Source organism: Scomber japonicus, chromosome 2 (genome assembly GCF_027409825.1).
Source record: "Scomber japonicus isolate fScoJap1 chromosome 2, fScoJap1.pri, whole genome shotgun sequence".
NCBI lineage: Eukaryota > Metazoa > Chordata > Actinopteri > Scombriformes > Scombridae > Scomber > Scomber japonicus.
In genome coordinates this window covers 30,740,380-30,884,558 of record NC_070579.1, presented here as the reverse complement: position 1 = coordinate 30,884,558, position 144,179 = coordinate 30,740,380, and the positions used below count along the sequence as shown (strand labels likewise).

At 40.8% G+C, this 144,179-nt stretch overlaps 3 protein-coding genes across 3 annotated transcripts in view; 2 read left to right on the top strand and 1 right to left on the bottom strand.

Moving 5' to 3' along the window:
- notum2 (notum pectinacetylesterase 2) overlaps positions 1-4,289 on the top strand; it is a 5,636-nt gene extending 1,347 nt beyond the window's left edge. Inside the window, exons 5-11 of the mRNA XM_053336124.1 lie at positions 713-825; positions 964-1,066; positions 1,443-1,631; positions 1,749-1,849; positions 3,104-3,251; positions 3,405-3,452; positions 3,986-4,289. Coding sequence (XP_053192099.1) covers positions 713-825; positions 964-1,066; positions 1,443-1,631; positions 1,749-1,849; positions 3,104-3,251; positions 3,405-3,452; positions 3,986-4,289 — 1,006 coding nt within the window. The remainder of the gene's footprint in view (positions 1-712; positions 826-963; positions 1,067-1,442; positions 1,632-1,748; positions 1,850-3,103; positions 3,252-3,404; positions 3,453-3,985) is intronic.
- A 2,630-nt stretch (positions 4,290-6,919) lies between these two features.
- On the top strand, positions 6,920-10,944 carry rps15a (ribosomal protein S15a). The gene is made up of 5 exons (XM_053336183.1): positions 6,920-6,950; positions 7,809-7,946; positions 8,110-8,189; positions 8,524-8,609; positions 10,792-10,944. Exons 2-5 carry the CDS (start codon positions 7,814-7,816, stop codon positions 10,883-10,885), a joined length of 393 nt encoding a protein of 130 aa, XP_053192158.1. The 5' UTR covers positions 6,920-6,950; positions 7,809-7,813; the 3' UTR covers positions 10,886-10,944.
- Positions 10,945-50,667: 39,723 nt separating this feature from the next.
- On the bottom strand, positions 50,668-126,082 carry xylt1 (xylosyltransferase I). Its single transcript, XM_053336112.1, has 12 exons — positions 125,804-126,082; positions 83,813-84,106; positions 83,515-83,740; positions 78,673-78,845; positions 77,831-78,033; positions 73,369-73,449; positions 71,526-71,742; positions 70,895-71,071; positions 66,515-66,780; positions 61,751-61,949; positions 55,130-55,463; positions 50,668-51,070 (listed from the first exon to the last, which is right to left on the bottom strand). The coding sequence occupies exons 1-12, from the start codon at positions 126,080-126,082 to the stop codon at positions 50,748-50,750; spliced, it is 2,772 nt and encodes a 923-aa protein (XP_053192087.1). The 3' UTR covers positions 50,668-50,747.
- Between the last annotated feature and the right edge of the window lie 18,097 nt (positions 126,083-144,179).

The window sequence follows — 144,179 nt, the reverse complement described above, 5'->3', positions numbered from 1 at the left end:
TAAAAGTTTATTAGACCTGGACCCATCTATGTTGAAGATAAAGTTAAACACACAGTTCTGTAGACAGTGATGATCATATGGCTTATATTTTTCAACAGCAGAAAATCAGTTTTGTTTGTGCATCTATTTGTATTCATTATTATACTCAAATCTGATAAATGTGTTAGGGTTAGGGTTAGGGTTAGGTGCTTGCTGGTGCTGGGCAGGTAGTGAACAATGGGTTTATCAGGACCTTTTCTTGAAAACCGTTGCCTGTTGCATCTTATAATGAGGTTGATGAGACAGTTAAGACTGAACCAAAACAGTAAAGATGAGAGCTGAAAAACCAAAATAATGAAAATGAGACCGATAAGAAAACAGAGAGTCCACAGAGGGGAACTGCAGAGTCGGAGAATAATTCTGTTAGTTCATCATTTCAAATAATTTCATATTATACTCAGTCATGATCAATTCTTAAAATATATATATATAGAAATATTGTGCAGTTTTAAAGCTAGACCGGCTTTTTAAAGAAATAAGTTGAATTTATACACAGGAGTTTCACTTCTATAGCCTTAATTGTTCTGGTATGGTCTGTAACTCATGGTGGTTAATGTTAGAAACGTTCTATTTTTTAAAATTCTGATTCAGTGTTTACTGTGTGTAGTTTTGTCGTGATGGGTAATGGTGTCATCACACGGACCACCAAATGCGAGTATCTATGTTTTTGCAGATTCATCCCGTACTGTTCCAGTGATGTATGGAGTGGCACTGGTCCTGCCCCAACCCCTCCTCCGAGACAACGGCAAGGCAGAGAGAAAGAAAGAGACAGAAACACAAACACAAGTAAGTTTCTTCAGACTTACTTCTGAAATCTTTCAGTTAAATCCTTCATAACAGGACACAAATAGCTCACTTGGCCTTCCTTCATTTAATGTGTGTTATCTACATACATCTGTATATGTTATGTATATATGTTATCAGCTGAGTACACCTTCATGGGATCCCTGATCATCCGTGAGGTCATCAAAGACCTCATCCCCAAAGGAATCAAGCAGGCCAAGGTTGTCATGCTGTCTGGCACAAGGTAAGCTCCTTTTCCTGCTTGTGCTTTGATGCTGACCACAACTGTTGGCTCAGTCCCGAGCCACTTCTGGAAATCTCCATCCCTAACATGTCCTATTTTGGGTGCATCCTCTTGTCAACAATAAAGATCTTTACAGTCAACTGTGAACAATGACATAATATCTATTAAAGGGGTTTGCCCTGTAATGGTGAACATTCCTGCCAGGTTGTTGGGACACCCCTGAGGACTAAAACAGAATCCACTGTTATTATGATTGTAAAGCTACTAAATTTGAATTTCCCCGTTGTTAACTGGCACATACCATCACTTGATACCTCTCAGTAAAATGTTGCTCTCAAAGCCAAATTACTCAGTAGGGTTCTCGGCTCCCCTACAGCGCTGGGGGGACAGGTGTTTTGCTGAACATTGAGAGAGTGGCCAGCCAGCTGACACAGCTCGGTGCAGAGACTCAGGTCCGGGGTCTAGTGGATTCTGGCTGGTTTCTTGAAAGTAAGCAGCAGAGATCACCAAACTGTCCTGAGACTGTTTCTTGCTCACCTGAAGATGCTATCAAGATAGGACTCAGGTAAAAATATGCATTATTACATCAACCTCTATCATTTTTCGTAAGATTTGATTTCATAGGCTCACAGTAATTAGTTTACATGTCCGAATGTGTTGACAGTGTTTGTTGTTCTCTCAGGCTGTGGAATGGGGTTGTGCCTGATAGGTGTCGACAGCTCTACAAGAGAGGAGAGGAGTGGCAGTGCTTCTTTGGCCACAGACTGTACTCTACCTTGACCTGTGAGTGCCTGTCAACTAAGTTTACCATCATATCAGATTAGACCGAAGGTGCTAAATATGGGACTTAAGGCATTCAACAGAAATGTGCACTGAAATTTGAAAGTCACTGAATATTAATTTACTCAGGGCGTAAAAGTAAATTGATTCTGCAGATATGAAGAGTCCAGTGTTGGTTATTTTATCCTTTAACTTCATGAGGAAGAAGTATATGGTCCCTTAGGAATTGGAAAACCTCTGCAACTCTTGGGTTCATAAAACACCAAAATTCCCTGGGTTAATGACAAAAACTATTCATGGCAAACTGAAAATCAATACTGCTTTTACTCAATTTCTGGACAGCTTATATGTTGTAGGTCTGTGTACTCAGCTTTAAGACCCTATATTGGGACTGTCTCATTTTTCTTCATACAAAAACATATGCCATTAGAGTTATATGAAAAATGATATAATCACATAAAAATTCTTCACATGGGCTCTTTGAGCCAGCAATATTGTTTTTCAAATATTTTTGGGGGCATTTTATGCCATTATTACATAAGACAGTCGAGAGAGAGAGAGAGAGAGAGAGAGAGAGAGAGAGAGAGAGAGAGAGACTAAGGGTAGAGAGTTGAGGAGTGACATGCAAAAAAAGTCTGCTGCCCGAATTGAGCTGCTAGCAGATATGTGGCATAGACCACTTGGGGCAGGTGCAACAAGCTATACTGTAAATACAACACGGACATATTATCATCTTACAAAGTTATTGTGGTGAACGTGTAAACATGAAGCAACATTAGCATTTATTTGAAATTGTGCTTCAGCTTACCTAAAAAATAAATCCAATATTCAATCTGTTTTTAGCTTTTTTTGCTCCACGAACTCCTGCAGGAATTTCTGGCTCTTTAGCTGCAAAATGCCCAACTACGTTAGCCAGTTAGTCACTAACTTTCTTGATTGCTCGACAGGTAGTGTACACTGAGGGGTTTTTTTTGCTGAAAAACAGCTGCCAATTAAAATTAGAAATTATGTTAATGAGAGATTTCAGATTGAACCAAAATAGTAGGCTGCTGGCAGTAAAACCAAACCACAACAATGAGTTTAAATGTGTTAGAAAGCTTCGTAGAGCTGAGAGGAACTGCAGAGTCTGATAATTCTCTGTGGGTTCATCACTACAAGTGGCATCTCTCATATTACACAATGCCATCTCAAACATTGTCAATATAAAATGTTGATTGGAGCAGCTTTAATAATGAACTCTGGTTGTTTTCCCTGTAGCCCCTCTGTTTGTCGTGCAGTGGTTGTTTGATGAGGAGCAGCTGAGAGTGGAAAACATCTACATGGGAGGACAAAGTCTGTCCACGGAGCAGTGGCAGTACATACGGAACCTGGGCAGGGAGCTCAAGAACTCCCTGAGAGAAGTCACGTATGTTGCCAACACGTGTTTTTAAGTAACATAATGTGATTTGCCTGTCCAAATGATAACAGCAGATCTAATACGCACCAGGTGATAAAAATGAAGATGGACTAAAGCCTAGAAATGACTGTGTTCTGTTGTTTGTGTGATTTTTTTTTTCAGAGCTGTATTTGCTCCCTCCTGCCTTTCCCATACAGTGATCACCAAGAGGTAAGAATGGATATTTGACTCCTGTGGTGATGATATACTTTTACGTCTTCCACCGCTCCTTTTATTCTCGACTCTCCCAATAGCCATCTCTACCTAGTGAGCTCATGCTGCTGTTTCTGCTCGCTCATTCATCATGCCACATTCTTCGTGTCACTGAATGCCATTTCACACTTTCACTTACCCCATGGTACCCCTCAAACATATTCATTCTTCTGCAGCACAGATGGACATTGATGGGTCAGCGCAGTTGTAGCTAGGTTTACAGAGTCGGGCTAAGTTAGGTATATTTATTAAGGGTTATATTTCTTGAAGGTCTAAGGTCGTTGTATGTAATTTTGCAGTTCTGTGATGTAACACCTGTTGCATAAAGATAATGCACCAAAAGTGGTCAAAGATAGAACTGATTGATTCAGCTTTCCTTGTCCCATTTACTAATCCCATTGTCTCACCTATTCATCTTCCAACTTTTTTTCCCTCCACTTTTCTTTTCTCCAACATTGCCTCTCTATCCATTTACTGCCTGCTCTTTTTAGTAACTGGATGACTTTCCAAGTGAGAGGCACCTCTCTGCCGCGGGCCCTGCACTGCTGGGATAGGAGTCTCGAGGCAACCCGTAACAACAGGACCCCTGCCAAAGGTTGTCCATTCCACCTGGTGGACACCTGCCAGTCCCCCCAGTGTAACCCCACCTGCCCGGCTTTGGTGGACCGGGCCACCCAGCAGGAGCTCACCCTGCTCCAGATGCTGGTAGCCATGGGGCTTGACCTCCAGAAGCTGGGCCTGGACCCACAGGGAGATGCAGACTCCCTGGCCAGCATGGTCAGCAATGGTGGCTAAGTTTAAAAGTGAAGAGCAGCTTAAGAGTTAGCCATGAAAAGGCATACTAGAGGAAAAAAAATGTGTTGAAATTTTAATGTAACCATAGAAATAGTAAAGAAATCTGTCTGGTTACTACGTCTAGTGCTGCTCAGCATTCCATTCTGCTCCATGTGTCTGTTAAATTGATGACTTGGCTGGTGGGTATGTCACTGCGTCTGGGTCTGAGAGGTTTGGCTCTCCCTCTACTGGACATCAGAGGAAAGATCTTTAGGTCTAATCCAAAGGTGTTTTAAATTGTACTGGTTGAGGAGTTTCGAGTTTAAGCAGGTAACCAGACATACCTCCTACAACACTCTTTCAACTTGTTCACTCACATGTGTCAAACAGCTTCAACTGAATAGAAGATCCAGCAAAATGTTGCTTTGACAGGAAATGTTCGCTCCATTTACAGTAGCTGTCTGCATTTTCTATTGTTTAAATAAACATTAATTAAAGTTATCTCTGCCCACCAGTCATGTGTTACTGTTATTGTGACAGTTTGGCAGATTTTAAAGTTTAGATTCTATTTTGATGGTATCAAATATTTAAATCTTACATAATGAAACCAAATTTAACTAAATCTAGAAAAAAAAACTAAACCTGCACTCACACTGACTTTTTTTTTTTGCACACAAAGTTCCAAAGACACTGATTGTGATTTAATCTCTTTTGGTGAGTTAGTTTTAGTCTCAAGCTCCTGATGCTATGCTGACTTATATATCACATAATACTGTATATACATATTTTATTTTATGTGCATGTAAGACAAATGTGTGATTAGTTATTGATATTCTGTGTAGGCCAGTGAGAGATGATCACAATCCTACTAATAATCATTTGTTCTCATGTGGAGTGGGAGATGTTTCTTGTTTGGCTATCTGACTTATAAAGTCTGCGGTAAAAAGTAAAAACTCTATAAAACAAACAACGCTGTGGTCATTCACCACTCAGTTTTTTGAACACTCTATATCTAGTGACATACAAAGACATGATACAGACTATGTATTGCAATTCTTCATTGTTTTCCACTTTTAAAAAGGCATGCTTTCTTTCATAATGCCATGACAGTTTAGCAAGGCGATATGTTACTGTCACTGTATGTTTTTCTTTTCACTTAGGTACTGTTATAATTATGTTAACTCATAAAGATTGGACAAAAGGTGTACCTGCAGATAATAAGTATCAGACTGACTTGTTGCACATGTTGAAACATGTATTAAAAATATTAATTGGCTCTGACAATGTGGACTCTGTATTCTGTACTTCCTCCAATTGTGTTTGTTTATTCTCTTGACATATTTATTGTAACACAATCATGATCTATATATGACAAGGTGCAATGATAAGAGACTTTAGGGATGTTCCATGCCCCTGTCAGATTGAAATAGAAATGGGGTTATGGGGCATTGAATACGATCATCTGAAGGGCTGAAAAATAAGTCTGGAGAGTGTTTATATCTCAATTATTCCTCCAATAATTCCATGTATATACTATTTGGACTTAACATTACTCAACACCAATACATTTTACAAATAAAGTGATATGATCGAGAAATATTTTGGTTGAATTTCTGTTGGTCTTGAAGAGAAAGGTGAGATTTTCCTTCATTTGTGTACCAAGAGAAAGATACATAAATTTGATTCCTACTTGATCTTTTTATTTAATTTTAAACCAATCCATTTTTTTTAAAGATTTGATTACATTTTAATCTCAGTGGGTGGTGAAAAATGCACAATCTCTTTAAATGGTATGTAAATGCCACTGTTCAGAAGAAATGGAAAAAACTAGATTTAGTAAATTAACTCCACAGGGGAGCACCATGTCTGAAAGCAAATCCGGGGCTGATCAGTAATGGTGAGAATACAGTGTGATGTTGCCAGGTTTCTTTGGTTTACTGAGTCACAGGAACAGTCCAGAGCTTGTGCTTTATGAAAAACACAACAGCAATACTCCAATCTATGATTATATCCAACATAACATCTTTTAAAACTCATTTGCCCCTAAATCACTTTGGTGATATTCTCCTTTGTTTATTATGCTGAAAACTATAGCCTACTGATTGATTAAACTGTGATTAGTCTCAAACAATGATTGTAAAACACATTATCTGGCTTCATATATATCTACCAAAAGGCTATTTCCAAACCATACACAATATGCACCGGTAAGATTCGAGCTATGAATGTATGTAATTATTCATCCTCAACACTGGGTGGCGCTACTTTAAATTGAACACATATTTACAAAGGATTCCGTAACCAATAGCAACACCTAATTTTTAAACTGAGATTTCTAGTATGTGTCCTAATAAAGCCTATTCGGGCACTCATTTTATAAATGATAAAACATGTTGTATTAAAATAGATGGAATAAAACATTTCAGATTAAATAAAGTAACCAGATCGTATAACTATGGGAAGCCGCAGGGCCAATTAATTGACCGAAAAGTTAGTAAATATACAAACACTCTCAACGTAGTTTTATATTAATGCCTCTTGGATTCAGTGCTTTATTCGGTATTTTAAGTACCGGGATTTCTCGGAGGAGTGGGTCATCACAGTCTTTAAGACCTCTTGGATCTTTCCCATATTGCATTGCGGGAGCTTTCTACTTCCTCTTTCCGCCATATTGCAGAACCGGTAAGATGTCTTTCTGTACCTTTGCCTTCAATCCCATCAGTATCTAAAGCATCTAAATATTAATTACAACATTTATAAGATCATCTTAAAGTTAAAGGACGTGGTAATGATTTGGGATGAGTATGGTGTCGACCAGTAACACGAAATAATCACAATTTAGCTTGTAAAGTCTCCCTCCGGTCCCTCTGTGCCTGGCCCGGGCAGTCGGTGCGTTCACGGCGCCCTGATAGCCGTTAGCTCTACAACCACTGACTGTAAAATTGTTACTACTTTAAGACAAATGATACATTTTAAAAGATGTGTGTTGTGAATGAGTGAAACAGGTTTTACACACACTGGACACTCGGTAGGTGTTGGTTGTATCTATGCGTTACGAGCTGCTGTGCTAACATACCATGGCTACTCTGATGGGACGCTACATGGACCATGCTTTGGTTTTCTCATTTTCTAAACTCAAGTGAAAGCAACGTTATTTTCTCCTAGTAAAACTGTGTTAGTAAAAGTATAAACAGGTTTATTTCGTTGGTGGTTGTAAAGTCGCTAATAGGTGCCAAATAAATGCACGGTTCTTGACTTAATTGGTGCTCTTTGGAGTATTTGTCACCTTTCTACACCCTCATTTTCCTTCTTGTAGATAAGGAGGTGAAAAATGTGTCCCTCAGTCAGGATGGACTGTTAATTGTAAGATATTAAACTTTCAAGGCTGAGATAAATGGGGGACATGATGTGCTGATGTGAGTCTCAAAAGTGTGGAGTGTTAAAGGGGGTTTGGGCAAATTAGAAAGTGAGTTGCAACAAATATGGTAGTTCCAGTCCTTAACACCACCTGATGAATTTCTCCTGTTTGTGTGTCTTCAGGCATCATGGTGCGCATGAACGTTCTCGCAGATGCTCTGAAATGCATCAACAATGCTGAGAAGCGTGGGAAACGCCAGGTCCTCATCAGGCCATGCTCCAAGGTCATTGTGCGCTTCTTGACCGTCATGATGAAGCACGGTGAGTACAGTTGGGTTTTCTGGATTGAGGGAACGACAAAGATATCAGATATGTTGATATTTAGCTGTAGGGTTTCTTTTAAGCTCAGATATTGCGAGAAGGAACAGTGTTGTGTGCGTATTGTATTTAAATGTAATTTTTGTGTCTTGTCCTATGCTTCCAGGTTACATTGGTGAGTTTGAGATCATCGACGACCACAGAGCCGGGAAAATTGTCGTCAATCTCACAGGCAGGCTGAACAAGGTAAAGCTGTTCAACTTCACCCACTTCTTCAGTCGCCACTATACCAACTTGTGTGGGATGTTATCAAAAGATTTGTCAGACATGTTTGGTACTTGTTGAGGTAGCAGTGATGAACTAGAAATACTAACTGTAGCAATGCTTTTCTTATAGTTTGTAAGAATGAGTTTTCTTCTAAAAAACACCTAAATGGAAATATTGTCTGAACATTAATTTGATCTCACTGAATACTTGCTTTTTTATTTACTTATAAATGATTCTCCACTTGTCTAAGAGACTATTATTTTAGTTTGCATTATCAGTAACAAACCTGATACTAATTTTTCTTTTGTTTCAGTGCGGTGTGATCAGCCCACGCTTTGATCTCCAGCTCAAGGACCTGGAGAAGTGGCAGAACAACCTGCTGCCCTCAAGACAGTTTGGGTGAGAATCTCTAACACGACTCTGCAGCACACAGCTTTGAATTGATCGGTGTCATTTTGAATTAACTAGAAATCAGACTTTTGTAAGAGTGAAGCTTGCTGATGTCTGAAGTCTCTGTAATCAGCAGTGTGTTATTGCAGCAGCCTGTGCTCAACTTGTCTGCTGTGACACTTGATTTTACTCTTCTCTGCAGTGTAGTTGTTTTGTAATTGCTGGAGTTGATAAGCTGAGAATCCCAATAGGCTGTTTTTTTTAAAAATGTTTATTATTTGAGTGTGTAAAGGAAAAAAGACTGCTTTTCTACAGTTGTCGATGATTTCTCAAAGTTGTTACTGGATATTTTTTTTTATCAGAAGTTGTCAGACTAAGCTTGAGTCAGTAGGTGCCAGTAAGACAATATGAGGTAAAAACAGAAGTAGTGACCCACCCCCCCTCCAAATAATGTTCAACTGTTGACAAATGAGCCTCTGTAGACATTTTTGCTGTTCAGCCCTGTGTCTTTCCCTCTCACTGTTGGTCGTTAATTTGTCCACAGAGAGTAACTGCTCATGTAATGTTTATGCCTGCAGTAAAATGTATCAAGGATGATTTCTGATTATAGCGGCTTAAAAAGTTGGTGTGGTAAAGCAGTTAGTTGTGCAAAGTTTGGGCATTTTGATAGTAGAGATTTGAGATTATCCATCTTTACCGTGCTACACCTGACATTAACGTGTGTGTCTTGACTGAGCACTTGTGATTGGACCTCACTCCGTTGCTCTATATGCAAATAAACACAAAGACCGAATGTGTTGTTTTTAACCAGTGGGAGGCAGCAGTGCTCTTCCTGTGCCTGGTGCGTCAGAAGTTAAAGGTTTACAAAACCAAGGCATGCCAGCAAAATCAAAAGTCACCGGCTCAAATGGAAATCAGACAGCACGTTTCTTGTTTACTTCATCCAGAAGAATCCATTTTGCGTGCTGTCGGTTGAGTAGGTGGTCCTTCAGTGTGGCCCAGGATTCGCATACACACTGCTGAGAGAATGTGGCCAAGACCACCTCTGAATGTGGTCTTAAGCTATGCGTCAGTGCGCCTGGCTGCATTCACACCTGTAGTTTAAGCTGCCCACTTCTGACCAGGTCACCCAAGACACATTTGCCAGGTGTGAACAGGGCCTTTATCAAAACCTGACTTAATTTGAACTGAATTTACTTTCAAAAGGTATCTGGTTTCTGTGACTCTAAACACACTGTATTCTAGTGTGTTTTAGTGGCTTAGAGTATTTTTCTTTTCTTGTCTGTTTTCATGGAGGAATATAAAGTAGAAAGACAGTCAATAGATGATGTAGATGGTGTCAGTTGAAAGTGTTTAGTGATTTTTGGGTTTGAGGCTGAAGATGTTTGTAATCAATTGAAGTTTTGCATTTTTGTTTGATTGGAGGCTGTATTAGAGGATGTAGCAGAGTCAACAAGGAAAAGCATGTAGTGCAAATATCACGAACTGCAGTCCAGCTTGCCTTGATGATAACAGCGTGTATGAGGCTTACATCACACTCAGTATGAATCTTAGATGTTGTGTTGCATGATGAAAATAAGTTGTTTTAATTTTAATCTGTTTTATTAGAAGCATTTAAAAATGTTCGCACAGCTTCACTCAGGGTCGTGTTAAGTCGGTTGTCCAGTTGACCGATTTTCTGGCTGCATTTTGCTTTACTTTGTGTCATACCCATTTGAAATTTTGTATTTGATTTCTGTTCAAAATGCTCATACATATGATGTGGACACATTTAGTCACCCCTCAACAGTTGTATTGAGCTCACTAGTGCTTACCTGCAGTGGTGCCGATTTAGCTGAGTCAGTTTGAAATGGAGATCATAAAATGGATTCTTCACAGCAGTTATTACTTCTTAAATGTCCATTCATTTTAAATGGAGTAGGGTTTAATCAGGCTTAAATGTGAAGATCTACAGTGGTAGTGTTTTGTGTTGTGGCTTTTTTAATTGTGGCTGCTTTACGCTAGCTGGTTGTATCTAATGGATGCTAAATGTTGCAGTTTTTACCTTGTTGGTAAAATATATGGTAATCCTGTATTTATTTTCAAATTCATGTGACTGACCACTGTTGAATCATGTATCACATTGTGTAATGGCTGTTAGTGAGATGGATCCAACTAGAGTGAATCTTAACTTTGTGACTTGTTCCCACAGATACATTGTGCTGACCACCTCAGCTGGCATCATGGACCATGAAGAGGCCAGACGGAAACACACAGGAGGCAAAATCCTTGGATTCTTTTTCTAAAATGTAAAGAACTGCAAAATAAACAACCAGAGGAAAAAACTGGTAGTCTTTTGACTTATTTCATACAAAATATCTGTGGAGAGATGACTTTTTAAACAGGCTGCAGCTGTTTTTACTGGGTGAACAAGTCCCTTTGGAACAGACAAAGCCTTAGACGATGCTCTACATGATGGTAGTTTTTTGGTTGTCTAATAACATAACTTGAACAAGCAACATCTTTTTAATCTGTACATAGGTTAGAAAAAAATATGGAAACTAACTGACAACTTAATTACATATAATTTGTAAGCTCATGAGCTGTAATCAACACTGAAACAGTTTTCAAAGCAATGAGACGAGTTTTAAAAATGAAAAAAGCCAATTATGTGCTCATTCTGCTGGAGCTTGTGACCAAAAACTACATCATACTGTAAATATGCGGAAAAGATACAATGGGATTTGGGAAGCTTCTTAAACTTTTGAAAAAGCATAAATGAGTACTTGTTGGATGAAGTTAATCAGTACCTGGTGTGTGTGTGTGTGTGACCTTAAACTGAGAAAGTGATCGATCAGCTAACCAGCCAACCGCTTACGTCGAAGTAAAGGGGCTCTGAGATGCATTTGGGTGTCTTTTGAGACAGGAAACTATTACAAAACCAGTAGAGTGGGTTAAGAGCATTTTTTGTTACATGACTGGGGATCACACCTCAGAGGACTACATCCATAAACACTATATAGTTGACAGTGTAAAGAACTTGTGCTCGACCAAACTTCAAATAAGCACATCTGCATCGTAGCTGTGCCCCTGGTGGCTCTTTAGAGCTGCCACATCTTTGCAACACAGTCGCCAGCTTGTAAAAAGCCCTGGCTCTCTGCCCCTGCAATCCTCTCACCAGTGTGACCTTTTCTGGAGGTCCTCAGTGGATTTTGTCTCGTCCCCAACCTCAACAGTGTCTGGCTACTGACCTCCTCTGAAGAGGAGAGGTAACAGCCTGCTAATGCAACAGCTCTGTCCAAGTGCTCCTGATGGGCTAAGCACGCAGACTGACTGCCTCCCTCATGGCTTCACAGCACTTAAGCGCTGCCTTGTAAAAGAAAAAAACAAAACTTTTATGCTGTTGCTGTTTTAAAGAGCAAAGATACCAAGCTCAGAGAGCTCAGGCTTTAAGTCTCTGCTAGCAGTGAGCATTTCGACATTAAATCATCTGGAGTGAGCCTTCTTGGCAGCAAGAAATTAACCAATTGTTGAAATCGCTTGTACACAGCTTGATGCCACTTCTAGTTTTGTAAGTAGGGAAAAAGCTGGGGCAAAGTCTCCCAAACAGGAACTTCCAGGGTAAGTTGGTAAAAAGGCACTGACCTTATTATGACTGTAAAACCTGTCAGGAACCTTCAAAGCTTTGAACATTTCCTCCCCATCTTTGCTGTATTTGAACTTTATATTTTTTCCCCCTAAATAATCATCTCTGAAAAAGTGCTTTGCAAAAAATGCTGTCAGATTCCAGGGGAAAGATGCTCCCCTGTGGAGAAAATTTGTGAAAATGCACTTTTAAAAGCTAATTCCTTGTGAGCTGTGGGTGCTGGCATTTACAAACCCATTTAAAGCAGCTTATCAAGATTAATACATTATCAAATCTTTAAAATTACAGGTATTAAATGAAATGTCATCAGAAAATTGACTTCAAAATATCAAAGGAATGAAAAAGCAAGGTATGATTTGTTTTACACAATAAGAATGCTTATAAGAATATTTTTTGAACTTCATGTAATCAGTAACTAAAATTGCTCTGTCGAATATACTGTAATCATGAAGTAATTAAGTAATAAATACATTTAGATAATCATTTAAAATTACACTAACAATTGTAATAATGCAAATGCTAGAAATCCACCCCTGAAACATAACCATGCTCAAAAATGATATAATTAATAGTATTTAATTAACATTTATGTTTTATTTGCATTTAATAAACACTATTTCCCATAAGCACCAGACCAGTGGTTTCCAAACTGAGTGCAGGGACCACCTCAACAGGTTGCTAGAACATTTGAGGGGTTGCAAGGTGATGAACAGAATTCGACAACATAAACCTTCCTGCGCAAAGTTGTGTTCACTCAGCTTTTTTTTGTTTGAATTACTTGATGAACTTCTCATTTTCAGGCCTCTAAAAGGAGGTCAATTACAAGAGCCGAAGATGGAAAGCTGCTTACAACTTCAAACAAGAGTTGGAGTTTATAAAACATGTATCTCAGAGTATGGATAATAAACCCTTGCGACTTGTTTCACTTTTTCAGACTTTTTTTTTTTTTAGATTAAAAAGTCTGTTGAGTTAGAGAAGCTACAGTATGTGGAACAGAGACTTTGATTCCCACATCAATTGCTCAACTCTTTCTGGGATCTGAAGACCATTAAGAGTCCCTCAGCACACGGCTGCTGAAAGTGAAGAAGCATTGGTAATCACTTCTGACTTTATTGTCGTAATAGTTGCTCCTTGTTTCTATTCAGCCTCCCAACAATTTAAGTATCTTTGTCCCCCTGATGATGAGTGAAGGGTACTGCATGATTTATTAGCCTACATTATGTGTAGATATCGCAATAAAAGTACATTTCAGACTGCTCCTCAGATAATCAGTCGCAGCACTAACAACAGCTCTGACTGTTAACAGAGGGCACTAAGAAAGAAAAGTCCAGAAACACTTTCAAACTGAAGATGGCTTGAGGAGGATATCACCTGAAGCTAGAAAACACATTTTGAAAAAGCTTCCCCCATACCTCCGGTGTTTCTGCTAAAGTGACAAGGTCTGTTTGAAGACAATATGCTGCCACACATCTGGGGATCAGGGTGCACAGCCTGGCAGCCGCCAACATGTTTCTCCAGTCTTCACCATATGTCAGCTGGATCCCTGAGATGTCCCAGAAGGGTTTAAAGCACTGCTGTGCAGGAGAAGAAATGTGCAGCTCTCAAAACAAATAGAATACATTAATACTGAAACAAAAAGTCTGCTGTTTGGCCTGCTTTGATAGAGAGAGCCGGAGGGAGCGGGAGAGCAACGAGGTTGTGCTTTTGTCGAACGTGTGAGTCTGTTGTACTTCTGACAACATGACGACATACTTATGTTATGTAGGTATTGAATGTTTTCTTCAGCACAGAGTAAAACACATCGAAAAGCGGAACCATTTCCTCGCTGATAGAACAAAGAAACACATTTTCCTACTTATGCCTCGCAGTATCTAGCAAAAGAGATCGTTTTGATTTTGCTTTCCATGTTTTAGATATCCACTGCCAAACCAATAGAAAGCAGTTTAATGGAATACAGACGTAGTCGAAAATATTGGTACCCTTCCACTTTGCAAAACAAAACAAAACAAAGTAAAATGTCCTCTCTAGAAAGTTGAAACTGACAGAAGTATATGGTATCATCATGCTTTATTTCACATTGAATATACCTGAATCTTTGCTTTTAATTTACAACTCAACATGTTATTCAGTACATTATAACAAATGAAAATAGCATGTCCAAAAATATTGCTACCCTTTGTAGCACAGCCTTTGGAGGCAATAATGGCAGTCAGTGGTTCATGTTATTCTGAATACAGTTTCTACACTTCTTCACTGGTAGTTTGGACCACTCTTCTTAACCAAGCTGCTCCAGTTCTCTCAGGTTTGATAGGTGTCATCTCCCAACTGCAATTTTCAGCTCTTTACACAGATGTTCAATGTGATATAGATATATAAATCAGGTCTTATAGCAGACCACTTCAGAACTGTCCAATGTTTTTTTCCTCATCCACTCTTGAGTGCTTTTTGATGTATGTTTGGGGTCATTATCCTGCTGGCAGACTTGTAGCCTTTGGCTAAGACACAGTTTTCTGACACTGGGCTGTATGCTTCACTATGAAACACCTTGACAGTTCTGATATTGTGTCCTGGACAGATTCAGGGCAGCTAATGACTGAGGCAGCAAAGCAACCCCAAAAACAATACTGGGTCTCCGCATGTTTCATAATAGACATGGTGTTCTTTTCTTTGAAGACTTCTTTTTTTTTCTTCTCTAAATACAGGGTTGATGTGATTTACCACAAAGCTCTAATTGTTTCATCTGTCCAAAGCACATTCTCCCAGAGGAACTGTAGCTTGTCAACATGTATTTGAGCCCATGTTCTTTCAGACAGTGACGGATGGTGAAACTTAAAACTATTGTACCTTGAACTTGAAGATCAGCTTGGATCTATACTGAACTTTTCTTTGGTTCTTTCTCAACCGTTTGAACAATTTTCCTTTCATGACCATGACCAGAGATGCTGGCTACACTTCAATAGGCCTTGAATTTCTTAATATTGGCAACAGTGGTCCCAGCAACATCAAGCTCTTTGGAGATGGTCTTGTAACCTTTAAATTGACCATGCTCAACTTTTTAATCTTCTTAGACCAATCTCTAGTTTTACTTCTGTTTTCCGTATTCAATGTGATGCACACAGTGGCACAAAACAGCAGAAAGAGTCATTTTCTCCTTTTCAACTGGTTGTATGAGTAAGATTGAAAACACCTCTGATACTAATTAAAACAAGTATCTCTACAGATCAATAATTTTTTACAATTTCTAAAAGGGTACTTGTTGCTATTTCATGATGTCTTTGTTTTTAACACTTTGAGACAGTGAAAATAAACCACAAACACAACATTGACATATTGGCATATCATCAGTTGATATGGTGAACATGTTTCACTTGCAGGGCTTAAAGTTCTCACTCACCATGCCTGATTTCAAGCATAGAGCACTTATCAATTCATATAATACTCAATTCAATACATTGTGCACATTTCCTCCTGGACAACTTTTCAGGCTCACAAATCTGTATTTGCTTTAATCCCACAGATAAATGAACACGTCCAGCAGATTCAAAGCATCATCAGCATTCACTTGGAGTTGTGTTCCTGCCTATCTGATGAATGTAAGTACAATATTTGCTCTCCTTTTTAGCTTTGTTTCGGTGGTGACTAACTCCAGAGAAAAATATCCAGGCTGCTAAATGCTCCACTAGTGCATACTATGATCTAAAATAGTAGTGTGGAATGGAACAGATGCCGATGTGTGTTCATGTTACATAGATTTAGTTAAAGCCAGTTTTAAATGATTATTTTTCAGTCAGCTAGCAGTGGTTAAGCTATGTTGCAATTGCACTGCAGACTGAATTAACAGCTGGATTTATAAAATATCATAATTGGGCTTCAACTGCAATGATTGTTTTCATTGTCAATTATTCTCTTGATTAATCAATGAGTAGTGAGAAATGTTGATAACTGTTTCTCAAAACACCCAGTGTGACATCTTCAAAGATCTTTTTTGTGTCCACATCAGTCCACAACCAAATGTGAAGATTATTTTCACAGATGACTAAAGAAATCAGAAAATATTCACATTAAATGGCTCAAAAAGATTAATTGATGATCAGAATAGTTGGTGATTAATTTAATAGTCTACAACTAATTGATTAAATACATTTTGTGTTTGATCGTGTGTGTTTGCCAACATTTCATAATATGAACCTGTAGCCTATGCAAGCACTGAGTCTGCATGAGTGAACGGGAGATATTTTGCTATGTGCTGAAATAGTGGCGCTCCATCCGCATTGATTTGTCACTTGAGAATACTGTGAAATAATTTGGTTTCTTGGTGTTCTTTCTCGCTGCGATGGAGTTTGAGCTAAGCAATTCAGTGCTCCAAATCCCTGGCAGGTAGACCACATTTTACCGTTCACACTGAGGTCCTTGTACGAACATCACATCCATTACCGCAGAAAACAGACAGACTGAGCACTGGAGTCTGGGAACTTATTAGCTGCTTGTTATAGCATCAGTTTTCACAGTGCCCCCATGCCCAGCCATACTGTAGCCTAGGTAATAGATGGTGTCAGTGAGGTCTAATGCTGTACCATCAGCTCTTGTTCTGCTCCTGTTGGGCTGCTGAAGTTCCCCTACCGAACACTTGATGGCAGTAGAAACACACCTCATCTTCAGTATTCATCCTCCGGTCCTGGTCCTCATACTGCATTCAGGCCAGGCCTGGTTGGCAAGCAGCAAGACTAATTATGATTGATTCAGAGATAACAGAATTAATATTGGAATAGCAGTAAAAGTATGAAACATGGATTCAGTCAAAAGAGAGAAATTTCTTTTTACTCAGGCTCTACATTGTCTTCTACTGCTATAAATCACTTAGTGGGTCACAGTGAAATGAGGGAGAAAAACAAAGATGATTAGAAAAGTGAAAGTGGATGTGCAAAACTGAATAGAGGCAATTTCTATACTTTAAATGTCAAGATTCAAATATGCTGCGAAACCAAGTCTGTTGGATTTTAAATGGGACTCTTCAACTCTTTAAGAGAGTTGTTTCAAGAAACAATACAGTAAGTAAAGTCTAACAGTACACTTAACTACTTAAAGTACAAAAAGAGAAATACAGCTCAGTCATGTAAAAAGGGCAAAAAATGAAGAGAATTACTTAAACTTTGATGAGAACCGTCTCCTTTTGCAATAAATTTGCTTTTAAAGTGGGAGCCGGGGGAAAGAAAAGAAGAAATGAAAAGCAGACAATAATCTTTTCTTCGGTGTAAACAACAACGTGGAAGTGATTTGAGTTTATAGGCAAGGCTGCTTCTACACCAACCCAAACACATCTTGTTTATGTTACTACACCGGTGTTGCATGAGATCATATTCTGCATTGCACTTCTACTTCTAGCCATGTGATTTATTCCACCACCCGACACAGCCCCGACAGACGGCGTATCTCCAAAGAGCCGAGGAAATTCTGGAATAAATGGGCGAACAGCTGAGAAGAAGATATGAAAATGTATCTTTTGTAGGGAGAGAGACAGAGAGAGATGAGGACTGTTGTCTCCACCAATCCGAATGAATTCAAGGTGAAATAGAGGGCTGTGCATTGTCATATGGTCATTTCACTGATACACTTATCTCGTGTTTTTCACTCTCTGCCCTATCTCTGTCTGTATGCCTTATTTACTAGGGCGAACCAGCTAGGGAGGTAGGAGGAGTGGTAGGTGGGAGGTATGTGTATATGTGTGTTTGTGTATTCACGGTGTGGAGGAGTCTGGTGTGCATATGATGAATGAGATAGTTAGGAAGCAGTGAATTTATGGCTGTGAATGCAGCCATCCATTCTGCCCTGCAGTCCCTGGCTGTCCTCAAGGGCATCGTGCTCCTCCAGGTCCCATCTTAGGTGGTTCACTGGGGATGCCACTGCTACTGCTGCCACTGCTGCTGCTGTTGAGACGACACCAGAGTCTTCCAGGTAAACAGCTTGTGTTCATTGCTTACTCATTAGCAAGCAATGAACACAAGCTGTTAATGTAAATATAATAACAGGGAGGCCAAGAGGTGCCAGCGAGAGGCTGCCTTTATTAATCAGGCCTCTCATTTGTCCGCTGTAGATCACCTTGAGCCTTACAGTGCAGTTTGGCCTCTTATGTGGATGATATACAATATGCCCAGCAGTAAGTCACAGGGTAAGAAGTGATTACTGTTGTGGGTTAAATAATTAATGACAGTGAATGTGTAATCTTACTAAAGGCATGATCATGTCATATCACATCACTAAGCATTTTAGCAGACCTAAAACACCCTCCAAACCTAATGAAACATATTTGACTTTGTCTTTTAAAGCAATCTATAATATTTTTTTTCTGATCTGACCATTACAAAAATAATCCTCATGACTGTGTTCTGATCCGCCAACTCTATGGTTAAGATTTAGTTCGATTTAGGCACAATTCAAATTGGTATGGGTTAGGTAAAGACTATGGTTTGGGTTTAAGATTGTTCTAATAAACTGCTGACTACTGCTTTTTAGCCAGCATGGCCGAGAAGTCTATGAAAGTGTTCCCCCAAAAAAAGGAAATCTGAACAATTCTCCATTTGCTGATGGAGATTGATATGAATGAAAGTGATATGATCAGAAACTATTGAAAAGCTATTTAATGGACAGAGAGACAAAGTCAGCAGTCAACTGGTGAACATTGTGTAGCAATTAGCTGTGAAAGACAGATTTTTTTTGGAGAAGACCAGATCAGAGCTAAAAGCAGAATGAGTATTGAACTTTCATTTAAGTGGACAAACACAGGACTCCTCAATAGCTTTATATGCTGCTGAGGAGTTGTGAAAATATATAGTTGTTGTGTTTACATCTTGTTTCTCTGTCCCCAAGGAGACAAAAAAAATATGGCCAAATTTAACAACACAACGCATACGACTGCTCCCTGATCTGTCATCACTATGGTTCCATTTTGGTTAGCTTCATGGAAAAAAACTCCTTGATTGAGTTTAGGGAAGAATTGTGGTCATACTTCAAAGAAAACAATGTTGAGTTTTAATGGGAGACAGGACGCGAACACTGCTCTCCACTCATATGCTCTGTGTGCCCAACGTTGAACTCTGATCAACGCCCAAAGATGTTTCATGCTATAGACAAGAGTCACAATTTGTCAAAAGAGGTCCTTAGCAGTCAAATGTTAAAGTTTGCGTGATACATTCAACAAATGATCAAGTTTTTTATGAGGGGGCAGTCTCATCGGATTAGATTACATTATATTGTAAGATAAGATAAGATAAGATCTTCCTTTATTAGTCCCACAATGGGGAAATTTGCATTATTACAGCAGCAAGTGGACAGTAAAATAGAATAGAAGAGCAGCAATAAGAAAAAGAATAAAGAACAATAAATAATAAGTACAAAAACAATAAGAACAATAATAGTAAAAAATATATAATAAAATAATTGTGACATTATTTACATTATTCGCAAGAGTAATAGTATTGAGTGGTAATATACCAGAGGTGATATTCTTATTCCACAGATTAAAGTGAAATAAATATATATGTATAATATATGAATATTGAACATAATTGAAATTATTAGTATTGTCCATTATTGTCCATAGTATTGTAGTGTTTCATATTATATCCAGTGTACCTTCTTGTATTACGTCACTGCATTTCATCAAATGTTATGGACTCATACATAAATATCCCTTTCAATTAGTGACCTACTAGAACTGTGTGGTGGTGTCTGTATCTGAAGACACTTTGCCCTCTTCCTGTATTTTCCTATTATTTTGCTGTTTTCTGGACGTTTCTTGATGTCACTCAATATTTTGGCCAAATGTTACACAACAGAAAGTAAAAAGTCACATAGCATTTTCAGCAATGCTTCAGTGAAAGGTTTCAGTCATCACCATGGTAACCAGATGCTGTCTTCCAGCTGGGTTGTTTAGTTAGAATAGAATACAATAGAATACAATAAAACTTTATTGTCCATCGTGGTGGACTAATTAAACAAGAATGTTAGTTATCTAAAGTAACACACCAAAATATAAATAAAGAACTTCAGTCAAAGCTTTCATCACCATGGCGAAAATAATAACACTAGTGCGTTTCTGTCAGGGGGGGAGGAGCCAACTTTGAAAGTTGTGTCTACAAACTGCAACTGACAAATCATACTAATTCTGCCTTTAAATACAGTATTACAATCTACACTCATCTCTAAATTTTCCTATGTTATTTGCTTCATTCAAAGTCTAGATGTCAAGTTATCAGCTTCTCCTTGTATCATATAGCTATTTTCTGTGCAGTCAGTGCTGCAGGGCGCCATCTGCCTACATCTGACTCAGTTTATTATTCGCAGGTGGTGAATCATCCTCTTTAAGGATGTGTATTCTCTGTGTCTCGAAAAATAAAACCCTTTTTTTCTCTATTATGCCCTCTGAACATGAGCATTTTGTTTACAAAGATTATGAAAATGCCTTTCGAAATAAAACAGAAGCCTCTGAAAGCCAAGGTTTTTTACTAAATATGTTAATAGTCTTCAGCATCCTCCTGAGCGAGGCAGGGATTCAGGGCCATTACAGAATAAGAACCTCACCATACATACAATGTTATCTTGAAAGGCACAAAAAGGGAAAGTCCCATTTTCCAGCTTGGCATTCCTCCTTAACTTTATTGTCTTATCTTTGGTTAAGAAATATCAGCTGCGGGTGCACTTAATGCTGTTTTGGCATTTGCTGTATTTAGCAACAATTAAACGATGCTTTTACCCAGAGTGACACAGTGAGCTTTAGTTAGACTGACACTGGCAACACAGAAATCAGAAACCTTATGTTGACTGTTTCTAACTACTTGGCAGGACAGAGTAGCGCTGCTGAGTATATTTGTGTAAGGTTTTTCAGTTAGGATTCCTGTGTAATTTGGCCTGTGTCAATGCCCCCTCAACACTTCCAAGACTCTGCAAAATGACATCATCCTGTATTTACAGGCAAAATAAACATATAAATGTCACAGGTCAGTGAAGTCGATGAGCGCTTTGACTTTGTGTCTGAAGAACACTTGTGGTCTCAGGGGCCAGCTTGACAAGATGTGTACGCGCACTCCATCAAGCACGACTGGAAGGACATTAATGTTCCAGGGTGCATGTGAATGTCTGTGCTTTTATGTGTTTTTATGGAAGTGTGTCAGTGTATATGTATTTGTATGTGTTTGACAGAGAGAGAGAGAGGTAGCAGCTGTAGGAGCTGGGGGGCCCCAGGGCTCTAGAAGACGTCAGACCCAGCTGGACGCCTCCAGGGGAGGTCAGGATGTGTTGACAGCTTCCTGAGGCAGATGAGAGAGCAGAAGTGGTTCTACCTCTCATCTCCAGCTTATGTGGATGCCTCTGAAGATGGCACAACACTGCACATCAGATGTAATTAACACTTTTCAAGGCTTTGTTGAAAGGCCGGTCTGATGTGTGGGCATGTGTCATCAATTTGTGTAAAAGTGGCTGAATTTATTTGTGTCTATGCAGAGCAGATGTGCTTCCTTACACCCTCAACATTAATGACTTTCATAGAACAATGACCTCTGCATTCAAGCTTGCATGGGAAAGTTACAAAGTGAACAGCACTGATATCAAAAAGTCATTAAATGGAACCTATTATGCCCATTTCCAGCAAAAAGGCCCTTATTTATCTTATAATGGCCCTAAATGCAGCCCCTCACTTCAGCCTCAGTTTCTAAGAGGCAGTCTTAGAATAGAATAGAATAGAATAGATCTTTATTGTCATTGTACATTGTACAATGAAATTGAGATGCAACCACTTATTAGTGCAAATTATGAAAGTGCAATGATAAAAACATTAATACTAGGATAAAAATAAATAAATAAAAACATAAATACCAAGCACACATCTCACATACAGCCTGTCTCTTTAAGGAATCTGAGCATTCAGAGCAGTCTGAAGCCAAAGCTTTTTGCTTATTTAACACGTTGGCCATGTTTAATATGAAAATCTGACATTGTAACATCATATGTAGTATAACAGGTGCCCTTTAATATGTGGGGCAGTAATTTGCCCTTATGTAAGTGACCATTTTAAAAGATAGCATATCAGTTTCAACATCAGCTCCCAGAATTTGGGAAATTTGGGACTCTCCAAAAACTTGATATTTCACCCGAGGGCGGTGCATTGGGCTGTCTCATCACTTTTTGGATGAGGTAGAAAACTGTTACTTCATCATGTTGCACCACCACGTTTCTAGTAGCCCAGTAAGGACAAAGCAAACGCTGGCTCTAGAGAAGGCCTTTCATGAGTTTCACGGCCACGTTCTCCTACATGCTTCAAAGGAGAGGAGTCATCTTTTAGTTTAGTTTTAGTTTATAACAGCAATCCAGTTTACAGATTTTCAAATTTGCTAGTACTGTCCTCTTTACAGAGAGAAAAGCTAGTTACAACAGGATATCGAGGAATATGAAGATTCATTATCACTTTTAAAACATAAATTACCTCAGTCCAGAATCTTTCTACTATTGAACAGGACCATACTAAGTGCATGAGTGTACTAATCCTACCATAGCCATGCCAGCACAATTAAGAAACATTTGGGTCCTTTTGTTTTTAATAGTACCATAATGACGTTATATTGATATCTTGTATTCAAATATGACACTCAGCTACCTACTGCATATTGATTCTGTGTGTGCCCATGACAGCGAAAATCTTGCATTATATGCTAAATAGTAATGATGAACATCAGCAACACCCAGAGCACCCTTGTTTCTGTGCTTCTTGTGTTGCCATAGGAAACATGAAATTAATTTGTCACTTTCCTTAAATCATTGCAGGGAACCTTTAATGCTATGGCTGATATAAGGAAAGAGATTATGGGTAGAAAGTTCATCTTTATCACCTCTGCTCTGCCCTGAAGTGATAAAGGTAGAAAAATCCATCTCTTTATATCCTCTCTAATTGCTTTTAAAATGTTACAACCATCTAGCTAATTGGAAATCTGATATTTATTATATTTAGTATTTTAGTCATAGTACTAGCATTTTTCCAGCCAAGATTCTAAATATTTATTGCGTAGTTGAAACAGAGCCAATGATGCCTCCTCATGTAAGATTGCTTGCAAGCCAGGTCAGTAATAGTGAATTCCTGAGTCTACGTTTTTTTGTGTCGAGCATGTGTCGCGTATCTAAAATCTTAAGTTCAGTCATTAGATTTCTTTTTTGTCTAGCATTTTCTTCTTTTTTTGCAGTGGAGTATCTGATTACTCTCTGCATGTGGCTTTTAAATGTGGCTTCTCATACTATTAGGATAGATGGGCCTGAGTTTGGTTAATGGCAGTATACTCAGACATTTTCTCTCTTGGAGATACATTCTTCATCTTTCAAAAGAGAATTATTGAATCTCTTTTGTTTCGTCTTGTGTATATTGACTAGAGGAGAAAAAAAATGACCTACAGAGTTCCATGGTCAGGTAGCATAATACTATGAAACTGAAAATCTAACACATTCTCCATTAGAGCTTTTAAGTCTAGCTGTAAATATAAATTATACGCTTTGGAATAAAAGGTATATTTGTAGGTGTGGGGATTAGATGACAGTCAATTGTATTTTCTAGTTTGTTGAAAGCAGCAGGGAGAGCTTCATCTGATGGAGGGGGATGGCTTGAGTGGTCTACAGATGGGTCACAGACCATATTTAAATGCACAAATGTTAACAAGGATGCATTTCTGATTTCTTTGTAAGGAACCTGAGACTATAATGTATCTCCTATCCTTGACAGCTATTTGTTTTATTAATCTAAAAGAAATTCTTTTTGTAATGCTGACACCTCTGCTCTGCTGCCTGGGGATGAAAATACTTGTCCAACCCATCTTGGTTTTAATTTATGCATTTCAGCCTTTTTAAGGTGTACCTTTTGTAGCATTGCCACATCACATGCTAATGATTTTAAATGTGAGATGATCTAACAGCATTTGATTTTATATGAAATCCCATTTATGTTCCAAGATATCAATTGTATTGTTTTAGGCTCATATGTATTCAAACCGAATATATATTCATTAGTGTAGGAGCTTTGCCTGAGAGAATAAAATGTATATTCTGTACTAAGGGGTGGGAGTAGAGAGTAACACATAACAAACAAATAACATGCAAGATGCCACAAGGCAAAAACCCCCCACAGAACACACAGAACAAAAAAAGAGACTGACACCATATCCGTTTCTTATGTGTGAGCAAACATTAATGGGTGCAGTTATCTGCAATATTCAGACCTTTTTAAGGGAGGTGGGTCATTCAGCTCTGAGCTTGGCAAAGGCACTGCCAAGCTTGTAGCAAAACTTCACACTAGCGGCCCACCCATTCAGTCGCACTGGCAGTTTAACTAATTTCAACCAACCTGGAGCTTGAACATTATTGAACCAAAGCCAGCACACTGAGAAGAAAGGAAACAGAGAACAGTAATACAAATATATTAATTGCACCATTTTGTTCATACACTGGACCTGCCTCAACATGACTGTTCATTTTAATTAAACTCAGAATTGTCCAGCAGTGTCCTGCAGCTTATTAAGTTAACAAAAATCAATGACTCACATCAGTCTGCCAGTGTTCTTCTGGAGTACCTCAAAGTTATCCAGAAATATGGAAGGTGTTTTTTCAATTCTTCGGTCACCCCTGGATTTTTTAAGATGTGTCTTTGTTTCCATCAATGACAATGATGAGTCTTGTTGGGTAAAGAATGTCATAGCGGTAATAATCTGTGTCACATAGTTTTTTCCTGATATCTGCTGGTTTTCTTTGGAGCTCCACAAGTAAATCCTGGTGGATGTAAAATGGCTTTCCTTTCCAGGTCGAGCTTTTCTTACTTGTCGCTCCTAGGATGTTTTGCCAGTCATCCCATTGTAATAGTCGTTGTAATAGTGTACTTCTTTGTCTTTCCAAATATGGACATTATAACATCCAGTCAATGTACATATAGCTATTGTACATACACTTTTAAAGTATATCCACCGGCGCCCTCATTATTTTGTTGCTAATTCCACATACTGATGTAGTCTTTCACTGAGGTTGATCAAGGCCAATCTAGACATTTGTACATTTTCTCGCCATTCTTCAGGAACCACAACTATCCCACCAAGCACTGGTTCTTCCCAAGCCTCATCTAAAACTGGCACTCCATGTAGGGCTGATAAAACCACTGATCTGGGAATTCTCACAAATTGCTCAAATAATACTGCAGCTTGCCTCCTGTGTATGTAAGCAGTATTGGCATTATAAAAAGCAGAATTTAACTGCATAACAGCTGCTAGCGGAAACACCTGTAAATAGTTATTTATGCTGAATTAACCACTGGTAGTCAAGGCTGATGTTGTTTCCTTTGTTCCAGAAACGGGTCACTTTATAGGGGTGTGATGAATCAGGGTAGGACATGTCATGACCATAGACTGGTCATAAGACCCACTCAGAAAGTGAATGTTGATGTTTGTGTCATTGTTTCCAGAAGTATCTTTCTGTCCATCCAGACTAAAATGCAGGCCAGAGTTTTCAAACTAAAACATAGCCTGCAGTGTTTTTAAATGTCTCCATTTAAGGGGTTCAAGATCACTCAATAAGGCAAAAAAAGCAGGTAGACTATCTGAATACATGAAGATGAATTCACATTTAGAATTTTCTTGGTACAATGTTTTAGTAACACAACAATCTACTACAGACTTTATCAGTGTGTTGACCAATGTATGTTCTACCTGACATCGATTTCAGCACCTTTTGGAGAGGGTTAGAATCATATCATTGGGTTGCAAGAAAAGAGAGGGAACGTCTGTGAAATGTAAAGTTAGCTTTTTTAAGAGTTTGCTAACATTAGCTAGTCAGTAAATTTCCTCCTCATTTTCATGACACATGATACGGTACATGACATTCTAATGTTAGCATTACTGGATAGTACAAATGATAGGTAGAAACCTACATTATTTGTACAAAGCTAACATAACTCACCCTCCATCATGAAAAACTCATGTATATGCACTCCACGTCCTACTTTGTCCTGCAATACCACGCTCATCTGAGTGAAATACCAAGGTTTTAGGGAGTTTTTAAGTTTATCCCTCTGTTTAATTACCTTTGCCACTGAAGCAGCTGGGTAACGCCAGATATCATTACCTCACCTTTCCCACAATCACTCAATCCCTCTCTCACAAAGAGATCTATCCACAATCAGCATCACTGGCCCTCATCATTCGTAGCCTCTAGCTGCAAAGGTCAAAGGCAGCTGTGATCCAGGCAGCCATCCCACGATAGGTGCCTTCCTCTTCGCTTGGCAGGCTCCATATTGATTTGATTAGTTGCTAATTAAAACTTGGCAGGCTGGGCCGGGCACAAAGGAGATCGCTCAATTAGCGGGGTGTCAGAGAATCTAATTGTCTCTCTTTCACCCTCTCACTCTGTCTTTCTCCCTCTGCCTTCCTGCTCTATCACACATCTCCATTCTGTTTAATGAGTATAAAGGATGAGTGAAAAGGGAGGGAGGATAACTCTCTGAGGAAAGCAACTAAGCACACTCAAGGAGCTAAAAGCATCCAGCCCTGTAATCCTTAAACTAATCTTTGCTTAAAGATGCAGTTTGTAAGTTGTAAAGAAAGCGCCGCCTGCCAGTGGACATTTGTTTGGGCATGTTGCCTCCAGCACACTTTGATGCCTGCTACCTTCTCTTCTTTTGGCAAGACAACCGAGTAACACACAAGCTGTTGCAGTTTTAGTGGTGTGCCTCTGGGATAAGGAGTTATGTGCTTCAAGATCCCCTCTTTGTGTCTGTCAAGACACCAGATTTTCAAAGTGCTGTAGACGGGAATAGTGTTCTATTATGAAGGCTGTTATCACAGAGGAGTTTCATGTGTTGATCCTGCTCATTTCATGATGACATTTGAGATATTTTTCTAAACTTACATCTTGCAAACTGCATCTTTGAGGAAGTATCTCTGTTAGAATAAAAATCGTCTGCTCCAGGTAGTGATGCAATGCTTGAAGCAGACTACTCGACACTGTATCAAACCTTTAAAAGTATTGCAGCAATATGTTTCAATGCCTCACTACACCACATCAAAAAACATGTGATCACCCCAAACAAGGCCTCATTACGTCACACTTGTATCAGAGATGTGTGGGGTTGGTTTGGAAACAGGGTGTGCTTCTCAATCTGCCACGAAAACCAATCTAAAAGCGGAGCTGTAGACTCTGTTTAAAGGTTATCTGTTTTAATAACATAGACTGTATTGAATAAATAATAGAAAAGAAGGCAGTAAAACCACTTATAATCTAACTGTTTCATCTAGATCTCAAATTGAATTCAGCTATGCAAGTGCAATACCATTAATCTCCCAGCAGATGTCACTATTTTGGCTGCATCAAATACTTAGAAACTGAACCATTTTCAATGTAATTGTTACATATTGATTCAGTGCATCGGAAAGCTTCGTATCCCCCATCACTAGCTCCAGATCCTTTTGGGGTTGAACGTCTTCCTTGCTGCAGAATTCATTCTTTTATTCAAATGACTGACTGCCTGCTCCATCGACTTTTAAATTATGCGTCCTCTAATTTGTTGATTTTGTAAACCACACAGTCAAATATAAGATGCAGAGGAGAAAACAAGAGGCACTTATAGCCGGGACCATTTTGTCATGTTGTTATCAGTTAGCGGCAGGAGTCTTGGCTTTTCTGATTCCTCTTTGCTTCTAGCGACTCCCCTTCTTCAGCATCAGCTCCCACATGGGCCTCGGCTTTTCAGTCAGCTCCCCACCAGCTTAACAAGGAAGTCACCATTGTTAAAATGTGTTTAATATTGTATGCGACTCTAATACATGTTGACATATGTAGGCACACACTCATTCATAGGTGGTGACTTCTATCGGAAGCAGAGCTGTTAGATGGATGGATATGGAGAAATTCTAGGGATGATGTTAAAAGAGTGCAAAATGTTTATATATCTTGTTTATGTAAAATAAGAATTTTATTTGGCTCACTTTATAAGCCTGTAAGGCTGCAAATGAAGATCACCTCCCAAACTCACACCCACATACCCACACACAAATACATAACAGCTTTCCTAAATGTCCGTATTGTAAGCTTGGCTGTCATCATTCCCCTGCTTCTGGCAAACTGGACAGGGTCTGCATTCATTAGTCAACTTCATACTCTTATATAATATTTACAAGCAGCAGTTAATGTGACTGCAGAGACCGAGCGCTTCCAGTGAAGCCTGGTCGGGGCCCTGACTGCAGGAGAGCTGGCTAACCTCGAACCTGATTGACTTTAGCATTTATGCCGTTCCTCCATTTACAGTATGGCAGTGCAAGCTAAAATGTCAGCATTTGCCAGCTGCGGGTGCCAGTGGCAATCGCTCATAGACTGGCACTGATTAGCTTTGAATAAGCCTGAATGGCAACCTGGACTGTGGTGTACATAGTAGGCTATTGTCTGATGGCTGGATGCACACTAGGAGGATATCCCCTTGACATGCATGGATAATGTGAACAGATTAGTCCTATCATTCATACAAAGAGACTCCTACAGATTATGCTACTGCCATGTAGAGCTAAGGGCAATATACAGATTCTGTCATTTGAGCATCAGGCATTCTAGTTCATATTGAGATCATATTGCATCTTAAAGGCCCTATGAAAAGATATTGTCAATCAATCAGCATTTTACTCTGAGCGATGGTACCCTACATAAACACAAGTTTCTTATTTTTGTCCGTGGTTCTCTCACTGGTCCGAAATTGGCAGGGCTCAGTTGGAAAACTGATGTCATATACTTCCTTCTATGGGTCTGTCTTTTTCTGTTTTTAAAAATGTACTTATGTAGTCATTAATATTTAATGTTAAAGAGAAATACTTATAATTTTAGCTCACGTTTTAAGGGCCATAGTTAGATTGTAGTTTGTTAGACTGTTATGAGATGCTTCTCAAAAATGAGTGTGTGCTGAAGTTTTTGGAAATTACCAGTGATGTCCAAACTATTTTATGAATATAAAATCATTCAGAGTAAGCTATTGTTTTTGCAATAATCAATCAGCTCTGTGATAAAAAATATTTTTTGTTAACCCGTAACATCACAAAAGGTCAGTCCACCCAAACTGCAAATAAATAAACAAGTTCCCCACTTATTTGCAGTGGTATCTAGTTATTCAAATATCTCAGGTTTTATTCTGAATTTCTGCCCTTCAGATTTTGGCCTTCACCCTAAAACAGCTCAGATGAGTGAAATTCTGCTTCTTGTGCCCACAGCATTGAAAAAACAAATCTACAGCAACATGTGCTTTTAGAAACAGTGTCTCCTTTACTCTGGATAACCTCCAGAACAGGCTATCAGAAAGCGGTTCCAATGAATACTGTCGTCACTGACAATGAGGTCGTTTTCTTTTTTATTTATTTGTGTGTAAATGTAAAGGATCATAAAAATATAAACCAGAACACAGGTTCTGTAAAGTCATTCATCTTAGTTCTAAAATACAATCTCTAAGAAAGTCAGAGTGCATGAATGAGAACAAAAGGACATGTGAAAGCGACAAGGAGTCTATGGGTGTAATAGAGATAGTACGAGAAACAGCGAGCCACATACAAAAAGAGAAACTGATAACCCACACAGACTTAATGTGTGTCTGTGTGTGTGTGTGTGTGTGCGCGCATATGTGCGTCAGGTGACAGAGAAGGATGGGGACATGGGCAGGTCCTGGTAATGAAGGACTGATAAGTCCCTATTTCCTGGGCTTGGGTTAATTGTGCCTACAGATAAAGGGTAATAAATTGTCATGGGGTAATGGCAGGAGCTTGGGCTCAGCCCTGTTGCACATTCATCATGACTGGCTGGGCCTGTGAGCCGGGACAGCAGACAGGACTGAAAGACTGGGAGAGCCTGCAGGGGCTGGGGCGGGGGGCAGAAAGCAGGGAGAGGAAAGCTCACGGGGTTGGAGGATGATATGTTGGTCTGTCTCACAAAGCTGTTGTAGCGCACTGTGAAATGTTGAAACAAGGACTAAGATACAGAGAAGTGCAGAGACATTTTTAGGGCAGTGGCTCAATTTTTTTTAAAGGGCACCCCTCATCCTCCGTATATTGTCTCCATGTTCCTGATGTTGCCACACTTTATAAAATTGTATGCCCAAAACACACAAAGATAAACATAGAATAACAATGTCCAATTTCATTGTGTTATAAATGCTCCTTTTGTTCATAAAACTATAACCAACTTGAATAAAACATATGGAGAAAATAATACTCATTAAGTATACTACAACTGGATGTTGGATATTCCAGTATTGATTCAGCTGTTGGCAGACTGCTGCTTTGAAAACTGTTTTCCAAAGAACTACTTCCTGCAGCGCTCTCTCTCTCTCTCTCTCTCTCTCTCTCTCTCTCTCTCTCTCTCTCTCTCTCTCTCTCTCTCTCTCTCTCTCTCTCTCTCTCTCTCTCTCTCTCTCTCTCTATCTATGTGTGTGTGTGTCTGTCGCCTCTTTGAAGAGGGCATAGTCGCTGTAATGTGCAACACTCAATAGAAACATGATGGACCATTTACAAAACTGCCAACTTGCTTCCAGGTAGTTATCAAATAACATAGCTATCCCACACTGGAAAGATTATAATGGTCCACATTAGAAGAAAAGCAGAGCGTAACTACTTTTCTAATGACGTGTTTGTCTGTGTGTCTGTTTCATATTCTCATCTGTGTGTACGATGGGATGAGGAAAAATAAAAATAAAAATAATTTAAATTAAATTAAGAAAATTAAATCAAATGAAACTAAATCAAATTTAGATAAATAAATAACATAAATAAAACATAAATAAAATAAATAACAAAAAACTAAGGTTATTAAATTAAAATCAAATAATAATAAATAAAATTATAAAATTGAATCAAATCAGAATATATTAAATTAAATTCAGATCAAGTTCAATGAAAGAATTTAATGAATTCAATGAGTTTAATTTCAATAATTTCAATGAGTCAACAAGTTCAAAGACCCTAATCTGATCAAATAAATACAAGTAATTATTACTTAAACTGAATCAAATGAATTATATTAACCCTCCTGTCATCCCTCCTTTCCTTCCTTCCTCCTTTCCTTCCTTTCCTTCCTTCCTTCCTTCCTTCCTTCCTTCCTTCCTTCCTTCCTTCCTTCATTCCTTCCTTCCTCCTTTCCTTCCATCTTCCTCCCTTCAATCCTTCCTTCCTTCCTCCCTTCCTTCTTTCCTCTGTCCTTCTTTCCTTCCTTCCTTCCTCCCTCCTACCTTCCCTCTTCCTTCTTTTCTTTCCTCCCTCCTACCTTCCTCTCTTCCTTCTTTTCTTTCCTCCTTCCTCCCTTCCATTCTTCCTTCCTCCTTTTCTTCCTTCTTCCTCCCTTCCTTCCTTCCTTCCTTGATTCAAGGACAACAGGAGGGTTAAATTCTAAAAAGTAACTCCAGGTTGTGTCAGTACACTGTGACATCACCACCGGGTATGGTTACAGGTGCGACAGAGGGCAACTATACACTATATTTAAGCCTAGATACTCTTTAAGCATTCCTAATTTTGTCACATTTCCAGACACTGCTTGAGTCTCTTTTTAATGTGGAGTCTGAATGAATGTCATTATACTGGCTCAAAGTGGTCACACACTGAATCTGTCCTGCTTTTGCTGGTGCAGAAATGTGTTCACAGCATGATAACATGATTCACGGTGCGATTTGTGCAACATAAAAAGCAATAGATCACAACATGTTTACCTGTAGAGAATCAATTGTGCCTTTATAATCACTCTCATCTAGTATGTGATTAGAGTGTGTATTTAAGCAGCAGTGGTGCACAGTATGTTTACTGCTAGGATAATAGGTATCTATCAGTTCACAGTAATGATGTTGCTGAAAACCTTGTGCCTCTGGTTTCTGTAATTGTTTTCAGCTTTTCCCCTACTGTAGGATTTATTGTAAGAAATTTATGTGACCCACTGTGATCATTAAACATTTCTAAGGCCCATTTAATGTCAAGAATGTATTTTTATCCAGCTCAGACTGATTCTTTGTTGCTACAAAGTTGATTTTGGAAGAAGCGGATTGGGGGAAACACTGATATTACATGTGCTGATGCATGATAAATATGTTCAGAGTGAACTGTCACACATGACTTCAGTGAGATGCAGTTCATTACATAAAGAAACAATTCACACAGCATGTTTAGTGGGACTCGGTGTACCACCTTGCCAGCATGACAGATCACTTCTTCACACTGAGAGATTGTGGTAGTTGGAGGTTGGTGCAGCAGCTGAGGAATGATGCATCTCACACATTATACCTCAGAGCTGCTCCCACGGAGGAAGTTGATGTCCCCACCATGCGATGATGACACTCAGTGCGGCATGACATATGATGTGTGTACAAACAGTAAGCACATAGGCTGGGCCGTTGTTCCTCCTGACTGTTTTATGTGGGTCACACGCGGTGCACTGGGGCGCAGCAGGAGAGAAAGGACGTTTTTCATGCAACTCATAAAGGAAGGAAAAACAATGCCCTTGAGATGTGACTTCTCATCTCACAGGAAATCACCACAGAGTTATATGGTATATGTCCGTTACACTGAACATATGAGAGAAGTTACGCTCTTATTTATTTTCTACCCATGCATTCAGTTACATTTTCCCCCTTTTACTGCTCATTGAAGCTCATTTCACTCACCAGGAATGTTACGAGAGTCATTTAACAAGGAGGAAAATAGCACGTTAAGCAAAAGCTTTAGGTTTTCCTGTCATACAGTTTGCATTTCTCCCGAGGGAATGAGACACTGTGATATGTGATACGCTGTGATCACAACTTCACTTTCATCACTATCGAAATCAAAAATACATGTCAAAAAAAAGAAAAAGAAAAAGATGATCAGGAAAATGTGGTCATATGAAGGATTTTGAAAGGAAGTAGCCACAGAAAAAAAGAGAATCTGAAAATAATCAAAGAAAAAGTAAGACAAGAAAATACATGTGAGAAAAATGGAGACATGAGCCTGATCACAGCAGCATTTGCAATGATGACACTTTTCACAGGGATCGCCTTGATTAGTGGATTTGCACACCCTAGTTTTTTAAATTGAGTTTAATGAACTTCACTGACCTTTGAGACGATGGAGAGCCAGAGCCTTACCTTTTATTTCACCCTCCTCTGTCAAAGCAGAAACTGCTCCATAAAAGCAGACAGTTTTGAAACAGGAGTGGATGCTACCGATTCATTTTTTGAATGGACTGTGTGAACTTAGCCCACTCTCAATTTTTTTTTCTTTTTCTCATTGTCAAAAAATAGCATTCAAAGATCAAAGCCTGCTACAGCTATTGCACTGGGTGACATGTTATTCATGTATTCATGAACACAGCTACTTATTTTAATGTATCCCCTCAAAACACCATCCTGCTGCTGTAAATACTTAAAATCCCTGACTGGAAATAGTCCCTAAGTGCGCAGCTGTTTTACAAAATTATTCAGCCTTTTTTTTTTTTTTGGTGCCTCGATGGGAAAAAGGATAAAACTTTTTCGAAGTAATATATGAGAAGAGAGGAGAAAATGAAACCTAAGATGAGTCAGTGGTTTTTGGACCAAAAAAACCCCCCAGCTTGACTGAACAGGAAGTGAATTTCACAGAATGGAGGAGATGATAGTAGATTTAAAGGTAAGGAGGAGATAAAGTTTAAAAAAAAAAGAAAAAAAAAAGGAAAGCGAGAAGATGGAGAACCAATGAATGCTCAAATTCATTTGTTCTCTGCCTCTCTCTACCTGGTTGCTCACACCTTCTCTCCGCTCCACCAGTCAGTGTTCACAGCTATAAATCTTAGAGTGACATTTTGGCCGGCGACTCTCACGTTAACACGGCCGGTGAAATGTCAGTGCGGAAGGCAGACAAGCCTGACTTAGGAAGAGGGAGAGTAGAGGCAGTAATGTCACCACACTTTAACACACCCACCATCAGTCTTCATGACATTTAAGAGATCTATCCCCCTGATCCCACTGGCCACAGCACGCCAAGTAAAAGTTTGCAGAGCGGGATGCGAGAACCTGATGATTGGGGGGGAGGGAGGGTTAAGTGGATTGATCAAACAAACAACACACACTGGCCCTGTACCTGTCTGCTACACCTAAAAAAAATAAAAATAAAAGAGTGCAATGTGGATGGTAAACCCATAAGGTGGTTGTATTATTAGTTTTACCACTCTCTCCCTAATCCAGGCAGATCATTGGAGAACACATTCCTCACCCAAACACTCATGTTGATTTGTCTTTCAGTCGTCAGCCAATATTTCTCAACAACACCGAGGATGCATTGACCTCTTAGTCCAAAACATCCACATCCTTTTCTCTAAATGATTTGTCAGAGAGTACAGGGCTGTTTGGAAATCACACACACCAAGAGCTAAATAATTGATTGCAAATTAAAAATCACTTGAAATTCTACCGTCCGCCTTCTTCTCTTCTAACGTTCTTTCTTTAACCTCCCTCGCCGCTGCTGCCGCCACTGCTGCTGCTGCACGGGGGTTGTATTGATTTCGAAATGAATAATTGAGAAAGTCGGCTTAACTGCCCTTTTCAAATCTCCCTGGCCTCCTCTGTTATTCACTTCGCCTCCCTCCCTCTTGTCTTTCTTCTCCTCTGATCTTACGCCTATCATGCCATCTCCTCTCTACTCACCTATTCCTCTTGTAGCCTCTCCTCTCCTCTCCTCTTCTATGCTGCTGATGTGGATCCTATTCTGTGACGGGTTGTTCAGGAGGGAATGGGTTGCTCGCATGGCTGGCCAGCCGGCCTCTTCGTATCATCTGTCAGCAAGACACGCTGTTGTTTTAGAGTTCTGCTGGGAGCTGTCTCCTTGTCTCTGTCTCTTTCTCAGTTGCTTCACTCTCTCCGTTCTTTCTCTTTCTCTCTCTCTTTCTCTCACACACACACACTCACACTCCTTCCCTGTCTCCCTCCGCTGACTTATTTCCACTGTACATCTTAACTTGAACACACAGCTGATCAGCATTTTAAAATCGACCTCGGGCTCTTTGCTCCGAGTGAATCAATGGCTGTGTTAGACTGGGACTGAATAATCCTAATATGTTAATTCAGCAGAGTGAGCTCAGGGAAAATATCTTTTGTTTCAGGATAAAAGCTGTTGGAAAAACAACATCCTCTGCTCTGTCTTCTGCCCAGGTGTTTCAGCTAAATAAGCGGGCAGCGTTTGTTTTAATTTATTTATTGATTTTTGTCAGCATATGATTGGGTTGCAGTGCTGTTGTCTATAGAAGACTTTGTCTTCAGCTTCTCCCTTTTCATGATTGAACATAGGACCTACATCAAACCAAGCATCAAGCAGACACAGCCACACTTCACAATAGCATATAAATCTCATTATAAACTCATTACCCATGAATTAATACATGTCTTATATGTAACTCCCAAATGGCTGAATCAAGGACTGAATAAGTGAGCTAAAGCAGTAGATAATGATTATTAACTGTATGCATTCATAAACCCAAACACCTGAATCACCCCATTAGTATGACATTGTTAGTCAATGCCCTCTAAAGCCTTTATAAATATACAAAGATTTATACCAATTCATTTGGCCAATCTGCCACTTGAGTCCTGGTTAGGTTTAAGCAACTCCAACAATTTGGTTAAAGCGAGCCTGTGTTTTGTTGAGGAGTATGGCCACAATAGCAATTTTGGGATGATAGGGTAAATACTGAGACAAATTGTAACACTTGTACAATTAGAGAAGAGTCATCAAGTCAGCAAACTCACTAAGTGATGTCAATTACAGGGCAATATCCATCTAGAGTTTAGCTACTGGTCATACCACACCAAATGAGACTGTAGCAGCAAAAAGGTTGTTTTTTCTTTCCTCCTTAAAACAATCAATGAATTAAAAATACATATTTTTATTTGTAAAGGCAGGAATTTGTTATTTCTCCTTTTAAATTGTTCATAGTTTTGCTTTAAGTTTAGGGAAATATTGTGGTTAAATTGACTAAATGACTCTATTGTCAATAGTCCTCTGTTGATTACTTCCTTGATACTCTTAAAGTCTTTACAGTGCGTGCTTCGTTAATTGCTGTAATTGTGTTAAATGCACAAACCAATTCCAAATCATTACCTCATTACATTAGTTTAGCTTTTATGCAACCACTCAAGCAAAGTAGAGCATCATCCTGCCAAACTGAAGAAGCTACTGAGCCACTGTTATTTCAAGAATGACACCAGCCGGCTTAAATTCTCAAAAATACAAAACATATTCAGCGCAAAGCCATGTCTCAAGGGAAGGATATAGGTTTATATTGTTTTCTATTGTATGTGTCTCCATCCTGAAAGAGAGCTTTTCCAACACATGGTGCTAAGAATAGCCTAGCCACTGGTGGTTAGCTACCATGTAGCCAGTAATCTAGCCAGCATCCTTTGTAAATTCGATTCAACTGTTTGACAAGTGCCAAATCACTTCTGTGTCACTTTTATATGAAACTCTTTCAGATCTGAACTATGATATCAGTTTTCCCCGAGCCTGGAAATAACCCAAATATAACATAATAGTGCAGCATAGTACAAAACAGTTTGCTCTATAACTGTTGCCACTGCTCAGAGGCAGACTTATTACTGGAATATGTCAAGCACAAATATGAATGTGTATTTTTTTTTCTTCATCACAGAGGTGTAGTTCAGCAAACATCTCCTCCTGTTTGAAAGAAAGATCATTCCTAGATTAGGGTGGCACAAACTGGCCTTTCTGGACTATGTGATGATGATCCAGGTAGCATGTGTGATCTCTGCATGTGTGTGTGTGTGTGTGTGTGTGTGTGTGTGTGTGTGTGTGTGTGTGTGCGCGCATGCCAGGTCAACTTTGATTTTTCTGGGCTTTCATGGTGCACACAGGGCCAGCTCTGGGTGAAGGATGGAGCAGTAGGGGGATGGAACTGCCAGAGATGTGTTTCTGTGCTGGCTTCCCTCACTTGTTTTCATGATTTGGGTTCAGAGTTAGAAATGTACGACTAGCACTAACCCAGCCAGTGTGAAAATAAACGACAGTTGCTTGTATATCTTCAAAGAAAATGGGATCTTTGTCCAATATTCATAAAGCTCCTCCATTGTTTTTTTTTTAGATTTCATGTCTGCTTGATGTACATACAGCAGATATCAGCGGACACTTTCCATTCTTCTTTTCCATACATACATTTATGAATCCTGTGTATGAACTCACATTATTCTCAGCTGGGTTTCCTCGCCTGTGGTCATGTTGTCTGTGAGAGTGAGAGCTTGTGTCTTTCTACTGCTCTCTCTCTCTCCACCACTCGCACAACACCTTGTACCAGCAGGTGTGTAAGTGGAGACTCGACGTATACCTTCTTCCCCCCAGCCTCTCTGATCTATGTGTCATGTGACCTTGCCCCACTTCTTGCTCTTAACATTCCCAGTGTTGCTATCCGTCCGATTGCTGATGTTTTTGGACAGTTCCTCATGTAACACCGGCACCAACCTGTCACCCCTCGCTGCTGCTCCCACAGCGTCTAGCATGCTCTCGCTCTCGTTCTCACTGTCTGTGGGCTGTTATTGAAATATTTAGTACCCACTCCAGCTCACAAGCATGTACTACCATTCTTCTGCCTGGTTGGAAATATATTGGCTTGGCAGTATATGTTGGAGCAGCATGGAGGTGCTTGAAATCGGATTTGACTGTTAAGGATCTTTTTCTCGCGTTCAGCTTCTCCACAGAGGAGCAGGAGCATGCTGGCCCTGAAAGATTATGTCATTATTCTGTCCACTGGGAGGAAGATAGGAGAGATAAGTGTCATTACCAGCCAGCTGGTGATCAAAGTCTAACCATTTCCATTTCGTTTTTTAGTGGCTGATGATAGCGGCTTCAAATAGTAGTTTCCCCAACCCACAGTTTCAGATCGATTCTCATCTCAGCTTGAGTGTTTCACTGCCATCAGTTTAGATTTTTAAAAGTCAGAAGGAAACAACATTTTCAGATTGTTGCAAGAAGCAATTGTTCAAGAAGGCATAACAGTAGGGTTGGACCAAAACCAAAATGCAAGGAGTAAAGTCAGTGAAGCTCATCGCATATTCAGTGTAGCTGATGAAAGAATACATGCATACCCTTGAGCTGTCACAAAATCTCCAAACTGAATATATTAACTGAGAAAAAGCTACTGAAATGCATCATCAGTGTCCTTGGAAGAGGAGCACAGGTTTTGGGGAGACTCTGTGAAAAATGCAGTGTCGCTTTAAACCTGCAATAACTGATTTTTTATTGATTTATTTTTTTTGCTAAATGGGGCAATGAAAACAAGCCATAAATACAACCTTGCCATATGATCACCTTTTAAGTTGATATATCAAACGTGTTTTTCGCACATAGCCAAAAAAAGCAGGCTGTGGCAGGCTGGGAAACTATAGAGCTGAGAGTCAGGCGATAAGTCTCTGTGAATCTGTCACATCACAATTCGTTTTTAAATATTACATTAAAAAAAGAAGAAGATGTTTTTAGCAGCTTTGAAAAAATGTCATAGTTTAGGTGAATGGAGGGACAAAGAGGGTACTGTTAGTGGGAATGATGTGTGTGTTGGTTATATAATGAGGCAACATTTAAAGGTGCACTGTGTAAGATTTGACCAGTGAATCTGTGCTATGGCGCTATCAAGATATCAAAACAGTATGGAGACATGAGAGCCAGCGGTAAACCAACAGAGCTGCACAGATCAGTTAATTGGATCATGCAGTAGATATGAGCAGCTGTCTCATCTGACCAATGGCTTCAACAAGATCAGCCCAATTTTCCAATTAGGCTTTATTTAGATACACTGACCTCTCCTGATCTCACCTGATAAAATACTAATAATTGCTATCCGGTTGCTCAGATCTAGTTCTTCTTCATCTCATGCTAGCGTGAGTGCAGTCTGGATGCTACAGTGACTCACTATTGCACCTGAGGTACAAAGTAGTATAAACAGACAGGATGGGCCAAGACTAGCTGGTTAGCATGCTAACTTCAGTGGTTCTCTCTGCAACACAATGCATTGATGTCTTTGACATTAATGTTATTTCTTAACACACTGTTGATAATTTAAGTTAATTTTTGAATGTTTTAAAACTAAAATTCGGGCCAAATCTTATAGTGCACCTTTAAAATGCAGCTCTGGGTGCACTGGGGTGCATAGTAAGACACAAACTAAACAGAGTCTATGATTGGTATGCATATGTGTGTGCTTTGAGATGCTGCTAGTTATTTTCATGTAATTCAAAATGAAAACAAGGAATCTGTCATTTGTGTAGTCCTGAGTTTAGGTGAAAACCAGTAAGGTCGAAACACAAATTGTTATCAGTTATTATTAGTTTTAAAGAGAGAGAGAGAAATATAGGATTTTTGCTGGGTTTGGCATGAGGGCTGAAGGGACTCTTCAAACATGGACAAGCATCAAAAATTGACCATCTGTGTGCTGGCAAGCTGACTGCCAGATGGACACTTGATGCTTTCTTGGATTGACACTTGACTTGGCTGCAAGCTTCAAGGTTAGATGGCTGCAAGCTTTACTGATAAAGTCTTCATTGTTTCCAAACGCAAAATGGCTTTTTCAAGTCTGGACATCAGGCAGAGTGCAATGTCTTTACTGGAATCAAAACAATATTGGCACACTGCAGAATAACTCCCCTGTTAGTTATTAAATTACAAACTTTCATTATACCACTTAGCTTTGTTTGGGCTATCTATCTATCTATCTATCTATCTATCTATCTATCTATCTATCTATCTATCTATCTATCTATCTAACTATCATCTATCTCTCTATCTCTCTATCTATCTATCTATCATCTATCTATCCATCTATCTATCTATCTATCTATCTATCTATCTATCTATCTATCTATCATCTATCTCTCTATCTCTCTATCTATCTATCTATCATCTATCTATCTATCTATCTATCTATCTATCTATCTATCTATCTATCTATCTATCTATCTATCTATCTATCTGTCTGTCTGTCTGTCTGTCTGTCTGTCTGTCTGTCTGTCTGTCTGTCTGTCTGTCTGTCTGTCTATCTGTCTGTCTGTCTGTCTGTCTGTCTTTTTTTTTAATATAGATACTATATTGATATTTTTGCATCAGCTGCCCCAGTTGACAGCTGGGATGAAAAATCTTGATGTTCAATATTTCATAACTGCAGGCTACACAGACAGAGGATGAGGGATGAGAAGTCAATCATAATGTATCTTACAATTACATGGTAAGTTAGTGACTTTATATATGACATTGCTTATTGCATTGGATTTAAGTATACCAAATGTCATTAGAAAGAAAAGGAGTGAGATAGGAGGAGTGCTCATACTATGTTACTACTTTATGTAACAAATGTATAAATCTTCATTGCAGTTAGACAGAAAGACGGAGAGGACAAGAGATACAGAGAGGTGAGAGCAGGAGAGAAAATCTAGATGCTACAGAAGAATTTATAAGGAAGAGGAGTGAAGAAACGTTGAACACATACAGGTTTATTGCTATGGTCTCATGCAGACTGTAGTTTAAACTGGTCAACAGGCTCAACATAACTGTATGTATTTCTATGTTAAAAATGAATAAGAGGATGTGTTGCACTCTTAATATGGTACACCAAACCCAAATCTCCTAAAATCTTTAAATACACACTGATAATAAATAATAATAATAATAATAAAACTGTAATTTAGGAAATCTACACAGTCAACTTAAAAAAAAACAAGGCTGGTGATCTGCTCTATTTTTGCTATTGTCAACAAATCCCAACCTGTCTGTGGCTCTAATTTGATTCCCACTGAACACAAATGTCTTTAAAATGGGTCAAAAATATAGAAAGTATTACAGTAAGTGCATTTCTCAAAACAATTCGTACAAATAGCAAAACACCATGGATTACCTGCAAAAGCCAGTCTCTTGCTCAAAATCCTTAGTTTAGACAAGTCCTTGTGTCATTGTGTATGGATAAGACAGTCAAATTGCTTAGTCATGTTGTCAATATAACAGTGTACTGTGAAGGGATGTTCTGATGTAAACTATGGCTGAAGTTTTGAAGACAATTATTGTAAATTGTAAGTTACACCGTAGTGTATGTGGGAGATTGATTGCAAGAGACTGGACAAGATTCACATTTACGCTTTTACTGTTTGTATTGTAATTTGTTGACAGACCATGTTATTGCGATACAGAAAGGAAAAGATAGCACTGCATAGCACAAAGAAAAAAACTAAAGTAGAAATGTGAACATAGGACAATCTCCTTAGGGAAAGGGATTGCCTTAACCAACCTCTGCAGGCATCTGCTGTGATGTCATCACACACTGCATCCATGGCAGCCAGAAGGGTCATCTGTGTATGTGGCTGGCGATCATATACTTTCCATCTCCATGCTGAGAAAAATTCCTCAATGGGGTTAAGGAATGGGGAGTAGGGTGAGAGAAACTCCATCAGCATCCTGTTGTGGGTCACAAACCATTGCCTGATGATGTTGGAGAGATGGAAACTGACATTGTCCCAAACTATCACGTACTTTGGCAAGTCATCTCCAATCTGACCCCTCTCTGGTTCAGGGATGAGATCCCTGTAGTGAGTGTCTAAAAAGGTGACAAGACGCTCTGTATTGTATGGCCCAATAATGGGAATATGTGTTAGCACACCATTCTCAGAGATAGCAGCACCTCTAGTTATGTTCCTGCCCTGTTGGACTGGCACATCAACTGTAGCTCTGTGGCTGATGATATTTGGACCACGCCTTCTGTGTTTCGTTAGGTTGAAGCCAGCCTCATCCATGTAGATGAAGTTGTGCGGTGGTTCATTTGCTTCCAGTTCCATTATACGCTATATCCAGAAGACACAAAATGAGTTTTATGAATTACATGCATTTTCATTTTGGACAAGATACAGTTACATCAAATGTATACAGCACATATTGCATCATCTTTTCTACAGCCATAGCAAGTGTGTAAAGGTCACACTTACTGTACATCACTATACAATGTTGTACTGTTTACTGTGAGGTACAGTTACTGCTGCTAATCATTTACCTGTACATACTGGCAGCCACTTCACTCACAGCGCAGCTCCTTCACTCTTTCACCATTTCTTTCAAATGGAACAGTGTTCAGCTACTTCATATTCATTTGGTGTCTTTTCAGCACCCTGTCAATGGTTGAAATGATAACTGTTTGGATGTTTTCAAAGATGTTGTTGTCTTCTATAATGGCACTCTTTATCTCCTAGTCTTATGGCATTGTTTTCTACAACCATGGTGCAAATAGCCTCTTCCTGTTCAGGTGTGAAAAGGGGCCTTCTGCCACCACAGTGAAGTTGTTTTGCAGTCCTATGTGGAAAAAACATAGTAATGCAAAACACAAAATTGAGTAAGCTAAAATGTCACTGTATAAAGTATACTTATTGTATATTGTAAAATGCCAATGGAATACTGTAATATAGTATGAAGCATTATAGAAAGTATACAGTACAGTGCCTATTGTTAGATTACATACCTGTTCTGTCAACGAAAAGTCTGAATGATTGAGGACACAGTTGTTCTCCCAACATTTGGCTGTACCCTTTGACCAGCCTCGGCCATTGTAAGCCCATGATTGAGAATGTGGTCTACAAGTGTGTCAATTTACCAATTCAGGACAGATTTAGAAAAATAAGAAATATGCTTGACATATTATGACAACTTGTTCAACCATTTTCCATGTAAAGACTTATGTGATATACTATGCCTACATGTTGTGGGGGGTGAGACTATTCAACAGAGACCCATTATAATACATTTTGATCAACATGACATAAGCAATTGATAATGTAGGAAAGAACAGAGAATTGTACATAATCATTTGCATGGATGTACCAAAGCATTTGCAACTTGTTCAAAGAAATGAGAAACTGATTTTTGAGGTGCACAAGTGATACAATGATGTGAAGATTGAACAAGTAGTTTTGAGAATTTCAATTCTGATCTGAGAAATGTACCAAAGTGACTGAGAAAAACTGTAATAGATTTTCTGACAATTATGGAGGCTAAGGAAAAGGTGCGCTAACATTTAAAAACATCCTTCACCTTTTATGGTTTTTGTTGACCATAAGTAAAATATACAATATCAGACTTACACTACCGTTCAAAAGTTTGGGGTCACATTGAAATGTTCTTATTTTTGAAGGAAAAGCACTGTACTTTTCAATGAAGATAACTTTAAACTAGTCTTAACTTTAAAGAAATACACTCTACACATTGCTAATGTGGTAAATGACTATTCTAGCTGCAAATGTCTAGTTTTTGGTGCAATATCTACATAGGTGTATAGAGGCCCATTTCCAGCAACTATCACTCCAGTGTTCTAATGATACAATGTGTTTGCTCATTGGCTCAGAAGGCTAATTGATGATTAGAAAACCCTTGTGCAATCATGTTCACACATCTAAAAACAGTTTAGCTCATTACAGAAGCTACAAAACTGGCCTTCCTTTGAGCAGATTGAGTTTCTGGAGCATCACATTTGTGGGGTCAATTAAACGCTCAAAATGGCCAGAAAAAGAGAACTTTCATCTGAAACTCGACAGTCTATTCTTGTTCTTAGAAATGAAGGCTATTCCATGCGAGAAATTGCTAAGAAATTGAAGATTTCCTACAACGGTGTGTACTACTCCCTTCAGAGGACAGCACAAACAGGCTCTAACTAGAGTAGAAAAAGAAGTGGGAGGCCACGTTGCACAACTGAGCAAGAAGATAAGTACATTAGAGTCTCTAGTTTGAGAAACAGACGCCTCACAGGTCCCCAACTGGCATCTTCATTAAATAGTACCCGCAAAACACCAGTGTCAACATCTACAGTGAAGAGGTGGCTGCGGGATTCTGGGCTTCAGGGCAGAATGGCAAAGAAAAAGCCATATCTGAGACTGTCCAATAAAAGAAAAAGATTAAGATGGGCAAAAGAACACAGACATTGGACAGAGGAAGACTGGAAAAAAGTGTTGTGGACGGATGAATCCAAGTTTGAGGTGTTTGGATCACAAAGAAGAACGTTTATGAGACGCAGAACAAATGAAAAGTTGCTGGAAGAATGCCTTACGCCATCTGTTAAGCATGGTGGAGGTAATGTGATGGTCTGGGGTTGCTTTGGTGCTGGTAAGGTGGGAGATTTGTACAGGGTAAAAGGGATTCTGAATAAGGAAGGCTATCACTCCATTTTGCAACGCCATGCCATACCCAGTGGACAGCGCTTGATTGGAGCCAATTTCATCCTACAACAGGACAATGACCCTAAACACACCTCCAAATTGTGCAAGAACTATTTAGAGCAGAAGCAGGCAGCTGGTATTCTATCGGTAATGGAGTGGCCAGCACAGTCACCAGATCTGAACCCCATTGAGCTGTTGTGGGAGCAGCTTGACCGTATGGTACGCAAGAAGTGCCCATCCAACCAATCCAACTTGTGGGAGCTGCTTCTGGAAGCGTGGGGTGCAATTTCTCCAGATTACCTCAACAAATTAACAGCTAGAATGCCAAAGGTCTGCAATGCTGTAATTGCTGCAAATGGAGGACGAAAGCAATGTTTGATGTAAAAAAAATCTTATTTCAAATACAAATCATTATTTCTAACCTTGTCAATGTCTTGACTCTATTTTCTATTCATTTCACAACATATGGTGGTGAATAAGTGTGACTTTTCATGGAAAACACAAAATTGTTTGGGTGACCCCAAACTTTTGAACGGTAGTGTATATTTAACCAATTGTAAGACAAACATTTTTCTTTGTAATGAAAAAAATGAATTAACATAACATAAAAAAATGAAATACAAATTTTAACACTGAAAGAAATCCTTAAGGGTAATAATATGGGTGTGTTATCGAGTGTGTTACAGGTGTATATACAGATTATTCATCAGTAAGGCATTTTGTATAATGTATGTGATTCAAATGCATTCAGTGGCGCCTCTCCTGCCATGGCCGTGTTATAGTAGTGAGAGAGATGTCTACTATCACTGTTATTACAGTCTCTCTTCGTTTCAGGGGTGCTAATTAATCAAGCAGCATGTGTGTCAGTGAGCTAGAGTTAAAAGCTGAAAATGATCATCAGTGTGTTTATCTGCCATTAATCCAAGTCATTTCCTCCCAACACCAGCGGGATAGCTTTTAGTGTTTCACATTGCACTCGAACAAACACAATACCGTTCATCCTGCAGCGGGTGAATTCAGCAACAAAAGGCTGCACATGTCTTTTCACATCTGCCTTCACTGGGAAACCCACACACGTAAACCTGCAGTTTTTTTTCTTGCTTTCTCACAGGAAACACGTGCACACAGCTAACAGGACTAATTAGGCTGCCTGTCCCAAGTCTTATGGGACAGTAGACGGGATCTGTTGGTACTGTGGTGTTCCTTTGATCAGGACCTGTCAAACACTCAACAGCGCTGCCTTGTGTGAGAAAGCCTCTGGGGAACACGCACACACATAAAGAGTGAAGATAATGAAGTCTTATCTTCTTTATCCAGGTCTTGTTTTTTTCTTGTCACATGTTATAGTACAGAAGTGAAATATCAGCTAGACTTAAAAATATTTCTCAGTACATGTGTAACTGTCCATCATAGATCTGTTTATGAGTGCACCATATGATTTGAATTGTCCTTGTTTATTGGAAGTCATCATTCATTTGAAATGCTTTAATTTCACCCCAGCCGCACATTTAACAGCTCTGTTATAGTGTGGGTGTTGGGTAAGAATCTCCGTGAGAGGACAACAGTTGAGGCTAATTTGGTGGAAAACATGTGGGAGCAACTAGGTGTACCCACAGTTAACGATTCAAATACTTTAGTTAGACTGAGGAAAATACTTGAAGCATGAAGTGATGGTTAAAAGACTAAAATGATTTCCAACTGTGACGTGTACAAGGATTAGAACAAATGTTCAGTTGAATTGTAAATCAGTTTGAAAATGATCTTGTCTTTGTTATATATTTATAGGGATGGGAGTCAAGAATCGGTTCCAGTTGAGAACCAGTAACACATTGTGTAATCCATTGGAATTGTGTGCCTTAAAGCTTATCAATTCTTCTAATCAATGCCTGGGTGTGTGGTGTTGATGGAACAGAAAAGATTGAACTGAGCTGTGAGGGCAGTGAAGTCTCCAGACGGTCTAGAGAGCACACACGTTCGGGTTATCTTCAACTAGCTCGTAATTCATCTTCAAAAAAAGGCAGTAGTTGCAAACATGTTTTGATGTACTGACCAAATAATTACCTTTGTGCGATGAACATGAAGTATGCTGTAGACTTTCTATACTTGCTAACATTAGCAAGATGGAGCAGCAATAACAAACAAGAGCGGCTGAATTACATAAACCAGCATTAAAGTTAAACCAACTCTGAGAAGAGAAAAGGACAAGAGAATAGAAAATAAGAAGAAAATAACTTGGTTCAGTCTGTTTCACCTTAAAAACCCTGCGGCTGCTCAGCGTCTTGGATAGCGATGGCTTTCCCCGGAGCTAACGGTGCAGGAGAGAGGCTAACGTTAACATTAATAACACAGAGGAGCACTCCTCATCCCTCTCATTTTGTTATTCTCATACAGGCAGGAGACTGTAAAATGCTTTAGTTAATGCCAGTCAACTTTTGGCTGCGGACTATTTATCTTAACAGTTATGTTTCATAAATTCATCAGTATGCAAGTGCACTGATTAACAGTGGGGACAATAAAAAGTTGCATTGACACTGAAATGCAACTAAAGGCCAATTTTTTGATCAAAAACTTGATCAGCAATCGACAAAAGAATAGAACCGATAAGCAGAATCTATAATGTGGTTGGTAGCAATAAAATCTTATTAATTCTTAACCCTATATATTTATTATGAGTTTATGTATACTGTTGTTTCTTAATCGCATCCTTTCTTGCATTAATTTTTTTGGCGACCTGAAGGCAACACAAGAAACTGAAAACATAACACTGACATTAACATATTATCACCTGAAAATATGATGGCAACAAGTTGTCTGTTTACACAAACAGCAGCTACAGAGCAACATCAGCATCAGTTTGTAGTTTGTATAGTAGCTGTAATCTATGTGTTTTTATAATAGAAATGTGTAAGGTCAGAGATGTTGCTATCACCAAACTATCCACCTCTTCTTGATCTTACAGAGCTTTTTGAGCAAATTTCAGAAACAGCACTCCAAATACATGTTAATGCTGCTCCATAACTGCTGGATGTGCACAACTTAAAAGGTGATGATATGACAGTCTTATGCACACAATTTGTTTCTGCTGCCCCCAAGTGGCCAAAAAGAGACAACAACCAAAAAACTGTTTATGCAGATTTAAATTCCTTCAACTGATAAGAATTTATAAACATTTTCCTGGAATTAATATGATAAAATATCATTAATGTTTAATAATCCATAAAAGTGAATAAGTGAAATAAATTATTACCCAGTTAAATAGACTGAGGCTATATTTGCTAAGCTAACTCCGTTTAATACATAACAGGAGATTAGTAGTGGCTGTAGCACAGAGTCAGTGGGAGCTGTTTTTCCATTGAATTTTATTTCCAAAAAGCAGTCAGAGAAAAGTAAAACAAGCCAGTCAAGTACAACAAAAGAAATCTCCCAAAGGGAAGAAAAAATAAAAGCTGATAAAGACAGAAGGCCTGATGATATATACAACAGCAGACATCTTTTTGGTGTTGCAGTACCAGTGAATCACTTGACAGACTCATGGTATTCTTCACATAAGGTCAAAACAAATAACAAAATAAGGATTTTTTTTTTCCTTTAATGGACAGAGAAGGTTCTAAAAGTCAGCTAAGGCACACAGAGCCTCCCCGGAAGAAAAAGAAAAAAGAAAAAAAAGAAGAACGGGGGAAACGTCAGTTCAGAGAAATTTGTGCAACAGTTGCTCGACAATACATTCCAGCAAGAACAACAACAATCTGGCATGAGATTTTCTCTGAGAGGCAAATATGACAAAGTTGTTGTCACAGCTGTCCAAAACACTGAAACAGGTTATGTACTTTGATCAAGAAACACCATCAAGTCACTCTTTGTGCCCAGTTATTGACACTTCAAAAACTCTTAATAATTCAATATCATTTAACCACATTTGTATTTACATGTACAATACCTTTTAAACAATATTTCAATACAAAATACCTATGTACATTTTCTTCATTGTTAATCATTTTGTTACAAAATAGGACTTTCACATTGAGTTACATTTATTTAATTCACCTTTTTCCAAAACTGTCATTGAACTTACATAATAGCATGTTTGTGAAGTAATTGCTCTGAGCACGGTGGCACTAGAAGTCAAAAGATGGCAACAGGAGCCAACCACTGAGAAACAAATTGTCCTTTACAACCTAACCCCAGAAACAGTGTGGGTTTGAGAAGGAAGGAGTGGTAGCAATCAAAACATCCGACAGAGAGGCAAGGTGAACTTGACATTAATGAACAGTAATGTGTCTTAATTAGCTTTTGCAAAAACACTCACTTCGCTCCGTGTGGTGGCTAAACAATGTTGACAGTCGAACCGAAACAGTTGAAACCTTAATTGGCTTCGGACGAATTGATTTTAAAGTAAAACAAATAACTGACCGTACCTCATGTTCAGGATGTGTTGCGGTGCAGTACAGTGCTACCTTCAGTGTAATCAACTTGTTTCAAATGTCCAGAGATTGTCTTGATGGCAGAAAAGGTACTTCATTAAATGTAGATAGAGTTGAAAAGGTGCCATAGATCCGATCTAATAAATTAGGCATTTTGCAATCAAGACACAATATAATATCAATATTGTACATTATTGTCACAGCATGAAGAGCACTACCACTCACTATCACTCTGAAACTGACAGGAACCATAAAAAACACCGAAAAGCACAGTTTGTCCTCCGATCCCAGACGCCGTCCGGTGTGTTCGATGTGTAGAATGTTTTTGTTCACCTTCTCTGTTTGTTGAGGTTGTTAGGTAGCTGACCTCTGACCCCACAGGTCAAGGTGGCTTTCTCTTGTGATGCACTTGGCAAACAGCCATGTAGGAAACCAAGACAAGAAGATCTATTCAGACAGGACAACACTGACTAACACACAGGTGCGGGCCATAAAAAGGTACAGTATAAGTTTGGGGTGTTGGCCTTTGTAAATAAAGGCGGCTTTCTTTACAAAAAAATATTTATCATGCTGCCAAGGCAGCGTCGCAGTTATTTAGTCACTGACTAAAAATATCAGTATTAATATAAACGTATAAATAAATAGCGACTCATGGACTCACCCCCTCTCATTCACACTATTTTGAGACTTTTTTGTATAATTATGTACAACATAAAGTGTCATTAAAATGACTGGAAGAAAGTAAAAAAGATGACACTGAAAGCAAGGGTGAGAATTTTAAGGTCAGCTTGAAATAATTGTGTTTCAAGTTTGAGGCAGGTTGGTAAGAAAACTGAGACGGACAGAACAACACTTTCTTTGTCCGCTGCCTGTCACAACATCTGGGTTTTATTAAAGAAAACTACACTGTGTGAATGTTAAATCTCAACATGCTATTGTACAAAGACCACAGATGAAGGATTTCTAAATTTAGATCACTTAAATGTCTATGTTAAATTTCTATTATGATCCAAATAGTTTTAATTATGCTGAGAAGGCCTCTGTATTTGCATTTCTCTTTTTACCATATTTAGGTTAACCTCGCCACCAACAGTTCCACATCCAGATCAGGCACTGAACTGAAAGAAGTTGTGCTGCTGTTACTGATTTATTGTACCGATTTACAAACTGAGTCACAGAACTATCAGAAACTCAGAGTTTTGAAGTAATTGGCTTTAACGACGATGAAATATTTGCTGGAAATTCTTTTACAAACGCTGGGAAATTTGCTTTCACTGGCGCTGTCGCATTGGCGCATTTGAGTCGTATCAAAATAACCTTTTCCGTAGTTTGGGTGTATCTGAACACGCAGATATCACGTCACTTTGTTTATGATGACATAAACCTAAGGAGGCACATCAGTTAATTCAGTACCAGGCTGCCTCCTCATATATATATATATATATATATCTTATAACTAAGGCCTTTTTGCAGCAGAACTTTATCTGCTACCAGTGTCGACAATACGCGCTCACATGACCGCAGTGCCCCGTGCAGGGCTTTAATAGCTGACTTCATAATTCATTCAGCAGCAAAATAAATGTTTGAAATTGCAACGTTTGATCACAGTAAAACTCAGCCATGAGAAGGAAATAAATACACTGAGAAACTGAAAAAGCAAAGCCAGCATAATTCCTTAAAAGGAGGAACCCTGTGGGAGCATCTGAAAATCACACTCTTTGCTTTCTGTCCAGACTCCCTCACAAACCTCCCAAAAAAAGGACTTTTTCTTTTGTTTTTCTTCCTTCCTCTTAGGCAGAACACTATCTCCTCCCCCACCTGCAACCTTAAATAAATAAAAATCAACAGTGAATCTCTCTGTGCCGTGGCCTCCTGTCCAGCTGGAAGCCTCGCTGCTACCTGATGCGCCCATCTGCACGCGGTGGTCTCAGCTGGGATTTGGGGTCTGGGCTCAGGGAGCTCCATGGGTTCTTGGAGCAGGCCTGCATGACAGGGCAGGCGGTAAGGCCCACGGCACAGACATCGGCCGCCTCCCACTGCTCGTGCACCAGGCTGTCTAGCCAATGCTCCAGCTCTGGGCCGGTCAGGGCTGCGTTCCTCTTAGCCTGCTCCACGAAGCTCAGGCTGACGGGGATGTTGAGCACCGGGTTGAGACCGTGGAAACTCTGCTCCATGTAGCTGTTCTTCAGCGGCCCGTTGTGGAGCCTCAGAGTATCCTCTGGAGAAAGACACAACAAAGAGGAAGGACATAGATGATGAGTGGTCAGAAAGAGGAAGAGGATCAAAAGGCAAAAAGGGAAAAGGAGAAAAAAAAAGAATGAAACATGGCTATTAAAATATCAAAGCAGGGAGCGTGATTTCTCTATCATTATCTGAAAAGCTTAACCTGTTTGCTAATTTTCTTGGGTTGATTTTCATGATAGATCTCATTCTTTGATGTGATATGTCAAATCTCTACAATGCCGACTTTTCAGTCAGAAAATACTCAGACGTGCCCTCATTCTTTCTTCCCATGATGGTCAAGCCCTGCAGGAAGACAGAAAAATGTAGCCACAACTTCTCCTTAAAACGCCCTCTCCGCCCTGAGCTCCACTGAAGCTGTAAATTCCTCACTGGTCCTCTAACTGGGGCGCTAGCCATCCCTTCTAAGCGTGGCTGTGGAGCACAAACTCTCTCGCACCCAGATGTGAGCAGACATAGGCGCTTTTCATGCGCTGGTGACAAAAAGACACAGTCAGACATGAGGTGCTCCACCAGGCGAAGAGATGTCCGACCCATGCCAGCTAGCCTGTGGTAGCCGTGAGTGTTATGAAGTCATGCATGTGTGTATAGTTTTGTGTTTGCATATAAATTTGCGTAGTTGTGGATGTGAATGTGTGTGTGTGTGTTTATGCATGTGTCTGCTGCTGCCAATGCGGGTGGAAGGCCACGTCATTAAGTTTTACTGGCATTGCCGGTAGGAGGGAAACCTGGTGCCAGACATAGCGGTAAATTATAGTCAGTGGATGGAACAGCTTAGACGAAAGCATGAATTACAATAGACACACACACACACACACACACACATACACACATACACACACACACACACACACACACACACACACACACATATACACAGAGCAATGCAAGTACATACATGATTATTACATAATGATACATGTATGTATCCATACAATTAAATAATAATCATTATGAGTATTATTATAATTTGTGATCCTCATTTAAACAGAAGGGTCCCTATAATACCAAAATCAACAATGATTCTTTTAATATGAAGGCAACAACCAAATATACGTTTTTAATGATTTTGATACACTTCTGTTTAAAATCACAGCAGTAAAACGGGCCTGTATTTTGAAATATGATGAGTTAAGAGACTCCAGTAGTGTGCTTTCTACTTGTACTTGACTACAACTCACTTTACTATTTTACTTCACTACATTTATCAGACAGCTGGAGTTACTGATTATCTTTCAGATTAACATATTGAAAAAAATCTAATAAAACATGATCCGCTGCTCTTAAGAAGACAAACTGCACAAAGTAGTCAAAATGAACTCCACTTAAAGCAGATAAACACTGTTAATGCACTTACTCAGTTTTTGAATATAACATTCTGAGATGAGAAATTCTGCATAATGGTTTATTTTACTTTTGACACTTTAAATGGATTTAGCTGATAATCCCAAATACATATATTTAAAGGGAGTGCTTTCAGTTTTTTTTTACTTAATTAAGGGAGCTGAGTTCTCTGCCAGCAATAAATTCCACCTTCATGAAGGTCATAATGTTCAGGTTTGGCTGAAACTGTTTTAATATGTCGGCAGTAGTTTGTGGCGCCGTTGAATTTTATTGCTTTATAGTGAGAGCTTTTTTTAATAATTTGTCCACCCCGTTTATATGTGCAAATCACCAATAAATTAGCACCTCTCTGAAATAGTTTCAACAAAAACTGATGGGATTTATTACAACCCTGGTGTATGAGTTGACCTAAACTGGCAGCTGAGGTTATCTGAAACTACCCCACACCTCAATAGAAAGCTAGAACATTGTGTGCTGGAAACCTAAACATCTGTAAACCACTGCTGAATATTTTACCCACCAGAGTCCTGACTCCCGAAGCGGTACCTTTTTTTTTGTGTGTTTGTTTCTCTCATCATCTACGGCTCAGCGAGATTATTAAAAACGCAGAAAGACGTGATTATGCTCGAGCTAGCGTCTCAACTCTCATGTGACTTTCGGAGCAAACTGGCTACTTATGGATGAGAACAATGGAGTCTTGCCTCTTATCCATGCTGGCTGATTGATTTAATTGTGTCATTGTTTTTGGAGGGCTAAGTGCGCTGTTGTTTAACACACTGTTTAGTATGTATGAGCAGCTCGCTGGGTTATTAGGGGTGACTTGATGACAAACAACCGGGGTCTGTGGAGGCCCAGAGGCTTGATTAGAAAGGGCATGACTGCAAATACATAGCTCTGTGTTTGTGTGTGTGTGTGTGTGTGTGTGTGTGTGTGTGTGTACAGACATTTTAGATTCCTAAACTGGCAATCGTTGCTCCACAGTGAGGAGAGAATTCACAGAGAACGGTTTTGCGGCCGCTGATAGCACCATGAATTGTGCATCAGTTACAACCGCTATCTGCCCCGTCTTGAGGTCCGATTGCACTAATGATATGACGTCACAATCATGTCCATACATTTTGCAGCTCAGTGTAATTTGCCGTTGTTTTGCGTCTGAGTTAAGACTTTTTCTCCACATTTCAGCATGCAGATTGGTCTATAATGAAAACTGCAGAGCTTGCAGAGTCTTTAATAATGTAGAGATGCACACACAGAGCTCTCCACAATCACAGACCAGCTTTCATGCATTTTGCTTCTTTTACTTCTCTAGTATCTAACATCTATAACATAATCTACTGAAATGCCAAATGTCAGAATACAGCTATTAATGTGACTCAGGGAGGAAATATGTAAGATTAATGTCTGAGTCTTATAAATATGTTGTTCAGGTGCCACTGCATGTATCCTGGATTTCACAGAAGCATCAGTACTGATGTTCTGTTTGTTGTCCACAGCTGGGTGTATGTCACAGCTGGCTGCAGCATCACACAGCAGCTGAAACAATAAGTGTGTATTCAAACTGAGAAAGAGGCTGTGCACATTCATGCATTTGGCACAGCAGCAGTAACTTCAGAGAGGGAGAGAGAGAGAGTAACTATCAACTCTTTGAAGGTGCTAATTTCACTCTACTTGTGTATGGCTATTAGCACTGGTCATTGTGAGTTGGACTGTACTTTCAATGACCATCATTTGGATAGAAAGGGGCCAATTTGTGCCGAATTTATACATGTTATCTAATTTACATAGATGTAAATAAAAAGAAGCACTGAGATGGTGTTTGCTTGGCAGCATTTGATTGCATTTCACCCTTTGCAGGTGCTTTGTGAAATACACTGCTTCTCTTTTTCTCATTTGAGCAGGTTTAGCAGCTGCAAACACTAGTTAGTGTCACTCTGATCAATGACAAAATGTCAGAGTGTTGGCGTCAACTGAAAAGAAAACACTGAAAATGCAAACTCAATTTAGAATTTGTCTCAGTCAATCAAACATAGCCACCTCTGTGTGTATTTAAGCTCTGTATTATCATTCACCCCATCTGTTAAATTAACTACTGATTTATAATTGATAAAGGTGCACAGTTGGTTTTTCAAAGCTAAAATGAGCCAAGAAGTCCATCATGGCTTTTTTTTGAAGTACTAGTAACTACGCAGTGGCCTCTGCTCTGCAATAACCTACAACAAATACTTCCTCTGTGAGGCTTATAAGACTCAATTTGTGCTCAGACTGTTGTGAATTCATCTCTTAAGAATTTGTGAAGTCTTAGTTTGTGGTGTTACAAAAACCACAAATTACAGCCACGAAAATGACCACAGAGCTGGACCAACTCCTCTGTGATACGGCGTCAACAAACAAGCTTCCCAAACATAGGATTTATTGCAGAGCTGTTGTGTTAGATTGCATTGTGCAGGTCTTATTTTACCTTTACCTTTGTCGGGACACCCACCAAATCTAACTAGTAACAACATACTTTTTTTCATGAATGTCTTTGTATCTATTGAGGAACGGCACAGCAGTGCAATCATTCTTGCAAGGCTGTTTGTGCAAATAACACAATCAATAGTAATCTTCTGTTATGCTAAAGCTGAAGCAAATGGCGAGGGATAGAGACTTGCCTCATGACAATCACAGAGGCAATATGAACCTTTTTCCTCACCTTGTCGTATGGGCTGGTGCTTATGAAAGGTCAAGGGGACGATAAGGAAGCGCATCTCAGCCACGGGGCTCCAGTGGTGCAGGATGCGGACGCTCCACACGCCAGGCCGCAGAGGTTGGTTGAGCGGCGGCCGGTAGTGGGTGTACTCGGCGCTGGCGTCTATTAGAATGTCGTAGGTGGCTGCGATGACGTTGGTGGGGTCAATCCACACGACCGTGACGGTGACGTTAGGCCCCTTAGTCCACTTCTGCATGCCTACCGTCTCCTCCATGGGGCCCATCAAGCCGCCAAAGTTTCGGAACAGGCGTTCTTTTGCATCCCACTCTGTACCGATCTGAAGGAGGAGAGGGAGAAAAGGAACGAGTGAGTGACAGAATGGGGTAAGAACAAGACAGACAGACAAGCACATGAGATGATGATATATAAATTCACTCCAGCTGCTGTATAAGGAGTGCAGAGAACATAAATAAGTAACACGCACTGCGCATGCATCAAAATTTGACCATACTATTAAGATTACCAATATCTGCACTGAATTATCAAGGGAAATAATCTTCACCATGCATTTTTCATCAAACAGCAGCACGCTCTAGCCCAGCCCTCCACACAGCCGTTATATAATGTTGTGTGCAGAAGCTGACAAGCCTGATTGTTTCGTCCTGCACATTTGAGTCTCTTTGTCCATGGTCGCTGGTATGTCTGAGTTTATCTTTAACAAGGAATATGAGAGGCAGGCTGAGGAAGGCGTATAACTAGAGCCCAACCATTATCCCCTTGGGGTGAAGATCAAATGCATCCCGTTTGCTCTCTGAACACATATCGTAGCGAGAGAGGGAATAAAAGAGGGAGAGAGCAAGACGGAAGGCAACCAGTACTCAGTGTGAACAGTTTTTTTTTCCTAAACAGAAACTACAACAGAGAAGAATACAACCTGACATCACAGGAAAAACTCGGAAACAGAGGAACACCCTGATTATATGCAGACACAGTGACCACAGCCTTTTGGCAGAAAAAGGGGAATTTAGGGAGGAAACCTCCATGAAAATGAGGTTTCAATGCCTCCACAGAGACAGAGCTGCATTTTCTAAAAAAAATGTTGAGAGATAAATAAATGTAACTATAAAGATGTAACAGATAATATATAACATAATTAAGACATGCAGGATATTTGCTCATTTATGAGACATATAGTGCCTCTGGTTAAGTTTGACTGAATCCATGTGTATTTATTATGTCCTTTGAACTTAAGATTGATTCTATCACTCTGCAAAGCTTCTTCACTTGGCATGACATAGAGAAAGAACAAAACACAAGAACATTCACGTAACAGCTAATTGTCTTTAATGCCTTCATTGTAGTCAACGCTGCAAGTGAAGGTGTGATGTGCACTGGATTGCAGATTGCAAAAACGTGCGGTATGCAAAATGAGAGACACAGAGTGATCGAGATTGATTGGGTAGACAGAATGATAGAGGGGGAGGCAACACGCACACACACACACGCATATACACATACGCATACGTTGACAGTGAAAGATGTCTGGGGTGTTGGCAGAAATGTGAGAGGGATGGCGGCTTCAGGAAGCGTTCATCCTTACAATGGTAGCTGATTAACACAGCCTCACCCTGCCGGACGATCAATGGCTGACTGGAACTGACTCTGTATTGCATCCTTTGAGAATTGAGATTGCCATATACAGTATAAATAGAAGCAACTTGCACAAATGAGAGAGAGAGAGAGAAAGTGTGTGTGTGTGGGTGTCCGACCATCCATAAAAGACGCCTCACTTTTATCTCCATTATTGGACTGACCTCTGCCATTTCTGCCCCTTGGACCTTGGTTCTTTTCTCTTTATATTACTAATCAACTCTCTTGTCTGGGACCACTGTAGCTCATTACTTTATTCAAGGCCGACTCGCTGGCACACACTACATCCCCGATTGATTGGCAGCACTCTCGCTCTAAGCCTGTGAAAGAAATGAAGGGAGTATTGACAGAAGAATCTCATTGTAATCCACTGGGAAGGAGCCTGCAAACGTCTGACTAAAGTTGGGCGAGGGACATTCCAACAGTGTTCACATGCCCGGAGACTTGCCTCAGCTTCTTGCCCGTGGTTTATTCGGTAACAAACATCGACTAAGCGCAGCATAAATTATGCACCACTGGCGCTGAAATCCAAGGTTCACTTTTTCAAAGTTCAGCCTGAACAGCCGGTGTAGGAGCAGCAGTTCCAGACCAGACGAGTGGGCAGCTTCCCTGCTTCAGTCCACCAACACACACGGTACACACATACACTCACGCAGGTTAATAAGGTGCACATGCAACTTGTTGACCGGCTGGACCTTTCCTTGCTGGTGCCTCATGTCCAATCCTGGAAACTGCAGGGATACTGGCAGAAGAAAGGAATTCCTACCTAAAAGTATAAAATATATACCATGGTATATTGACCTGCTGTATATTTATGTAGTGAGGGGGTCTGGATCCAGCTGTCCTCATGCCCACACAAGTATATGGTATTGTTTCATTATGCGCTAACAAAAACCTCATTGTTTCAAAGTTTGTTGAAATATATAACACGTTCACAAAGTTTATTAGTTGAAATACTGCAACATGCCGTGACTAAGCTATCGGTCCCTTGGTGATGAAACTAAAGGTACATCTGCAGGTACTGAAGGAAGCCACCAGTAGCAAGAAATTCTTTCTTCCAGTATGAAAGTGGGTCAAACAGGGATTAACTTCTGGCCCATTTCAGCTTCAGCCTATGGCTTACGATGACCTCCACACTCAACCTGTCCCTCGGTGCTTCAACCCAATAAGCTTTGGCTTAAGACCAATACCCAATCAAGCCTTACGACCGCTCACCAAGTTGGAAGCTTATGACCTTCTTGTGCTTAGAAGAACATGCTTTTGTGGAACTAATGCTGATCTGGCAACCGCATCGCGACCTCTACCCCCCTTTTTTCTTTCAATTACTCGCTTTTTTCTGCTCTTTTGGCACGCTGTTTACTCACAGTTTACTCACACTTTCCACCCACTTGAAGCAATTATTCAAGATTTTCCATTCATAACTTTTGCTTATTAACAAACAACATTTATTTCAGCAGATTTAACCCTCATTTATCCTCTGCTGTTGATGGCAGCAGCTCCCACTGTCTGACCTACGGTGCAAGCATCTGCTAATGGCTTGTATATTATACATTTTACTTTTATTACTCTTCTTCACATGTACCTCATCATTCATCTCTATAACCCATATTACTTATTAAATCCTGCTCAATTTCCTATCTGACTTAATAGAAAGCATAAAATGCTCCCATCTCATAATTTGTCTCTGTTCTATTTCCTCCTTATGACCCTTTGACCCTGCAAACCCTCTCTCCTTGCTGGCGCCTGCAGTCTGACACCTCTATTAAATACAGCAGGTCAATTTGATCAGGCAGCAGCATAGACAGTCCCAGTCTACATCTGGCCCGGCTTAACACCACAGGGCATGAATGCCTCTCAGGGCTCCATTCGTAGGCTTATTAGTGGCACGTTTTGTGGGTGTAATCAAACACAGGTGTTCAAAGCAGCACCAGAGAACTCCCCTGGGGCTCTGTTTACACTAGTGAGAGACTATGGGTCAGATGAATGGATGCTTGCTAATAAAGATGCACTTTGGAGTGATGGATGAGGAAGGAAGGGTGGAGGGCATAGAACAGGGCATTTTGTGTTTAAAGGATGAGACCATGTTTGAATGGAGTGAGCCTAGAGATGTGTAATACATCAAAACAACCGGTGATACCAATAAGATCTTAGTCTGTCTGTGGTCTGCCACGGACTTGACATGTACCTAATTAGGAACAGTTGAAATAATCAAGATTTTAATAAGAACTGACAAAAAACTCATCTCAAGGTCCATTTACTAGTCGTTCTGTAGCTTTCGGTCGTATCACATGATCCTCATCAGCATCAATTTTTCGGACCATTTTAAGGACTTCTTCGTGTTGGATTAAGAGTTAAAATAGAAATGATTACGCTGATGTGCACTGCTACACTGATGCATTCAACTGTGTTCTACTTCTTCTTCCTCTACTGCTGGCAGTGAGAGTAATAACACGTGCAGTCATAATGTATGCTGACCAGCTGGTCTCACCAAGCCAGTGGCTCCTCTCAGCTCCAAAAACATAGGAAATTACCAAAAAAAGGCTTTATTTTGATTAACTGACTATGAATTGAAAATCGAAAAGCTTAATATTCTTGCCTGAAAAAATACAAGTGAAATATTAACAGTCCTACAGCAAAAATTACAATGGGATATCAAGATGGTTAGAATTCCAAACATAAAACTCATCAGTACTAGTGCGACAGTAGAGGAATGTCATACCAGACACCAGGTTTAAAAACTCTCTATACTGTGAAATACAGAGAGATTTATCTGGCGGTGATAGGCTTAATCAGCACTGTGTGAACTTGTTTGGCAAGAGGTAGAGTGTAACGGATGTTCATTTATATGTAAAAGTCCCACTCTCCAGCTTTGATTAAAGAGTTGATTAAAGATACCCTCCATCGGGTTTTTAACCTTGTTAACATGCCCATGTGGTGTATGATATGTCTTGTACCATATGTGTGTTTGATATGCTAATAGACATAAAACATATCAGGAGCGGAATAAGTAGTCAATGCCATGGCTGAACATTTCTGCTTTGAAACTGCAGCGTACCGACGACGAAAACACGGATTCAGTCAGGCGAGATTTCATATGTTACAAATCTAAGAAACCAATCATGTACACTTACGTTAAGAGAAGAGTCCCTAACAGTCTTTACACCATAACCAAGAGAGAAGCTGCTACACTGCTGCGTACTGACATGAATATGTTTGCATATTCATAGATACTGGAATTGTTAATGAGAAAGAAGGAGTAGATCATAGTCATTTAACATTTTAAAGTGGTAATTATACTTTTTTGCAAAAACACATTTGTTCCAAGCAGACTATCCTTTTATATCTTAATACATGTATAGAGAGGAGCTTTAAACATACTAGCTATCAGAAAAGTATTTGTATTGATATTATAACATGATATTTTAGTCACATCTTAAACCTTTGAAGAAATACTTTGACCTTTCAGATAATACCTCATTCACTTTCTTGCCCCCTGCTTCCTGTCTTTATGCTAAGTTAGACTAACCAGCTGCACGCAGTAACTTCATGTTCATGTTTTCCAGACAAACAAGAAAAGGAAGTGACTAATTATTAATTTCAGCTTCAAATGTTCCGTTTTTGAGAGCAATGTTGATTCCATTCAGTTGTAACTTTTGAGATTTCTGTTATTCAGGAGGTGTTTCTGTTATTTTGTCAGCCCCTGTACACCTTCCTCCACAACATACATGTGTATATATACAGTACACTGTGGTAGAGTGAGGACTAAACCATCAGGCGAAGTCAGTCGTTCTACTGTATAAGATTTATCCATCACAGAGTAATATACCTCTCAATGTCAAGTCTGACTTGAGGTGAAATACTAATTTTAACTGTGCGGGCTGCAAGTAGTCCTACACTAAATCATGCTGTAAAAGGGCCTATAAAGGCGGCTGTGCAGTGGCGGTAGAGGAGTGAAAAGAAAGACATATCTGTCTTCCTTATGACAGGGAACACATTGTTAAACCAACCATATGGTTTATCTAGCAAACTCCTGCGTATAGCTTTTGTATAATAGGTCATATCTGCTAAGATGACAAAAAGCACAGTGTTACTGCTGCTACAGCCACGCTGTCTTATTTAAGCTCTTTCTCCTCTCGTTTTGAATGACGGATGGACAAACTGACTGACTGACAGCCGCTGCACAGTGCCAGACACTGAATGCTTTTTCAGGCTGCGCATCCAGATAAAAAGCCACAGCTCACATTGCTTCTCTGTCACTCACAGTTTCATAGGCTAGGGCTTAGTGAGAGGGAGCTGCATGGCAACTGGGTGTCTGGCTGCCTCTGAGTTCACGCTGAGACCATTGGAAAAGGTTAAACAGACTCAAGGTGTGTTCAGGTGTGTGTGGCCCACGGGCGCAAACAAATTTATTCCCTAATTTGATGACATTTCCAACGCTTGGACAAAGCAGCGCAGAGAAAAAGGTCAATTTACATTCACTCAGTTAATTTTGTAAAAAGTCTAGTGTGGCTGTCGCATCGAGCTGCTGTATCCTAAACAGGCATTGTGGTAAACAGAAACACAGATTAACATAACAAGACAATCAAGGGAAGCATTCCAGTGTGAAGGTGAGAAGACGTTCTATTAGGAAACAACAAATAAGCAGCACATGAAGCACTCATCCCTATAAACTTGGATGAATTCAATCAATTTACATTTTACAAGGCCATTACAGGCAGCGGTTTAATTGTGTGGAGATCCGCTGCTATGAGTCTTGGCAAGGTCGCCATAGCAATGAATATAAGGTCACCATGGCAATGAGCTGTATATCTCACCTCTAATTATATACTGAAGAGCTGTGTTTTTCCTATGTGGTGCTTAGGCCTTTAATGGAACTCATTTCCTGACACTGGCAATGGCTGACTGATTTGTTTTTTCAAGCCAAATAAGTGACTTCACTGTAAGTGAAAAATAAACGCCAATATGCTGACTCACCTCTGCAAACAGCAACCTGCTGAATGTGTTGGCCGGAGGAGAAGTCAGCTTGAAGTTCTTCTTGGGTACCACCCAGGTCTCCATGGTCTCCAACTTGCTTGTGGCCAGATTGGTGGCGTGATGCTTGACCAGGTAGCCCTGGAACTGGTCTGCCTGGAAGTACAGATGCACTGACACCGGGTGGCCCATGGGAAAATACCTGGCAGAGCATTTAGAAAGAGAGAGAGAGCATTCATTAACACACCTGATACCTGTGCTGATCTATGTGCTGTGCTGCTTTTAAGGGGCCAACACTGTAAGAGGAGAGAAATATCTAGATTCATCTGGATAATGTCTGGAAGGGACTGGCCTTTGACATGCTAATGTAGCCGGATGCTAATGCATGTGAGCAGTTAAGGTCTCTAGGGAGCCATGTGCTCTGCAATTGCGGCACGATGGACATTAATTCAATGACCTTTAACAGGAAAATGATTGTTAAAAAGACATGTGTCCACCATGCTGATGATTCCCTTTCCTAGTTTGCTGGTTGCCATGCCAATGCTTGGGTATTTGGGGGGTTTTAGCTGTTTTTATTCTTGTACATGTGTATTACAGTAGATCAAAGAAAAGTAATGGACGTGTGAGCAGCTCATTAAAACCCAAGTACCTCTGAGAGCCCCTAAGTAAGTAAATCACCAACTTCTCCTATCGTAATGATTGTTTTTGATATGTGCTGCTTGCTTGAACATGTGCTCTGGTTCTTTAGTGGGACGGTTAAAGACGACATGTGACAGTAGAGACCGCTGGAGTCAGTGAGCTACAGAAAATTACAGAATAGTCATGGGCTGTATTGGCAGTGGATTCAGATTAGTCAGAGCTCTGAACACACACACACACACGCACGCACACACACAATCTAACTAGACACATCACAAGTCTGTGGAACAAAGTTGAACTGGGTCACTCAGTCAGCCAGAGCCGAATGAGGGTCTTGCCCCTCTGATTAGTCTGTTGTTTGTTTGTGTGTCTCTTCATACGTGGCAGAGGGCCGGCCCTCGGGGCAGTCAGCCCGAGTGACTTCTGGAAAAACAAAAAAGGGGCCAGGGTGGGCACTGCTGGGAAACACTCTGCAGCTGCTCTCTGCGCTCCTTCTCGCCCAGAATTTCTCATCCTTCATCTCTTCTGCGTCCTTAAACTCGTCTTTATTCCTCCTCCTTTACATGTGCAAGATTAACTAACACACACACACACACACACACACACACACACACACACACACACACAGACATACACAAACACACACAAACACACTCCCTCTCGCTCTCTCCCTGCTCCCCTGTGCCCATGGCCTCATCAGTATTCCACAAAAGGACCAGGAGTCAACCCGTCCCGGTAAATGCTACCCTGACAAGCAGAACAGCAAATATTTACACCCACAAGGATAGCAGTGTGCACTTCTTTTCCACTGTCTATTTTCCTTTCTTTCTCCTCTCCTCTATTTTCCCATCTGTGTTTTTCCCCCTCTTTGCTCTTCTTTTCTCCTCTTTTCTCCTTCCGTCATCCCGCTTTCTGCCTGCGTCCCTCGGCCCTCGTTCCCTCTTGTCCCGTCTTTCCCAAAAGAGATGTGGCTGCCAGTGTGAGAGACAGTGAGAAGGGGCTGGGGCGTAGCCTTGCACAGAAGCTCCATTCAAGGGCTGCTAAAAGAGCCAAATCCCTCTCCCTGGCCTTTGCCTCTCTCTTTTGCTCCAGTCTCTCACTGCGGCTGCCACATCCATCTGTTGGTAGCACATCTGAATTCTACATGCATGCGAGATATGTGACCATTCACACACCATATGTGGCAGTACTTGAGACTTCAGGCCAAGGACTTGAATTCAACTCAAGTTGTTAAAATGGATAAAAGGATTTAGACTCATCTGCGTAATTTGGACTCTAAATCATAAACTTGATTGGTTTTTATTCTTTGGCTTGATCTGTGAAATTGCTGATCAATAAAACGTAAATACAATGGTGCCGGGGCACGCCTGTGTGTAGCCATGCCACACACATTGTGTATTTCATCATTGGGCCTATAAAACTGGTGTGGCCGAATTAAGAAAATCACAAGGCACATTTAAGTTTTTATTTCTCCTTTCTGTTCAGCATAATGTGAGAAACGCTTCACTGCAGCTGTGTGACTCATTGTGGCTCACATTATTTATGTGCGACTTTCTGATTTGGTGTCTGTACATCACACCAAGAATTATGAGAAATGGTGTATTATTCATGGCTTCCACCCTGTAATGCTGCAGTGATCAATTTATGATGGAACACATCATACTCCAGGCAGGACTAGTGCGCCTGTCTGACACTGTCTGAGTTTTATTATTATGTCCTACTAGGCCTTGGAAAACGTAGATTACAACATTATGATGTCATACATATGTTGGGTCAGCTCTTCACGTCATAGTATATGTTGCAACTATTTAGCATTTTTTAAGCTGCATCATTTACTGAATACAGTCTGCTAGTCAGTAGAGGCAGGTGCCATATTGTCAAATATTGGGGTTTTGTAGAAATACTGATATATATATATATATATATATATATATATATAAGATACATATAGACCAAAAATGTGGATTCACTGGTTTCATCTTAAGAATCTGACCATGAATTGTAACGTACGTTTTGTTGCATTTCTAACAAATGCCAAACACTTTAACAATCTTTGCTTTTCTGTGCACACACCATCCTTTCTTTGTTCAACTAGTTCAAGTTCAAATAAAATGTGTTCAACACAGTTGGATTTGAACGGCTTTGAAATAAAATGATGCAATCCACCACAGGTGCAAGTATTGACCTCACAAATTCATCTTGACTTTCAGTTTGCATTTGAGGAGTGGAGAGTCCTCCCAAAGGGCTTCAAACAACTCACAAACTTTAAGTTACACTTCGATCTGTGTGCATATAAAAGATATTAGGATTTGGCATTAAATACACATCTACACACAAAAACCACATATATACCTGAACCAGTTAAATGCCTGCATTATCACTCAGACACATAGAAACATACACAAGCACACAATTCACTGTACATACACACAGACACACACACTTAAAGTAGTTCTTTCTGTCTCCTTGCTTCCTGACCTTCAGCCTCTGAGCTATCTAAGACTGCTTTATATATACAGCATCAGTCAAGAGTTTTCTCATTCAAGTGAATGTGAAAGTGTGTCCAAACTTTTGACTGGTACTTTGCATGTTAAGTGTTGAGATCTGCTTGTTTGCCCCCAAGGAGAAGCTTTTTCTCACAAGCTCATTTCCTGGCAATGAGAGAGATTTGGAGACCCCCACCTCTCTCTGTAACACACACACATACACACACATATATGAATGTCTCCACCTTCTCCTCGGTGTGCTTTTGCTCTCCCTTTAAACAGATGCAGGGCATGAGCAGAAACAGCTGTAGGCGTTTTGGGGTTTGACAGATGGAAACACGCTTCCTTTCTGTACTCTGCTTTACCCGCAGGACTTCACAGAACACCCACAATGCAGCAGTGGAGGGAGCACTGGATCTGGAAGCCCTGCCAGGCTGGAGCCCTGCTTACGAGGAGCAAACCATCTCAGCTGGCGTGGCACGTTCCAGCTGAGACACTCAGTTTTATGTTGCCTCCTAGACTTACTTTGCAACAGCAAGCGAGACTCCTCTCAAAGATGCTATCAGCTGGTTGTACCTGATGATTTTTTTTTTAAACTTCCCTGAGTCGAACAAGATAGATTGTCATCTTGGAAAACAACCAACAGGAACTACAGCAGATCAGATCACACTGTGTCTCCACATACAGGTGAAACTGTTTTCCCTCCACGCTGTGTTCCATTTAGTTTCATTTGCATTTCAACTTTTGCTGCAGTCATTGAGATGACCATAAAGATGTCATACTGATATTTGTGTTTGATTATCTTTTTGTTTTTCGAGGTAGGGTGCTTTTTATGAGGCGCGTGGGGCTTTCTCACACACACACACACACACTCACACTCACTCAAATTAGTAATTTACACCTCCAGATTTCTGTTTTGAATCCAATCTATTTCTTTATTTCTTTATCAGCATATTTGATTACCACTGTTTTTTAATCACTTTCCTTCTGGGTTTTCGCTGCTGTGCAAATGAACTAAAGGAAAAGCTCATCTAAATCTAAAAACGCTCCTACACCAGATGCTGCTGGGAACATGTGCTGCTGAACCTGCGCAGAAGCACACAAAGCTGAAATGTTCCGTCTGGCTATTAAATATGAAAGCACAGTGTGGTTTTCCCCTTTTCATTTTGACCACATACAGTGTTAACAGCACTGTGGAATTCATACATTTCCACCAATAATACTCTAGCTTAAAGGGAAGGCTTTCAATACTATGACCTATATAGCCTCATTCTCTCAAGGCTAAACTGATAGACTTGTCATATCATGTTACAAAATGAATAGCATTATCTAACGTTCCCAGCTGATGATTGGGACTACCTATTATGTTTCCATGTTGTGTGATCCCAGTCGCAGGCGTCGCATTGTTGGAAATACAAAAGCTTTTTATCTATGTTGTGGTTTCTCATGCTAACGTGGGTGTGGCTCCAGTAAAAATCGCCAGAACTGCACCTGTGGATGTAGCTGCAGGTGTGTGGTGATGCAGTGATGTTAATGATGTGCGTGCGTGTGTGTATGTGTGTGTTTGAAGATAAAGGGCAGAACAAACATATGAGAAGTATTTGCATAGGTGAATGTCTGTGCGTTTGTTTATAAAACTAACCTGCAGCTGTGATCTTTTGGGTTTCCCTGCAGCGAGGCGGCAGCCCTGGCCAAGCCCAGCCGCGAGAAGGAGTGGTAGTACGTGAGCTGTGTGTCCGACAGACTGGCCACGCCATCTGGCTCGTCGTACATGTTCTCCCAGTACGAGTTTAGGGCCGGCGTCCCCTGGGGGAATGGTCCAAACAGGTAGGTGTCCAGCTGGTTCACTATTTCCTGGTTCACGCTGGCTTCAAACTTCCTGGCAAAGAAGGTGGGCCGCACTGTTTGCTGCAGAGGCAGAGAGAGGAGGGAGGGAAGGAGGGAAATGGGGGTGGGTGGGTGGATGGGGGACAGCAAAGCAGGGACGGATGAGATAAAGAGAAGAGAAAAAAGGCGAAGATTAAGAAATGGTAGTGTGCCAGAATGGCAGGGGAACAAATGTGATGAGTGTGTATGTGTGTGTGTGTGTGTGTGTGTGTGTGTGGAGGTGATGTGTGGGATGAGAAATGAAAGAAGAAGGTAGAGGAGAGGAGCTAAGTCTTTTCCATATGGATTTGTGAATTAATATATACATTTAATCAAAATGACTCTCTTTCATTCATCTGCAGGACAAAATGGTGTAGAAGTATTAGGTTTACTGTCCTCTTTGTCAGTGGTTTCTAACCTAGAGGTCAGGAACTTCAAAAGGGGTAGAAAGATAAATTTGAGGGGTCGGGGGTAATAAAGTGGAGAAAATATTTCTCTTTCACAATTTAATGCTTTTCTTCTATCGTTTGTGTGTTTTTTTTCATGAACTATTTGAATCTTTGGTTGAACTGGTCAAACTGACATTACTTCCTTGTAAGGCATTGTAAGATTAAAAGGTTGAACTTCCACTCTATTTGGTTCCTATGAGTCAACTCCCCACATTTCCAGTCCAATGTTTGAATTATCAACCATCTTATATCCCCTTCTAATTACTCCTGCAGGCAGGATGTAGGAAAAACATACTGAACATTTTCTGAACTTTGAGGGGGAAAAAAAAACAACAACTGGGGACTTAGTCAGACATTGGTGATTACAATCTCATATGCAGAGCAGAGTGTCAAATGAACTTGGGAAAACTTGGGAATATAACAAATGAGAGGTCTTAAGTAGTAGAAGTTAATCACATTACCATGCAACGTTTGATGAAAGGATTTTAGGTATGGCATCGCTGGAGATACAAGACACTTCAGGCATCTGTGTCAGACAGCCTCATTACAGGAATTACAGTCAGTGTTGCCCAAAGGTACTTGACTAAGAAAGGTGATAATATGGCTTAAGATATCTTTGGAGGCACAGAATGACACCTCACAAGCATCTACATATAAGTGGATACAGTAGCTGTATGATCTCTCTGTGCTTTTCCTCTTCTGTACACATTCATCATCTCTTTTCTCAGGAGTTCTTTGTATTAGTCGCTCTGTCTGGCCTCCTCCTTTCCACCCATGTCTTTCTCACCCTCTCTGTCCCTGCCACACTGCTGATGCTTGTGTAGTTGAAGGTGCATCATGAAATCTGCCGCCTCCGCAGCTTGGCGTACACACAAAGACATCTTTTCAGCCCCAGACACAAAACTATTTACCGATAGTTAGCCAGCACCGAACACCTTGGTGCTACCTCCTAAAAAAAAAAGAGACCTAATCAATCTGCGGCACATTTTTGTGAGTTCAGCTTTTTCTCATGTGTTTCCGACTGTGGGATATCAAATGAGAGGAGGGAGTTTTTAGTGTTTACACATGGCCAGATGTTGTGCGTTCTGACATGCCCTTGGTGCAGTTATCTGAAAGCACCAACCAGTGACAGCCTGTCTTTCCAAAAGGCTTTCTCATTCTGAAACACATTACTAAACAATGATGCACAAAGACAAAAGGCACACCGCCGCTCTTTTGTCTCCAGAATAACGTCTCCCCTGGTGAGGACACTTCAAAAATCACCATGTGGGAAGCTCTAAAGTTGTACCTTGAATTATTCTTCTCATTTGCAAACCAAATGGAAGACTACTTTCCTTGTCTCTATCTTCCCTCCCTGCTAAGGTTCAAAGGGAAATTCAGATTGTACGCTCAATGGGATATTAAGTCCCATTAATACCGGGGCCTGGCTGGCTTCTGGAAAGGCTGCTTTGTTCCCAGGGTTGGACTTTGCTGATACCAGGGTGCCAACCAGACCCAGCAGCAGTGCCAAGGACCTGTGGTAATGTGCTGGCACTGAACTGCCAGAGACTGAGGCGAGACAGACGGCAGTCGGGTCTGGCAAAAGGGAAAGTGAGGTCGGCATGACGCCTTTGACTGGTATGTGAAGGACAGGAGAGACGAAGTGAGTCACAGCATTGAAAGGATATGACTTAAAGTGATGTTTAACTGTGGTGGAAGGTTTTGACTTTGTACTGAGACTTTTCTATTTAGCAGCACATTTAAAGTCTAACTGCGATACCAAGTTTCTCTAGAGTGCTTGGGTCACTGCCACTCATTCACTTTCATTTTGAGAAGCTAACGAACCCTCTTCTCCACATCAAACCCATGGCAAAGGACCTAATTACTATTATTTTTCCCCTGTCAGGGTCATACGTACGGAGACATGATTTTGCACATATTGATTGTGAAAGCTGTGAGAACAGACTGGATGCTGAGGTTGAGAGGACACACCTTGAGGGCAAAGAATTAAGAGATTGACTGCTGCTAATTTCCCACAACACACTGATGTGTATGTGTGTGACTTTTCATTTGGTATGTTTGTAGGTGTATTGGTCATTCTCATATGGACATTTTCTTGAAGAAACAGCCTTTTATTTAAAAGGTTATGCCCGAGGCTCATACTTATCAAACTGTTTTGACTGAAACTTCTTTACCAAAAGATCCAACACAATAAATCAGAGACTTAAGAATAAAACCTGTTCAACATATTTCTTTGGCCTTAAAATGATTTTAAACTGAAGCAAGCTGCAGGATTAATCTTAAGAGGAGCCTTTTAGAGTCTAGTTAGCTGTGTGATACAGAGACGGAGGAAAACACATATCTTCTGAGACATGTTTTGGAATGACTGCACAACACAGCATTGGTCTTAGTGAATAACCTTATCTGAAACAATATGTGTCATTTGGAATCAGGGCAGTTTTAGCTCATCAGTTACAGATGCTGCTTTCTTGTAAGCTGTTATATTCAGATTCATTTACATATTTGTACTTGTGTGTGTGCAAACTGTTACTGTATAGTATAGTATGCCCTAAAACTAGGACATTATATTTATATTTATCATGTTCTATCTTGGATTCTTAATCTTTACATTTTCCTCATTCACGTTTATTATGCTAGTCTTTTAAGACAGTCTTAGGAGCACATATTGTTTGTGTATGTAACAAATAAACCCTTCCTAGTACCCTGCGGCGTTTCATGCAAATGACAAGAATAAAGTAAACATTGATTTTGTTTTCAATCTCTTTGTGTGCTTGTTTTTTGTTTGTATTTGCCTCTGGATTCTTATTATTTCTCTGATGTACCTCGTAAAGCAGCAGCACACCTCCCTCAGTGCTCAACTTAAGCTTTCTCCTTGTTTTCATTTTGTCTCCTATAATTTCATCTCTTCCTTTATGTATAGAAGCCTTGAGGCGACTAAATGATAAACTTGAAAATTAAAATGTAATTCCATAATAGCATTAGAATTTCCCACGTTATTTGAGTAAAAATGAAAGTGAAAATGCAACAAGCCAATTTGCATTTTCATGTAAAAAGCTGTTTGCTATTATTTTTCAGTGTCTTCCCCTGCTGTACAGCGGACAATATTCAATGTTTAATTCTAATTTAAAATGCAATATAACCAATGTAACCTCAGATTCCATGTATGCAAGAACTATTTTAGTCACAATTTTCTAGCAATTTGAAAACGAAAACAATATTTCACATTTCACATTTCATTTTCATCGACAATATTCAAATGGAATAAGGAAAACAGCACTGCCAAGTAACACTGTCTTTTTAATATAGTTCCCTATAGGCTTTCATACTTATGGTTGAAGGACATTTGTTAATGTCATGTGCTAATAGCTGCTGGAGATATTAAAAGAAATCACACAAAGTCTAAGAAATTCTTTACAAGAATGAACAATGGGATAAAAGCTTGTAAAATCCTTGTGACTATGACCTCTGATTGGTTGTCCCTCTCTGAACATAGATGTGATTAATCATGTGATCACTTAAATGTTAATCCATAAAAGGAAGCAGCTTGTTAAATGAGTTTTTCCTCATTATTTGCTCATTCGAGCATTAATATGTGTAAGTTTTAAGGATAGAGTCCTGACCTACTAGCAGCACTATCTAGCTGTCTCTGACTGGCTGGTAAATCATTTCTGCTTTTTCTGCATATTGATGTCATGTGTTATTATTACCTGGAAACGGTGGAAATCTGCAGGCTTGAAATCATTTGGGGAGCATCCACACCAGTCAACGATGTGCTTGTACTGGCACTTACAGCCCAGTTTACGGTTCCAGTTGGTGATGCGCAGGTTGTTATCCACCATGCTTTCACAGTGGGCACTGTTCTCCAGCACTGTGTGGAAGAACGACTGGGAATTGAGAAACAGAAACCGAAATGGATAGTCGGCGAGAGAGAAAGAGGGAGAGTAGAGGGAGCAGAGATGGAGAGACGAAATTAGAAAATTGTATACCTTTTATTTCTTACACCGTCCAATTCACCAGAGGAAATAGAGTAGCAGCAGAGAATGAAGACTCACAGTCGCTTATGATAAACATCCAATTTCCCCTCAGAGATCATTCAATTCTCATCCAATCCTTGTATACGGTTGGAAAGTCAGGCTTTACATCTTCCCTTCACTTTATGATTTTATGTCTGCCTCCTGAGTTGGTCTTTTCTTACACAGTGATGAAAAGAGAATAGCCTATACTATTTCTATAAGCGATGCAGCGTGAGCACAAAGCAGTGTTTACTGTCAGTCAAAGGTTAGGCAACGCTTCAATGTGTGAAAACAATGTCTCTTTATGTGTGTGTGTGTGCGTTACCTCGGCAGGCAGCAGAGTGTAGGCGTAGAAGCGTTTCATGTTGGTGACCAAATTGTCCTTGGAGTTGATGACATATTCCACGAACATGCGGTTTAGAAGGAACCAGTCGGACCCGCCGTCCACAGAGATGCCCTCTGGGATTTTACGATCGCCCAGCCTCCACATGTGGGTGTCGCACTCAAAGAACAGACGGTCCAGGCCTTGCTTTCTGATAAACCTGGTAAACACACACACAGAGGTATGGTCATATCACTGACTAATGACTGCATTTAGATATACAAAGCAGTCAGAGTTCATTTTTTCAGTTTATTGAAAATTCTTTAAAAAAAAAACAACACACACACACACACACACACACACACACACACACACACACACACACAATTATACAAAAATCCAGGTGGAAATCTTCACAAAAATACCATTTACATAAACACAAGCACTCTGTGGTTCTTGTTTTCATACTTTGAGGGACTCTTGTGCGTAATCAGCAGCTCATTTGAATTTTTTTCCCTTAACTTTTTCTAAACAGAAGATTTTCCAAGCTGTGTTTGTACCAGGAGGACCTTGTTTACTGTAAATTCCAGTGAACATTGTCTTGCTGCAGTAGAAAACACACATTTTGAGTGCGTGTAATACAATCTGGGTAAAAAATCTGTTACGACACAACCCAAACTGATTTGCCAAACTGAAAATTGCTAAAAAATATGAAAAGATGAGTTAATAAAAGCCAGAATACACAACTCTGGTAAGATGTAGAGAAAAACAGCTTGAACAGCTAATTAAATCAAATGAAAACAGATGAATCATTGGAAACAATATTGGTTATTAGTTCAACATTTTCAAAAGTTATCATTCCTAACACTGTTCCTCCTTTGCATGGCAGCATAATGGTCTTTCTTTCCTTTGCCTTTAGAAGACTTGACAAATGTGTTGTTCGCACTTTTCGCTACACACTTCTATCAGCGGGAGGAAGAGTGACACCCTGCATACATAATGGATGGTGTTACTCCTGTGAATGTATCGAGTGTTAGAAGCAGGGAGTCAAGTTCAGGTCAAGCAGGTCAGACTGTTCCCTCTGTTCTCAGAGCGCTGACAAAGACCGTTGACGTTTTGACCTTGTGGCTCACGCACGCACACACACACACACACACACACACCAACACATACTTAGATGACATTTTAGAAATATAATTGTGCATTTCTTTTATGACTCGTGTGAGTTAAAGGGCTCAATTATTTCAATATATCTCAACTATTTTAAATATTTGTACATATTAGTGGATGTAAAAGATGAATATTATGTTAAAACTGAATTCAATTTGGAACTAAACACATTCGCTCTTATAAAACAGCACTGAATATAATACTGTGGCTCCTGCAAATACACAAAGGTACTGCTGAGTCATGCTGAGTCATGCACCCATTCAGGGAGATTTTTTTTTTCTTTGCGTGGTGTTTCTTTTTTCTTTTTTTTTCATATGTTTTTGGATATTTTTGCTCAGTGTCAGGTGATGACTGGTTTGCCACCGGGGCGTGATGGGGCAGAAAACACAGGGCGGCAGGGCGGCGGCAGCAAAGACGGGTGTTCTGGCAGCGACCTCGCTAGTTCACCCCACCGAGAAGGTTAATTAATGAAGCAACAGATGGGAGCTAATTGTATTATGATTCAGTTGACCACGCCGAGCTGGCTGCTGTGCGCGTGTGTCTGTGTGTGTGTGTGTTTGTGAGTTAGAGAGAGAGAAACAGAGAGAGCTAGCCAGAGAGTGAGAGTCAGGGTAAGGTGTTGTGTGTGTGTGTGTGTGTGGGAGATTAAAATTAAGTTAAAACATTTGCATCTCACCTGGCGTTGTCCCTGCCATGGGACTTGATGAAGTTCATGTCTCTGTATTTGGACAGGAAGGCCACCAGCTGGTTATTGGTCCTGAAATGGAGGAAGATGACTTACTTTTAACAGGAAAACATATGGTGAGTCTCAACTAGAAGTAGAATATTGTTTCTGCGGGACATGCTATAAGTGCAATGTGAGCTTTGCAGTAGAACTATCAACTGTTAACAGATGCTCTAATAAAAAAACCCTGAAGGCCTCGAAAACGTTTTTCCTTAATCCTACATTAACACACAAGTTTCTCCTGAAGCTAAATGGTTTTGGGTATGGGGCATTTTCTTTATTTTGTGTTTGTGAAGTGAATGTGAAAAAGGTTTTGGGTATCATGATTTAGCAAAAATTTCAATAAACAATTAAAGACATGTGCGGAGGTCACTGTCAATCAAAGGTAATCAAACCTCAGCTTCTTAGCTTCATCAGGACTTAAGTTTTTCGAGTGTTACATTTTTAATGAAAAATAACTAATGATCTTTCCAAACGTTCAACTTTTTTCTTATTTAGTCATGAATATTTAAAGATCCCCTCCAGACATGTTTTAAGTGAAATATGAATTTGTGCCAGATATAGTTTTCTCACAACAAAGTTTTAATTAACTGATTAGAAATTCTTTAAATTGAATTTACTCTTTCTTCCTTATTGAAACATGCAGATTCTATGAATATGCATATTTGACAGTGATTGGCTTCATGCCTGTTTGACAGTATATGTGCAGTATAAGTCTGATTTAAGCAGGAATGTAGAAAAACAGGCAAGACTGCACAGTGAGGCTAAAACATCCAATTTCAGTAACAATAAGCACATTTTGGAGTGGAAGGGGACATTAATGTGATGGAGAAATATTTCCTATGTGAAAGTTTTCAGGGGCTTTAAGATCAATTAGAGACCTCCGCTGCTCTCAGTGTCAGTCCCCAAGTCCCTCCAATCCGTTAAAACTATTTAGGATTGTACAAAAGATCATGCTATCCATGATTCTGATGAATGACTTCATGCTGGTCTTAGACTGTAGAGTCGTCTTCTCTCTCATACACAGGCCAGACAGGCTAAAAGCTTTGCTCTGCAGGCTACGCCCCAGTCAATGGCTCTAACATTTCATCTGTGGTGGAGCCTTTCATGATGGCTTGGCTTGCCTTTCTAAAAGAGCAGCGAGGCCCTGGTAAAAAGCTCAAGGATCAGTGGGGGTGGTGGTGGGGGGGCAAGTGCATATTAATGTCATTTTCTCTTGAAGGAGCAATTTCACAGCCTGGGGGGCTTATCTTAGGAGGTCCTGAGCCATAAAGCCTAACTGATGATATGCTGTACAGACACATGCAGTCGCCTCTGTCTCTACTTCCACCCCCCCAACACACACACACACACACGCATGCATGCTGCTAGTTTGCACGCTGATAATACAATAAACATGCAGAAAGATGCACAAATGCTCACACAGACATTCACACACACACACACACACACACACACACACACACACACACACACAACCACACACACACACACACATACACACACACACACACAAACAGAGCAAAGGGAATTCATGTCAAGCTCCAGCTTTGCCACCTGAGTGGTCACCCTGTCCACTGGGTCTAGTTTGCTTACTGTCAGCCCTGTGGCTGCTCTGTCTCTCTGTGGTACCCACACACACACCCACACACACACCCACACACCCACACATTTCTTTGCTTTCAAACCCCACCTGAAACACCAAAATGTGCAAATTTTCAATATCATAGCCAATTAAACTTCATCATTTTGCTGCTGCTTCACTTCCATCGTCTTACTGTTAAATTCATAATGTACTATTTTCAATCAGAGATGAGAGATGGATCATGCATTCATTATCTCTGTTCTGCAAAAAAACAAACAAAGTTGTTTTGTAGCTTCAGTCATAAAAAATGCCAGTTAGGTTTAATGTGAAGTTTTTAGAATGTCATTTCTCACAGCAGGAAATGACACCTATCACTTACAGAACAAAATGACAGAATAAATATGACGCCTGCCACTAGTCACTGTCTCACAAAGCTCAGACTTTTCAAAAGCTGCACTAAAGTCTATGAAAGGGGCTTTAAGAGGGGGAAAAAAGAGGGGAAAGCAAGGAGACCGTGTAGATAAAAGCTGGGAAAGAGGGTTGTACTCTCTTGACAAAGCAAGCGTGTAACTCATCCTCTGGCCTCTCTGGACACACACACATACACACACACAAAGTATATCTCCCCCCTGGACACACAGCCCCTCTGCTGGTGTGAGGGGCTCTGGGTTTGCCTTTGAGAGCCATCCATGCGGCAGGACAGACATTATCAGGGAATTAGAGGGGAAATAATGCTTGTCTCCAGTCCCACTGATAACAACAGCAGTAGTCAGGGCAGCACGGGGCAGGGGAGCCCCCTGCATTCCTGCCTGCACTAACGCGGCACGATCACAACGGAGAGACTAGTGACCAAATATATTCTAACTTCAAGCTAAGTCGGGCTGGTGCAGGTTGTTGTTATTGGACCGTGTTGTATGAATAATTGTAATAGGATCAATATAAATGATGAGTTTCAGCTCGTAATGAACTGACAATGGAAGTGGAAGAATAACACATGTGCTTGCAGGGGTTTGCAGTCTGCAAAGAGCTCACCATCTGCTTACTCCAGGATGTTTTTCTGTGCTGTGGCACTATACCACAGTGTGCTGTAGTAAGTCCATACTGATAATGTAATGCTGATGTGTTTATTTCTAAGGGAGAATGTCTCTTTTCGCCTGATCCCCTTCCGAAGAGATCAGAAAGGATTGTCAGCTACAAAACAGCTGAGTGATTTTCAGTTTTGTGCTTGAGGAAACTCAAGTGGCATGCCTGCTCCCTCTCGCAGGGGCTCGAACCAAGGCCAAACACATAAAAGCACCACACTTGCAAGTTCAACTTGGTCAAGCTGTGGTCACAAATGCACTTGCTAAGCAAAGATACAAGGGTGCAATTTACATATTTCCATATTGCATGGATCCAAAAACATGCGCTTCCCTCTCGTTCCTCTTTCCTAACTGCTTATTCTCGCTCGCTCGCTTCTCCCTGTCATTTCTGCTTTTCTCGGCTCTCTCTTTCGCTCCATCAATCGTTTCGTTTCCCAACAGATGGAGCTTAAAACCTCCACTGTCAGCCCTTTTCTCAATGGCATCACCCTCATGCAAATGAGGATGCAAAAGACAGGAAGAAAACAGTGTCACAGGCACATGCACACGTAAATACCTTTAATCATGCACTGACGGACAGTCAGGCAGCACAACAGGCGCACAGACGGGATAAATATGCACACACACACGTACAAAGACAGGTGCTGTGAAACACTCAACTATGCAGACGGCAAGACATAAACTCAGACATGCACACACAACTGGTGCAGAAACACTGACGCACTGCCACACAGTCTGCATGTCAGCAGCGTTAATCGATATGCTGAAAACAGTTAAATACAACAAGACTGAACCTGTCTATGAACAAAATCCACATTTGCCCCCGCATCTTTGCTCCAGCTGTGGAGGCATCAGATCCAGCTTCTTTTAACCCAGTGGCCATTACAGCTTGTCTAAATTCAACTGGTGGACATCTGGCTGCGCAGAAGAGATAACTCTCTGCTTAATAGGAGGATTTTAATTGGCTGCTGCAGAGCTACATCAAAAACCCAGCAGACCCTGCACTCCCAGAAGGACTATAAACTTGCATAAAAAAAAGAACAAGTTAAGAAATTTCTCCTCCAATAGCCCAGTTCTATGACTTCATGTCCAGTTCACGCAGACTTTGTGGCTTTTAATTACCTTTTACAGCCTCTTAAAAGGGATGTTTTCGAGTGGAGAGATGACTTTCGGACCATACAGTACACAATAGACCTGGAAAGTCAATAGGTATTGACCCTGGGCAATTAAATTGTAATCAGTTCACCATGTAACCCATTCAATGGAGTGCAATCAAGGAAACGAGGATGTGAAAGAGAAGGTGTGAAGGAATAGTGTTTGAGAAAAGTGGAGGTTCTACTTCATTGATCTGTTTGGTTTGGAGTGACTCTTTATTTAAAGCTCACAGTTAACCACAGGAGCCCAGACCAGTGTGTATCGAATTTCCTCCATATTGGCTGAGAGCCGTCTGTTACTGTTGTGCATGTCTGGTTCTTGTCCTTTTAAGGAAAAAGCCATATCCTATGCACAGATTTGTCACCTATATTGGATAACAACCACTAAATCTTCCTTCATGTCCTCACTGGTCAATTCTCTTTTTTTTTAAGATACGTTTTTGGGCATTTTTTTTACTTAATCAGCATTTGACAGTGGAGATGAGATGGCAAACAACTGCATTGTAATCCTTCAGCTAACACCGCTCCCTTACAGGTCAATTCTTCCTTCCACATACACCCTCCCATGCTTTACTTAATCCCTCTTCTGTTACCTGATGGGGTAATCGGCGGCACTGAGGTTGATGAAGAAATCCCAGTTCCAGTCCCTCATGGCCAGCAGGTCAGCCATACTGCGAAGATACATGGTCAACAGACTGGCACCACCCCAGATGGTGGCCATGCGCCATGGTGTCACCCTCACATTGGGATACTGTGCAGCCAAGGCATGCACCTGCCTGTGCAGGTAGTTGGAGCGCTGAAACAAAACAATTGATCAAACACTGATTAATGTCTCCATCTTGTTAAATGGCTAAATGACTGTGAAAACATGAGGGAGAACAATGGAAATTAGTCCCTGGCAAAGTCTGATATGTTGTATATTTTGTAATATATGAGAGTATTGTCAAGAAACCTAAACCTCTCTGTTCGACATCAAGAAATTACATTTTACAAGTTGTAATCAAAATAACAAAATGTGAATATTTTATCACAGCTTCAATTGATAAAACACTGGATTAAAGGGCTTTAAATCCAGGCCTAAATGCCAGGTTTGCGTGGTCCCTGTTGTGTTTATTCTTGTGCATGCAAATATTTTGTGTAGGTGACAATGATTTCACACTATCCCACTGAACCACAGGTGGCAGTAATGCACCAAACAAGGACACTCAGGCAGGAAAAAAGAAGACAAACATGGAGGCAAACATGGATGACAACGCAGGTTTCAGAATGTTTAAAAATGGCTTTGAAAATGTTTTCTGATGAAAGAAATGCATTTAACATCTTTATTAGGCCTCAAGGTTACACACACGTGTTGTGGTGAGTAGCACTGAATGTAAACAGAAACTCCATGGGGCACCTTTAATTACATCCTGTTTGTCTGCTCTCTGCTTCTCACCTGATCAACATGTATGTAGTAGTAGTGGGAAGTGTGGTAGATGGCTTTGAAGAGGCGCTGAAACTGGCGAGAGGCTCTTCCATGGACCACCAGGACAAACGCTATTCTCACTGGTTTCGATGGAAAGCTCTCAGTGGAGTCCTCATCCCACTGGACATTAGCATTGGCTTTACCTGGACAGGTATAAAGACAACAACATCTGTATTCATGTATCCATTCCAGTGAATATAAATCTTGTATTAACTGAATTTAATTCGCACAGTATTGCATGGATTCTTCACCAGTAATATATGCAGTGCTCATTTGCATATTTGATTAGAAAATTGAATCTGCTATTTATTTGATATGAGAGGCTGCACAAACAGAGCTGCTAGTCATATATGATAGGGAACTTCTTTAATGTCTTTGAGGCAGAAAAAAGGTGCATGCAAAGCATAATGAACATACTTATTAATGATAATTAAATGGTATTCTTTTATTAAACAATGAACTGAAATAGCTAAACAACAATGTTGCTAAGCAACGCAACAAGTAGCCGTCTGAGGGGGATTAGCATATTCATAATAACTGACTGCTATGTCACAAATGAGCTGGGTACATTATACATTGTCTCTGAATGTGACTCTGAACTGAGGAAGTACCTGCTTTATAATTACCAATCAAGATGCTCTCTTGGTGACAATGTTTGACTATAATACAACCATTATGCCTTAAACAACATTGATTGCAACAGGCAGGAACAGCTTGCTTTCAACTGTGTCACGAAAATACATCCGAATCAGGCGTTCTCGGGAGGCCAAATTGGTCAGGATTATGCACAGAGACAAAAAGCCGAGCTATGGCTGACATATTAATAAATAAGTGAATAAATAAGAACAAAAAAGTCACACAGCTACTTAAACCCTGCTGTGGAGCAAAAACAGAACCACAAAACCATGACTCACTCATCCATTTTCTCATGTGATTGAATTGGAACCAATCAACCAGACGCTACACACAGTGCAAACAGTATCCTCATTGACACAGGGATCCTATAAGTGATTGCTCTAGGGCTTTTAGGGTGGAGTGCAACTTGATAATGTGCCATTGGTCCTCTCAGGGACAACCCCCAGAAGATGCCTTAGATTTTACACATGTGACAACAATAAGCGTGCATGCTAACACCTCCCCGATCACGACCCACAAAGCCACTGTCAAATATAACAATTCCAATCATCTCTAGAGACCCACTGGTAACCACACATAACTTCACTGTGTGATTTTGTACCACCCTTAACCCCTCAAAAGCAAACACTTGCACAGCAAACCCTCTGTGAAGCAGTTATGCACTGTCAAGTCCCTTAACATTATCACAGACATTGTTTGTTTTTAAATCTTCTGTTATTACAGGAAATGTGCTCACGCAGCTTATGAGACATGTTTGTTCACAGAACATGCCTTAAGGAGATTAATGACTATAATTTGGGACATCAGTTCCCAAGAGTCTGTCTCTGCTGAAGAGGTAGGGGAAGCTGAGGCAATACTGAAGTGGGGGATTTTCATTCCCCTGAGGTTAGGTTTCTTAAAAAAATGCCCCTCCCGGCTCCACTCTGTGTCTGGCCCTGGGGTCCTATAATTACTCAGATTTGAGGGTAAGTGACCAACTTGTCTTCTCTTTATAAGTTTGAAGGGATGGGCTAAGAAGCCTTCATCCCTCCCATTTAACTAATCTTATTCGTTCAAATTTAAGGGCAGGTGTCCAACATGGCATTATTTAAAGGTTGACCACAAGGGTGAGGTTAATGATACGCTCCCTTTACTCCAATTGGCCGTGCCTCCTGTCAGTCACTCATACTTATTTCTTTTGCCGTGTGTGTGTGTGAGACAGCTCAGGGGGGAAATCTGCTGCGGGCTGTATCAGATTGAATGGTAATTGGTAGCCAGCTAAGAAGGTTCACTGGTTTGCTTTGCACACGGATAATTGGCCAGTCGCCTCACAAAGCACTTTGAGAGTGTGTGCCATACTAGCTAGCTGAACTAATGAGCACTGCTCTGTGTGTGTGTGTGAGAGTGTTAAATTTTACTGTCAGTTTTTTTGAGCATGTGTGTTTATCTGCAGAAGAGCTTCATGTGGAGTGTTTCTGAAGAGACTGTGCACCTGTAGAGACCGCAGGCTCTGTTGCAAAGAAGAAACAGAAGCTCTCCTCTTGAACTCATCATTCTTCATCATCCTTCCCATCACCATCCATCTTTTAAACTGCCTCTCTCTCATCAGCTATCACCCCTCTTTCTTCCTCCATCATCTTGTGTAACTTCGGGCTCTTACCCACCCTCCATCTGAACTGCTCATATGAAAGGTTAGAACAAGAGCTGAGCCATTTACCAAAGGGCTTGTACCAAATTGCATTTGGAAATGTCTCAGGGATGGTGTGTGCTCCTTGAAATCAGGTTTGCGGAAATATCAATCATTGATGTGCTAGATGTGTATGAATACCAAATCTCATTTCCCCTTAGTAGGAAAAATGTGTGACAATTTTTTAAACCTGCAATAGCACATTTGGCCACTTGGGGGCAATAGAAACAAGCTGTGACACAACACTGACATATTGTCATTTTGGTATAGTGAGCAACGGAGCAACATTAGCATTCATTTGGAGTTGTGTGTCTTGTGAATATTCACTCTCACTCTTTTATGGCTGGTTTACTTTCTAACTCCTAAACAAAATATCTGTCTCTTTAGCTGCTACACACTTGTGTTCTTCACACAATGTTCACCAGCTAGTTTCTGGCTTCTCTGGTTGTTGTTTAGTAGCACATATAGTGCACAGTTGTTTTTTCTGTGGCTAAAACCGATGCTATGATACATGTGAGAGTTAATCAAAACACTAGTTGTGTGCCAGAAAACCCAAACAATGAGTTAAGAGATGCTAGCTCTATAAAGCTGTGACGAGCTTAAGTCATTCAAAAATTTGGACTGTAGCTGCTTTAAACATGATTTATATACACATATTTTTCAGTTTAAAGCCATTAGGTTAATGCTACACAGGTCCAGGGTCACTCACTGCCAGCTGTATCCATTGCTGGAGCTTCACAACCCAGTCAAATCATACCTAGCCAAGTAAGCATATGGGAGGCAAAGAAATTGAACATGTTCCTCCTGTATTCAATGATGCTAATGCCAGAGCTAACACAATTGCTAATCTAGCCAAGGCCTCAAGGACAGAATACCGATCAAATCAAATTGGACAACTTTCTGCTAACAAGGTTAGGACTTGAATTAGGATGGGGAACAGAGGAGGGAAGATAGCAAGAGAGATAGAGAGAAAGAGAAAGAGAGAGATAACACATTGGCAGGCAGCAGGCAGGCAGACGGAGAGTAAGAAAGAAAAGTGATTTAATTTAGCTGTCGTGTTGTTACAGCCCAGCCACCAGGGGAAAGCCCTTTTCAATTTATTTGTCTCTTTTGATCAAACTGTCAGTTTTAGTAGGATGTTGAGTTGCTGTTGAGATGACAGGAGCTTAGGCACAGACAAACGATATTCCTTCTCTTGGGAAAGGGAATGTACAAAAGTTGCTAAGTCATTGTGCCTCCTTGAGTTCTAATAACATGAGCGAGGGCCAGGAAGGTATCTGACTAGAACATTCAGGCCGTATAATGGCTTTCTCCTCCTCCCCTGCTGTCCATGCTGCATTCAGTCAACTCCCATGTGTTTTAAAAGCATGTGTGTGTGCGCGTGCATGCACTGTTCACTTAAACATGGTTGCTGATGCGTGCTGCTCACCGATGGCGGCAGCCACAACAGATTTTGTTTACAAAATCCACAACCAGACTGCAGATGTCCATAAATTCTTAGAGGAGGAAAAAATGTGTGTGTGTGTGTGTGTGTGTGTGTGTGTGTGTGTGTGTGTGTGTCTGTGTGTGTGTATGTGTGTGTGTGTGTGTGTCTGTGTGTGTTTGGGTGCGTCTGTTTGAGTTAGAAAAGGAGAACCTGTGTTCTGTGGCCAGCTTGACAAAACAAATGAAAATTGGAAACCAATTTGGAGAGAATACAAGCAGCATCCCCATTTTCTCCAACAATTTACTTCACCAATTACACATCAGCAAAAAAAGCATTTCTTGGCTTTGACGAGAACTGCAATTACAAGAACAGGAAATATTTTACCATGTACTGAAGCCTGACTGGTCAGACTAAACTCTTTGTACTTAGCTTTACAGATATTACTTTTCTTTTTCCCCCTATAAAATAAACTTGTACTGCATAATGGAAAGGAAATAATGTGAAGATAATAAATGTCATTAACTAAATGGTTAGGGTTCAAAATCTCAAACAAAAATCTTGATTATGAATCCCATGAATTTGTTATTTATGAAGATTATTTTGAACTTATTTATTTATTTTGACTTCAGATATAGACATGTTTAAAGACCACTGCAGTCACTGCACTCTTCACCAGTGCTTTCATCATACTGTACCTCAAGTGCATACATACAGTGTTTAGACTCAGTGTCACACAACCTCTATCCCAGCATTCTTGTCCTTTGTTTATTAGACCAAATCTGCTTTTCTGACATCTACTCTACATAATTGTGGTATAACTAAAAAACTCAAACAGTTAGATATACGAAAGCTTCTATGTGGCATCAAGCAGCGTATAAAAACATGCCTTCACATTAACAATAACACAACCATTTGGAGCCTACTCAACAATCTTAATTCATGCTGGGAAGCTTGATAGATATCGACCCATTCAGCAAGAAGATGTTTGCACAGAATACAAAGTGACTGCACTGACTCCACAAACAACAATTTGTATTAACCAAAATCAAATAATCAATCAAATTAATTATAATCATACACTCACCCTCAAGGGGGCAGTAACGGGTGACCTTCTCAGGCATTAACCCGCCTTCCTTGTGTCTGCAGTACACCTCTGCGATCTGTTGCCGGCACTCCTTACTCTTGGCTCTGGACAGAGCTGAAATGGCTTCCTTCCCACTGATCTCGCACTTGGGTGGCTGGTCGTAGGTCACCTCAAGCGGTGCTGCAGTCACCTGCCTCCGGTGCGGGTGCTGATGTCTGTGCTGTGACTGGGTCTGCTGGGCGTGCCGTGAGGCACGATAGTTCTGATGCGGCCCTCCTGCAGCGCCGTGACCAACTGCGTATGAGGCGTTGTTGCCGACCGCCAGCGGCTGGTGCCCTACAGGCAGCACTTCGTTCGAGTTGCGGCCCAGACTTGGAGAGCTTTCCCGCCATGTTTGCTGCTGGGCGTGGGCCTTCTCCTGCAGGTGCTCCCGCTGCTGCTTGTTGCTAGTAGCCCCTACAGACTGCCGGTGTGGCTGCGAGCGAGCACCAAAGTTACTATTGTCTATGTTATCAAAGTCTTTTGGTACGGAGTTCTCGTTGTTGCTGTCCACTCTGTTTTTCTCCTTCGGCCGGTGGGAGTAATAACCATCCTGCAGTAGAAACAGGAGGGGAAGACGAGGAAAGTGTTGGGTATATAGGGAGGGGGGTGAGGAAAGAGGAGGAGGAGGGGCACAAACAAGAAAAACAAGATCAGAATTGAGTGCGCACGGTGCATATCAAATGTCGGATTAACAATCAATGTGGCATGTATGAGTGGGCAGCACTGCATTGAACCGTGAGGCATGAAATGAAGTAGCAAGGTATTGAGTGTGAGGACTACAAGGTGCGACCTAACTGTAGGTGATGCAGGGCTGAAGGCTCTGCCGCTCCGTGCCATCATCAGATTAGCCCCGGTTTCAATTAAATTTTCCCTCAAATGGGCCCAGCACTCCGTAAACAGATTACCAAGAGGGGATAAAGGGCCAGAATATGACTGTGAGTTTGTGTGGGTGTTTATGGGTGTGTTTGTGCGTGTGTGTGTTTGTGTGTGTGTGTGTGTGTGCATGCATGTGCACAATTCCTCTTTCACTGGAGTCACATGAGAATGTGAAGAAATTGTAGTCGTGTGGCGTGTGACTGGAGAGGCTGCACTTGTCAGGGCTGTGTGTCTGCATGTGTGAGATAATATGTGTGTGTGTGTGTGCGTGTGTGCGTGAATGTACAATTTCCCCTATCTTTCCAGCAGAATAGGCTAAAAGTGAAGGAGGGGCACAAGGGAGAGCAGAAAGAGGAAAAAGGGTAATGAGTGAAAGTGTGGAGTTCAAGGCGAAAGGAGCGCTGACACAAGGCATGAGTTCTGCTCCGAGAAAGCGCCAGCTTGTTCCAGTGAAATGCGCCGCGATGCATCACACGGAAAACTAAGAAAGCTGCCTGGCTGCCAGCACCACTGTTGCACACCTTGCTAGACACACAACAAAGAGGCTGAGGGTGGGGGGGTGCGATGAGAGTGGGAGGGGGGGGGGTTTGGTACGACAAACAGCAGCCAAGGAAAGATAGAGCTCATAACAACAGGGATCCCTGATGTATTTCTCCATTTACAAGACACAAGAAAAAGAGGAGAGAAAAGAAGGTGGGGTGGGGAGGGAGGACTAAGTGCAATATAAGGTATGGGGAGACAGAATTGAAGCAGGAGAGGTGAGAGACGCAGGGGAAAGATGCTATTGTGAGCCAACCGCTCAGCATGAAAATGTCTTCCCACCCCTAAAGCCAGGCCTGTTATCAGCCCATCAACCTTCCCTCTCTGCAAACACCTTGTACTGGCACAAATTACAAAGGTGGCTGGATGACACACTTTCACACTCACAGAGATGGGAGTGAGGTGATATTATGGAAGTGAGACAAGAAACAAAAAAAAAACTGGATGAAAAACAGAGGGAGAACAATATTCTCATTGTCAGCTCCTTTTAAACTGCTTCCTTGGCAGGGTCTGATTCTCACAACAACGGATACCTTTAAGCTCCTGCCTCTCCTCTCCTCCCCTTTCCTCTCCTTCTTCACTCATTCTCTCGATGCGATGCTTTTCTCCACCCCCCCCCCCACTTCATTTCCCTTCACACATCCCTCTGCTCTGCTGCTTTCACCTCTCCTCCCTTCTGCTTCACATCTCACTCCCCTCTTCTCCCGTCACCTGTTCCCCCGTTTCACGTCTCTCGCCCCTCCATCTCTCTCTGCTCTCTCTTCTTAGCGTCACCTCCCCCGTCCACCTGTCATAACCTCTCCCGTTCCCCTCGCTCCCCTGTCCGTCTCTACGTTTTTCACCCTGCCAGTTTAAACAGACCATGTTGTCTGAATGGCATAACCTGCTAATCCCACGTGTAACAGCTGCTTAGGCCAGTGATCACCTAAAAAGAAATCCCCTACTTGCCGAGTTTCAAAGGGAATACTTTAGGAGGCTAATCCATGCAGTGCTAGTCACTGGATGTTTGCAGAGGTAAAATGAGTCTGTGTGCGTTTACGATTAAGTGTGTACAGTGCATGCTTCCTGTAGACTTATTTCTTTTTTTTTTTTGAAAAGTATTCACTGGTGTACTACTGTATGCGTGTGTGTGTGTGTGTGTATGCATGTGTGTTTAAGAGAGAGAGAGAGCAAATAAAGTGGAGACAGCATGTGTTTGCCCTGGAGAAACGGATACTCCCGCTTTGAGTCCCACTGCGAGATACATGAGAAGATGGCGGACATGGTTAAATGGGAAAAAAGCCCAAGTGAGCAAACATGAAAAACAACAGTGTCCGAATGTCTCTCGACTCATCTCGATGGAACAAATCTACTTTGCTTGCAGCAGGTAGATACCAAATGTTAGCTGAAAAAAAGCAAACACATCACTGAATTCATGCTGTCCAAGAAATCCAAAATCTTGAGAGTATTCTAAGCTCTGCCTTTTGTAAATAAAACCCCATTTACCACAGCGAGTGAGGCTCAGCAAATACATGTCTGTCTGTGCTGCACATAACTGCTGATTATTCTCATTATCACTGCATCTGTTCAGTCTATAAGATATCAGAAAACTGTAAAAAAAAAAAAAAAAAAAAAAAAAGATGTTGATCACCATTTTGCACCTGACACCAAGCCTGATCTGACACTTACACAGCAGCAGATGTCTTCTTAAATTTAACACACCTTATTATTGATATTAGAGCCTGACTGATATATCTGTTGGCCGATATTGAGCTATTACAGATATATCAGTATATGCAAATATATTGTCCGATATGTGTCGATATTTAAAAAACAAACGTTTTTTAAAGTTATATAAGCAGCATTTTATATAATTCAAGTTTAATATATATGTTTTTGTTGTTGTTTTGTTTTTTATAATTCATAGCTAATTAAATAAAATTCCCAGTGGTGTCTACTGTTTCACTGCACTCAACAATGCTTATTGTTGATCTGTAAAATATCATGGCCTCCATATCTTTTGTCTCAAGTGTTTGATAACCACATTTGGGGGATTATTGTTAAAAAAATGTGTGTTTATTTATAACATTATCAGCCAATATATCGATATCAGAATTCTTTTGCCCCCCAATATTGGTATCAACCCCTAAAATCCAGTATCGGTCGGGCTCTAATTGATGTGGTATGTATGATTTATACTTAACCAGGAGCTAGATGGTTTTACTCGAGAAGAGTGGTCACTCTGTTGGAGTTATTGGAACTCCAAAGTCCAGATCAGTCACTGGGTCAGTCTATTCATGATTGTACAGCTGTGTTACAGAGTGGACTTTATTCCATTACAAATGTTCTGTGCACTGCTAATCACTGCCAACAAGTAAAAGTGAGGAAATACAAGAGATTTGAAAAGCGATTATTTAGCATTTAGCCAAGAGTATTCAGTATTTAGTCAATCGGTGTTCAGAATTCAAAGTCACTTGCACCTTTTCACACAAGTCATTTTCCACAATTCAACCAGAACTGAAGAGCCTGGCTGTCATAAAGGAGAGCAGAGCCATAACATTAGCAGGCTGCAGTGGAGAAAACACAGTACAGCCACAGTATGATAGGATTAGTATTTAATCAGGATTATTTTACTTAGATATTGATCCTGAGGATTGCTCAGGAACATCTCTACTTCCAATAGCTCATTTTGTCCGACCACATAGGAAACTGACAGAAGCAGCTAGTCTTCACACAAGGAGCTGGAACCAGTAAACACATGACCATTTTGCTTCATATTTTTACGGCTGCTAAACTGTCTTGGTTTTCATATTATGTTGATTAACTGACTGATTAACAGCGACGGCAACTAACTGTGATTACTGTGACACTGCCTCTTTGAAAGTAGTCCATCCAGCTAGCAGTAATTGTTTTGTTTGGGGAGGAAAAAAGCAAAAAGCATCAGAAAGATGTTGAGTCGTTGCAAATTAATTGACATGGATAAGAGTCAGACGGGTTTAGCCTCATGTGGCCCTGAAGTGGAAATGAGTTGTGAGCACTGAGGAGATTCCTCTGGATAAACAATCTTCACACTGTGCTCCCTTCTCTCTCCTTCTCCCCCTCCTCCTGTGAGCAAAGGACTTCAGTGGCTGTGTTGCTCTTTAATCTCAGTGACTGGGCTCTAAGCAGGAAGCGGTGGGGCACAGAATTAATAATGGTGGCGGCCATTGGAGATAGGGCTGCGTTGGACTGCAGATGGGGCTGGGAGCTAGGGGCAGCTATCGATTGTTACCTGGGATATGTTTTCTACTCCCTGGGAGTGTCGGGGAGGCCAAGCCAGGATTGCCTGGCATGCGATGTGCCTGCCTGTATGCACACACACGGGCACGTACACACACACATACACACACACACACACACACAAACAGCCCTCCCTGAGCTCTGCTGAGAAGTGAGGAAAAAGCAGAAAGGGTAAACGTTAATATCATCCATCACTGGTAGGTACACTTTGAGAGAGGCCTGAGGGGCTGGGAGTTTCAGCACCCCCTCTGGGAATGGTTTAGTCCATTTCTCAATACAGAGCTGGCCCTTTCCACTTTCCCTCATTTCCTGTGCCACAGGGGGAAATATTTCACCTGTCCCTTCTCTCTCTCTCTCTCTCCCTCCCTTTCTCTCCATTTCCCCCCAATCTCCTGTGCGGCAAAGAGAAAAGCACATATCTCTCTCTCAGCACCTGTCCAGCTTCACCCCTCTCTCCCCTCCTCCTCCTGCCAAACCCCCCCCCCCTCCCCCCAGCCCACGTATCATCCCTCTCGCTCTAGGAAGGAAAGCAGTTCATCTGCTCCGCCCCCTCCCCTCCTCCCTAATGCCATCATTTACTGTTGCAGTCCCATGGTAGATGTGAGGGAGAGCAAGGTAGCAGCACATATCAGTTTCACTCCACCCTCCCAGCCCGCTTCCTTTAAAAGACATCATTCCTATGGGGCTGAGCTGAGATAAGCTACTGCGTGTGCCAGCAGTATGTACTCTGTCAACACAAGCTGCCGTACGCACAGCTACACAGACATTACCACCATGTATATAAACATATAGTCAAGTTTACTGTGAAATACACTGGACCATCTCCAGCCTGTTAATGAGCAGGTGGGTGTTTGAGTCACCTCGGCAGCATACAGGCCAGCTTCTGCTCCGACCTGCTTGCCATGTGGCTAACAAGCTCAGATTAATGACCTGGACTGAATCCCTGCGATTCTCCGAGTGAGGTGTGGCGTCTGGCGTGACACGGAAGACTGATACACTGACAGACTTAGTTCACAGCTGCTCCAGCACCTCAGGACACCTCGTGGAGAAATGAGCCCGGGTGGAGCAGAGGATGACCTAAATGCTTAGTGACTTCTTACAAGTCTTACTTATCGTAGCTTATCATCTGTGGAGTTTGGGACGAGGGCAGCTGCTCTTTTCTGCTTGATTAGTTTCACAGTTTAGGTGTCAAAGTCTTATCAAGAAAGACTGACAGTGTAAGGGAAAGATAAAATTGACTTCAGGTAACGGTAGATACCTGACAATATGAACAATCCTACTGCAAACACTGTAAAGAAATGCAAAGATGTCTAACATTTTTTTGTACTCTGGCTTCTAGTTATGAATATTTCCCATGTTTCTGCTACCTTTGCTTTTCTTTTGGCCAATCCCTTCAATCCCCCTCTCTCTTCTAGAGGCTAAAACTGGAGGAATGCTGGTCACATGTAATGTAAGTGTGTGTGTGTGTGTGTGTGTGTGTGTGTGTGTGTGTGTGTGGGTGTGCAAATGTACGATTAGCGGCAGCTCTGAATGAACAGTCGGGGTTTGGTATGCACAGAAGCCTCTTGTTGTGTGCCCTGCGACAAGCCCCGGAGCGAAAGTAGAGAAAAGGGAGTGTGTCTGTGTGTTTGTGTGTGTGTGCGTCTGTGTGTGTGTGTGTGTGTGTGTACAACTGTGTTACAAATACCTATAAGAGAGAGAAAGTGAGAACCTCTGAAAAACTACTTAACACAGCTTTCAGTTTGGGAAATTAAATGCGAAGAAAGGATGCACTATGTGAAAAGAAAGCAGGAATATGAAGTTGTTTTTTTGTTTAAAAAAAAAAAAAGGCTCACTCCACCTCGCCTCCAGGAATCCTCTTAAACAGACAAATGATTGCAATCTGTTACTTCTGGTTGAAACAGCTGAAAAAAGATCAAAGTCTTCCAGAGACAGAGATCCAGGGGTTGAGAGCTGTGGGCATTCGCTACAACCAGAGGGCAGAGGTGAATTCACAAACCGCTGTTGAATTTCCTCTTCTTTCTCCTGGATATTCCTGTTACATAATTACATTGCTTCACTGACTATATTTGCGAGCACAGGATTCTACTAGGCATGAAGACAAAAAGAAAAGTGCAGACTGTAGCTAGAGACAAAGGGGAGAGGAGAAGTTGCTCAATTAAGAAATACTTTTATAGACAGCCAGGCTCAACATAAAGAATTGAGGAGAAAATAACTACAAGGGGATTCTCTGGGGAGTTAAATCAACCTCATTTATATATCCCAAAGTGTGTACACCCATTCACACACACACACACACACACACACACACACACACACACACACACACACACACACAGAGGGTTCAGTTATTTGCCCGAGGACACTTCCACATGTGGACAGGAGGAGTTAGGGATCGAACCACCGATGTTCTGATTGACGGATGGCGCGTCCTCCTGAGCCACAGCCGCCCATGAGAGTTCACAGGAAGCCACGGCGGAATTAAAAAATATTTTCGCTTCCCTCAAAATATGTTTGCATACCACTGCAATACTTTAGCGATCTGTCATGCTTGTTTTTCCCCGAGCACTGCATGTGTGTACATACAGTACTGTAATGCTCAAACCCACTCCAAGCATCAATCTCCTCTGATGGCCTGTTGATGTATGAAGCCCACACCGGTGCAGTCTCGCTGATATTTCCCAAGGATATTACAAATATGATATGAAAGGCCCTGCACACTTGTGGTAAATCCACATGAGTGATTTTAATCATTTCGGATGATAAGACCTCTGCTCAGGACTGTATGGGCGTGTACAGACTACGCTTGATTGACATTTCCCTCAATTTCCTGTTGCAACCGTTTGGGCAGAACAAATAATCTTTATTTAGAGAGAACATTTCATTATCCAAGTTAAAAAGTGCTTCATAGAAAGGTTCAAATGTCAAAAGGGAAACTTTTAGTAACAAAAGACATTACCAGAATCAAAATAAAATAGTAAAAAAAATTCCAGTTAGTAAGACAAAAAAATTATTATTACAGGCCAATATCAAACTGCTTATGTCTATTTCACACTTGAACATGTTAATACGTAACTTTAAACCCAGGTTATCATAACCTTGGATAATCTATTAAATGTTTAATAGTCAGCTGATGGTAAACACCAGTAAACTGTCCAGCTAACACAACATGTTGATATGTGAGAGTAGGAAAAACACAGGTGTAAATAATACATTTAATGATGGTTGAATTCCATTCAGCTGCTCCAGTTCCAGGTTTCAGGTTCCTGGTATTGCGCATACTGTCTCACTGTCACGACTTACTGAAACGCTTTAAATATAACATATGTAATTGATGTCATTAACACCTGTGCTTTTCACAATACAACAAGTCAACATGTCTGCAGTGAGGTCTATTACAATTCATTTTCAGCTACTATTTTTCCTTCTTCTCCATGTTTTCGTTAATTAGACTGTAATACACCTTGTTTGACTGAGAGCCATTAAATGAATGTGTATCTTGTGGTGTTAAGTTTGCACATTTTAAAATGAGGCCAAAGCCTGACTTCATTTTCGGCTAAAGATAACGTTTCTTTGACCTCACTCTTCGGCATTGGACTGTGAGTAATTGTAAAAGCTCTGTCAGTAGGAAGGTAATAGCATGTTAGACAAGCAGCAGTTATGAATTGTATTGCAGGTGTTCTGTGAGGAAAGCTACATTTATTGCCAGAGAAAGCATTATGAGGGAATTGATAACTATAGTTTGGGGATATTAAAGTATCAATAAAACACAACAACTTTGCTTTAGGATAATAAAATGAGGTTTTTAGTAAATTAATCTCCTCCGAGCAGTTTTAGAAACATGTTATAGCGGTTCATGGCATCCACTGTGATAATACTTCACGTACTATGATCACACATTAGTATTCTCTGCTCAGTCTTGACCATTAAATTAATTACTCCGGGTTATTTTGAGGATAGTAAATCTTGGAGTTTAAGCTAATTCATCAATGTGAGTCACTTAATGGTCATAATTTAATAGAATCTACTCACTTGTGGAAATGAACTAATGTGAATGCCAGAGTGGAAAAATAAGAAAATACAGTAAATGTGTTGATATGAAGATTATTCTCTTCTGTAACTTTCCCCTAAATTGGATTAAGGAGAAATAGAGTTGAGGGATGACCTAAAATAACCTCAAAGATTTATTCCGAGTGTGTACCAACAAGGAAACTCACACTGAGAACAATATTAGAGCTGAAATCCCTAAAGCATGTGGCAAAAGTGAAGCCGGCCTGCCTGAGTCTCACGAGGTTTGGTTTGCCTTCTCCCCTTAAAAATCTTTACTTGGCATCCCGGCAGCTTACATAGATGGATTACTTAACACACATACAATCACATGAACACACGCGCACACACACACACACACACACACACACACACACACACACACACACACACACACATACTGTACCTGCGTCTACAGGCTCTCTTGCCCTCTGTTTGTAATACACAAAGCATACTGTGCACACATAAAAGTCAACACACTCACACACAGTTTCTTGTGAGTCTTTAGGTTTAGTGAAAGTCACATTTATCCTGGGGCCTGTGTGTGTTTGTGTAAGGGTGTACTTGTGTGAGTGTGGGGTAATATATGATGTCTATGCTGAGGAGGCAGCAGAAGCCAGAAGGCAGGCAGAGTATTTAGTCTGAGGGTGTGGATGTCTCAGTATTTATGCAGACAGTAGAGAGAGCTGTATAAAAAACTACTTTAAAAGTTCAAACTGCTAAATGGTGTTGGAAATCTAAATTTATTGCTCACTATTAAGTGTCTATTATGTTTGGAGTTGAGACTGAGTGAGGTGAATGAGGGAATGATTTCCATCATAGCTACAGAGTTGCCTCATAGTGGTATATCATTCCTGCTTCAGTCATCAATCGCCATTATTCACTCTATGAAATTTTATTTAAAAATCACATTGGGAGCCATTAATAAATCATTAAATGGGCTATAAAACCTAATATACAAGTCAACTTTTTTGATCTAAATTGAGTAAAAGGTGGGCAAAAAGGCTTCCTCAGCTATCAGTAGCTAGCATTATCTGACTAGCCAAAAACTGACATGAAGCTATGCTAGTTCAGCAAAGTAATGAGTGTTGTGACACTTTTGACCTAAAGCTTGAGATTTACTGTCTTCTGATTAGCAGCTAGCCATGCTAACATTTACTAGTTATACTCCAACTCCACTTGCAGTACACTCTCTTTTAGTACTATTGTACAGTGAAATGTAAACGGAAATCTACAGATATTAAAGATTTCTAGGTGAGAGGGTAATAATTGATATTATACTTTTCCAATAGAACTTAACAAAAAGCAGTACACTGTTTCCCCTGTATGCTTTAAACAGCGGCACAGTGCTGCTGCTAAATGATGAACGCTTCGGCTGAAATTTTACATAATGATCATGACAAATGCTCTGCTTCTCCGCTTTGAGGAGCCGACTGGAGCTAGTGGAGAGAGACATGTATGTAGTGCAGCAGCTACTCTGACCTCTCCTCTGCTCTCTGTCGGTGTTTGACAGAGGGCAGGGGTACCACACAGCACCACACACACACACACACACACACACACACACAGAGAGAGCAGAGGGTCCACAGTAGAGACAGTAAATCAGGTTTTATTTGAGTTGACGACAACTCCTGTACCTTCTAAAAAACCTTGGTGAGTAAAAAGCCAGTACTTTATCAAACCACCTGTTTAACACCGCATGAGCTTGTAGAAAAGCAGTATTTTCAATTGCTTTGTCCCCATTCTCCAATCCAGCTGAATTGTAATAAACAAGCTAAAATTAAAGCTGTTCATATGTAGCTGCTGTAAATGGTTAGTTTAGTTTGCCACCTATATTAAAACTGGCTACTGGCTGAGATATTTATTACAATAACACTTCTCTGGACCTTCATAGCCTTTTGGTGTAAAAGCTCCCATAAATTATCACACATATGACTCTGTGGACATGGAAAAAAAAATCTAAGCTTGTTTGAAGTAATTCTACTGCCATGTGTGCAAATACAGGCTCTGGCATTGTGAGGTTTGCAACTCAGTACAGTTCCCACAACACAATGCTTTTTCTCTAATCTCAGTACCACCGTAGCCATTGTCCTTTTTTTAGGATACAGTGATATATGCCCTCTCACTGCTTCAAAACCATCCTCTTTCCTTCTCCTTAGCCTCAAAACTACTTCCTATCCTCTACCCCCCTCTGCCTCCCCGATGGGTGAACCCTGGGAGTTTCCAGATGACAACAGAAATCTAAATCATTTGGCTTACATACAGTATATTAGGTCTCTATCTCTCAAGGGTCTGAAAGCTCTTTAACAAGCCATGAGAAGATACTGGCAATTGTCCTACTGTGTCCCTTTACCCCCTCCTCTCTTATAGCGGCCTCTTATTTTCCTCCGTGAATAAAACCCAGAACTTCACATCTCCAGCTTTGAATGAGGCCCATCAGGCGATTTCTGAGCCGTATCTCACAAGGGCATGAAAAAGCCTTACCCCCCCCCCTCCCTCCCTATCTTCGCACACCTCCCTGTTCAGCCATGAAATGACACCCCTATTTAATCAATTGTGAATCATGAAATTTTGCACAAGAGACCCCTTTTCTTTGCAGTTGACAGTGATTGAACTGCACAGCCATGCAATTCCATTCACCACGGCGATGAGAAGAAAAGAGAGGGGGGGGAGGGGCTGCGTCTCTGTGCAGTGTGTGAGATGAAGGCGATTTCCCTGTGACATCATGGGCCCCTGCTAAATGGCACCGGTACAGAGGGTCTCTTCTGTGCATTGATGCCACGTGGTCGGACTGCACAGTAGGATCCTACAGCTGATCTATAGGGGAGGGTGGGAGGTGTGTGTGTGCGTTTGTGTTTGTGCCAAAGACGACGAGCCGTTCACACAAACTTTTCACAGAGGCCCCCTAAAGACCATGGCTTAAAAATAGCAGAGAAAAGGGAGAAAGGGGGTGCATGAGAGGGAGATTACAAGTGGAGGAGGGTGGAGGGACAGAGTAAGATAAAGAGAGGTAGAGAAGAAGAGTGGAGGGGAACATGATAGAGATGGCAGGGTAGAGACCCCTGACGGGAAAGGCCCTCCATCCCTGTCTTTCATGTGCGTGAATAGGCTGGTGGGAATGTAAGTGAATGTATGATGTAAGGTCTGTAGCGAGTGTGTCAGGGAACATAGCTGACATTCCAGTCACCCGTGTGACATAGTGGTACCACGGTAGGACCTCAACGTGACCTCAACGCAGAGGACAGTGTGGGTCAGCTCCTTTATGTCTGAGATTGAAAAACACTGAGGAAAATGACAAGCCCTGTGTTTATGCAAGATCCTTTCAGTCACAGTATCACTCTCATCATGTAGGAAGAAAATAAATGTGTGTGTGTGTGTGTGTTAAGTCACTCATGCGCCTGTGTGTGAGTAAAGCATGCCGATACTGTGCAAATATAACATTGCGGTAAGAGCTTTGGTTTCACTTCCACAATGCAACCACAAATTCTGCCTGCAGGACAAACATCCGGAAGCTCATTATTGTGTAACATGCATACATAATATGGAGAAGTGAAAAAACTTTTCCCTAATGACCGTATTGACTGAAAACAAAACCTGTTATTAATGTGCCAAGATGACAAAACACATTGGGGCAAGAGAGCACCCAAGCACCAACAGAGATACATGTAAAAACCTTTTAATATGCATTGGGATCCACATCTTAATAAAAAAACACACATAATAACAGTCATAGGTAATAAGAACAAAATTCACTTTTCAAATGTGCAAGTCAACTGTAGCTACACACTTTCATTTTAATCAATACAGCTGTCTACATAATGGCTTGTGCTATCTATGTAACTGCAACCGGAAGCCCACTCTTACTGTACACTCCAAATCTAGTTTCTTCCGTTTCAGACAGAAAACTGACGCTGCTGCTCTGCTAATGTGCTGCTTTCAACTGCAGCTTGTGTAATCTGTTCCTTGTGCCATGGCCTTACTTTGCACCAAAGTTCATTGAAATCGGTTTAAAGGTTTCTAATTTACTGTTTTTTGTCTGGAGACTGCCAAAAATAATGGGCAGGTTGAACATCTACAGTTCCGAGCAAACTCAATTGGCTGATGAGAACTGTGTAATATGACCGAAAGCTCTGGAAGAAGCACGTAAGTGGACCTTGAATTTAAATGCTTTTGTCAAGAGCTGTTTCGAAAGCCACAAACAGGACAAAAGGGATTAATTTTTAGGTTTTGATGCTACCATAGAGCTATAGAAGTTAGTGGTCAGTTTATGGGACACACACAGTATGGCACGGCTAAAATGCATTATAATACTACAACTATCTTAAAATATTGCACTTTCCACTGAGAACACTAGCCCAAAAACAACAATAAACATAGGCATCTCACAATTTTAGAGCCATTATTGTGAAACAAATAAGCATTGTCATGTGAGTCTCGGTTCTCCATGTGATTGTTGTAATATGTCTTGATATATTTTCAATTATGTCTGTGCTTTCATGGGAATGTAAGGCTCTGGTTAATTACATTATTAATTATGTTTTGATTTCCAGGAATGTCTGGCGACTCAGATGTCTATCGTACATCTAAACTTGGGTTCAAATGAGGCTCAGGTCTCTCATCTGTATGCAGTGTTAAGAAGAATTCAGGGCTGGAACAGAACATCACCTGACTACATCACAAAGAGGCAATAACAAGGAGCATTTTTCTGGGAACACAATTTTGCAAATGACATAAATTGTCAGTGACCTGTGTCACTCTGACAACAAAAAGAGCACACATGTTTGTGCATGAAGGTTAGGACCCTATGTGCTCTGTTTATACTTGCAGAGGAAATGAATTTGCGTGCGCTGACGGTGGGGTGAAAAACAAAATGAAAGCATTGAGAAGTAGTAAAGGGAAAATGAAACAGTTCGATTAAACTGGACTTCCTTTTCCATCAACTTGAACTTGCTTTTCCACAGACTAGAGAGCCAAGATGTCATGTAACTGTACATGAGGTGTACTAGGTGGTGGTAATGCACCATAACACTGGTTGCCACTGGGAGTGCACCATCAAGACAAACATTTAGCTAAGTTTGGATTAGATACTGATCTAAGAAAGACAATAAAGACAGTTTATCTGAGTTTCTATGATGAGCTTCTATTAAGAGACAGAGCAACAGTTGACTTCTCTATGCATACAAGCCTTATGGTTGGCGTATGCCTCGTCATTACTGCTTGTCAGACAGTTGAATACGGCTGTGCAAAGGTGACAAACGAGCCAGGGTTTGAAATTCTCTTTCTAGCTCTCTTTTGTGGTTCCAGACTGTCTAAAAATGTGCACTGTTCCCCCTGTTTTTTCTTCCAACCCCCTTATGATGGTTGGCTTTTCATATGCCTTCAATGTGGCCTATTAGAGCTGGTTGAACGTTGTGTGAACTACATTGTTTCTAACATTATTCAGGCCTTGGTCGTAGTGTTGAGTAAAAGTGTAGTAATTTGGCTTGCTTTAGATGTCAACTATGAATATCTTGTATCCAGTTTCTAGAAACACGATTAACAATGAAAAATACCTGCATTTGTATTTTCTGTGAATGCTTGTGGGCCTTTAATAAGGCCTTAATTTAATTGTGGAACATCTACAGTTATAAGAAAGCTTAATCCGTGCATATGTAAGAACTTAGTTTTGTAGTTCTTCATTTTGTAGGTCTTCCAACCATGTCTATAAGCAAAAGTGTTTGTAACTGCTCTGAGTAGCCCCACCCCTGCATAAAGCTGGTATGATTGTGACTTTGTTGGTTTTGGAAAGCTACGAAAAGTTATATATACAGCTCCCCGACTTCAGAAGTTGTGAAGGTGTGGCAGAAGCAGGTTTCAGGCACTTTTTAAAAAATCTAACAAGAGTTACTCAAAGATGTGAGGAGGAGGAGGAACCAGGTAAACAATTCTGGTTCTGATGTACTTAATAGCACTTTGGGCCATGACATACAAGGTAAAGGCTCTTCAATGCTATAAAAGAGTGAAATACAGATCTATTCTGTGATTTTACTTCTGTTGGCTGCATATTTCATCACGATAGTAGCACTCTTTCCTGTTGTAGGTCCAACAGGTAGAGGTTAGGGTCACAGTAAACCAGGAAAGTATAGTATTTGCCCATCATTTAAATACGGGTATTACTGTGGCGGCATTCTTATGCTAACCTTGGATTCATATTGGCACAGCTGCCAGGACAAGACACATACAGAGGTGTCATGTATGCATAAATGGATGATGCATTACAGTGTAACGGAGGACCCCTCTAGGGCTCCAATTCTTTCCAGAGGGGATATTTTGAGTCTGGTCACAGTCTTATAATCACTTCTTCTCTTTCAGACTAAAACTATTCAGGCTGTGTTGCACGACTCAGAAGTAGCCTGTGGAGACAGTTGTTGGTTGGGTATCCGTAGAGAGAATTGGAGGTGAAAATCTGTCAGGGAGTAGCACAAATGTTTACTGAAGCAGGAATACTCTAAAAATTACATTTTCAAAAGTGCGAATGGTCCAGTTGTTGCATTTCCATTTGTGTAATGCATTTTGCATGCTGAGCAGTTAAACATTTGTCTTGAATATGATTCTCCAAATTATTATATTCAACTCATTTGGAAGTCACATCATGTGGTCAGATTTGCATTTAAACACCAAACACCAGCTACTAATGGCTTTTTTTCCAATCAGCTGTGATACTCTCAATGCTGCTAGTCATGCTTGGCCACCACAAAATGAAAAAAAGGTAAACTCTGATAACAATCTACAGTTTCAGAAGAATTTAGTTGATAACTTTCCAAAGTCTCAAAAAATTCTGCAGAGTTATCTGTGTGATGGAATCACAGGGAGATAAAGATCAGAGGAAAACAGGGAGAGCAGGGGGAAGAGGAGAAGTGAAGGTGATGAGTTAAGCACCTTAGCTAGCAATAACGAGTAGGGAGACAGCTGATACGATCTTTTGGTCTGACACCCAGATCATTAAAACCTCTAAATGATTGAAGGGCTCACTGTCCAGCACAGCGGATCCTGAGGCAGAAAGAAGATTTCAGACTTTAAGCAGTTTTTTTAGTATTAAGGACTTCAAATGGATCCAAAGAAAAATAAACAGTCTGATGATAACATCTGCCCAGTGAAAATGTGATGCATTCACTTTGCTATAAAACAAAATGAATCATGAAGCCCCCTGTGACAGACCGAGTTTCTCTATTGCAACAATTACAATAACTGGATTCATCAAAGCAGCCATTGATTCATTCTAATCCGGTTTGGAACCAGAGCGTAAGAGATTTCCCTGCTTGACCCTAGTATTAATTTTGGCACCGTTTACCTACAGTTTTCACCACACTGCTACTGATCAGTGTTGTCCTCTCAAGGGAGTAGACCTCTGAGGATCATGTTATTTGCACATGATTTGGACACCATGTCCTTTATTGACAAGGTACCGACTAGACTGCCAAACAGAGCACTGTTTGACAGGACCAAGAAAACAAGCCAACAAGCAAATATTGCTTCAAGGAGTTTGTGAATAGCTCTTAAATTTAATTGAATGTTTTCCTTGTTTTATGGCTGTAAATGATGTATTTAAGAAACTGGACATCAGTGAGAGACAGAGGAAGGGGAACTACTCAAAATCTTTGTTATTAAAACACCAGTGTCTTTTTAAAATATTACCTAGTTGTGCCAAAAGAATGTTGTCTTACTGATCACTATGAGATTATTAATGATTTCCTATGCACTGTTGTGAGTCTGTATAGGCTTCTAATGTGGCTAAGAATTTAATTTTTGGGGGTATATTCTTTGTTATAAATGGATGAAATTGAGAGCGATTGACTGGCCAGGTGGAGAGATTCTTGCTGCCTCCACCCTGTTCAAGAACAAAGTAGTATCAGTGCAGCTTTTCTCTTCTCTCTCACTCTTTCATGATTCTTAATCTCCTGGCAGCTGATAAGTAACTTCTTTACTAATGCCAAGTCCTGACTGGACAAAGTAGATCTTCTTCATTAACCAGTGGGTCACATGTTAATTTTTAACGCTTGTTTAACCAGATAAGCACAATCCCTCTGTATTTACAGTTTGTGGGAGAATTTGAAACTATGTGCAGATTAAGAGGGACAAGACAGCAAACAAGATTTAAAATACGTAGGCCTCTTCTCACCATACTATGTAGTTTTGTTTCTTATTAGCAAAAAATAATCAAGGTTTCTACATTCACTTGAGCCTTAAAGGATGACCCAAGTACTGCTTTACCAAAACTTGTCATCAAATTATAATTTACGAGAAAAAAGCTGACACTTCTGTGGCATTTACAGCTTATTAGCTGAACTGTTAAAGTGCTGGAGACGACAAGTACTACGGTTCACTTCCCAGTGTTGACTTTCCAACACTAATCCCACCTCAGAACAGCATGGTGTCTCTCCGAAAATCCCACCAAACCTTTTAACCCTGACATCAAAAGCCATTTGTTGCCAGCAGGGCTGCCGGACCAGGCCACACCCATAACAAGTCGCAACACAATCTGGTCAAATTACAACGTTCACCTCCCCCATTTCTACCCTTAAAGGGCACCTTAATATCCCCTCAACCACCTGGCTGGCATCAAAGCCAAGAAACCCAGTGCTTAGCAGGGAGACACATCAGCAACATTTTTGGCTTTCATTTCCTTTGCCGCAGCAGGGGTGCACAGGGACATGCCAAGGCCCCAGCTCAGTCTGAAAGAGAAAAAGACGGTTGTAGACAGGGAGTCTCTTTTGCAGCCAATAATGTCTGTAATTTGTCCACAGATTGAGGAGAGAAGAGACAAAGAAGAGCCCTTGGACACCAGTCTTTCAGCTAAAAGCACATTTATGCGCCCGCGTGTGTGTGTGTGTTTGTATTTGTGTGTAATTAGAACCGTGGTGTTACAGCTCCTTTGCTTGGCTGTAGGGTTACTGGACCTCTCCTCTTTCTCCCCCTTCTTCATTGCCACCCAACTTCCATCCGTCAGCTGCAGATGTTAGGTTTGGCACGACAACGGATCGACACAGATGTTTTCACACACGCGCACACACATAAAACACGCACATGCAACGCATGATGTAAAACAGCATTGAATGTGATTCCCTGCGTTACCTTTTCATAGTCTATGTTCCATAGTGTTATCTGCTGGCCTTTTATGCCCTCTGCACATCCAACATACGCTAACTGCTGGAAGAGAGCTGTAATTTGTAAACGATTTAACCTTTTAATGGAGAAAAGATGAGGTTGGCTACAGCTGAGTCCCTCTGGATGTGAAGCCAGAGAAGAAAAATAAGTATTGGAGCTGTGATTTAGACATCATTTAATTATACTGTCCAATTATCTGTGTATTTCATGTACTGGAGTGATTTGTCGGTTGTGTGTACGCCTGAGTGTGCACTTGTTGGTGGATTCTTACTTGTGGATAAATGTGTGTGCATGCGAGTGTGTGTGTGTGTGTGTGTGGTTTTCAAAACAAGCTGGTGCCAAGGCTTAGCTGATAGGCTAATTAAGCTCACCACAGGGAATAAATGTTTCCTCTCTGCCTGCCATTTGTCACACCTGGCACAGAAATGTCACTAGGAAAAGAAACACACACACACATGCACGCACACCAACACTGGGCGCAGCAGACGCACACGGCGGAAGAAGTGCTGAGGCGACAGAGCTACTGTGTGAAATGGAACAAAAAAAAGGGGGGAAAAAAGAAAAGAAAATGAGACACAGACACACAGTAGAAGAGAAAACAATGCGGAGAATTGCGCAAATGAAGAAAAATGACTTTAAAAAAAAAAGACGAGTGAGAAAAGGAAGAGAAACTGAATAAAGAAGCATGAAGTGAGCTTCAACAGGGAACATTCTTTCTGAGCTCTGCCAGACAACAACATCCTTGATCAAACGCTGTTGAGTGTCGCCTGTTATGTTTTCATTCAAATGAAATATGAATAACTGATGTTTCCTTCAGCTACCTTTATGTTTACATATTTAATACAGACATAATTGAGCACCAGTAACCCTCATATACCATTGCGTGTCACTGCTGCTTTTCACTTTAAAGTCTTTTTAATGAATTCATCTGTAACATTAATTGAGACCTGGAATTGCTTTGACACTAAATACTGTAACGGTGACTTGAAATAACTTAAGGAATGGAAGTGATGGCGGAAAAAAATGCATTTCATGTTGATATTGACAGAGAAACTTGTGTATGATGTGGGTCTTGTGGTCAGTATCGGTGTCGAAACAAATCTGCCGTGCCGTAACAGTATGTCCCTCATCAGTCGCTATGGTGACAGAGAGGGGAGATGACATGCAACAAGGGCCACCGTCAGAGCTCAAAGCGAAGATGTTGCCTTTTATGTACGTTCCCACATTAACATTCAAGTTGTTTCTACTCCTCATTTTCTTGCCAGAGGCAGCTTTACGCAACTTCATTGTCTATTCAAAAAGAGTCTTTCTGACAGAACTTTATAGCATTTCTTTCACATTATCTTACTAGAATACTCACAAGCCATCCATACATAAATATCTCCATTACTGGTGATTGTATTCTAAACTTCAGCCAAAGCTCATTAGAAGTTACAGCAGTTAAAGTCAAGTTAAATCAAATGACTATCTTCCAAAGTTTCCTTGCTGAGCCCTGGCGGAGGGATATGTCTTGGGGCGTTGCATTTCACTTGTTGCCATTACACAGCGGCGGCAGTAAATCCGCGCATGACTGCCAGAATGAGGATAGCCTCTTTATTTGTCTCAATCAGACTGTTGAAGCCTTAAATTAGCTTCAGCTGAACTTTGGAATGTGTTTTTTTTTTTTTTTGCACAGAACAAGCACCGTGGATTACACTGTCGTCACTCTATAAAAGGGTCACTTATCACAGCCAGAACGGGCAGGAAGAAGGAATACAGGGACCAATAACTTATAATGTAGTTATAGCATGTGAGTCATGTTTTAAGTTAGACAAGAACAAGGCTGAGAGTCTAGCAGCTCTGTGAGGCTGTAATCTAGGTTATTAAAAAAGCTAATATCAGCATGTCCATTTTAAGTGTTATGCATTTTCTAATTAGCGCTAAACACAAAGTACAGCTGAGACTAATGAGAATGTCATTAGCTTAGCAAACATTTCCAAAAAATTTATGACAATACATTTAATAGTTGTCAAGATATTTCCCTTAAAACCACAACCTCTTTATGGCTCTAGAGGGCATTAGGTCATTAGGATTCACTGTCTAGACACTTTAAGCATATAACAGGTGGATGGAGACGTATCGACAGAAGCCACAGCCATCACCGAGACCCTCTCCGTACAGCTACAGCTATATTAACTCACGTTTTCTCTCTTTCAGAGTCACACACTAATAGATGAGCTGCTTCACACTGAGATCTGCTGTTCATTACAGGCGTGACAGCTTAAGTAGAGTGTCGCCCCACAGCCATTGTTACACTATCACCAATAGCCACCGACACAGACCCTGCTGCACAGGAGAGCAGAGCACCACACACCTAACGGTACAGGAGATTTAAGGTTGAGATAAGGAATGATGGCAGAAATTATGTAAAGCCTCCCCCGGCTGAGTCAAGATTTTAGGAGAAATTGAGAGAGAGAGAGAGAAAAAAACCAGTCTCTGTTGTTGCAACCATTTCTTGCTAGATTGAAACAAATGACCTGCTGTTGTTGTTGTTGTGAAGCGCAGCTCTGAAATGGACGCCTTCTGAACAAACACTGCAGGCTTGGATAACACAGAGTGTGTCTGAGTGCTGGAGTGTGGCACGCAAGCATTGGGTGGGGTGGTGGGGTGGTGGTGGGGGGGGACAATTCACTTTCATTTCTGCTGGCTTGAAAATGTAAACTGAAACTGCTTTTCATTTGCGAGCGATTATTGTCCAATGGATTAGATAAAACATTCTTTTCAGAGCTGGAGTTTTTCATTGTTCAAACTTTGATGAAACCCAACTCTCTGAATTGATTGCGGTTGAAAGTGAAGTAAAGGTTTATTGCACAAACAGTGTGAGGTTTTTAACTCTAGTGTGATGTTGCCAAAGCGTGCGTGAAATGTCGTGGCTGTGCAAGTCAATGACGACTGTGAAGCCTCGGCGATAGAGATGCTGCACCAGACTGGATTTCTTTTTTTTTTTCATCCAATGCTAAAATTCATGCATGCCACATGGTATTATTTCCATGGTTCACTTCAAAGGGAAGTGGAATCAAAGATCTTGTACTTTACTGAAGCACACTGGCTTCAGAGGCTGCCTTTTTCATCTTTGTTCCATTGAGTCCTCTTATCTGTCTCTTGTCAACATGTCACTTAGTCATCCTTAACTAACACCGATCGTGGTACCAGCTGTCCTTCCTTCCTTCCTTCTCCTCCCTTCCTCCTCTTCCTTCTCTCGCTCGGCTCCCTCTCATGGTTTGTCCCGTCTCTTTCCTTCCATGCCATCGCTGTCGTTTGCTCTAATACACGCTACATGCAGTCTGACAGCGTCCGTATGGTCCCGTCCTGTCCGGCACACTACAAACATGTTGGCCCCATATGGAGCTTCCCCACAGGGGGAATGGATCTGGGACGGCGGGTGGAAGTCAGCGAGGATGCTAGCGAGATGAGGCTAATAGACTTCCTTAGTGCTATTGTACAGTGATGCTGTGGAAACCTTAAGCTGCTTAGACTGTAAGGTGGGACTATTTTGTTGAAGCTCTGTAGCTTTCTGTCCCAACTTCTCCCTCTTTCTTCTTTTATTCACATTTTCATTTCAGTTTCATCAGGAAGTCTGACGAATAGACAACTTTTTTTTTAGGTGACACTTAAAGCTCCAAACTTTCAGATTCACTACATTCACACATGTCATTGAAAACACCCAACATCTACTCAAATGGTTAAGGGCAACACCGACTCACTATGTTGTTGTTAAAGACCAATGTTCCATGCAGCAGTGATAAAAGAGAAGAAGAGCAGAAATCAGACAGTATTCGAGCTTGCGCCTCTTAATCTCCCCTCCTCCGGCTCAGCCTAACTGACATTTTCTTAATTTATTCCTCTCAGGATTCCAACATTTTAATTAGGTCACTCCAAATCTCCTCCCACGCAGCGTTATTCCGAAAAACTTTTTATTTCATCATGTTTGTCATTTGCCTCCTTCGTCTCCCATTCTCTTGCTCTCGCTCTCTTTTTCTTTTTCGTACTTGTCAGTTTTTGCTCAGCGGGTTATCTTACTAATGATGTACAGTGGTTTTCCGACCAAATCCTTCCGCTGCCGAAAGTAAATACTGCAGAGGTGAATATATTATTGAATCGTGGAATTAAATAAATGAGTGGGTTTAAATAAAGAAATTTCTTTTCTGTTTATCCGTGGTGGCAGAGAATGACAAGAATTGTGATGGACAGAAGCGCTACTGTCAACTTTAAGATTTCTAGATTACGTGTATGCCTGATGTCTGTACTGTGTATGTATGTAGTTTAGTGTGTACAACATGTGCGTGTCTAAGTTTCTAGTTTGCATGAGTGTCTCCTTGAGACTGAGTTCCTTGTTTGAGTGTGTTGGTCTGTTCTCTACAATAAAAGAAAGTGTGTATAATCTGTAAATTGTCCCTCGGTGAGCCAGGAGTCCTGGCTTATCTCCAGCCTCAATGGAAGCAAGAGGAAATTACTTTTCTACAAAGCGTCTGACAAGGCAAAATCTTTTACACGTTTTCCATTGGCACGGCAGGACATTTACTATGACTTAAATGCTTTGCTGAAGGGATCTAACACATACAACTGAGGTGGTATCTTTGTGGTTGCAATTCTCTTTTTTTACAATCAGTCGGTAGATGTATGCGCCCTGACACACCAAGCCAACTGTCGACTGTCTGGTGCCACCGGAACATAGTTGTACATCTCTGTCCGAACACTAACTGTAGTTTGTAGTGGTGCGCACTGGCTCTACTGTAGTCAGTTCTTGTTATCCATGATGATGGTGTTTCTTCTGGATTAAGAGCTGTCATTTTCTAATGCATAACCCATACACGTATGGTATGCGGCCTACTAAAAATGAACAGTAGTTGTAGCATTTCATTTCTTTTTTCTTGTTCATTACTTGAAATGGAAACTTATCAAATACATCCGTACATCTTTGGACTCCCAATCTGAAATAAGAGAGTGGATATCCTTGGCAACAAAGGCTAACAATGGACAGCTGTTCATGGGCATTTTTAGATACGCGGTACACCCTACAAGTTGTAGTTTTTTTTAATATTATGTTTTTTGTGTATTTTTGCCTTAGAGACCAACAGGAAACAGAGGGGGGGATATGACGTGCACACACATGACAACACAGGTCCCTTGCTGGAAGCAAACCAGGGACGTTGCCATTATGTGGCATATGCTGTAACCACTCGGCTACCAAAGCACTACAAGTTGTACTTTTAACCATATTTAATATCAACATCCAACATCATAATAAAAAGCTGCATGATGGGACCCCTTTAAGTTCTGCTTGTTCAACACACATGACATGGATGTCAGAATTACCAAATCAAACTAATTGAAGGCTGACAGCAAAATAGATAAGGAGTGTTATCAGCGTAGACATCAATTTCACAACATTCTTGAGGCACAATAATGATCACAGTGAACGAATTGTAAGTTTTTAGTTCAATGCAGTCACTGCTAAACCACAGAATAACAAAGGAGCAGAGACGTCCATTGTATCAGTTCATTAAAAATAATTGCTATAATGTTTAAACTTGTGGAGAAAGTGATGTGAGTAGTATAACTTTGTAGCATTTCTTATCTTTATTTAGTCTACCTATTAAAGATCAAACATTACATTAAATATGATATTATAATTCCAAATAAATGCTTGACTGGACTGGCTGTTGCAAGCAATATCACCTATGGGGATTTACTTATAGTTTAGTTATTGTTGCAGTATCAGCTCCACCTTAATCCCAGTCTAGTAAAATGTGTTTGGTGAGACGTAGTTTTACTTTACATTGTGAGACATGTAGGTTTGTGTTGCTGCAGCACGCCTATGATGAGACACTGAGATCAAGCACAGAGATGCAGATGAAACAAGGCGATTGAAATTACAGGGAAATAACATCTCATTTATTTAGCTGACACACTAATCCACTTCTTTTAGATCTTACAATCTTGGCGGTTCCGCTCTTACTCTCTGATTTATGCAGCAGGAAATAACATAAGGCTTAGGAAGTCCCTATGTTTCATGAATGAGTGCGCAAAGAGACCTTCGATTTAAGTCTTTCCTGGCTGAGTTTTGTCTACATGTTTGTATCCTGTTATGGGGACAAGAGGTGGGAGGGGGGGGGGGAATTCATGTCATCCCATGTCCACATAGCATATACGTATGAGTCTATACACAAATTAGGGATGAAAAGGCATAGGAATACACACCCAGGCACACATGCAAATACAGACACACCTGCCATTCCCACACACCCAAAAGTCATTAATTAGTTTCCTTAAGTCTGTCTGGTTTAGAGACAGAGTGATTCTCCAGTCCTCCAGAGGAATGCCAGTAACATCCTGTTCCACCACAGTCCGGCCACCACCGATCCGACTTTCATACCCCAACTCCCGACTCGTACTGCGATACCGGTTTGTTGACTGCGCTCAATGCTGATACATACAAATGAATCAGAGCTGTGCTACTTTGCTATAAGGCCCAAGGATTGCTAATCCATGACCTTCTGAGAAAGATAAGCGGGGAAAGTCGGCTCTATCTTCCTAACGCTGCAGTGAGGGTTATGAAGGCTGAGCTCTAGCTTTGTAGTCTCATGTGTTTGAGAGTTTCGGCTAAAGCGGCTCTCTGCAACTGCAGGATCATGCTTCTGCGCTGCATTGAGAAGAGATTCGGCCAGATGCGTGTAGTAATTATGTGGTTAGCCTTGGCAAGTGGTGAAGGCTAGCTGATTATTGGTACAGCTGATACTTTTTGGTGCTAGACGGCTACAGAGGTGCACTGTGTGGCAAACTGAAAACCAGTCTGGGGCAAAACTCCCTCTGTCTGAGAGGAAACTGTTAAAAAAAAAGCTGCACAGAGCCTCTTCTGTGTGTGTATGTGAGTGTGTGTGATGCCATGAGGAGGAGTACCTTTACTGAGGAGTGTTGGGATGGCTGAGGTTCACTGGGTTCAGTCACACTGTGAATGTAAAGACTGCTTTGTGTGCATGTGTTGTGTGTGTGTGTCTGGGGGGCGTGTGTGTGTGAGATTAGACTTGTAATGCAGCCAAAAATTTAACACACATTTACCAAATCAGTAGCCAATACCACCCCCCACCCCCCAAATCCACATGCATACAAACCACAGCCGTCTGTGACCTCTAAAAACAAGACAGACTCCTCATTTAAGAGTTCAACCATCCTGAACAATCATTTTAAACTACAATGAAACATACAAACAAACATTCTCTGTTCCCACTGTATTGTATGAGAGATTTAACGATTATATAATGATGTAAAACAAATTCCAATACAAAGTGACACATCAACCCAAATGCTTATGAGTACATACGGAAACCATATGGGATTGTCACCCTACTAAAGACAGCCTCTGCTGCACTAATCACTCTGACATAGCAGATGCACAGACTGAGGCATTATTGGCAAAATTAAAGCTACTTTCCCCGCTTTTCACAGTGTGAAACAGCTGTCCCAAATTGGAAAGAGTTGTCTAGAGAAAGAGGAGAAAAAAAAGAGAAAGAGAGGGCAATGAGGAATGGAGGAATGGCCTATAGCCAGACCCCCGAGCGACTCAGATCAGATCCCCCAGAGTTGGGGATTAGGTTTTTGATCCAGATTTTAGGCTGGATTTTGGGTTTTTTCCTCAAACTGGGCTCATCTGAAATTCTGAGTTTGCTCGATGATGTCATATTGTTGTGCGTGTTTGTGGGAAACAAAGAGACCTAGAAAAGTGCTCATGGCCATCGCTTGGTATTCCGAGTACGTTGCAGCCGGTGCCAGCCACAGAAGGAGGAGTTAGCGAGTCCGAAAGCATCAATTTGTCAGCAAATCCCAGCAAAAAAAATCCTCTGGGGCCCCTGGGAGCCAAAGCAGGGCACTGGCAAGAGCACAGAGGGCCTGGGGTGACCCAGCAGGGGCTAAATACACACAGCTGTACTATGATATGAAAAGCATACAAAAGATGCATATATCATTCACAGTGAGTGCATACTAATAGTGACAAATGTATGACAAACGTAACGTCCCTTTTTACATGGCCCGCTCCCACAAAACACCATAAACAAACACACAGCTGCAGCGTTATATTAACAGCTGCTGTAGAGAAGGGTCAAAGACAGTGCACGTCATGCAGCCTGTGTCCTCTGAATCATCAGGCCCACTGCAGGCTGGGACGCCATGTGGAGCACAACACACACTCACACACACACAGAAAACCAGAGAACTCTGTCACCTTCCCTGACCTTTGATGTTCAATGTAGCATGCACATATCTCCTCCTCGCTCTCCCCCACTTCTACACACACACACACACACGCATAGAAATACACACAAACCCTCACAACCCCTTCATCTATTAAACATAAGTAAAATCACACAGGATTTCTGTGCGATACAAATATACAGCATGCAGTGCACACGTCTGTTGGCATGGGCCCTGCTGGAAACATTTTGATCTCAGGCATCCCTGACACTCAACACATACACTGCATTTATAATTCATCATATACAGTACAGCAGCTTCCCACAGGGAAAATGTTCTCGCTCGATTTGTAAAGCCAAATTAATGTAAAGGAATTTACTGCGGTGTCACTGGTGTGCACGAGCATCGTACAGGAAGAACAGAATCAATTGGACAGCGCGTGTGTACAGAGAACGCTGCATGCAGGAAGAATTCAAGATGTATGAATAAGAATATTCCACAAAAATAAATGAAGATTCACCTACACCAGTATACTGTAGCTTTACTACATGGGAAGAAAATATGGATCAATTCAATAAGTTGACACAATATGAAACCACTTCACGTACCTTTACATACATAAGACTGTCATGGCAACTTCAAACAGACGTGTCCTACTCATACCAAGTATATGTACTGATATACACTATATACTGACATGAACTGGTTTCTGGTCTTTCTTCACACTGACACGTATAATATCACATCCAACGATTTCAGCTCATGGTCCGCTTACTCGCTTATTCCGGAGCTTTCGACCATATCACACAGTCCTCATTAGCAGATGGTGCTTAGTTTGATGGAAAGATTGGACATCTGCACTTCCTTGGCTGAAATGAACTCCTTCTGCTGGTGAGGACCATGTGACACGGTTGAAAACTCCAGAATAAGAGAGTAAGTGGACCTTGGGCTGAGATCGTTTTGTGAAGATTGAAGTCTCAAACTCTAATCAGGTTAGAAACCTGATAAGCCTTAATCCTGGTTTTGAAAACCACCCGATATGTTGCTCTGTTGGAAACTGAGATAGGGTTAGGGTTAGGGTTTATTTGCAGGTTTCTGATACAATTTTATGGGTGCAGGTGCAACATCAACTTGAATCATGTAGTAATGGGCTAGTAATACAAATAATATGATGGTGAACAATGTAATGACTCTGAACTGAAAATCTGACACTTGTGATGTTGGAGGATTTAACATTTGATAAGATACAGAGGACAACCCACCAGAGAATTAAGAAACACAGAGTCCAGACAGCCAGAAAACAGCTGAGGTAACTAAGACAATGAAGAAATACAATATTTACACCTGGATAAAGAAAAATACACATATTAATGCTCAGTGTAAACAGGACGCAATATGATCGGAGTAGGTTCATGATCTATGGGTCAAATGTCATTATCCAGAGAATATATCTAGATACAGATATTACCAGGTAAATGGGGCCAAAGACTCAAAAGCATAGCCAATCAGAAATTTGGATAGTGCCAGAATCATGCATCCAGTGCAGAGTCTCTCTGTTCTATATACACATCACAAAAATATAATATTATAAAAAACAATATAAACATACTATCTGTATCTTTATTGTGTGGTTAATCACATTTCCTGCTGCCGCTGTCACCAGAGATTCCCTATCAGGTATCTAATGAAAAAATTTCAGCCGAAGAAATATACAAGCTATGTTCCGAGTCTATTAAGGAAAAAAAAGAAAGAAAAAATAAGAATGGGAATAAAAAAAAAGGTTAGCAGAATAATTCTGAGGAGCTAATAAACCTCACGCTCATTAATCTCCATTGCTGCCACTGGACATAATGCCAGTGAAAATATAGTCCTATTCCTTTGATTATTCTTCCCACCTCAGAGCAACACGCTCACATCAGGCAAATAGTTACCAACTCATTACGATCCTCCTCTATAGCTGTTAAATTGCAGTCATTTGTGTCTTTTAGGCAAATAGACTGAGTGCTAAGCAAGCAGACGTGCCCTGGCTGAATTATAATTGCCTTGACCAAATCTCTTTCTCAGCAGTTAAGACAATTATGTCCGCATACTTTATATGCCTCTGGAACACATGTGCAGGAGGTCAATATTAACAAACATCACGGTTGCTTGCGTCCATACTAATACTGCTGCTTGCTGCTGTTTGGCATGTACAGGTATGCCAGTGTTTCAGCCCCACAGATGCAGCCGAGCCTTGTCCACAGATGACCTCACGACAGCTTGTAGGAAGTGTGAAGACCTACTTTGCCCTCCGTAACAAAGACATATTCATCCATCCACTGGATAAACAGAGAGTTACATGACAAAAAAGGTTGTTCTAAGGCCTGTTTGTTGAAGTAAAACAGACTTCACTCGGAGCAGTTAAGGGGAAAGTCGAGGACAAAGAGAGAACTCAACAAAAAAAAGCCCTAACCCCCCCCTCTCTGAAAGCTAGAAAAAAGAGCGGTATTGTTCTTTATTTGAGCTCGTATACACACACACACACACGCGCGCACACACACACACACACACACACACACACAAACACAAATAGAGTGCTGAAACCAATAAGCAGTCAATGATTTTCCTAATGGTTCTCCTCCATGGAAAGGCAATTCTCATGAGGATGGTTAAAGCACTAGAAGCCATGTGTAAACTCCCCTCCGACTAGCAGCTCCCAAACACACACAGACGCACACACCAACACACACACACACACACACACACGCAAGTCTAAGACCCGTCTTGGCAAGCCCTCGCTTTCCTTTAACCTCTTTCTCTCTCTCTCTTTACATTTGAGTCTGTGAGCCTCTGAGTCGATGAACACTGTCTCCGTTTTTTCCCCTTCATGCCACAAAGTCTTTTCTTACTTTCCTCTGTCTCATAACTTAACCAACTTTCCAATATAGCTCGGCCACAATTTGAACGTTTGTCACATAAACCGACGTCCAACACGCACCTCCTCACCTTTAACAAACTGCCTTCGATCGCTGTGGAGGGAAACACGGCTGCCTCTACGGCCTATGAAAGTTTAATGTGTATGTGGGAATACATGAACATGAGAGTATTTTGACTTATAAAGTGTTCAAAGCATAGGAAATCCAAAAAATGGGCTACTTGAGAATAATCTCAAACTGTTGCACAAAAAATTATCAAGCTTGCCTGCTTCCTACCGAGGAAGCATGAATGCCTTAAGTATGTAGCAAAAAGCCATTTGACATTATGCTCACACAATCAGCCATCCTAATTATCTTCTCTTCCTCTTCCCACCCTCCCCTCCCAGCTCTCTCTCTCTCTCTCTCTCTCTCTTTCTCTCTCACACACACACACACACACACACACACATGCACACTCACACCGGGTTTTCAGTACATTGTAATTTCTGTATACCTTTGAGGCATGCCGTCCAATGAAATGAAACAGAAACGGGAAGGATGGTTGGAGACGGATGAGAGGAGCGAGTGGTGGTGGTGGTGATGGTGGTGGGGGGGCTGGAGAAAAGTGAAAGAGAGGAAATGGGAATAAAATAAGTGGAACGAGAGCAATTGAAGAGAGAGAGAGAGAGAGAGAGAGAGAGAATCGAGTGAAAGAGCAGGTCAACTCCGGTGGCGGCGTGTGGAAGCGTCTGCCGAGCGTTGCTGATGTGATGGCACGATGATGATGGTGTTGATGATTCACCGCTGGTAGGAAATCAGAGAGAAGAACGTATTATTATCACGCGGCTCAATTACAGCGCAATTTCTCCCCGGCAGCGACAGCCTCTGCAGGGCTCCTCATTGAAGCTGATTTGGGAGGCCTGCAGCGTCTGGAGGACCAGCGAGCGACTCGGCGGCACGGTGAGACATCCCCACTCGAGATGGGAGAAGAAGTGGAGGCAGGAGAGGGCGACCGGGGAGAGGAGTGGGTAGCACGCGGGGATGAAGAGGGTGAGGAAGTAGACGAAGAGAGAGAGAGAGATGGGACGCAGACACGAAAGGCCCACATTAAGACCTCATAAGCTCGCACTTGTGGGCGTGCGAGGTGTTCGGCAGAGTGGAGGCAGGCAGGAAGTACAGACAGGATCTAAATGCACTGCTGATAGAGAAAACACCTGTTCAGTAATGAGCACGGGCTCACCGGCTGGTACTGCTGGTTTAACATGAATACTGAAGAGCAGCTATTCATGTGGTGCAGAGAGTGTTTTATAATTTTATTTACTCTCAAAGTGTGTGTGTATGTGTGTGTGTGTGTGTGTGTGTGTGTGTGTGTGTGTGTGTGTGTGTGTGTGTGTGTGTAGTGCATGAGCCAAGGGGGAGGGTGCAGAGAGATGCAGGCCTTTGAGTGTGTGTGTGTGTGTGTGTGTGTCAGAGTGATTGTGTGGGTGAGTGTTTTTTATGATGCAGGAAGGAGAGTATATTTTTTGATTTTTATGCATTCTGTAGGTGTACGCTTTTAGCACTAAGGGGACACTTGAGCCCATATGTACAGTATTCTTATGGATGCATTTGTGTGGATGTATAGGCAGTTGTGTGTATGTGTGTATGTGTGTGTGTGTGTGTGTGTGTGTGTGTGTGTGTACGTGCATCTCACAAGTACATCACAGCTGCCTCCAACATCCCGGGCAGTGGCGGCCCTTAGGCAAAGACAGCCTCAGCTGAACTGCTTCACTGACCTCACGGCGAGGGATTACTCAGTATGACCTTGACTGTAAACCCAAACCCTGATTCTCTCACATACAATGTACCGCAAGCTGTGTTATGAGTACCTAATGGTTGAAATATGAGGTCATTCTGTAGCTATGACCTGCCAGGTCAAACTGCTGCTACCACTAGGGCTGGGCAATTAATCAAAAAATAATCAAAACTGACATTTAGAAACTCTAATCGACTTCATTTTGCTCATGTCAATTAATCGTGGTGTTCACTGTTGCCATGACAGTAAAGGTTGCATATCTTTAAGGAATTTGGAAACTTGTCTCCAGTGATCATTTGAACCCAAACCATGATCTTTACATAGTTCTAATCAAGTAAACTAGACATTAACCACAGCGTCACACCTTAAAACATCATTATTTTCACTCCCCAAAGATGATTTTGATTTTTGTCCTAATTGCCCAGCCCTAGCTACCACAATTTCAAATATTCTTGCAGTAGACATTAACAGCTTAACTTCTTTAGAGCTGCACTGTATGCTCATTGTTTTGGTTGAACAGCCTGCAACTCTACATATCTGATTAACTTTCACCACTCTGATCCAACACCGAACTCACCAAACCTCAAAGTTGGCAACTAGCTGGTGAACATAGTGTTACAGTCAGAAGCTTAAGTGCCAGATATTTCCCTCAGGAGACGGTGGAAACCAGAGCAGAGCTAAAAGAAAAGTGAGTATTCATTCATTAGATGGATTAAAAAACGAATGTTTCTGCTGGATGTGTACATAAGCAACGGTTTGCTAACACATCGCCATAGCAACTTTATAACGTGATATGTCAGTGTTGTCTTTACAGCTTATTGCATTGTTCCCAAAGGGCGAAAAATCTATAATGCAGGTTCAATGTTAGATATATTATTTTTCATGTATGTATACTTTCCATCTGCTCTTTCCACAATATGAGTGAAATATTATTTTTTTTTAAACATTTTACAAGATATTGAAAAGTTTCTCTACAAACTCTCCTTCATTTAACACAATAAACCAAAGTTCTCCAACACAGCAGCAGTTCACTACACCACCACACCAAGGGATTCCTTTTGTATCATTTTATACATATTTTGATGCATTTTTCAATGACACAGAAAGTTTTGGTCCTTGAATTTAAAATAATAATCACAGACTGCTCAAAGACTCTGTTGAATAGCATTATGGCAGCAATCAAGGCAGCAACCACTCTTATGTTATCCAGATGTGGAAAATATAAAGAGATATATGTCACAGAAGCAAGAATAAATCAGGGTCATAAATCAACCTGTTTTAAGAGGCAAGAAATAAATGGGATTATTGGACAGATTTCTTCAAACCTCCTTTTCGGTGTTAGATCAGAGCCCCCCATTTAGAGATGCTTGATCAAAACCAGTTTGATCGATGTCTTGGCATCAGCTCACCTCTAAGTCCTAAACTTCACCAACAGAGGGGAAAATTACAGACCTGATCCCTGTATGTGTGGAGCCTATTTGGACGCAGGTTAGTTTCCAGAAATGTTCTCAAACCACACTGTCTTTTTTTTTGCCAGCCGGGGCCCAAACTACACTAACAAGCCTTCAAAACCAAAACCGGGTTCTCTCGAGGATTACTCCGGGATTTGACTTGACGTTGGATTTATAGAAGGGATGAGACGTTTATCTTTTCTTTTTCTTTTTCCTCCCCAAACATTTTTTCTTCCAGCTTTCTTCTGTCTTGCATATCTGTCTCTCTTTCTCTTGCCTGTCTCGATCTCTCTCTCTTTCATTCTTTCTCCTCTCACTTTCTCTCTTAATCGCCGATAGAGACGAGTCTTCTGGGCGGTTGGCATTCAGCTCCAGTGGTGAGAAGGGGTGGGGTGGAGGGGGGGGGGGGGGGGGGGGGGGAGTGGTGGGAAGAAGAAAAGCGCCGCTGTCAGTTCCTCTCCTCTTGCTCCACAGGACTGGAAGGACAAAAGCTTTCCCTGACAGGCCGGAGCGCCCCTATCGCTACCCAGCTGATGTGTCATCACCCTGTGTCTTCACCACACTGCCACGTACTCTTTTCTCTTTCTGTCACAAACCCCCCTGTCTTATTAGACTAACACAATACAAGGGGATTAGTGTATGGTGTGTTGAGGAGGAGATAGCAAGGCAGTGGCTCATGCTCAGTGTCATTAGTCTGCGTGGGTGTGATTACATGTTCTTGTGCATTTTGCGTGTTACATGTGGATCAGCGTGTTGCATGTCAATGTAGCAGCGCTGCAGCGATTTCACAGAAGTGGGCAATCTAGCGTATGCTTCCTCAACGACGAGGCTGTCAAGTGTTTTTCAATTTAATGTGACCATAACGGTTGAGAGACGAACACACTGCATACTGTCTAATGATCCCCCTACAGAAGTCTATTCATAGTGAATGCTGCAGGGGACAAAGTAAAGATGCTATGATAACGTAACACTGGATGAAAAATCAGCACCAAAAAGGATATATGACTGCTAGGCCATCTGACCTGATGGGAACTTGCTACTGCGGCTTCCCATCATGTCACACCTCTCCCAGCTTGGCAGCATACACCAGAAGGAATTCACTCATATTTCATTATAGAAAAAGACTAAATGATCCCCCCCCTAAAAATTCAAGTCACCGCAGAACTTGTGCTTCAAAGGCAATAAATAAAATATTGCACGTTGTTACAACTGATTGCTCCTCTGCTTGCTTTAAAAAGAGATTAGAGTCAGCAGAGGTCATGTTTTAGCTTTCATGTTCAAGGAATCTCAAAATTCTAAAACATTTGTTGAGCATACAAATTCACAATCCCAATTAGAAATTAAACACAGTTACTCATTATTTTAAATTATAGATTCAAATTCTGTCTTAAAACAACAGTCACGTGCCCAAACACTGAAACATGTTTCTTCTCATTGTAATCATTGCCCCAGTTCAAATTTCCCTTTGGGGACAATAAAGTATATTATATCATATTGTACTGTATTGTTCATACTGACAATTTAAAGATCCCTTCCAAACATACAATATCAGTGAAACAAGGATTTTTATACTAAAAAGACTAAATTTGTAACATATCCACCTGGGTTGACAAACCTGGACAGCTGAAGCTACATACTAGCTTTAAATAAACTTATATGATGCTAAAAAGGAGAGCTATGGATCATTGACCCCCATCACGTTAAAGGTACATTAGAAAAGAATCTTTTAATGGCGAGTATGGACTGGAGGTTTGATTACAACAGCAAAACCTGTTTCAATGATGTTCACCTGACCTTCTTTTAAGACAGATTTGTTAAAACTGAACCTACACTGTAAACTTACAGTATATTACTGCAGGTACAGTATCAAACTGTAAACCTCACATTGTACAGCACACTAATGCACTTATTTTTACAGTAATTACCTTTTAAAGTAAATTATAGTAGAAACACTGTCAAAAACCCATAAGATACTGGCAACCACAGCTGCCAGCAGTTTACTGTAATTTTTCAGAGAAATTTGTTACAGTCTGAAAGTTGGTTGCTAATCTCTTTTAGAAAATACAGTAGATCTATTTAAAGGGATAACCCTGGCAACAGCAGGGGAGTACAGCGATTGGCCTAATAACCTCTCCATATGGTGATGGTCTAGCCCCAACCAGTGTGTGTGTGTATGCAGACTTTTAGGTCTTTGCTAAATATCAACATGGATACCAGACTTAAGATAAAACTAATTCAGCCCCCCCCCCAGCTCTGTCTTGCTATCTCTCTCTCTCTCTGTGTCTCTCTCTCAGGGCTGTCTGCTAAGCCTCTTACCTATGGGATTATTGGCAACGCTAGGTATTATATAGCTTCATTCATCTGGATGATGCGTTATTAATGTGTTGGGGAATGAAACCATCTGTAACGGCGGCAGAGGATGATGGGAGGATGAGGGGAAGATTTGGGGAGGGTGAGGTAGGGTGGGGGGGGGACAGCTGTCTAACAGAGGCAGGAGAGATTTCTGGCCTGGAGGTGTCATGTGTGTGTGTGTGTGTGTGTGTGTGTGTGTGTGTGTGTGTGTGTGTGTGGACTGTCATAGGCTACATTTGGGGACAAATTTCAGACTTCGGACAAGTTCATTGGGGATGGTTTGTCCAACTGGGTACAAAAGACATGTTCCCAGTTTGAAAAAACAGACTTTTGGGTCAGGGGTTAAGTCTAGGGTTAGACAAGTCTGTCAATGTACATGTATGTAATGTCCCCAAAAGTGACCATAATGTGTGTGTGTGTGTGTGTGCCTGTGTATGGACAGGTTGACACAGAGCGATGCAACTAATTGGTAGTAATAGTGAGGCTTGTTGTAACAGACTTGACAGGACAGAGATGAACAGCAGTTATGATCTTTGATTTTGCAGTTTTACAGAGGAGGCATACAAAGGCATCAAACTGAACACAAAGCGCACGCAGACATGCGGGCATACACACAGTCTAATAGACGAGGAAGGACATTTTCGTGTTTGTTAAGCCCCTTTCAGACATGCACATCACTCAGGAAATGCACTGCCAAAAAAAGACCCTGAGTTAATTTTCCATGAAGGTCTTTCTGGTAATACGTCTACTTTTCCCCTTTCAGACATCTGTAACATTGCTGGGCTTCATCTATCTGTTAAAGTCATAGCTGTTTTTTTTATAACTTTATTTTTCAAGATGTGGGGCAACACAGTGACATATAATCAAGGTAAAGGTGACAAACAAAAAAGGATAGAAGGACAATAGCAGAACTAGTAAAAGATAAAAGATATACACATTTATGAGCTTTCAAACATACAGGCAACAAATTAAAGAAGAAATCTAAGATAAATACAAGAGTGGAGAAACATAATTAATGCATACAGGGCAATCCTATGTTATTGCCTACAGAGCCACCAGATCTAAACCCAAATGAAAAATAGGCACTCTCCAACACCATCATCAAAACCCTGCATCTTCTGGAAGAATCTCAAATTTCTTGTCTTGTTAAATCAAAACTGTAAAACCTGAAACATTCAATTTATGATGATAAAAAGTGAGCAAACAGCACATCCTCACATTTGAAAAGCTGGAACCAGTGAATCTTTGGCTTTCTTCTCTCGTTCATTAAATGACACAAACCATTCACCGACCATCAAAATGAATCAATGGCATTTTAATTGGTATTTTGACAATCAAATAATAATTCTCACTCAATATTTAAGCAAAAATCCCCCGAAATTTTCTGATTTCAGCTTCTCAAATGCCAAGGTTTGCTGCTTTTCTTTGTCATACATGATAGCAAATTGAATATAGTTGGGTTTTGGACTGCTGAAATGGACAAAACCTGCTGGACAATGACTCAGAAAAAACTGACACTGAGAAACAGAAGCGTTCACACCAAATACAAACACGCAGATGTTGATAGAGAAACGTTGGCATGTGTTTAGGGGGCTGATTAAGTTTCATCTCTAATAATGACAGTTGATGGTAAAGGCCTAGTCGGATTTCGCGTGCTTATTTTTTAATGAGACAGACTAAAGACGTTCAGAGATTTCCAACAACGGTAGCCCTGCTTTTCATGACTGCATAAATAGTGAACATATTAGGCTGATCTTAAACCCTTAACACACTGTTTGCTATTAAAATGATGATGCAGTTACCCATTTGCCCTGTTAAATATAATATGATAATGGAACTTGCTCTACTCTAATCGCCTAAGCAAGAGTCAACATAATTGACAGGACTGCGTGAGTCATGCCGGGATGTTCTCTGCTCCCGAGAGTGTGTGTGAGTGTAGTATTTCTACCATACTGACACCTGTTGAATAGCTATCCCTCCTTTACACAAAGTCAGCAAAGAAACAGAGAGGGGGGGGGGGACACAGAAAGAGACTGCTGCCTCTGCTGTAAACAGATTACATGGATACCACACAGAAGAGACCTGCACTACATTCAGCACCTGTACTAGAAGGACAGTTTAGCAGGGATGTGTCTGTGTTTTGTGTGTTTGAGCTGCTATGGCTACCCGAAGCTTCAAGTCTACAAACTACACATAGTGGAAAGTTTTAAGATTCCATACTGACGTTGATATTTTTGAATAGGAGTGGGATCGGCTCAGTGAAATAACATGACAGGCTTTTGTACGGTGAGCTGCATTATGATAATGATGAAATGTTTTTTTCCGTGTTGCGGGTTTTTTGAAGAGAGATGGTGTCATGTATACAAATTACACTTCAACATCAAAGTGTCTCGGGGTTTTCGATGCGTCTCTTTCAAGTTTCAGGTGCGTAGTTCCTTCCCTCAGATCTGAATGTTTCCACCTCTCTACCGGTCTAACAGCACTTGAAAAAGAAGCTCTTAGTGAGTGTGAAGCACAATGACAGATGGATGGACTGACAGGCAGGCTGTACTTTACTTTTTCCCCTCATTACAGGTTTTACAGAACACTATTGATTTAATGATTGGGACGTTTGAAATTTTAAATCACACAGTGCATCTACTTGGTTTGTCTGGACTGTAATTATACATGTTCAAAAGGTCTGTTTAAAGGAGAATAGCTCACACTCTCCAAGACGATTTACTTTTGGGGAAGTGCCAATTTATCTGCCAATTACCACTGCTAAAGTGGCTTTGCTATCATACAAAAACTAGCGGTGACAGTGACTGGCACCTAAAGTGGCACTGGGACAAACCGCACTGCCAAGGACGCAACGTGAGAAGCTCAATCTGGAACGTGTGGGAAAGGTGAGAGGGAAGGTCTATTAAACATGTTCAGAATAAGATGTTTGTATTGCTCATTTATATCTATATTACATATTAGGCCTATTACTTTCAAGCTTCAACAAATGAGAGCTGCATGTCCAAATTCATTTGAATGCAACACATGTAGCCTAATCCAAAATTAACATTGTAGAATTGTTTCCCTTGCTGATCCGCTTGAGTGAGGTTAAGCTAACGTTTTACACAATCAGCTAACAGCCTCGCTTTCCCGTGTAGGTAGATAGATTGACAGATTAGACTTCATTCATCCTGAAAGAATTTTAACATGGCGTCAAAAACCCAAACTGCTACCTCACATTACTTCCCAAATGCTGTGATGAGTATGATTATCCATTCAGTGCAGCTTGCTACTTTATGCCATTTTTCGTTAGCAGAGTGCAACAATAGCCAAATTCGGAAAGGGCAACGGAGCGTGCCAGAAACATTCAAAGCGAAACTGGAACTTCTAGGTTCAGTTTCAGAAAACCCCGTTGACATTTGTCTTGTATGTTGTGTGGTTCACTCCATGCATCTAGACCAGACCTCTAGACCTTTAACCAGCACTGTTTCCCATAAGTCCAAGACCATCACAAGTTAAACATCACATCTTAACAAAAAGAGGGAAGTCCTCTCTGTAATAACAGCAGGACAGAGAGGACTGAATGGTGGTGATGTTTGACAGCAAGAGTGTTGGGGAAGTTTATGGATATGGCACCCACGCTGCTGCACTGTTTTTTTGTAAGTAATCATTATTAAACTTTGTTAAAGCCACAAGGGTTTTTAACTTTTAATAGTGAGTGCCGTAGAGGAGGCCAATTTGTCTTACAGCAGTGGTTCTCGAACGAAACTGACACAAATTAGACCACAGACCCCATTTTGATTTGAAGTTTGTGTCCCAGGGTCCCCCACCTGGTAAGATATTTGCTTTTAGATGTTTTATTACAGACACAGTGTGAAACCCATGACCAAAATAATTATACCATGTCATTGTGTTATTTATGGATGGAAATATAGTGAAAATAAATGATTCCCCTTTTTGCTGGGGAACCTCTGGAACCCCCTCAAAAACCCCCCGGGGATCCCCAGACTCTGAGACTCATTGTCTTAGAGTACTGAATGTAAACTCTGAAAATATGTTTAATTTTTTCAGAAATGCTCAATGAGAGACTGTATTGTATGTAACTATAAACACTCCATCTGCTATGACTTTACACCCCCTCTTGTCATAGCCTTTGACGTAGGACTATGTGTTGCTTCTATCGAGTACAAAAAGAACTTTGTCATGAGTCTGTGTGTGTGTGTGTGTGTGTGTGTGTGTGTGTGTGTGTGTGTGTGTGTGTCACTATAAATATGTCCATGTATGTGGGTGTGTTTGTGTGGAGCTGCTACACTGCGTCTTCGTACATGGTATTTGATGTTTGTGCAAGTGTTGGTGTGTGTGTGAGTGTGTGTGAGTCAGCGCTGTGATCATGGACACAGTGGAATGAATCATTGTGGTTGTGGTGATTTTTGGAGAATAGACTGGTAGAAACAATAGATCTCAGCAAAATTGTTTCAAAATGTAAAAAAGGGCACAGTGGATTTGTTTAGTACTGTACATTATTACGATTTAAATGATAATCCAGCTTAATCGAAGTGTTGTTTGTGTCAATAATAATCCATTTTATCAGTTTTGCTGAATATCAGAGGCTCATGTATTCCTATACAATGCCAAAAATACCCTTAGGGATTTTTTTTTACTGTACCTACTAACAGTAAGAACATTAATATCAGGCTATTTATGATCACAAATGGGAACCCCCATCATGGGACACGAATTCAGCACTTCCTTCCACTTTATGCTTCTCTAATTTCTCTATTTTGCTCCTCATAGAAAGCACTCCATCTTCTGTCAATCAATCACAAACTATTCAAGTGAAATATCTGCTGGCATTCATTTCTTTGAATAAAATATGTTTGCAGCAAAGTGCCAAAGAAAACATCTTCATAATGAAACATAATAATCTGTGGTTTATACTACCATTTAATACATTATCACTCTACTGTAAAACAATGTAGAAAAGAAGACAGAGGAAAATGTGGCTTTTCAGATGGTTTGTAATGTCATCTTTACCACCGGAAAGAATGAGGAAAGCTCTGTAATGGAAAACGTGTAGCCTACATCAGAGGTAATGTTATGTGTATTACCATGACTAACTGGGAAACTCTTTACAACATGTGTGAGCTGGACACTCGCTGGGCATATGGGGATCATGACAGTATATGACTACTGCGGCAGATGCTGACTACCAGATGTGAAGCCAGAGGCTTTTTTAAAAGCTTTACTCACTCTCCTGCTGAAGGTAGGTTGGTCTTATTCTGGCACATTAACCGTATTTTACATCCATCACCAGGACCGCCTTAATAAGCACCTATTAATAATAATTGTGATGCTATCTCCTGTAATAAATTGATGTCAGGGACAACAAGATAGAATAATAAGTGTAAAAAATTCTAATGGGGAATCTGCAACAGGTAGCCATAGTCTATGTAAAAACACTTAGATATCAATTAACATCACTCATGGGATTATATAGATATATAAAGCAGTGGAACTGTGACCAACAAAATGTGGTGTCTGTTGGACGAGAGAAGAAAACGTCTACACACACAACAGGAGACATCCACTAATGGCAACTGTAGCTCCTGCCTGCTGGGATGACACATCCGAAGCTATGCATAATGTCTCCATCCGACACAAGTTATCACAGAATTTCTGCTATTGTCACACTGTAGCTTTCGGCTAATTCTATTCTGGATCAAAGTGCTGCTCTCCCCTCTCTGAGGCGTGGTGCTTCATATAGCATCAGTTGGCGCTTATGCGTCACCCTTTAGGCTGGACAACTCTGCCTAGCCAAGCCACACATTCATACACACAGACACACACACCACCCACGAGGGGAGAAAGAATAAAAATGCAGTGATTAACCAGTTGAGGGAATGCATGTGGCCAAGGGTGATCGGTTGAATGTTAAGAGTCCAGGGGCCACAGAGCTAGTCGACAATCTGACAGGCGGGCAGCAGGCGAGCTGACTGGCTGGTGGACTGGCATCAGGCAGTGTGAAGTGCCTTGAAGCAATGGGGATGAAAGCCCTCTTTAAAAAGGTCACGGGTGCAGATCCATGGCATGTTTTAATAATAAAACACATTTGGAGGAATCTGTGTTGACGCAGCGTTAATAGGTTCTGACACGACTGATCCTTTATGAAGAGGAACCAGAGTGTTACTGTGTAATTAATTCATGTACAAGCCTTCTAGGAATATTACAGTAATTCCAACAAATAACATCAATACCCGCAAGTGTTACACTGTAAAGTTACTGACGAGTCCCGACAGGACTATTACTGGCATATTACAATAATATTAAATTAGAGGAATATCAAATTGTCAAAAAATAGACAAATGACTCAAATATAACCCTGTCCTTGGCATGACTTTGTATTGTGAGGATGCCGGCAGGTGGGACAAACAGTCCTACCAGAAGGGAGTGAGTCACTGTAAAATCTGCGGAGGAGACAGATGATACAGTGCAGGGCTGTGAGTGACTGACTGTGAGCGGAGGCCACAGTTTATCATACTACATCACAGCCAGTTATCTGTTGATTGCATGGTGGCTGAAGAGTAGGCTATCGTAGAAAGGATGGCAGCTTTATGAAGGGAAAATGCTGCACGCCTGCCAGAAACAACTGCGTCCAATTTCTTTAGGGCACCGTAACTGCTTGAGAGACCATGCAAGCGAGAAGCTCAATTTTCGAGAATTTAATTCCAGACATCAGGTTGTGAAAATTAATCACATGCTGCGCAGAAGCCCTGTTCAAATACAAAAACCTGCTCACTGTGAAGCCTCCAGGGGCACAGGGCACAGTCAGTGGAGTCTACAAATAAACATTTGGATTTTTTGGCACCCAATTTTTAAATTTTCAGCAAGCAAGGCATGGCATTAGCTCCTCTTCCTCTGAAAGGGCACAGCTCCACAGGCTATCTTAATTTATTCATTTTGTGTGCAAGATGTTCATTATGCAGGTCTGCATATTTGCTTTGGCTCCACACTCACATCTATCTTGACCTTTTGTGTTTCACAATGCCACTACCAATAAAATTGTTTGTGTTTTTGCATACAACAGATGACTCTAATCTTTGTACACTCATCAAAACCAACCCGGCAAATTAGGTTATGTCTCCATTTGGCCTTGCACAGACAATGCTGAGCCATGCAGCTACTGTATTTCACTTAAAAAGCCAAATAGACCATGACAGGTATAGGATAAAATCCAGAGTCAGTGACTCTGCTGTTTAGGCAGCTCCTCAGCTGCTATCTTAAAGGATTTGCCCTGCCATGCTATCACTCTGCCCTAGAGTGAACTACACGCTGAGTTCAGATTTCATACTCAGCTTTGGCATTTTAATCTGGAGTCTGAACTGGAGTGCGTTCATTCAAACGGCGCAATGAGGCTCCAGTCCTCAGCGAGCAGTCCTCCCCAGCATCGGAGGAGTGGAAAAGGCTCGCTTGCATCTGTCTGGCTTCAGACATCCTATCATTTCCCTCAGAGGCAGCCTCCGTTCAAGTGACAACAATCAAACACTCATTCATTTTTAGGCCCGGTCGTGTGCTTGTCTCTAAAAAAGCGCAGAACTGGAGATGTTTTGACCTGCCTGCCAACCCCTCCGGGCTTCATCCCCGGAGAGACAGTGTCTTTTTTAGCGGGGATATGAATACATTACCGGCTGCTGTATGTGGCGAGACGCCCCCCTCCCAGGCGGGGGAAGATGCTGCCGCCGCTGGACCCCGTGCTGGAAATAGTCGCTGCCAGCGGCTTTGTTGCCCGCGACCCGGTCCCTCTTCTCCCGCACATTGGAGCCTCCGTTTTCCCTGTCTTCGCCGGAGTCGAGGCTGCTGAAGTTCCACACAATCAGCGTCTGCACCAGCAGCACAGTGAGGGCTGCTATCAGGGCGGACCGCGACCGGCGGGCCAACCTGCGAGCACACAAGCCGCCAACCATCTTCGCACCGGGCTGCACGGAGCTGGAGGAGCGTCTGTGGCTCTGCGCAGCGCGACGGGAGCAAGGAGTGGAAGTAGAGGGTGGACGAGGAGGAGGAGGTGGTAGTGGTGGAGGAGGAGGAGGAGGGAGGCTGAGCTTTACGGTGGCGGAGGCGAGGAGGAGCATCGAGAAGGAGAGGCAGAGGGCCACCGTGTGGTGAAACTCGGTGAGAGGATGATCAGCGACAGACATGCTCCAGGCTACTGCACGACTCCTTTGTCTGAGACAGGCTGTCTGTTCTCTGCGGGAGAAATTTTAATCTAACATTTTATCTTTTTCAAGAAGGAATTTGATAATCACCAAATGCACAATTATTATTAAAAGAACAGCAGGAATAAAAGGCGTCCAGAGGTCCTTGACAGACAAACTGGCCCCAACAGAGGAGTAGCTGTCCCCAGACTCAATATTGCCTTGGGCACCTTAATTCTTACATACTAATGTAAGATTCACTTATTTTGCAAAGATTATCTTCATTTTACACCACACTTGTAGGATCCCAGCAGGAAATTAACGTTTTCCTCCCTGTTTTTGTCGAGGTCAGAAGCTGCGCTGCAGAGCTGATATGAATTCAGAGATTCTCCTCCTGTGATGCCCCCCTGGGCTGCTTGGGTGGTCAGACATCTTGACTTTTCATCGCAGTAAAAGCACAGGTGTTACTAATTATATTAATGATAGCTCTGTTATATTGTAGGGTCTCAGTAAGTCATGACAGTGTGACAGTGAGCCATGATGTACAATACCAGGAATATTAGGAAACTGAGGCAGCTAAATGTGTTTCACTTTCAGCCATCCAACCATTATTATTACACCTGTGCTTGTCCTACTGTGACATGTCATTATGTCCTCCAGGCCTACATTTCTGTGAGCACTGGTGGCAAACATACAGAGACTCTCACTGAGATTAAGATGTAATTTATGCTAGACTCAGCAGAGACAACAAAAAATATTGAGGAGACAATTACAATACAATAAACATGATTTCTACATCAAAGACAACAAGTATCATTAGGGGTATATTGAGAGGAGAGTAATATTTGAAATCTTCAAAAGGACTGAGAGATTTTGATTTCAATATTTTTTACATAACTTATTCCATTTATATTGATCATCATTTTAAATGTTTAAAAAAATAAATAAATTCAGTTTGAACACGTGTTACAGTAGTATTTTGACATGATCTGAAAACATAATTAATGGAACTGCTGCTGTATTTTGTATGGGAATACGTAACTTCTTTAAAATGTCAAATAACAAACTTATTTAAAGATATTAACTGATTTAAAAGTTCTTTTGACTGATATTGTAATCACTCCCACAATTACTCCACAGACACACAAAAACCATTCTTGCAAAATTAGGCTTAATTGGCCACATACAGCTACAATCACTATGATTTGGCTCCTTCACAACTGTAATTGGGTTTATTGCACCTGAAATCTCTAATGCCATTGATATTTAATCATTTCCCTGACACTCTACATGATTAAAAAAGATGTGACTCAAACCTGTGATCTCCTCAGGTTTCTCACTGACAAGCTCACATGAAATCATTTCTCCAACCATACCGATGGACACTTTCTGAATGTATCTATACATTCTGACTGGTTAGAAACCAAATGAAAAGCAGTCCTGCATAATTTTTTCCATATATGTAGATTAGTCTGTCCGTGTTTGAAATGTGTTGACTGCATACAGTAAAACTACAAGATGTGTTAAAATTATGATGTTAGTGTCTCCCGTCTTGCCAAGAGTTTGTGTGGGAAGCATCATAAATAACTCTCAAGTATACTCTGAGGTGGAATATTTTTAGTCCAATTAAACTTGATTTGGAGATGCTTGTTTAACACACTTCCTGAAGTCTACTGACATGGAAACACCATGAATAACAAAGATGGAAAAGTATTATATTATTTCCTCGACATCAAGAAGGTACTTTTGGCTTGATTTGTAAAGTAGCAAGAGGGTTGTTGATGCTGCCATAAAACTTGGGCCAGAATTTATATAACACATAAGAAATAATGGCCTTAAAACTTGACTACGAGCTAAGACGTTCATTGCAAAAGTAGGTCTTATGCCTTTTGTAAAAAAGACTTTGAAATAAACTCACGGCTCAGACTAAATGTGACTCAAGTACTGACGGCAGTGACTCCTGAGTGTTGTAAGATAAGGACTACTGTGATGTCTACTAAATGTTCTCCCTCAAGCATTGAATCAGCCAATCACGGGCCTCAAAATGTTATGTGTCAGGGCTGCATCACACCATTCATCATGGTTTAGTGTACATTATATCAAGTGTTATGTTATATAACACAAACACACACTCACACAAACAGACACACATTATATGTTACATGCTTCGTTGTATTGTAGCATGGGAAAGCATATATGATGTGAAGAAATTTTCGCCCTTCATAATAACTATGCTATCATTATTATTCAGTGTGCATTAGTGTTGGCTCACCAACTTACCAAGCAGACCATGAAGACAACAGCTCAAGACCACAAGTGTGAATACTGAGACAGACTATGTAACTTTTATCAACTTTATATTATAATACATATTCAAATAGTCTTTTTTATGTTTGAAAGTGTAGGGACCCATTTTGTAATCTCTTATTTAGAGACTGACACCAAGTCTTAACACTTTGAAATGTTTATGCATGGCTTTCATTCCCAAATTCGAATGAGACTAAACTTATGTAATTTTTGTATGCACTAGAGACAGTAATTTGAGTTGGGTGGCTGTATACAGTACATACTGGGCCTGGGAATTAGAATCACCCTGAGAGGAGGCTGAGTGACAACACTGGTGATGTGAGTCAGAAGACAAGGAGCTGTGCAGCTTGGCTCACTGTTGCTACACTTCAGAACAGTGGGTGCTGGAGAACAGGAAAATTCAACTAACGCATTTTCATTAAAGTCCAATTTATATTTGTGTCTTCAATATGTCTCTCTAGTATCAAACAGGCACCTGACTATGTATTTGCAATAATTATACTAATATATCATACTTTGTCATACTGTACCTCAATAATACAACTCCCTGTTTCCTCATGTTTCTGTTTCCTCCAGTAATTAGTCGGCACAGGCTGTTTCTAGTAACTACGTTAATAACTGCTATTTCCAAATCCATTCTCCTCCTTAAAGTAGCGTTCACTCATTTTGGCCACTTGGGGACCACGAAACAAGCATTACCACTGCTTTGACATATTACCTTATAATGTTATGGCAAAAGTGTTGGCAGCAAGCGTCAACTACTATGGCGAAGTACGTTAAAGTGCAATACCAGAGATGGCCACTAGATGCTGGCTCCAACTGACTAATTCAAAAAGCATCAACTTCTCTCTAGAAATACTTCTTATGGTCCTAATTGCTTAATTTGGGCCCTCTGATAAGTGTGTTGGTGGTCATTTTGTAAATTATTCCTCCATTAGTAAGATTTGAAGACTTAAAGTAGCTTTGATATCTGCTGTGTGGGCGTTAACCAACAGCTGTGATTGACTGTTTGCTCACCTGCTGATCTCTTTGCCTCCAGGGCTTGTACTAAGTTGGATTTTTTGAGTTTCTGTTTTAAGGATAAACTATATTTTCTAATGTGTGGTTAAGGAGTTACACTAGCAAAAGACTGCATGATTCTGTCACGCAATACTTTGGTATGTTTACAGTTACCTTACAATACCTGTCCTGTAAGCAGAATTTAGCTAAAGTAGCGAACATGAGCCAGATTGCATGCTGCTTGATGTTCCCAGGCACACCTTGCTACGTCCATGTTTACAGTCAGATACAGATACAGAACAACAATAGAAAAGTCATCTGTATCTTGAAAAGTTCAGGTTCCTTTTTGCTCTGTTTTGGTCTCCACTAACTATTGAGCAGCAAAATATTAAAGTATTTTCACTAGCTAGCTGCTAAATTTCTCATTCTGCTGTTTGGTGCTGTGCAGGTAGCATGCAGTTGGTTTATCTTGTTTTTTTGCCTGCTGTAGCCGAAAACAACACTGATGGAAATGCAATGTAAGACCATATTCTGTGTAGCTGAAGGGAACTTAAGGAGTCTGACTCACCCCATGAGGAAGTGATTGAGTGACAACTGTGACACTGTGGTAAATAAGACCCATATCCAAAGGTTTTAAAGCTTGCTAACGTTAAAGCTCCACCAACTGTAACATCGGATCACCTAATCACTCAAAACAGACAACTCCATTTGATGACTAGGTTACAATTTGATCTGCCTTTTATACTGAAGCTTGTAATGGAGGCTGCTGCACTGTGTGGTGAGTGTTTTTCATATCAAGATCTGACACACAAGAGATAGTTTCATCAGACTGTGTATTGGTAAATGAAAGAAGAGACTGCCTACTCCAAACACTTACCATGTTTACTCAGTGGTGTTGAATAAGTGATTGAGCTTAAGGCAACTGAGGCTGCAGATGGGATAGATGACTATTAGCCAACACAAAGTCTCTCTCTAAGGCTTAATTTAAAGATAGCTGACTGCAGAATGAAACGTTTACATTTATGTACTTTCTACTGCATGTGAAGCTGCAACTATTAGTCCGAAACTATTCTGATAATCAATTTATTGCCTAGAGTCATTTTTTTTATAGAAACATTCTCTGGTTGCAGTGGAGTGAATATCTTTGGGTTGTGGACAAAATATGATGTCACCTCTGAGAAACAGTGATTGATATTTTTTTTCCTATTTTCTGACATTTTATGTACTAAACAACATAATACTAAGGATTACACCCAACACTTCATGAAGATAATACACTCTAAACCTGTTTTAATGATGCTGTAGAAACACATTGACACCACAAGGAATGCTATTGAGGTGAGTAAATAAGAGCGTAAACCTGGCACAGTGGTAGATATAACTTTATGACAAATTGATAGCTGGTTAGATGTTGAATAAAGGGCAAAAGAAGATAAATGAGGCTGGAAAACAAGACAATTGCAAGAATGTCAATTTCAACACCAGACAAGTTTTGCATACCAAGCCATGGATAGTGGGAGTCAATTACATACTGTAGAAGTTGTTGACACAGGAAAAGAAGTTATCATTTTGACTACCGCACTGTGGTTTTCATCTTCAGGAATGCCTCGACTGACACACAGACAAAGCACATTATGCAAAGCCCAGAACAACAGCTTCATAGGAGACATAGATATTTTTCTCAGTGCACAAACCGCTGACCTTGTTGCTCTAACCCACCAAGGCAGTTAGACATTCCTGCCATTTTCATTATGTTACATATGTGCTTTAAAAAAAAAAGCTGCTCATTTTCAGCTTAACTGTTTGTTAAACTTATCCCTGCACATTTCCCACCCAGCACAGAGTTGGAACAAGGAGTAATTGAGCATATCTATCCAAACTTAAGCAAAATGAGGGGGAATAATTTGTACGTGTCACCCAGTCTGCAGCGCATGTTCCAGCAAGGTAGGCAGGTATATCATGCTGTAGGAGCTGGAGTGCAGCACTCGTCATAAAGGAGAGTTTATAGTCACTAAAGTATTCTGTCATCCATGCTCAAGTGATACATCTGTATTCTCATCTCACTTCTTTCTTGATGTGTTTTAGCATTTGAATTGTGGCGCAAATTATTAACTTGGTGGTATTTCTGCAGGCAAACAGGGTCAATGCTACATAGATAAGGCTGCAGACCCCAGACAGATAAATGTGGCACTGAATTTCAAAACGTCTTGACGCTCGCAGACACTCCAGATATTTGAGCATCTTATAAATGTTAAGTCTTACTTCATCAAGGAGAGTGAGGGACAGGAGGAGGAGGAGGAGGGGAGAGGCTGCGAATGAAAGAAATGTAAAGTTGTTAATTACAGCAGAGATGAGAACGAAGAGGAGAGGAGGGAAGGCGGCGAGGGAGGAGAGGGCGGAGATGCACACACTGCCACAAATGAGAGCAAAATGAAAGAAGAGCGAGACGGGGAACGGTTAAAAGACAAAAATAGATGTAACTGGAAAGTAGGGGTGTGAAGTCAGAGAATGGAAGAGAGAATAGAAAACATAATCAAAGCATGGCAAGTGCGCCCATAGGTCTACTAAATTAGTAAAGAGCGAAAGAGAGATGGATGAGGATAGAGTCGGAGGAAGACAGGGAGCAGAAAAACAAAACCATTTATGAGCTCAATGTAAAAAGATTAAAGACAGAAAAGGAAAGCAGAGGGAGAGTGTGGAGAGCAGCTCATGCTCCTCTGGCAGCAGACCCTCTCTTCCTCTCTCATTAGCTGTGGCTCCGTTGCTTAGGGGACCGAGTGGGCCGACTGTCGCCACAACGATGGTTACCATTCCCTGCGGCAACAAATGCTGATTTTAATTAGAGTCGACCTCTTTGTCACTCACACAGACAGACACACACACACATGGACTGACCAGAGCAACTCACTAGGATTCAAGCAAGCATACATCCCATCCTCACAAACACCCCGTTCATGTCTCTAGGAACGAATAACAGAGACCGAGAGAGAGTGAGAGACAGAGAGAGAGAGAGAGAGAGAGTGAGAGACAGAGAGAGAGAGAGAGAGAGAGAGATATGAGTAACCAGCTGGTGGAGAGAGTCTGGGACAGGAGAGAGAAGAACTTGGGTGGGCGCAGCACAACATGACTGTAGAAGCCTAAGGCGTCCTGCTGTAGGACACTCATGCATTCAGTGTTTTATGTAATCAGGCAGCGTGCTGACTGGAGTGCAGTAGAACACAGCGGAACACAGCAGCAGACAGGTGTCCTTGACAGCGATGCCCCAGGGGAGCAGAGGGAGCCTTTTTTCTCCCACTGTGATACGACAAGAGACTAAAGCAGCTGACGAGGTTCGTACATGGCTGATGCTAGTGTACGTGCAGGGGTGAGGGAGGTGAGCTGACTTTATGCAACTGTAAGAAGCTGCTCAGATGTAATGTTGACGTTGTCCTTTGATAGTCTGGGGCACTGGTTACCTAAACCAGATGAGCTTAAGTAGGCCTTCATCAGCATCACCTCATGTGTTTCTTTGAATGCATTTTAACATAATTCATTATATAAATGTTGATATTATTAACACATTTTTTTTTTTAAATCTTTAAGTTATAAAGGAAATATCTGTGTTCAGGCTTAGTCTGTTTTTTCTGTTTCATATTACAAGCACTTAGGACTGACAGAAGCTGAATGTTTTCAAGATTTTACAGATAACTTTTACTTATATATTTGGACAATTTGTAAGGTGTTGAGTTTATTTTCCCCTGTAATAATAATATACATTCTATACATGTATATACATAAATAAAAAAGTTTGGACACACTTGTATCCAAACCTGTGACACACATATACACACGTATATGTGTGTTTTTAAAAATGTATTATTTATTGTTATTATTATTATTATTATTATTCAGCAAGTCCTATTTGCTTTACTTTTGCCACACAACATTTTTTCTATACCCTCCTGGCAACTGCAGAGGTTCCTCTGTGGTAGATGGGAATCACTAGCTCTCGGCACAGGTAATCTCTTCTGCCTGTGTCAAGGATTGAAAATATCACATCCCTTAAGAGTTAAAGGCCTCTTGGTTCCAGTGCAAAGCTATTTTAATTAAGTTACGCTCAGACACCAACACAAACTAAGATTAGCACTTACTAGAGTCAAGGGTCACTGCAAAGTTATTAAAAGGTCAGGACATTGATTAAAAATATTTCTCAGTGTGTGACACATCCTTGATGTGACAGTGACATTAGCACATTAGTGACAGCTCGCTGTTGTGACTGGCTCATGTGGTTGCTGGGCTTGGTGATCTCAAGTCAGCTACCGCATGACGTGAGGCTGTATGTCAGTTTCCAACGTGCGGCACGTGTGCACATGTGCATGAATGTGAGTGTGTTTCCTGAGGAAATAGATGTATTCCAGGATACTAAGCTTTTCTCACATCAGACAGCTTATCCCAGAGGAACACAGCACTTCTTATCAGGTACAAAGCTGAAATCACCACCAGGGAAAACAGACCATCCAGTACAATGTGACACCACAGCTTCAAAAGGGCAAACGGATAAGGAAAAATGAAGTCAGCTGAAAGAACATTTCTACAAAACAGTGCATTAACACCACATGGTTTTAAAGTGGGGAACCATCAAAGGCTGTAGAAACATATAGTATTTGCACATCAGAGCAGTAATGTGTTGTTTGGAAAGCAGTGATTTCCATGTTTGTAGTATTAAAGAATTTTATTTGTGTTTGAAAAAGTGTTCCTGCATCCTCGTCAAAGACCACTGTCAAGTTATTAGAAGGTCAGCACATCATTACAGATCCATAATGTGTTTTTATTGCTAAGCAACAAAAGCAGTCAATGTTGTGTATGCTAGCAAGCATTCTGATATTATAACAAAATCGTCAAATTTAAAGGACCAGAGTGTAAGATTTAGTGGCCTCTAGTGGTAAGGTTGCACACTGCAACCAACTGAATCCCCTCTCTCCCTTCCTCTCCCAAGCATGTAGGTAAACCTCTGGTGGTTGTGAAACTCACAAAAGGTCTTCTCTAGAGCCAGTGATTGATTTGTTCTTTCTAGGCTACTGTATAAAGAACTCATTCTAAGGTAACAAAAATACAATGATTCTAATTTTCATGTAATTCTAATTGTCTATACGTTAATTTAAGCACTAATTAAAACATACTTATGAATATTATATTCCATTTTGGTCTAAATTTTACACACTACACCTTTAAATGTTTTTCTATTGCTACCATCAATCCACCAGTGTGTTTGATATATTCAGAAGATCCACTGCAGGTTTATCTTATCAGAGCAAAAATGTGAAATTATTTGTGTGTTGCAGTTTTGCTTGCTTTCTCAGCTTTACAGTATGTGGCATTAATAAATATAACTAGCAGTGTTAAGACTTATCTATTTCATTTTCAATTGCGTTTCTGTCCACTTGTGAGGATGTGGGATGTGGGATTTCTTTCAGTTTCACCTTTTGACTTGACTCCACACTGTTAGGTACTGTACAGGTATGATAAGTGTACAGCTTCGCTTTTGAGAGAGTGTAAAGAAAAATGAGGGGAATGGCCCTCAAGAGGAAAGATTTATAGTATTTCTGGTTCATGTTCTATTCACATAATTTAATTTGTGGTTGAAGAATATCATCATATGTAATCTGTGCTCATTTTTAAAAATATATATAAGGGGCTGGACAGCAAATACATCACTGGGTATGGTCTTCTCGTACATTAAGGGTGATAGGAAGCAAGTAAAATTACACTGGTATTATCATTTGGAAATACTCGCTGCACAGGAAATTAACAGTTTCATTCTAATTTAATATCTGTACACATTATATATTATACTGAAGATGGATTTAGGGCGTGAAATAAAAGCTCACGTTAGTTCCTAATAAAAGTTCATATGTGTGTGTCGTTTTAAAAACACATGGATAAGTAAATCTGGAACAAAGCTTAACGATCTGAAGAGACCTGGATTCCTGACTGTGATGTCTTTCAGTGTGATTGAAGCAATCCATGGTTCTCTTTTGTTCTGATAATTGATTTGTTCTTTCACCGTGAACAATTTTTACCCATGAAGCAGTGACATGCAGTACTTTTTCCTGCCTTTGAGAAACAAAAAGCACAAAAGCTGCTCATGGTGTCTAGAACTGACAGCAGCAACGTGGACTAGACAGTTTCACTGAAATTATGTGTTGGTCTCTCAACATGCCAACCATCAAACGTCGTTTTCTGTTATATTGCTGGCTGTCTTACTCATCTGTCTGAGAGAGACAAGACGTAGAGTCTACAGCCATACTAGCTAGCTGCTCTGTGAGGCTGTACAGTTGTACTTTGAGCTAAAGGCTTACTCCAGCATGCTAATATGATCAAAATTACATTTCTATCATGCGGATGCTTGGCAAGTAGCTAAATCTTTACCATGTTCACTGTCTTCCTTAGGCGTGTTTTCATTTGCTAATTAGTTTTAAACACAAAGTATGGCTGATTGGATGTCATTTATTTTGCCCGTATTTAATCATAAAGTAAAATATTGTACACATTTAGACCTGCTAATGGCACTAATTGAAAAGTCAGGTTATTACAATTCACCCTGAGGGTAAATTTAATGTATGTACCAAAATTCGTGGCAATCCATCCAATAGTTATTGAGATATTTCACTCAAAAAGACAAATGTTAAACTTGTGGTGCCACTACAGAGGAAAGGTCATAGGCTTACCAAAGTAGGGTTTATCATATGGGATCATGAATGTCCATACAAAATTTTGTGCCAATCAGTTGAATGGAGGTTAAGATATTTCACAGGATAAGGGACAATTTTGACCTACTGGTAGAGGAAAAGTCACGGGATCACCACAATTAGACAGATTCATTGTCTGGGTACCATGGATTTTTGTACAAAGCTTCATGGCAATCCATCTCATAGCTGTTGAAACATTTAATTCTGAACCAAAGTGGTGGACTGACCAACGCTAAAAACATTTGAATGGATTTGCTTTGTGAAACATATCAAATCTGGAATATGTCTGTCTGCAGTAAATGCCATTTGAACATTTTGTCTGTCATCATTCATGTGCTCTCTTTGGAATGTAATGGACCATGGTCACTGGTTGTCACCATGATGGAATAGAAGCCATATAAAGAGAGCCCCTTTAAGTCCAAACTTACTCTCTCTGAGCCCGACTCTATGGATGTCGTGTCATGTAACTTGTCAGTAGCATTAACCTTTGGGGAATAGTACAATTCTCAGTAGCTTTACACATTAATATTGATATTCTGTGACCTTACAGCTATTCTGTTTGTCCCAAGTCATTCAGTGAACTTCCTCTCCCAGGGACTCACCATTCTACAGAGCAAATTTACCCCTATGCACCTTCATTAAAGCACAGAATTATTCATCCTTCCCAGATTCAGCCCCTCCTGTTTTTTTGCTGACTAGACACAATGAAGAGCGCAGTTAAATGGGTTTAAATGAGTCTCCATGTCTGACAGACAGAAAAATGACTTTTTGTGCATTGACGTCTGCTCCTGTCCTCTAAGTTATTCATAGGACATGGAAGCCATTGGATTATATCAAATGGACTATGTGTGACCTCTATGTAAATAGGAAGATATTGGATTTCATGTGACCTGGCCCCTTCAGAGACTGGCTGTGCACAGTATTTCTATGAAAAAGGAAATCATCACCCCATATGGTCGGGATACATCGAACTCAAGATTTTGCTATCGTATCTCCTGGAGTTGCCTTGAACACAGATAGGCATGATACAGGAAAACATAATGCAATCAATACAACAAAATAAACTTCAACCTCAAGAATTGCCCAAAATCTTAATTTACATTGTATATTGGGGAACACCTTCTGGATTTTGAGAGCCCCAAAAGCCCAAGAGTCATGGTGTGGCAATTGATTTAGCTATTGATTAACTGACATTTTTTGTACATGGTTCCAGCATACTGGAGTGTTGGTTGCAGTGGACTAAATGGGTATTTGGAGGTGACAAGATATATATGCACTGCCCAAAGGGTTTCAGCTGCATTAATAAATAAAGCTTGACTTGACTTGCAGAGTCAGTGGGGGCCACACAGCAAATTTTTGCCCCAGAGCCGCTTAACAGGTTAGTTCGGCCTTGTCTAACTCTGTGTCAACAAAACCCAAAACTGTAAGCTTCACAACATATGAATATGTTGCTGTTAGCTTCAAGCTGAAACTTAGATGTACTGTATGACACAAGTTCAAAACAATTATTAGATTAGCTGACGCTTCTGGTTAAAGTTAACATGTTGAGAGGCTAAGACTGGTTCAAACTGTTACTTTGTGGTTCTACTTTGTTCAGTAGTTGCATCAAAGTCTTTTCTCCTTTCTGACTTTTCAAAGGTTCAACGTCTCTTCTCAAAACGACACCACACAACCCCGATTTAAAGCCTGATTTTCTTCATATTCGCTCAGCTCCAGGCTGATTCTTTTCATCTGTCTTCAAGGTTAAGAGCTTGTCTAACCACCGCCTGGACTGCAGCGACTCATGCACTCGTTTTGCCTCCTTTTTCTCCCATCTTTCTCCATCTCAGGGGGCTCTACTTTCAGCCCCAGGGCCCTTTGCTCTAAGGGTAGGCGAAACAGAAGCACTCTGTCTGCATCTTCGATCTCAGAACATTTCTTTCCTCCACTGCTCCCCACAGTCCTCTGTGACCAAGCAACCTTGTTAAATTGGTAAAAATAGTAACACTGGCGATGATTTGAGAGAAGCAAGAGACTCTGTTTATAAAAAAAGAGGGAAAAAAAGAGCGAGAGGGGAAAGGAGGCAGGTAATGAGGGAGCGAGAGGCTGGGATATATGTGCCAGCTACAGAAGCCCTCAGAGCAGCCCAACTTTCAGCTGCGTAGGTGGGAGAGATTATATGCCCCTGCTGGGCTGGCTGATTAGCAGTGACCCTTGCTACAGAGGCTGTGACATCAAACGAATAAAACAGAATATACAACAGATGGCTTGAAAGACAAAGCTTGATATTTACAGTAAGTACAACCTTGGTGACAACCTGCTTTTGAACACTGGTGGGAAATATCACACCGATTTTCAAAGTTCCATCTAAAGTTGGAGCTGAACTTCAGATGGAAAGAAGATCAAACTTTAATGCCATATGTGATATTTTTGGCAGAGGCAGTGGTCGCACTGCAGAGGAAGCCCTGCTGAATTCAGCATTAAAACTAATAGCTTCCACCCAACTTGTCCTCAATCAATAAGATGCCAGTGTAAGTGTTTGCTCTAGAATGAATTGGGAATTCATATTGTTTTGTTCCTCCTCCTCCTCCCCCTCATGACTCCCTGCTGCTGTTGTGCTCCCGCTGTGGATGCTGGTGGTTAACTTTTCCGCCCAATAATGGAACAGAGTGGACTGCCTATCGATTTGTTTGTCTAGATACAAGTCTGCGTGCGCTCTCGGAGGAGCGATGCTGTTACATTTCTTTGCATTGCGTGGCAGCCTGCAGCGTAGATGCTTCAAATTAGGGAGTGACAAGAGGGGGCTGGAAAATAGGCCACATGTCAGCTAATGACAAACATTACACATTTTCAGCCAATTTGTTTTCTTTGTGCACTTGATGAGGTCAGTGATGAATCTAATCTATGAAGTGCCCCTCACACTGACAACGAGCAATAAGTCTTTCAGGGAGCACTGCATGCATAAGGTTGGGTCTTGGTCGGTGAGCATTGTGATGAATGAGAGCTATTACAGTTGATGCATGTGATTTCTGCGCCATGTGGACTGCTAATATTGGACTGACCTGACAAATGCGTGGGTTTTCTTTCAGCCCTCTCTTTTCCTTCTCTGTGGCACACACCTGAAGAAAAGGAGGGGGGGGGGGGGGGGGGGGGAGTTCAGTTCAGCTGATATCCAGGTGGCTCAGCTCCAGCAATGGGCCAAAGATCTATTATGCGATAATTGGAGTTGCCTTTTAGCCACGGGTGTGCAGGTGCATGTGTTCAGAGGACGGCATATGGAGGTATGTGTGTGTGTGTGTGTGTGTGTGTGTGTGTGTGTGTGTGTGTGTGGGTGCACAAGGGTTGGGGTTGTGCAAGGCTTTCATCTCAGCAGTGCTTTAAGGCCAATATAGCAAATAGCGTGGACTGACCAGCTGCTTGACATGCTGTTCAACCGCCAGCAATCCCCTACTCCCTCCAGAGCCACCACTGGCTGGCTGCCCGTGTCTCTGTTGCTCTCTCTCTCCCTCTCTTTTTCCTCTTTTTTATCTCTACCTCTACTCTTCCCGTGCTGCTGTTATGCTGCTATCTTGTTCTCCGTCCTGTCACTCAACCAAGCTCGCCCGTCTTTCATTTTATCTCAGCCTTTTTTATCCTACTGTAAAAAAATATTTGATTCACCTCCTGTCGCTGCTAAAATGCCCAACTTGTTTCCAAACCTGCACATTAGATTGTTGTCTACATTTCAGGCAGTCTTGTCCCCCGAGCCTTATTTATCTAATTCTACACCACGGGCGCGATCATAATTGTCTTGACAGTCACGCAGTGAGAGAGGCCGAGCAGTGTGGGTGGAGGCCTCCTTACACTCACACAGATTCAACGCTGTCAAGGTCCTTCTGTCCTTAGCCTACAGCCTCTGGACACGGCTGGTCCTGTTGTCTGAGCAGATTAGCATTTAAAGCAAAGCCAACTAAGCTCAGACTGTAAAAGTGTACACACGTGCACTCGTATATGCACGTACAGATGTGTGCACGCCAACACAGCGTGAGCACATACTGCAAGGAGCACAAGTGCAGGTCTGCAGTAAGCCGGTCCCTGCAGCCTGGCAACGGTGGAAATAAAGAGTATAAGACGATTGTTGACTTTTTAACAGGGTGAACCAAAACTGTGTTTTGGGATGGAATATGGTTATTTGATGAGTCAGTCCAGCTGAGCATCTCTCGCCTTGGCAAATGACTCCCTCATTAATCTGACAAACAGCAGTCTATTTCTGGTCAGCGCCCAGCAGCTTTTTGGAGTAGAAATTGAGCACATAATCTTATTATCTTTTGAATCTGAAGCAGAGGAACAATTAGCACTTGCAAGCCTTTGTAAACATAAACAAACAACAGCTGTGTTTATGCAACTGTTGGAGTCTGCTCGGTTTACAAATGGAGCCTAGCTTAGATGTACGCATTAAAATGTTGTGCATCACATCACGCCAAAAGGAAATCACCATCACATATACATCACCACTGGAACAACAAGCCAAATGACAACAAATGCAGGGGACAAAAGGACTGCAGCATTAAAGTAGAAGAGAAAAAGCAATCTGCTGCCAATTGCAATATTTGAGTATACTCAATTTATAATCTAACATTTCAAGGCTAAAAAGTGAGCAAAATCTTGTTTTCTGTTCTCTGTGAACTTACTCTGGCCTCTCAAGAAAAATATATTTAAAAATATGTTGGAGCCAGAAGACTGACAATTCAATTTTGGCATCTGAAATAAAATTTGGCATTGAAAACAAAACCTGAACTGAAAGGAAGCATTGGCATTGAAATACTTGTGTTGGAAAAAATTTTATTGGCACTGAAACAAGTATTAGCTCTGAAAAAAGGTCCACTGAAAAATAAAATACAGACATTTAAAAAAACAACAACAATCTTATGATCTTATTTTATTCTATTTATATATATGTATATAAATATATATTTGCATTATGAAGTGTTTTCAATGTCAAACTGCAACATTCCTGCCTGCGTCAATTAAAGTGTATTCTACAGATAACACATGTAGATGTTTTTAGCTCTGTGTATGGGATGTTTAAAGTAAGTGAAATTCATTGAGAAGTCTAAAGCAAGGCTGTAAGCTAAAGCTATTACAGTCAAGTTGACAGTTCAGAGATAGTAGAGCTGATGTAAGCTGAGCTAACACCATGATGATATGAATAATGTGATGAATACGTTTTGCAGTTAACCCCTGTGAATAAATGTGTACATGTACACACACCAGTTTGATCCCAGACCTTCAGTCAGAGCTCAAGCTAACGGGCTTTCAGATTTCACCTTAGCTAACCTCTGTTGCTTTATTTAGCAATCAGCTATCAGTTTGCTGTTAGTATCTCACACATGTCTTCCTCTTTGCATCATAGTAACATTAGGTTTTTTTTAAGTACAGCATTTTACTTTCAATTCACATCCATCAAACTTATACAATCCAACAGATGACTAGTTGTTTCCCAAAAATATGAAGATTTGAAATGTTTGACTTTGATTTGACACTGTTGATAAGCAAGTGATGTAACTTACAGTACCTTTTTGAGTATGGCTGTGCTGTTGCAGTTTGACAGGGTAGTAACTGTTAATGAGGAAATATATAGTGATATATCCATTAATGAATATCCATCATTAAGCTGGAATGGGTCTTCAGTACTGCTCAGTTATGCTTATTAAAAGTAAGTGTGGAATCACAGTCAAACATTTAAGAACTTAATGATTGATGGGTGTGAATTGAGAGTAAACTGCTGTACATGAAACATGTTGTAATGCTTCTGTGAGACAAAAAGGCAGACATGTAAGAGTAACAGCAGACTGATTTATTCTGGGTTACCTGTGCAAAACACATTTAAATAAGTAGTCAGCACGGTATTCACATCATCATGGTGTTAGCTCAGCTTGCATCATCTCTGAACTGTCAACTTAACTGTAATAGCTTCAGCTCACAGCCTTTGCTTTAAACTTCTCAATGAATTTGACTTACTTTAAACATCCTGTCCACAGTGCTACAGATACCTGTATGTGTAATCTGCAGACCACACTTTGATTGATGCTGAGAAGTTGTTAAAAGTAACTGACTCATAGCTCCAACTCATTGAAAAACAGATAAAAAAATAAAAATAAAAAATAAAATAAAAATGAAGTAAAATAATAAGTTGATTGGTGTTTGATTGGCATGGATGTTGTTGTAATGTCTTCCCAACGAGCACAAAACCAAAAAAAAAGGCATGGGATCCTCTAAAAATGGGGCATAACCAAAATTAAACCGATGCACTCCCCTCAAACCCCTCCTCTCCACGCCAAAACACTAACAGAAAGTTGAAACTGAAACCCATGATGGTATTAAAAAAAACTTTAGACAGACATGAAAATCTGCAGATTGACATTAAAAAAACTTTATTTTTGAGTGAAACTTGTATCAGTGCCAGTACAACTTTTTCCCAACACCAATGTTTCAATGCCAACGTTTCCTTTTTCGGCTCCGATTTTATTTCCATTGCCAAACTTTAACTGTCACTGTTCTGGCCCCATAAAATGTTGCCAACTTGACAACCGAAATATCATCTTCAAACAGTAAAGATGCTTTCGGATTTTGCTCGCAATAAAGTCTGCCGTTATTATTTAATCTTTCCTCATTTGCTGTGGAACTCGAGAGGATGATCAGTTATCTAACGCTGTTGCATGTCCCTCGTGAAGTCCTTACTTTTCATTTTAGACCATCTCCACTCCAAATTGTCAGCTACGACTTTTAAGGCCGCCCGAGTGAGCGTGTGTGTGTTGCTAAACTGTTGTTGTTGTCGCTGACTTTGAAGCAAGGTAATGACACAAACATCACTCAAAATGCAATTACACCCCACCCCTTTTCTTTTTGAGGCCCAATGGAGTGTTAAAGTGAATGAAGGGAAATGTAGTGTGAAACCAGTGAGGCAGCATGGGCCGGGCTAATGGAAGCCACAAATGGTTGGACAGGAACCAGTCTGTCCATGTGGAGCCCTACCCGGCTCCACTCCTCCTCCTCCTCCTCCTCCTGATTTTTTTTTTTTTTAAAAGTCGCATCACGCTGTTAGAGTGAGAGAATGATGGAGTGAGGACTCAGTCAAAGTCAGACAGGAAACAGAGAGGAACTGAGGATATTTTACAAGATGACAAGCACTGTTTATCCGAGCTGGGAGTTAGGGTGAAGTGGTTTGAGAGTAGGGACATCTATCCCAAGATGTGTTGTTACAAGAGGGGCATGACTTGAATGTGGATTCTCTTAAATGAGTTGTAGAAGACGTGTGTGTGTGTGAGTGTGTGAGTGTTTAGCTTGTCAATGTGTATGTGTGTGTATGTGTGTGTGTGTTTAGCTTGTCAATGCGTATATGTGTGTGTGTGTGTTGGAGGCATGTCACTATTAATTTCTTTCACTTTAGGCACCGTTTTAACTTACAGACACAAGCAGCATTCTCTTACATGCTGCAAACCCCTGAGTAAGCGGAGACAGCTTCAGTCGTTTTCTCCAGAGAGGCAGAGACGGAGGGCGAGAAAGAAAAATGCACAGTGAGGGAGTAAGGTACATACAACACCCAGAAAAACAAGCATGTATAAAAGAACATGGAAACATGGAAAAGGGAAAAAATATTAAGAGAGGGTATTGTGTCTCTGCAGAGAAGACAATGTCAATGAGAACCACCAAGGGAGAGAATGGAGAGAATAGCCTGTATTGTTTTCTCTACCCTTTGATTTTCTGCCCTCAGCACTAACACCCCTCCTCCATACACACACACACGTACACACACACACACACATTTACACACATATACAGAGGCAGAAATACTCAGGGTTTGCTCTACCTATAAC

Coding starts and splice junctions, on each gene's coding strand:
- rps15a (XM_053336183.1), top strand. CDS start 7,814: ATGGTGCGCATGAACGTTCTCGCAGATGCTCTGAAATGCATCAACAAT. Junction 7,947..8,109: donor GACCGTCATGATGAAGCACG/GTGAGTACAGTT, acceptor CTATGCTTCCAG/GTTACATTGGTGAGTTTGAG. Junction 8,190..8,523: donor TCACAGGCAGGCTGAACAAG/GTAAAGCTGTTC, acceptor CTTTTGTTTCAG/TGCGGTGTGATCAGCCCACG.
- xylt1 (XM_053336112.1), bottom strand. CDS start 126,082: ATGGTTGGCGGCTTGTGTGCTCGCAGGTTGGCCCGCCGGTCGCGGTCC. Junction 71,072..71,525: donor ACACTCTGCTGCCTGCCGAG/GTAACGCACACA, acceptor CTCAATTCCCAG/TCGTTCTTCCACACAGTGCT. Junction 66,781..70,894: donor CAGATTTCCACCGTTTCCAG/GTAATAATAACA, acceptor CTGCCTCTGCAG/CAAACAGTGCGGCCCACCTT.